Source organism: Prosopis cineraria, unplaced genomic scaffold, assembly GCF_029017545.1.
Source record: "Prosopis cineraria cultivar Desert tree isolate PC_DT_omini unplaced genomic scaffold, ASM2901754v1 PC12, whole genome shotgun sequence".
NCBI lineage: Eukaryota > Viridiplantae > Streptophyta > Magnoliopsida > Fabales > Fabaceae > Prosopis > Prosopis cineraria.
Window position 1 is genome coordinate 3,571,007 of NW_026555343.1, and position 134,447 is coordinate 3,705,453.

Sequence of the window (134,447 nt, forward strand, 5' to 3'; positions counted from 1 at the left end):
GTTTTGATTTGGCTCAAAAATTTCTTGTAAATATAAGAGGGGAAAAATGACTCCATTCAATTTTTTTTGGACCTATAGTAGGAACTTGTTATGGACAAACTGTTTGAAAAGGCCAATTGTTTTTTGGTTTGCTTTAACGGTCTTTACTTTTCTTTTTAACCAACAGTACACATCAATTTTTGCAGGGGAATTCCGTAGCTTCATGACTCAATACCCTGAGTTAAGAGAATTGTGGTACAGCCAAGAATTTAAGCCAGAAATGTTTGGTAATTTGAGAAAGCTAGTAGTGCATAAAAGTGAGTTTTTATCAGATGTGCTCCTACCGTTAAATTTGCTGCGTGGACTATCCAACTTAGAAGAGCTTGAAGTAAGTGAATGTGATTCACTAAAAGCTGTGTTTGATTTAAGCAATGTGAGTGGAAAGGAAGTGTCAGTGAAGGAAACCATTCAGCTGAAGAGAATGACTCTCCTTCGTCTACCTATGCTCAAAGACATGGAAACAGAACTTTCAAAAAATTGTCAGTTCTAGAGAAACAACAATAGAAGAAGGAGGAGGAGAAGAAGGTGCTATTCAGCATCAGCAACCAGCATATTCCATTAGACAGGTGTGGCATTGGCTTCTCAACTTGTTTAGATTATATATTTTGAATATTTTTTCATAAGTTTAATTTCATCATATTTATTCCCAATAAATAGTAGGAAAATATTGTTTGCATATTAATAATAAAACACAAACATACAATTTATAATTAATAATTATAATTAATTATAATTATAATTATTTGTTCTCTTAGCTTTTGTATCCTTGTTTCGTAGCGCGCTTTGAAGCCAATTACCAAGCCTTCTGCTTCTAGTTTTAAAGAATTTTTTTTATGTGTTGAAGTATTTAATCATACGTTATGCAAAATAATTACTAGTTAATGATTTAGATTGTAAATATTGGTTCAGACATTTTCACACATAAGAGTTTCATTTTCTACAAATTTTTTTAGATTAATGTATATTTTTGCCCCTTAGCTATTCATATAGGAAGCTTTTAATGTCTTAATTTTTTTGTGACACAACGTCCGATTTTAACATTCGAAAATAATACAATATTGCCCCAATTATTAACTTTTGATATTTACAAATTCTCTAAAAACTTACAACTTGACTAGTGTATCTATTATTTACAAGTGAGTGTGTTTGAATTGTGAAATAATATTTAAAATTTTGAGAATAGATATAATAATAAAATTTAATTATTACATATTAAAGTATTAATATTTGAATAATATATTATTGAAACAAATATATTATTTTTTAATCAACTAACATTGTTTTCAACCGTTTGTGACTTAACAATTATTTGCCAGTTAAATTGGTTGTCAAAATGATATTTTAGTATTTTACATAGATAAAAAATAACATTTGTTTCTTGAAATAATTATTCAGTTTTATATTTTATAGTAAATATTTTGTGTAACTTTGAGAAAACTTTATAGTTATTTTAGGAAGAATGACAAATAAATCCCATCCAAATAACTAAATGATAAAAGAGTACCATGAAATGGAATAATTACTTTGAAAATCCTAGGAACTAACGTTTTTACATGAATAAGAAATAACATTAATCTTTAAAAATTTATCTGTAATTTATGAGACTTAATGTAATTTTTTGAGTCCTTTTTTTGGTGTAATTTTTAAGATTATTTAATATAATTTTTTAAATTAACTAACAATTAAAATTAACAGTGGATACAATATTGCAACTTTTTCTAATGTTGAACGGGGATAATGCACTGCAAAAATTTAGAATACCTAATGTGTATATTTGAAGAATCAAACTTTCCAAAAATCATGCATAAAATTGAATACGGTTAAGCCATTTTTAGATCTCAACAAGACAATTTTTTTTTTTTTAGGCCAACTAACAAGACATTATTGAATCACTTACTTTTCACTATTCTTATAAATTTGACTTTATGTACAGATATGTAAACAAATTTTCAATCTTGTCGTATTTGAGTTCTAAAACCTGGGAGCTTAGTTGGAAATTATGAACAGTTTGTAAATTACAAAAACTCGGTTTGTTATGTGCACAGCCGAAGCAAATGTGGAGTAGAGATCCTCAAACAAGCCTTCGCCTTCATAATCTGCAAGTTGTACACGTTGAAGACTGTAATGTTTAGAATACATTTTCCATTTTCCATAGCCATGGATCTGCCTCAGGAAGAAATTACCATAAAGGATGCATGGAAATAAAGGAAATTGTTTCAGCCAAAGCACGGCCCTTAGATTGTCCTCCAAAATTTGAATTTAATCGTATGAGCTCATTAGTCCTTTGGAATTTAACAGAACTCCGAGGGTTTTTTGCTGGAAATCACAGTTTAGCATGTCCATCATTGAAGGAATTAGATGTCCGCGGTTGTTTCAAATGGGAGCTATTCATGAAACAGGGTGCTAGCAGCAAAGGAAGAGTCTTTGATCGTAGTCTGCAAGTCTCAATGCAAAAGTCTTCTTTCCCACTTGAAGAGGTATGAATTAGTATTATAATGCCCCAAACGTGAAACCATGGACATTAACGCATGGGTTTCTAATTTTTCTAGGGTGAATCAAGTCTGTTAGCTAGCTATGTGTGCTGTATCAGATCGTTTCCCATTGCTTTGGACAAAATTTCTAGTATAATAAAATTGTTTTACCTTAGATATTTTCATTTGTTTACATGCACTTATCTGGTATAGGTGATTTGCAACTTGGAGACGTTGGGCCTCAACTATGAAGATGCTAGGGTGATATTACAAGGTCAATTTTCTGGAGAGAACTTCAGCAAACTCAAATCTCTATATTTGGCCCACTTTACAGATGGGCAAGCTACATTTCCGTATTGGTTTGTACAAAACATAACCACTCTCCAAACACTGCTTGTTGAACATAGTTCTTTCAAGGAGGTTCCAACATGGCAGGCAAAATGGGATTCAAACCCGAATCAAAGAATTGACGCTCAATCAATTGCATGAACTCCAGCACATATGTAAAGAAGGATTCCCAATGGACCCAGTTCTTGAGATTCTTGAAGTCTTATATGTGGGTGGATGTTCCAAATTGAAGCACCTGCTACCTTCCTCTGCAACTTTTAATCACCTAACAGATTTAGAAGTCGAAGATTGCAGTGGATTGATTGACTTATTTACCTCATCAACAGCAAGAAGTCTTGTCAAATTAACAACAATGAAAATAAGGAACTGCTATTCACTAGAGCAAGTTGTGGCAGAAGAGAGAGATGAGCCCAAAGATGTAATTTCATTCAACAGCTTAGATGTTTTGGAACTTGAATGTTTGCCAAAATTCAAAATGTTTTGCTCAAGCAATTGTTCATTGGAGCTTCCACAGTTATGGAGAGTTTGTATCAGCAAATGCCCAAGAATGGAGATCTTCTCTTTGGGAAAAACACACATGCCAAAGCTTGGGAATGTTATAACACAGAAAGAAAACCACTTGCAAGGTGACCTTAATACTGCACTAATCAAGATCTTCCAAGATAATGTAAGTTTTTATTTAGCCAATTATTTTGAAAACAGCCACAATTAATATCATTTTTTCTTTATATATTGACCTTCTTAAATCTCTTTTGGTTAAGTGGTAGCTAGGTACAAAATAGTAGCCAATTGCTATTTTTTTTAAGAAAATTGTTTTGGCCTTTTATTATTATCGTTTTTTTTATTCCGGTATCCTAGGAAGTTGGGGGTATTACCACCTCCCACTCCCTTTTTTATTATCATTTATATGCCCTAAAGAGCACCTTCCACTCCCTTTTTTATTATCATTTACATCCTTTAGTTAACTAACCTGTTGAAATAAAAGAAAACTGGCTAATTAATTTGTTGACAAAAAGGATCATTCGTTTGCAAACTATATCGGTTTAAGTAACTTAATTTTTTATTGACAAAAAAACATTACGCAAACCTCAAATAAACAGATAAAATTATTGAATGTAAATATTTATTGCTGTCATATGTTGTTTACATGCCTACCTTACTTAGGCCATTGGGGAAAGAGATAAAGGAGATTACGAGGAATCTTCAAGAAAAGTATCAGAAATTAATGGAGCATCAAGCTTGGAGGATACAACCAAACAAGAAATTCACAAGCTTCCAAGTCCATCTGATGATAAAGAGCAAAAGGAAAATATCTTATCAACGGATCCTCAACATGCAGGTTTTCTTGATGCTGTCTTGTTTTTCTCCATTTTCCCACTACATCAACAAATGCAGCTTTAACTTTTTAGGAGAGGAAGTATTTTTTTTTTTAAACTTTTTTTTACAAGATTGTGTCATTTTTTTTTCTAATTATTTTAAAAACTTATTTTTTTTACTCCAGCAATAATGAATGAAACTGCCCAGAAAGCACAAACCCCTGCTACAATACAGGACATAGGTTCTGATCTGGTTTTTTACTTTGTAAATCTTTATTAATGATCTAGAATTGCTTTTTCCTTGTGCTATGACTCTGTTATAATACTTCTTGGCTTATTTGTGATTCTAATTAAAATCTATTGGAATAAACAAATTATTCAGAAATTCACCCTAGCAGCATTTATATTTATTTTACAAAAATCTTGTGTCAATATGTGTTTTATTTTAGGACAAATATAATTTAAGACCCCTACATTTTGCTCGAATTTTATTATTAATCTTTACAATTTTTTTTAGTGTTTTAGATTCCTACACTTTTGTTTTTTTGTTATTTTAGATCCCTCTACTTGAAGGGATTTAAAATAATGAGAAATAAAAATGTAGGGACCAAAAATATAAAAAAAAAATGTAGGAACCAATAATAAAACTTAAGTAAAGTGCAGAGATTAAAAATTATGTTTTCTCTTTATTTCATTTATTTGTTTAGATAATAGAACTGAGAGATGCACGAGACCTTTGATTCAATCAGGTTGTTCTCTCGTCTTGCAGTCTTCAATTTTCTAATAATGAACTTCTATTCTACTATGTTTGATGATTCATTGGCTTGATTAGTTTTTTTTTTTAAAAATTTTGTATCACATTTATTAACTGAAATTAACAAGAGGATTAATGATATGACGACCCGGAAATCCCTCAGTGATAACTTGTTCAAGTAGATCACAATGTCTATAAATGTCGAAAACACAAATTGGAAAAATGTATTCTAAACTCTTTTCAATGAAGAAATCATATTTATTTTTTCTTTTAAATCATTTTTTGGTCGAATTCTTTTAAAACATGCATTCATTTTATTTACTTACTTTTTAGAAAAACAAACTAATGGTCTAAATTATTGTGTCATTTTTTAATGACTTCCAATAATACTCAGGATAAATTACTAATTCTAAGTCTCTCTATTGGGTGGATTGATCATTAGGATTAACAAATTATATGACTCAAAAAATTCGAGCTGAAGAGATTTTATTGAATCCAATCAAAACTTTTAAAAAGAAACTGATAATAAGAGAAAAAATCATTTCTTTTTAAAAAAAATTTCCAAAATTTTATGTTACTCTATTTCATAAATTTTTTTTTAACATTTTTTTTTGTTTAGCTAAGGAAAGTCAAAGGATGCATGACACCAATGATAGGGTCTCAATTCAGGGTTGGGATCACATGCAGTGGTTCGTGTGCAGTGTTTGGGAAGTGCGCCCACAGTAGCCATTAGATCGATCTTGTGGATGAGAGAGGCATTGGTGTAAAAGTAATTTATTAGCAGTCACACACACAAACAAAATTTGGGGATATCAACTAGATACTTAGATTTCCCTTCCATGATACTCAAAGTCGATTTATAATCCCCACATCCATGGCCAACAAAATCAACAAAAACATAAATAAAATCATCTATGAAACATAAAATCAACCAAAACTTGAAATTCATATGGAAAAGACAAAAATCAACCAGATCTGTGGCAAAAGCAAAAAAAAAAATCTGTTGAGGACCATAACCACCATAATCAATATGATTTTTTTTTCTTTTGGTCCTCAACAGATTTTTTTTTTCTTTTGCCACAGATCTCGTTGATTTTTGTCTTTTCCATATGAAAAAAAATCTGTTGAGAACCAAAAGAAAAAAAGAATTCATATCGATTATGGTGGTTGTGGTCTTCAACAGATTTATTGTTCTTTTGCCACAAATCTCGTTGATTTTTGTCTTTTCCATATGGATTTGGGATTATAAATCGACTTTAAGCATCATGGAAGGGAAATCTGAGTATCTAGTTGATATCCCCATATTTTGTTTGTGTGTGTTGACAGCTAATAAATTACTTTTACACCAATGCCTCTCTCATCCACAAGAACAATCCAATGGCTATTGTGGACACACTTCCCAGACATTGTGCGCTAGCTACTGTATGTGATCTAAATCCCAATTTGGAAATTATATATTCATCTTATTTTGTTGTCTTAACTTTATCATAAATGACTTCTTTTGTGTCAAATGACATTGTTGTAGTATTCTTTTGGTTAATTAACTACTATAATCTTCTGTTATGCCAACTTAAATATGTAAGAGAAGAAACCCTCAAATGACTTCTTGTGCTTTAACTTTTGGAAGCATTTTTTTTTCTGTTTTCTTTACTATATATCATGTCATTCTATTTGCTGAGTATTTTCATGAATTTTTTTTTTTTTGGACTTTTTGACTCAAGATGTGAACGAGACTATTGAGAAACCCTTCATTCAAACTGCCCAGGAAGCACAAAGATCAGATGCAGTACAAGATGAAGGTTCTAACCTTATTTAATTTTGATGGATCTTTGATCTATTACTCTTGATTAATTAATTAATTAGTTAGTTAATAATTCTATCTTTCTATCATGTTAACTGAAATTCCTTAGAACAATCACATGAGCCAACAACATGTCCCAAGGAGAATATGCTCAACCAGCCCGCAACCTTTGTAACTAGTGACAAGAAAGACAATAATGGACTTACTTGCTCTTTAGAAGGAAGTTATTAATTTATTTTTATATTAAAAAAATCCTCTCTTATAATTTTTTTTCCATTACTTTCTAGCTATTGGAACTCAAGAGATTCATGACACCACTAAGAAACCCTTGATTCAAAGTGACCAAGATGTAGAGAAACTTGCCACAGCACAAACCATAGGTTCTTATTTGTTTTGTTTCCTTTTTCTTTCTCTTTTCTTGGGTAGTATTCTTTGGATAAACTAATAATTATTATACCATGGTGTTAATAAAAATCTACTAGAAGAATCACATGATTCATATGTCGAGACGCAAGAGATGTGTGATACCACCAAAAAGCCTTCAATTCTAGCTACTCATAATGAACCAAACTCTTACATAATTCCTGATGTAGGTAATGATTTTGTCTTGCAAGCTCCAGTAGAATTGCAAGAGGGTTTCCAGCCTTATAATGCTTTTTTCATTACTTTCTAGATATTGGAACGCAAGATATTCATGACACCACAGAGAAAACCTTGATTCAAAGTGATAAAGATACAGAGAAACTTACTATAGCACAAACCATAGGTTCTTATTTATTTTATTTACTTTTTCTTTCTCTTTTTTTTGGTAGTATTTTTTGGATAAGCTAACAATTATTTTACTATGGTGTTACTAAAAATTTGTAAGAAGAATCACATGATTCATATGTTGAGCCTAAAGAGATGTGCGACACCATCAAGAAACCTTTAATTCCAGCTGCTCAGAATGAACCAAACCCAACAATAATTCTTAATGCAGGTACTAATTTTGTCTTGCAAGCACCAGTGAAATTTTGCAAGAGAGTTTCCAAACTTATAATGCATTTTTCACTACTTTTCAGCTATTGAAACTCAAGAGCTTCATGACACTATGGAGAAACCCTTAATTCATAGTGACCAAGATGCAAAGAAACATGCCACAGCACAAGCCATAGGTTTTTATTTGATTTGTTTCCCTTCTCTTTTCCTTTTTTTAAGTAGTATTCTTTGGATGAAATAACAATTATTCTACCATGGTGTTAATAAAAATCTGCTAGAAGAATCATGTGATTCATATATTGAGACTCAAGAGATGTGTGACGCTATCAAAAAGCCTTCAATTCTAGCTGATCAGAATAAACCAAACTTGTCCACAGTTCCTGATGCAAGTAATGATTTTGTCTTACAAGCTCCAATGAAATTTTATAAGAGAGTTTCCTGTCTTATAATGCTTTTTCACTACTTTCTAGCTATTGAAACTCAAGAGATTCATGACACCTCAGAGAAACCCTTGATTCAATATGACCAGAATGTAGAGAAAGTTGCCACAGTACAAACTACAGGTTCTTATTTGTTTTGTTTCTTTTCTCTTTCTCTTTTTTTAGATAGTATTCTTTGGATGAAATAACAATTATTATACCACGGTCTTAATAAAAATCTATTAGAAGAATCACATGATTCATATGTTGAGGCTCAAGAGTTGTGCGACACCATCAAGAAGCCTTCAATTCTAGTTGATCAGAATGAACAAAACTCTTCCATAAATCTTGATGCAGGTAATGATTTTGTCTTGCAAGCTCCAGTCAAATTTTGTAAGAGAATTTCCAGTCTTATAATGCTTTTTTCACTACTTTCTAGCTATTGAAACTCAAGAGATTCGTGACACTACGGAGAAATCATTGACTCAAAGTGACCAAGATGCAGAGAAACTTGCCACAGCACAAACTAGAGGTTTTTATTTGTTTTGTTTTCCTTTTTTTAAGTTAGTATTCTTTGGATGAAATAACAATTATTCTGCCACGGTGTTAATAAAAATCTTCTAGAAGAATCACATGATTCATATATTGAGACTCAAGAGATGTGCGACACCATCAAGAAGCCTTTAATTCTAGCTGATCAGAATGAACAAAACTCTTCCACAATTCCTGATGCAGGTAATGATTTTGTCTTGCAAGCTCTAGTGAAATTTTGTAAGAGAATTTCCTGTCTTATAATGCTTTTTTCACTACTTTCTAGCTATTGAAACTGAAGAAATTCGTGACACCATGGAGACACCCATGACTCAAAGCGACCAAGATGTAGAGAAACTTGCCACAGCACAAACTATAGGTTCTTATTTGTTTTGTTTCCCTTCTCTTTCTCTTTTTTTAGGTATTGTTCTTTAAATAAAATAATAATTATTCTACCATGGTGTTAATAAAAATCTTCTAGAAGAATCACGTGATTCATATGTTGAGACTCAAGAGATGTGTGACACTATCAAGAAGCCTTCAATTCTAGCTGATCAGAATGAACAAAACTCTTCCACAAATCTTGATGCAGGTAATGATTTTGTCTTGCAAGCTCCAGTCAAATTTTGTAAGAGAATTTCCTATTTTATAATGCTTTTCTCACTACTTTCTAACTATTGAAACCAAGAGATTCGTGACACCACAGAGAAACTGTTGACTCAAAGCAACCAAGATGCAGAGAAACTTGCCACAGCACAAACCAGAGGTTCTTATTTGTTTTGTTTCCCTTCTCTTTCTCTTTTTTAATTTAGTATTCTTTGGATGAAATAACAATTATTCTACCACGGTGTTAATAAAAACTTCTAGAAGAATCACTTGATTCATATGTTGAGACTCAAGAGATGTGCGACACCATCAAGAAGCCTTCAATTCGAGTTGATCAGAATGAACAAAACTCTTCCACAAATCTTGATGCAGGTAATGATTTTCTCTTGCAAGCTTCAACAAATTTTGTAAGAGAATATCCTATCTTATAATGCTTTTTTCACTCCTTTCTAGCTATTGAAACTGAAGAGATTCCTAACACTACAAAGAAAGCCTTGACTCAAAGTGATCAAGATGCAGAGAAACTTGCCATAGCACAAACTAGAGGTTCTTATTTGTTTTGTTTCCCTTCTCTTTCTCATTTTTTAGGTATTTTTCTTTGAATAAAATAACAATTATTCTATCATGGTGTTAATAAAAATCTACCAAAAAAAATGAAATGATTCATATGTTAAGACTCAAGAGATGTGCGACACCATCAATAAGCCTTCAATTCCAACTGCTTAGAATGAACTAAAGTCTTCTACAATTCCTGATGGAAGTAATGATTTTGTCTTGCAAGCTCTAATGAAATTTTGGAGGAGAATTTCCTTTCTTATAATTCTTTTTTGACTATTTTCTAGCAATTGAAACTCAAGAGATTCATGACACCATGGAAAAAACCTTGATTCAAAGTGACCAGGATGCAGAGAAACTTACCGCAGCACAAACCAGATGTTCTTATTTGTTTTGTTTCCCTTTTCTTTCTCTTTTTTAAGGTAGTATTCTTTAGATGAAATAAAAATTATTCTACCACGGTGTTAATAAAAATATGCTTGAAGAACCACGTGATTCATATGTTAAGATAGATGATTCATAATAAAAATCTTTCTTTTTTTTCTCTATTTTTTAGCTATTGGAACTCAAGAGATTCATGACACCACAAAGAAACCGTTGACTCAAAGTGACCAAGATGCAGAGAAACTTGCCACAGCACAAACCAGAGGTTCTTACTTGTTTTATTTCCTTTTTCTTTCTCTTTTTTAAGGTAGTATTCTTTAGAAGAAATAACAATTATTCTGCTACGGTGTTAATAAAAATCTTCTAGAAGAATCACATGATTCATATGTTGAGACTCAAGAGATGTGGGACACCATCAAGAAGCCTTCAATTCCAGCTGATCAGAATGAACAAAACTCTTCCACAAATCTTGATGCAGGTAATGATTTTGTCTTGCAAGCTCCAGTCAAATTTTGTAAGAGAATTTCCTGTCTTATAATGCTTTTTTCACTACTGTCTAGCTATTGAAACTCAAGAGATTCGTGACACCACGGAGAAATCATTGACTCAAAGTGACCAAGATGCAGAGAAACTTGCCACAGCACAAACCAGAGGTTCTTATTTGTTTTGTTTCCCTTCTCTTTCTCGTTTTTAATTTAGTATTCTTTAGATGAAATAACAATTATTCTGCCACGGTGTTAATAAAAACTTCTAGAAGAATCACGTGATTCATATGTTGAGACTCAAGAGATGTGCGACACCATCAAGAAGCCTTCAATTCCAGTTGATCAGAATGAACAAAACTCTTCCACAAATCTTGATGGAGGTAATGATTTTGTCTTGCAAGCTCCAGTCAAATTTTGTAAGAGAATTTCCTATCTTATAATGCTTTTTTCACTACTGTCTAGCTATTGAAACTCAAGAGATTCGTGACACCACGGAGAAATCATTGACTCAAAGTGACCAAGATGCAGAGAAACTTGCCACAGCACAAACCAGAGGTTCTTATTTGTTTTGTTTCCCTTTTCTTTCTCCTTTTTAAGGTAGTATTCTTTAGATGAAATAACAATTATTCTGCCACGGTGTTAATAAAAACTTCTAGAAGAATCACGTGATTCATATGTTGAGACTCAAGAGATGTGCGACACCATCAAGAAGCCTTCAATTCTAGCTGATCAGAATGAACAAAACTCTTCCACAAATCTTGATGCAGGTAATGATTTTGTCTTACAAGCTCCAGTCAAATTTTGTAAGAGAATTTCCTATCTTATAATGCTTTTTTCACTACTTTTTAGCTATTAAAACCGAAGAGATTCGTGACACCACGGAGAAACCCTTGACTCAAAGCAACCAAGATGTAGAGAAACTTGCCACAGCACAAACTAGAGGTTCTTATTTGTTTTGTTTCTTTTCTCTTTCTCTTTTTTTAGATAGTATTCTTTGGATGAAATAACAATCATTCTACCATGGTCTTAATAAAAATCTACTAGAAGAATCACATGATTCACATGTTGAGGCTCAAGAGTTAACCGACATCATCAAGAAGCCTTCAATTCCAGGTGATAAAAATGAACCAAACTCTTCCACAATTCCTAATGCAGGTAATGATTTTGTGTTGCAAGCTCCAGTGAAATTTTGTAAGAGAGTTTCCTGTCTTATAATGCTTTTTTTTAACAACTTTCCAGCTATTGAAACCCAAGAGATTCGTGACACTATAGAGAAACCCTTGACTCAAAGTGACCAAGATGGAGAGAAACTTGCCACAGCACAAACCATAGGTTCTTACTTTTTGTTTCCTTTTCCTCTCTCTTTTTTTTTGGGCAGTATACTTTGGATGAACTAAAAATTATTCTACCATAATGTTAATAAAAATCTGTTAGAAGAATCACATGATTCATATGTTGAGACTCATGATTCATAATAAAAATCTCTTTCTTTTTTCACTACTTCCTAGCTATGAGAACTCAAGAGGTTCGTGACACCACGGAGAAGCCCCTGATTCAAATTGACCAAGATGCAGAGAAACTTGCCACAACACAAGCAATAGGTTCTTATTTGTTTTGTTTCCCTTCTCTTTCTCTTTTTTAAGGTAGTATCTTTAGATGAAATAACAATTATTCTGCCACGGTGTTAATAAAAACTTCTAGAAGAATCACGTGATTTATATGTTGAGACTCAAGAGATGTACGACACCATCAAGAAGCCTTCAATTCCAGCTAATCAGAATGAACAAAACTCTTCCACAAATCTTGATGCAGGTAATGATTTTGTCTTGCAAGCTCCAGTCAAATTTTGTAAGAGAATTTCCTATCTTATAATGCTTTTTTCACTACTGTCTAGCTATTGAAACTCAAGAGATTCGTGACACCACGGAGAAATCATTGATTCAAAGTGACCAAGATGCAGAGAAACTTGCCACAGCACAAACCAGAGGTTCTTATTTGTTTTGTTTCCCTTCTCTTTCTCGTTTTTAAGTTAGTATTCTTTAGATGAAATAACAATTATTCTGCTACGGTGTTAATAAAAACATCTAGAAGAATCACGTGATTCATATGTTGAGACTCAAGAGATGTGCGACACCATCAAGAAGCCTTCAATTCCAGCTGATCAGAATGAACAAAACTCTTCCACAAATCTTGATGGAGGTAATGATTTTATCTTGCAAGCTCCAGTCAAATTTTGTAAGAGAATTTCCTATCTTATAATGCTTTTTTCACTACTGTCTAGCTATTGAAACTCAAGAGATTCGTGACACCACGGAGAAATCATTGACTCAAAGTGACCAAGATGCAGAGAAACTTGCCACAGCACAAACCAGAGGTTCTTATTTGTTTTGTTTCTTTTCTCTTTCTCTTTTTCTAGATAGTATTCTTTGGATGAAATAACAATTATTCTACCATGGTCTTAATAAAAATCTACTAGAAGAATCACATGATTCACATGTTGAGGTTCAAGAGTTAACCGACACCATCAAGAAGCCTTCAATTCCAGCTGATCAGAATGAACAAAACTCTTCCACAAATCTTGATGCAGGTAATGATTTTGTCTTACAAGCTCCAGTCAAATTTTGTAAGAGAATTTCCTATCTTATAATGCTTTTTTCACTACTTTTTAGCTATTGAAACCGAAGAGATTCGTAACACCACGGAGAAACCCTTGACTCAAAGCAACCAAGATGCAGAGAAACTTGCCACAGCACAAACTAGAGGTTCTTATTTGTTTTGTTTCTTTTCTCTTTCTCTTTTTCTAGATAGTATTCTTTGGATGAAATAACAATTATTCTACCATGGTCTTAATAAAAATCTACTAGAAGAATCACATGATTCACATGTTGAGGTTCAAGAGTTAACCGACACCATCAAGAAGCCTTCAATTCCAGGTGATCAAAATGAACCAAGCTCTTCCACAATTCCTAATGCAGGTAATGATTTTGTGTTGCAAGCTCCAGTGAAATTTTGTAATAGAGTTTCCTGTCTTATAATGCTTTTTTTAACAACTTTCTAGCTATTGAAACCCAAGAGATTCGTGACACTATAGAGAAACCCTTGACTCAAAGTGACCCAGATGGAGAGAAACTTGCCACAGCACAAACCATAGGTTCTTATTTTTTATTTCCTTTTCCTCTCTCTTTTTTTTGGGCAGTATTCTTTGGATGAACTAATAATTATTCTACCATAATGTTAATAAAATCTATTAGAAGAATCACATGATTCATATGTTGAGACTCATGATTCATAATAAAAATCTCTTTCTTTTTTCACTACTTCCTAGCTATGAGAACTCAAGAGGTTCGTGACACCACGGAGAAGCCCTTGATTCAAATTGACCAAGATGCAGAGAAACTTGCCACAGCACAAGCAATAGGTTCTTAATTGTTTTGTTTCCCTTCTCTTTCTCTTTTTTAAGGTAGTATTCTTTAGATGAAATAATAATTATTCTACCATGGTGTTAATAAAAATCTTCCAGAACAATCACATGATTCGTATGTTGAGACTCAAGAGATGTGTGACACCACCAAGAAACCTTCAATTCCAACTGCTCAAAATGAACAAAACTCTTCCACAATTCCTAATGCAGGTAATGATTTTGTCTTACAAGTTTCAATGAAATTGTGCAAGAGAGTTTCCTATCTTATAATGTTTTTTTCTTTGCCTTCTAGCTATTGAAACTCAAGAGATTCATGACACCCTAGAGAAACCCTTGATTCAAAGTGACCAAGATGTAGAGAAACTTACCACAGCACAAACTACAGGTTCTTATTTGTTTTATTTCTTTTCTCTTTCTCTTTTTTTAGGTAGTATTCTTTGGATGAAATAATAATTATTCTACCACAGTCTTAATAAAAATCTACTAGAAGAATCACATGATTCATATGTTAAGGCTCAAGAGTTGTGCAACACTATTAAGAAGCCTTCAATTTTAGCTAATCAAAATGAACCAAACCCTTCCACAATTCTTAATGCATGTAATGATTTTGTCTTGCAAGCTCCAGTGAAATTTTGCATGATAGTTTCCTTTCTTATAATGCTTTTCTCACTACTTTCTAGTATTTTGAACTCAAGAGATTCATGACACCATGGAGAAACCCTTGATTCAAAGTGACCTAGATGCAGTAAAACTTGCTACAGTACAAAATACAAGTTCTTATCCTATTTTATATGTATTAATTTTTTCTTTTTTTTGATTAGTTTTATCGAATGGACTAATAATTATTCTATCATGGTGTTTACTAAAGAATCACATGATTTATATATCTTTTTAGCAAGATAATTTTCTCTTTTGTCATTATTGATTTAACCTATTTTTTGTTGTGTGTTTTTTAATTTGGCTATTGATTCATCACATTCACAACCTCCAGATCCTATGACTTCATCAATACAAGAATCCAACATTTATAATAACTATAAGGGAATGATTGACATTCCTGAAAAAGACATGCCATATTTGGAGGCTGGGGTAAAGCAACATCCTCAAGTGCTTGATTGGCTGAAAGTAAAACGAAGAAGGATGTTTGCTTCCTCCTTCTTTTCCTTATTTGCTGAGGTGACTCGCCTTTTGAGAACCACTCGGAGAGGTGAATTGACAGAGGATGATCGAAACTACATCAAAGAGTGTTGTGCCGCCTTACAAGGGGTTGGTTTTGATTATTCATGGATCAAGTATGTGCATAGCCGCATTGAGGAATGTGGTGATGGGGAAGACATCAAGAGAAAGCTTGAGGAGGCTGAAGATCAAGCTTTAAAACTGAATGCTCAGCTTGAGTCTATCAAGAAAGATTTAGCTCTTGTGCAATTATCGATAGTGTCTTTTTGTGACAAGGCTAGTAAGCTAGATGATTTCATTGAGTCCTAAAGTTTATGTGTACTCCTTATAAAGCTACCTGATTCGACATTTTCATTTTTAGCACTATACATTTACTTTTATATTTTGATTTGTGGTTTGTCTAATACACATTATTTGTAGTAATATGTCATTTGCACCCATGCAATTGTTCTGTATGTCAGGTATTAAAGGAATTGGCAATGCTATATCCTTCTCTTGATACTATTTTAATTATTGGCTTTGGATTGTGGTGTTGGAGATTAATTTTAAGTCATTCTAAAATAAGAAAATGAATCAAAGCATTTCTTATTTTTAATCTCATTATCTTCAAACAATAAGTGCCTTATTCAAATTTAACAAGATAGAATATGCCTTGTAAATTGAATTCTAAGATTTTGACTAAATAGTTATTTAATATTTTTTTATAGTTTAAAGAACCCGACTGGATGGTCAGATTAGTTGGACCGTTGATTGGACTTGCTAACTACTCGGCTTGAACCAAAAAACTATTTTTATGATTGAGCTAAGTTAAATTAGAGTTGAGTCACCATTAAGTCAGAACTCAAAATTGAGACAAGTATCGAACAAGTCTACAATTCATATAATAAAAAGTTTCGTATAATCATCTTTAATTTGATGATTCTTTAGCTTAATTAATTGTTATAATTTTCTATAATATTGATTGAATTAACTAGAAGAATCAATCATATGACTCAAAATCCTTCAATACGGATAATTGTTTAATCAAATCATAACGTTTATAACTATGGATAATAGGGAAATAAAGTTTTTTCCCCTAGCCATTTACAATGAAGTAATTTATTTTTATTCTTCAAAAACTAATTCATTTTGTTTTGTCAATTTCTTTTACCTTGAAACTAACAATCTAAATTGTAGTTATGTTTGACGAATCTTTCATATAGTATTCATAATATATGCTCCATCTGGTTCTTGATATAAGATAAAGTTTAAAAGTTTCTTTTAGTTCTTAATATAAGGTAAAGTTAGATTAATCAATTTTTTTTTCAATTCTACCCCTTATTTATTTATGGTAAAACATAACTATTAGTCCCTATAGTTTTATTGTGTTTTGTTATTGATTGTTGTACTTTTTTCAATATTCTAGATCCCTTTAGTTTTTCTTATTTATAACATTAGTCCATCTACATTTTAATTTACCCACAGGCATGATGTCGTGCACTAACAAAAGTGTTAAAATTATCTAATATGTAACTAACAACATTAATGAGGATGCTAACATCCTTAAAACACTTGACAATTTGACTTAGCACTAAGTGAAAAAAGGATAATTGGTTTTTGATGAAGACTGTTCTGGCAACTGCACTTGTTAATGTCAGATAGTGATTTTCATGTCATTATGGGTTAAGCCTTTTATCTTATGCATCAAATGTTCTAATATAACACTGTTAATGCTACATTATTGTCTCTTTGATCATATTTAAAAATAAAAAGACTAATGTTGTAGATAGGAAAGCTATAGGGACCTCAAATTTTTTTTAAAAAAAGTACATAAACCAATAACAAAACATAATAAAACTGTAAGGACCAATAGTTATATTTTTCTTTTATATATTATCACTTAATTTTCTAGACAATAATTTATTACGATTATTAATCATAAAAAATAGTAAAATTGAAAAGTTATATGTACATATCTATATTTACAATTTTAAAAATATATCTACTATAATTTGGTTAACCTCTTTTTTTTTTGGAATACTAGGCCTTAAAAAACCCTTGTAAGGAAATCAAAATCAAGTCATGTCTGAGACCTTGGAAAAATCATAAGGTGGTGAGTTGTTTAAAACCATAATATCGAAGTTGTCTCGAGATGTTTGATGGATAAACAAGTTGGTGCATCAATTTTCTTCTTTATAGATATGGCCTAAGGTGATCTCTCAATTCTTGAGTTGGTTAACTTTGAAGTACTGTTCAATCATACCACAACTGTCATAACTATTGAGAACCAATGTAAGGCTATTATAATTAATTGTAGATAAATTATGCACCAAAAACTATTAATACTTAAATTATCAATAAATTATGTGACATTATGTCATGGTCTAAATTGAACCTATGAAATTATATATATTCAAATAGCTCTTGATAGCAAATAAAGAAAGGGAAAAATACAACAGGGGGAGAGAATTATAGAATTCAAAAGGAAAGGGAAGAGAAGAAATACAGAGGGATCAGAAGGGAAGAATACATTTAAGGGAAAAGATTACTCAAAAAATCCACACCTTTCTCACTACACCATCTTCTCAAATATAGCCTTAGATTAAGAATTATGCACCTTATTAATTGCACTATATGTATTATTCTACAAAATTAGTTTCCCTGTGCCTAGCACATGGGAGCGTAAGTTTCTCCCTGTGCCTTCACGTGAGAGAGTTAGTTGAGTGTAACGGTTTCTTAGTAGGAATGGAGGTTTTGGGGTTGGAGGGTGCTCGGAGGATGGTGGTTGTGATTAAAGGACAGCGATAGTGATCGGAAAGTGATCAAAAAGTGACTGGTGTACGATTGGTAGAGGTGTATATTCAATTTTATGTTGCGATGACTGAATCAAAGGATATGATTGTTGAACCTCTAGTTTGGAATGAAGTTGAGGTAGAGAAAGTGCTTGTTGGAAAGGTATTATCGGTGAAGGAGATTAATCGTGCTACAATTGAGGCTGTTGGAAAGTGATCAAAAAGTGCTTGTTAGAAAGGTATTATCGGTGAAGAAAGCATGGAATCTTCCATCTAGTGTAAGTGTTGTTGATATTGTAAAGAATACTTTCTTCTTTAAATTTACTGATAGGAAAGAATATAATCGAATACTACAAGGTCGACCTTGGCCGATCAATGGTCAACTTCTGAATCTAATGGAATGGAGGAAGTTTATGGTAATTGAGGAGTGTGATTTTAGTAGATGCCCTCTGTAGGTTCAATTTCATGGAATTCCATTGGAGGCTATGAATCTTGAGAATGTTGTGCATATTGGTAATCGATTAGGTGAGGTGGTGATAGCTAAAAATCCACGTTATAATAATCAAATACTCTATAGCTTTTTACAGGTTAGAGTAATATTAGATTTGAGGAAGCCTTTGGCAGTGGGTTTTTGGTTACCTAAGCTAGATGGTGATCAAACTTGGTTCATGATAAGGTATGAGAAGATTCAAGATTATTGTTTTCATTGTGGTTGTGTTGGTCATGTTTTGTGATCATGTCCTCATGAAAGATTAATGTCTGTTTTGAATCCTAATAAGCCTTATTATGGTGCTTGGCTTGTTAAAAACTAAGTTAAGACTTATGAAGAGGCTATTGTATTGATTAAGAGTGATTAGCTTGAAACTAATTTGAAGTGGCAGCAATTAAAGAATATAGAGAGGGAGAGGGAGCATCATATTGCTAATAAATGTGAGGATATCTTTTCTGTGAATTCCATTGCTAATTCTGGAAGTAGGGGGAATAATAGAAAATTGGAAAAAAAGATTGAGAATAATTTTGTTGAAAGCAATTTGGAGTCAGGAGATAATAAGGATAAAAATAAGGTTGTTTCTTATTACAATGTTGATAAAAGCCATTCTCATGATCATGAGGATGGTCCCAGTGGATACAGTTTTACTGGTGATGAAGATGAGTTAAGATTTGATTATTTAAATAATCAGGGATTAGAAAAGTCTGGTGGTTTAAAGGTTGATGAGATATGTCAACAATTTGATTGTGCTGATAATTAGAAAGTTGAGAATACTTGTGCTTATAAAGTTGAAGAGCCAGATGATGAAGACAATTATTCAAAGGCTATTATGATATTTGAGAAAAAGGATTTGAATGTTGTAGTTGAAAATTTTAGTAGAATGTCATTGAAGAGAGGGGCAGAAGAGATATTAGAAGCTAAGAATGTAAAAAGATCTAAGGTTGAGCCTAACAACACTATACAAGGTTCTCTTATCTTAAATTTTGCTATGAACTTGAGAAAGACTAAAGCAAGACTGAGGCAAAATTCTCAAAGGAAAGGTAAAAAGCATATACTTGATGAGAATGGCAGTGAAGTAAAGGTTGATGATAGTAGGAGAAGGAGGGACGTATTGGCTGAAGGCATGGGTGGCTGGCCTTTAACAGCCCCCAAGGCATATTGAAACTTCTTTCTTAGAACTGTCAACATTTGAGGGTTGCCTTGACGGTTAAAAACTTAAAGGATTGTAACAGAAAATTTAAATCCTCAATTATGTTTCTTATGGAAACTAGACTTGTTAGGAGTTGTTTAAAGAGAATTAAGAGGTCTTGTGGGTTGGAGAAGGAGTTATATGTGGAACCAATTGGTAGGTCTGGAGGCTTAGCTTTATGGTGGCAAGAAGGGATTAATATGGTTGTTTTACATCAGTCAAAAAATCTTATTCATGTTAGAATGAGTTCTACTATTAAAGCTGTACCTGAATTTGTTACTTTTGTATATGGTGCTCCAACAGAAAGTGACAAAGTGGTGGTGTGGTAGAGATTAAGGGCTTTGGCTAGAGGAGTAGATAGTTCTTAGTTATGTGTAGGAGATTTTAATGAGGTAGGCTCTCAAACTGAGAAGGAGGGTGGAAGACCTGTTGGAGTGAGGAGAGTCTTAAATTATTAAAGATTAATTGATGATTGTGGTTTAATTGATCTTGAATTCAATAGATCTAGATTTACTTGGAGTAATAGGAGGATAAGGGGGTGCAAACATTAGGGAAAGAATTGATAAGAGTTATGGCAATGTTTCTTTTAAGGAGACCTTTGATAAAGCTCAAGTATTTCACTCTGAACCTATGGGTTCAAATCATCACTTACTTATTGTTGACTGCTATTATCTTGATGAGAAAATTCTTAAAATGTTTAAGTTCAATGCTGTGTGGGCTTCTCATCAGAACTTTAAGGGGACTGTTGCTGCTGGCTGGAGTGATGGTTATGTGATGTTTATGAATAATAAAGGTGAAGAGTTTGTGTGGAGATTGAATAAATGTAGAAGGAAACTCATTGAATGGAGTAAGCAAGAATTTCTTAATAGTAGGAAGTTAATTAAGGAAATCAGACTCTAGTTGGCTGACTGCTATGAGGGTGTATGGAATGAGTTAAAAGCACAACAAGTTAGTGAGATCCTGAAACTCCTTGAAGATGCATGGGATTGAGAAGAGGCTTTTTGGTGGCAAAAATCTAGATTAAATTGGATTTGTTATAGAGATAACACTAGATTTTTTCATAACATAGTGATTCAAAGAAGATTGAGAAATAAAGTTTTGAGGTTAAAAGCTGATGATGGGCATTTGGTTGATGAAGCTACAGAAATTAATGAAATGTTTGGAAAATTCTATAGTGATTTGTTTTTTGAGAAAGAATATGAGCATTTAGAGGAAGTATTGAGTAATGTTCAGAAGTGGTGACTGAAGAAGACAATTGGCTGCTGATTAAGCCAATATCTGATGAGGAGATTGAAGTGGCAATTTTTGATCTAGGGGCAACTAAGGCTCCTAGACCTAATGGTTTTACAATAATGTTTTACTAATCTGCTTGAAAAGAGGTCCAAAAAGAAGTATGTGGCATGGTAAAGGATTTCTTTGATGGTGGTAAGTGTTTAAGAAAGATGAATCTCACTCATAGTATGCTTGTTCCTAAGATTGATATCCCTAAATCTATCAATCAGTTTAGGCCGATTGGTTTGTGCAATGCTTCATATAAAATCATTGCTGAGATGATGACTTTAAGAATGAGAGGCTTGATGAGTAAATGTATAACACAGTAACAAAGGGCCTTTGTTGCAAGAAGATTGATATAAGATAACATCATTATTGCTCATGAGGCTTTCCAATATTTGAAGATAAGGAAAACTAGCTCCAGGTATGATTTGGCTTTGAAGATTGATTTGAGTAAGGCTTATGATCGTGTAAATTGAAAATTCTTAAAGGAAGTCATGCTCAGGATGGGATTTAGTAAACATGGGTAGATTGGATCATGGAGTGCATTTCTTCTGTTAAGTTCGAGCTACTTGTTTCTAGTAAGAAAGTGGCAAGAATTAAACGTATGAGGGGTGTAAGACAAAGAGATCCTCTTTCTCCTTATCTTTTTATTATTACATTTGATATCTTGTCTTTAATGGTTCAGTTTCATATAAACCATTGGGATTTGATGGGTATAAGGCTATTTAGAGGGGGACCTATGTTTACACATTGCTTTTTTTTGCTGATGATGCTTTATTCTTTATTAGAACTAAAAAAAGAAGATTTTAGAGGTGTAAAGTGCAGCTTTTGGTTAGAAAATAAACTTAGAGAAATGCACAGGCTCAGCCCACATAACATCAATCCATTTAACTAAAGCTTTTCTTTAATGGATCCTCATAAATAGTTCTCATTTCCAACAAAGATACATATAACCAAATAATTTAGAAAAGACATGTTCGCTTAATTAAGTGCAATTTCTTTTAAAAAATGGCAATGTGATTTTTTTTTTTTGGTAGAAACGGCAAAGTGATTTTAATATATCATAGTGCGACACAACTACTGCCAAAATGCCTGAAACAAATCAATTTTAGCAATTCTAATATTTTCATGTTTTGACTTTGGTGCAGCTATTTTTTGTCGTCATAACGTGAAGTCTCACCGATTTAGAATCTTTTTTTATAATATTTTTTTATTATTTATGGCTTTACTTACGGTTATATTCCTATGCCATTTATTTGTTTATATGCCAACTCAGAAGCTACTATCGAGCTCAAGAGTTTTCATTATTAATATCATTAAAAGGAAAATTATATTAATCAAAGTTCAAGGTTTCATGGGGGAGGAAAAGACTAAAAGTAATCATAAGGAAATTGATTTGCTGATAAAAATGTCTTCTCCAATAAATGATGATTGATGATTGTGTTTTGAGAAGACGTCAGGGCAGATGATCAGATTCTTGAGATGGCTTTGAAGGAACAAACTTGTGTTTTTGCTGGTGGGAGAATCCAATGTAGAAATAATCTAAAAGCCATAAAAGTGGGGTTGTGGATTCAGTTTTTGGAGTGAGATCAACTTGAAAACTTTAGAAGGATGACCATCGGAGGTAGCCACATATAAAGAGAAGCCAAGTTTGTTGATTTTTCTTTTCATTGTATTCCAATCAGAGAAGAGCAGGGAGGCTAAGACCAATAGGATTGGAGGATTTATGGTTGAGGAAGTAGGTGGGGCATAAATTGTCTTCGGAGTAAAACAGGAAGAGATGTAGTTATGGATGGAATGAATAGATTTAATGTAGCTGTAGAGCAGGATTTGGATTTGGAAGGAATGAGGTCATTTCTTTTCAGCCACATTGTGTGTACAGTGATGATGACGAGATTAATTGCTTCAGGATAGGTGGCGGCGGGAGGCATTTGAGAGACGATCTAATGAGTTCAGGGGTTTAGTTTGGACATGTATAGTTTGTGTTTGGAAAGTTTAAGAAAGCAAACAAGTTAACATGGCAAGAAAAGGATTAAATAAAAGCATGTTTATTTCTCATATAAAAAATACACAACAGAATAAAAATTTACTAGCCACGAAAATTGAGATCAATTTGTATATTCTTCCAAATTTAGGGGGGGAAAATTAGGTGAGTTAGCCTGAACGCAGCCCACCAAGAAGCAAGCCTTGTCAGCACGCAGCCGCCAACTTGTTACCCGTTATGGGCCAGCTAGCATCTCATGGGACAGTTTGTTTTCTCAGTTCTATAATATTAGTGATCTTATGTATATATCTTTTTTATATGATCACACATTTATCTTAATATCTTAACATATAATTTTGTTGGTCTTATAATGGTTGAATAAAATTTTCTTTTAAACTTAGTAGGAACTTTGTGATCATAAAGAACTCTTGATGCCTTTTTGGGTTTTAGCCACACTTCTTATATCTTATTCGTAACATCTTCATCAATTTTATCATCATTTTATAATATTGATTCCAAATACTCCTACTTTGTTACTTGTGTAATAGTTTATTTTTCAATACACAAGGTGGGGTTGATCAAAGTCTCAAAGATGTTGAGATCATTAAATATATCATGTGCCATCCTATCCAAGAAAAAGAGCACATCTATCAATTTGTCTATACAAGAAAAATTAATCAAAATATTAGGGCTTGTTTGTTTTCTATTTTTAAAAATTATTTTTTGTTTTTAAAAATAGAACAAATTTAAAATTTGTTTGATTAAATGTCTTCAATTTAATTGTTTCCAAAAATATTTTATTTTTTATTTTTAAAAATAAAAAATAAAAATAACTTTCAGTTGTTTTCGTTTTATTTTCCTTATTTTAAAAATACACTATATTTAATTATTGAAAATTATTGTTAACTTAATCAATTTCTATTATAAATTACCACCATTAATTACCTATAACAATTACTATCAATTTATTTTTTAATTTTAAAACTATTTTTAAATTAACATAACCAAATGAATTTTTGATTTATTATGTTTTAAAAAATAAATTTAAAAATTATATTACAAAACATTTTTTTTAAAAAAAAAACGAGATCAGAAATCAAGCAGGCCTTAATCTTTAATCCAAATCATTAAAAAATGAGCACATTCATCAGTTGATGGCTTCAGCATAATTTGTAAAAGCTAGCATGAATTTTCTTTAAACCTTTTGCCCAAATTATTAGTCCCTTCATAAAACCCAGTACTTCGGCAATGGATGGTGGGGGCTTCTAGTTTGACATTAAATCCAACAACCGACTTTGCAATATTTTGGCATGAATTTTCTTTATAATATACAAAAACAATTCTCAATCATGGTCCTTATGAATCGGATCATCCATATAATATACAAAAAGAAACTCCAGATATTTGATATCTTTCTTTTTGAATGAGATCTCAATTCTAGAGACGGTTTCATTAGATATCTTACAACTAGAATCCCTTTTTTTTTTTAGATCTAGTTCCTCCACCACGGCAACCCCAGTTAGATTCAAGCATGATATACTTTTTAGTTATTGGGATAATTGAGCAAGCAAAGCCACATATTCCAAGGGAAGAAGAGACATAAGCAGAACCACAAACACCAACATGGATGATACATGATACACAACTTCATTGAACCATTCAAAACCTTAATTGACAACTCGAATTCTAATTTGAGAGCAATTTCAGATTTACTATCAATCATAAACATACCACTTTTTATCGATCAAAGTTAAGTGAAATTGTCAATAACAATTAACTCTATTTTTATAGACTTAACTCTTATGATCTCAACCTTTAAGAACTCAAATCTATAAACCTTCTTGTTTTAAAATCGCTACTTTTTTAAAGTTCAATTCTTATAAATAGGACTTAGGCTCAAGCTCGAAAGCCTACATAATAATTTTTAAATTAAAATTTATAGTTATCCTTAATTAAATAGATAAAAGCTAATAATAAACTTTGAAGTTTAATTCAAATAATACATATTCCAAAATGTAATATAAATCATAAAAGTCCAAATTGTCTATTATAAAAAATTAAAAAAATTTTAGTTCTTATTATCATAGATCTTCATTCAAAAATAAAACATGAGACCATTTATAAATAAGTCTACTTGGAAGAGGTGGTGCTAGTTTAACAACCTCACCAACTTCATTTCGTTTAATAAATATTTAATAAATTGTGCTGTTATCATATATTAATTCAAAATTTTAAATAAAATATGTAAATAAAGTTAAAAAATTTATAAGGGCTTAAAGGTTAGCTTGAGTTTGTATAGGATTTAAAAGCCTTTTTATACTAACATTTTTTATTCTTTTCAAGTCTCGACTTTTAAAAATAAGGGCACCTGAATAAAGTCAAGCAATTTTATATGTATGCGTGCTTTGTATGTGTGTATGCGTGCTTTGTATGTGTGTGTCTCCGGGGAGACAAAACTAAGCATTAAATTTCTCGTCATTTTATTCAGGAAGTGAGAATGGAAATTCTCGGTTCAGTTGTTGGGAAAATAGTAGAGTTAACAATGATGCCTATAGCAAAGCAAGTGGGATATTTATTATTCTACAAAGACAATTTTGAGGAGCTAGAGAAACAAATTGAGGGGTTGAAGACAATCAAAGAGCGCATAGAGCAAGGTGTTAGTGCAGAAAGAAAAAAGGTAAAAGAGATTCACAGTGATGTGCTGAGCTGGCAGAAAAGAGTTGATGAGACCTTGGAAAAAGTAGAGAAACTTTACGAAGAACAACTTCATCATGCTAATCTGTGGTGTTGGAAATGGTCTTTTCCCAATTTGAAATCACGACATAAACTTGGTAGAAAAGCAAGGAAAATGGCATTCACCATTGCTGGACTGAAGGAAAAGGGAAGGTTTGATGGTGGAGTTGGGTATGATCCTCCTCTAGTTATACCAAACGTCATTTCTGCTACTAGAGGCGTTGAAACTCTTGACTCAAGAAACATGAAGAAAAAGGAGGTTATGTCGTCTCTAAGTGACCCTCAAGTAAGCAAGGTTGGAATTTATGGATGGGGTGGAGTAGGGAAGACCACTCTAGCAAAAGTAATAGCCAAACAAGTTAAGAATGACAAGTTGTTTGATGTAGTGGCTATGACAACCATATCCCAAACATTAGATCTTAAAAGAGTTCAGGATGAGATTGCATATCAGTTAGACTTCAACTTGGAGGAGATGACCTCAGTTGGAAGAGCTGATCGCCTGTGTGCAAGGATAAAGAAGGAGAAAAATATCCTCATCATATTAGATGACTTGTGGGAGAAAATTGATTTGGAAAAGCTAGGAATTCCTTCTGAGCGAGATCTTAAGGTTGGCAAATCCTCGTTGGCTTCTTTACATGTAGCTTTTTCCCAAAAAAATGAGATTTATCAAGGTTGCAAATTATTGTTAACTTCTAGACATTTAGATGTCTTACAGAAGAATGACACTCAAGAGAACTTTGCTCTCGAAGAATTAAATAATGCAGAATCATGGAATTTGTTTGAAGATATGGTTGGAGATGCTATCAAAGATGCTAATTTGCAAGGGATAGCGACCCAAGTGGTGGAAAGATGTGGAGGGTTGCCTGTTATGATTGTCGCAATTGCCAAATCATTAAAATATAACAAGAATATTCATTATTGGAAGGATGCTTTGAACAACTTAAAGAGAGTTGATGGAGACAAGGTTGGGACTGTTTTTTCATCTTTTGAATTCAGTTACAACCGATTGAAAGATGATGAAATGAAGAAAGTATTCTTGCTCTGTGGAGTACATGGACCATCCATGTTTTTTAGTGACTTGTTGAAATACGCAATTGGTTTGGGCGTTTTGAAACACACAGATACCATTGAAGATGCCAGAAATCGACTTTATAGAATAATTGATGACTTGAAGGCATCTTGTTTGCTGCTTGCGGATGATGTAATTGCAACTGATGAGATTAAAATGCATGACCTTGTTTGTGAAGTAGCTGTCTCAATTGCTTCTAGGCATGAATATGTCTTCACATCGAAAGAAAGGGTGCAAGATTGGCCAAGTAAGGATTTTCTTGAGAGGTGTACCTATATAATCTTAAGTCAGTGTTTTATTCAAAAGCTTCCTGATACGTTACATTGTCCCAATATGAAATTTTTCCACTTAGATAGCTCAAATAGGACTTTGGAAATTCCATATTCCTTTTTGGAGGGGATGAGAAATCTTGAGGCATTAGATTTAACAGGCTTGAACATATCTTCATTATCATCAATATCTCTTGTTTCATTGACCAAACTTAAGACATTATGTTTGGATCAATGCACTCTGAATGATATGACTGGAATAGGTGCCTTGATAAATTTAGAAATTCTTAGCTTCATCTATTCATCCATGAAGGAGATTCCAAGAGAAATGGGAAAATTGACTCATTTAAGAATGTTGGATTTGAGAAATTCTGGAATTGAGATCATCCCTCCCAATATTTTGCCCTCATTGAATAAATTAGAGGAGCTTTATATGGGCAATGCCTCAATTAAGTGGGAGGTGGAAAGTTTAACTAAGCAAAATAAAAATGCCAGTCTTGCTGAGCTTGGGCAGTTAACAAGATTAACTGCTTTACAAATTCAAATTCGTGAGGCTTGGAGTTTGCCAAGCGACATAATGTTTGTTAAGTTGGAAAGATATTATGTTGTTATAGGAGATAAATGGGATTGGTCTCCCAGCAGGGGGACCACAAGGTTGCTAAAGCTTAAGCTAGATAGCAACATTCATTTGGAATACGGGATTAAAGCATTGATTAAAAGAGTAGAAGATTTGAACTTAGATGAAGTAAAAGGCATTTCAAATGTGCTTTTCAATTTGAACAGCGAAGGATTTCCTCTACTAAAGCATCTCCACGTCCAAAATAATGGTGAAGTTCAACATATCATCAACACAATGGCGAGGTACGAAACTCATGTTTTGTTCACTAAATTGGAGACATTATTACTTTATAATCTCAATAACTTAGTGGAGATATGTCATGGCCCGATTCCTGTCAATTCCCTGGGCAAACTCACAGTCATCAAAATCAAAAATTGCCAACAATTGGTATATCTGTTCTCTATTTCAATGGTGAAAGCTCTTTCCCAACTTGTTGAGATTAAAGTTTCCAAATGTAGTTCAATGAAGATGATCGTGTTTGTTGAAAATGTAGATAGTGACATAGCTATTGATGATAAGATTGAGTTTTATTCAATGCGCTCCTTGAGTTTATGTCATTTGCCAGTCATTGAAGGTTTCTGCTCAAATGAATTGACGGCTTCTATGACAGCTAAGCAGAATTCATTGAGAACTAATGTTCCTATATCGTTTTTCAATGGCAAGCTGGTATGTTCTTTTTCATTTTATATATCATTTTTTATTTGCAATTCCAAACAAATTACTTCATCATAATCATATCATGTGACTATGACATTGATCATGTATGATATGTTTTAAATGAAAATGAATCTATCCTGAAGCAGAATATATTAGACTATTGATAGTTAAAAAAGACTACTATTGATTATTTTTTATCTGATTTATTATATTTTATTTTATTTTAGATAGAAGCACTCTGACGTATGATATATATAATTTTTTAATTAAATGCATATTCATTCTTTGATGAAAATTATCAACATTTTCATCATGCTAAAACAATTCAATTGGCATTTTCCATCAGGTTGAAACCATCATTTGTTTCTTTTTCACAGGTTAATTTTTCTTGTTTGGAGACCTTGAAGTTGAGTTCAATCAATTTAGAAAATATTTGGGATGATGATTACCTTTTCGAAACCAATTTTATTCATAATTTGGCTAACTTGATTGTGGAGGATTGTAAAGGCCTCAAATGCTTATTCTCAGCTAATGTGATTGGAAGTCTTCTAAAACTTAAACATCTTGAAGTAAATAACTGTGACGTGATGGAGGAGATAATTTCTACAAAGGGGAGAAATAACATGGCACTAGAAAAGGTAACAAGATTAAAATTTCAATTAAAAATGTTATGTCATTAACATCAAACATTTATTTGATCTTAGTTATATTTCGGACTAGTAAACTATACATTGTACCACAGGTCTGCTTCTCAAAATTGGAGACCATGGTGATAAAAAACATGAAAAGGTTGAAAAAGGTATGGCACTTACAATTCAATGGGTTGAAGACTTTGGAGGTTAGCAAATGTGAGAGGCTTGAGAATATAATTCCAATAGATATGGGGAAATCACTTGAAAGTTTGGAGACATTAATGGTCAGCGATTGTAACTCAGTACAAGTGATTTTTGGATTCAACTCCGAAAAAGGCATTGCAGGGAAGACAACACGACTACGGAAATTATCTCTATCTCAGCTATCAAAGCTGAAACAAATTTGGAGTAGAGATTTTCCAGAAAACCTTCACTTTCATAATCTGCAACTTATATGTGTTGAAAACTGTGAGAACTTGGAATACCTTTTTCCCTTCTTCATTGCGATGCATGCAACTCAACTTGGAGATATTACCATAAAGAATGCAGGGAGGATGAAAGAGATTGTCCCTTACAAAGAAGGCTCTGTTGATAGTCCAATCAAATTTGAATATAATCACTTCACCTCTTTAGTGCTTTGGAACTTATTTGAACTTGAGGGATTTTTTCCCCAAAATCATAGATTACTATGTCCATTATTAAGGGAATTAGATGTCCGCAATTGTGGGAAATTGAAGCTTTTCCAGGCACAAGGTGCAAGCGGCCTAGATAGAGTTTTTGATAGTGAACTTCAAGTCTCAATGCAGCAGCCTTTTTTCACACTTGAAGAGGTATAGACATTTTCTTATAAGAAATAACTTATTTTAGTTCAAAACCATAAATATCTCGATACATGCAATGTTTTTTAATGTGATAACTTTCTATATTAGAAAAACATAATCAAGTTTGATTAAGAATCCTATTCATCAATTGCTTCCCGCCTTGCTAGTGTATAGTAGATTATTAACCATTCAAGTCTACTGGTTCCTGTGCCGCCACCCATTAGCTGTGGCTCTGCGGTGACATTTTATTTTTTATTTTATTTTTAAGAACAAATCTTTAAATTAAATTGTTACAAAGTAGAATTAGATGTATTTTGAGACCCAAAAAATATACGCTGCATGATTGCCTGACTTCAGGAATTTACTTTTTTATCTAGCTTTGCTTGAAAAAATAGCATCTGTAGCATGGAGAAGGAGATGATCCTTTGTCTTACGTTTTTTTTCATTTAACAAGCATTTTTTTCATCTATGTTGTGTACAGGTGATTGGCAATTTGGAGACCTTGGCCCTGAATAGTGAGGCTGCAAGCATAATATTACACCATCAATTTTCAGGGAAACGCTTCAGCAAACTAACATGTCTTGTTTTTGCAAATTTTGAAGATGGCCAAGCTACTTTTCCCCATTGGTTTATCCATAGCATAACTAGTCTCAAAGTGCTAAATGTTGAATGGAGTTCTTTCAAGGAGATATTCCAAGGAAAAACTATAGATGAGAAGAGAAAGTTTGATATCAGAACGCAGATCAAAGAACTTATACTCAATCAATTACCTAAACTCCGACATATATGTCAAGAAGGATTTCAAATACATCCAATTCTTGAGTTTCTTGAATGCTTACAGTTGTCGAGTTGTTTTGATTTGAAAAACTTAGTGCCTTCCTCTGTAACTTTCAGTCACTTGACGTACTTGGAGGTACAACATTGCAGTGGATTGATTCACTTAATTACCTCATCAACAGCAAGGAGTCTGGTAAAATTGACAACAATGAAAATAAGCAACTGCTATTCACTAGAGCAAGTTGTGGCGGAAGAGAAGGATGAGTCTGCATACGAAATTTCATTCAGTAGCTTAGAAAATTTGGAGCTTGAATGTCTGCCAAATATGAGGAGGTTTTGTTCTACCAATTGTGTGTTGAACCTTCCATTGTTGGAGAGAGTTGTTGTTAAGCAATGCCCAAGAATGACCATCTTCTCTGTGAGAGACACAAGTACCCCAATGCTTCAAAATATACTATCAAAGGAAGAAGATGAAAAAATGTATTGGGAAGGAGACCTGAACAGAACAATTAAAAAGATGTTTATGGATATGGTATGTTTTAATTTGGTTCAAAAGTTTCTTGTAAATATAAGAGGGAAAAAAATAACACCATTAAATTTTTTTTTTTTTGGGACCTAGAGCAGGAACTTGTTATGGATAAACTATTTGAAAAGGCCAACTGTTTTTGTTTGGTTTGCTTTAACGGTCTTTACTTTTCTTTTTAACTAACATACACATCAATGTTTACAGGTGGGATTCCGTGGCCTCGTGTCTCTGGAGATATCTCAATGCCCTGAGTTAAGAGAATTGTGGTACAGCCATGAAGTTAAGCTAGAAGTGTTTGGTAATTTGAAAAGGCTAGTAGTGCATAAATGTGAGTTTTTATCAGATGTGCTGCTGCCTTTAAATTTGGTGCATACACTATCCAACTTAGAAGAGCTTGAAGCAAGTGAATGTGATTCACTAAAAGCTGTGTTCGATTTAAGCAACGTGAATGGAGAGGAAGTGATAGTGAAGGAGACCATTCAGCTGAAAAGAATAACTCTCCTTCATCTACCTATGCTTAAAGACATATGGAAACTCAACTATAAAGAAATTGTCAGTTCTAGAGAAACAACAGAAGAAGAAGAAGAAGAAGAAGAAGATGAAGAAGGTGCTATCCGGCATCAGCAACCAGCATATTCCATTAAACAGGTATGACACTGGCTTCTTAACTTGTTCAGATTGTATATTTTGAATATTTTTCTTATGTTTAATTTCATCATATTTACTCTCAATACATAGTAGGAAAATAGTGTTTGGCCTACCACGGAATTTGTGTGTATATTAATAATTAAACACAAACATACAATTAATAATTATAATTATAATTATAGTTATAATTATATGTTCTCTTAGCTTTTATATCCTTGTTTCGTAGCACGCTTTGATGCCTACTACCAGTCCTTCTGCTTCTAGTTTTTTTAGAATTTTATCTTTTTTATGGTGTTGAAGTATTTAATCATACATTAGTATTCAAAATAATTACCAATTAATGATTTAGATTGTAAATATTGGTTTAGACATTTTCACATATCAGAGTTTCATTTTCTACAAATTACTTTTGAATTAATGTACATTTTTGCCCCTCAACTATTCATGTGGAAGCATTTAATATCTTAAATTTTTTATGGTGTAATGTCTGATCTCAACATTTGAAAACAATACAATATTGCCTCAACTACTAATTTTTTACATTTACAAATTCTCCAAAAATTTATAACTTAATTAGTGTATCTATGATTTACAAGTGCATGTGTTTTGAATTATTAAATAATATTTAAATTTTGGGAATGGATATAATAATAAAATTTAAATTATTACATATTAAAGTATTAATATTTTAATAATATATTATTGAAAAAAATATATCATTTTTTTAATTACTTAACATTGTTGTCAATAATTGTGATTCAACAATTACCTAGTATCCAGTTAGATTGGTTGTCAAAATGATATTTTAATGTTATAAATGTTTGTTTCTTGAAATGGTTATAAATATTTTGTGTAACTTTGACAAAAAATTTATAGTTATTTTAGGGAGAATAACAAATAAGTCCCACAAAAATAACTAAATGACAAAAGAATATTATGAAATGGAATAATTACTTTGAAAACTCTAGGAACTTATTCTGTATAAATTTTTTTGCAAAATTTTGCCTGTGACCTTCTAAAAAATAATAGAAAAAGGTTAGTTGTCATTTGCTACTCAATTTCAATCATTTCTGCATTTGATATGGTTATTTACCCATCTATAGTCACTAACCTACATACTCTTGCACTTTACTAATAAAAAAATTGCAAAATTTAGTTGTCATTTGTTAGTTAATTTCAGTCATTCCCTCATTTGGAGTATTTATTTTTTCATCTAAAGTTGTCATCGACCTAAAGATCCTTGTACTTGATTGATAAAAAAAGTTACAAAAAGTTCGTTATCATTTGTTACTCAATTTTAATCAATAATCTGGTCAAAGTAGTCATTTTCCATCTAAAGTAATCACTTACATACAAATCTTACACTTGATTGACTAAAAACTTTGTTGAAAGTTAGTTTTTACTTACCAGTCAGTTTTAGTCAATGACTTTATCAAAATAGTCATTTTCTTCATCTAAAGTTGTCACTAGGTTAGATAAAAATTTCATAGTAATTATTGGAAAATAGTTAAGAGTGGTATTTTTTGTCAAATAAGTTCCTATGAACTTTAGAATAATTATCTTATTTCATGATAATTTTTGTCAATTGTCCATTTGGGATGGGATTTATTTGTAACTTTTATTTTTATATTGCAAACAAATAACGCATTAAATTTTGGAAAATAGTTGAGAGCGATGAAGGGGACATTGTACTAAGGGAAAAGTTTGTAAATTTAAATAGGGAAACTAACGATAAACAATCACTGAAAAAAATTTATATCAATTAAAAATAGTTGTTATCAAAATTTGAATGAAAAAAAGTTTGAATGAACTATTGTTAACTTAAAATAAATTATTATTAAAACTTAAATAAATATTTGTTGATAAAAATAACCTAAATCGACAAGTATTCAATCGAGTTTTAACAATAAGTAATTCTTAATAGATGTAAATTTCTTCCAACAATCCTTGATTGATATTTTTTCATTTAAAAATAGTTAGTCACATGACAATCCATTTTCTTTTCACAAATATATGTGTTCCTTAAAATTAATACTATTTGAATTAGATGAGTCAAATATATATGGAGATGATGCACCACAAACTTTGAATTCTTTAAAATAGGGTTATACAACATTTTTGTGCCTTAACTATTCCTATAAGAGTGTCTAGTATTTTAAATTTTTTGTGGTACAATGTTCCCTTTTAATAATGGAAAACGGTGTAATGTTGCCTTATATATAATTATTAAAGGATAATTTTAACCATTAGTTGATTGAAGAAATTATATAAAAGAATCCAAAAATTACAAAAATAAACCCAAAAAAGTGAAATATTATTTTGAGAGACGTGTTATTTCTTACTCTTGTAGAAAGCAAAAGATATTATTAAAACATATATAATATTTTTTCGTTACTTAGTGTTGTTGCTAGCAACCGTGATTCAACAATCACTTGATAATTGAACAAAGTGGCAAGTTAAAATGTTACTTTTGATTTTTACATGAATAAAATATAACAATAATTTCTTAAATTTTATTTGTAATTTATGAGGCTTAATCAATATTAATTTTTTATAGAGTATTTATTTAAAACTTTTAGTGCCTTTTTTTTTAATTTTCAAGATTCTTTATTGATATAATTTTTGGATCAACTTATAATCAAAATTAATTAATAGTAGATACAACATTATACTATTTTTTTAATGTTGAATGGAAAAATCACACCACAAGAAAAATTTAGAATACCAAACATGTATAGCTGAAGAATCAAAGTTTGTGGTGCATCATTCCCATATGTAATTGACACTTCTAATTCAAATAGTATTAGTTACTATGAAACACTTACATTTGTAAAAAGATAGTGGACTCTCCCATGACTAACCACCTTACAAATCATAGTAGCAAATTATTGAATACGCTTATGCCGTTTTTAGAACTCAACAAGACATTATTGAAACGCTTACATTTTACTACTCTTCTAAATTTGACTTTATGTATAGATACGTAAACAAAATTTCAAGAATCTTATCCTATATGAGTTCTAAAACCTGGAAGCTTAGTTGGAAATTATGAACAGTTTGTAAATTACAAAACTCGGTTTGTTATGTGCACAGCAGAAGCAAATGTGGAGTAGAGATTCTCAAACAAGCCTTAGCCTTCATAATCTGCAAGTTGTACTCGTTGAAGACTGTAATGCTTTAGAATACATTTTTCCATTTTCCATCGCCATGGATTGCCTCAACTTGAAGAAATTACCATAAAGTATGCGGGGAACATGAAGGAAATTGTTTCAGCCAAAGCAAGGCCCTTAGATTGTCCTCCCAAATTTGAATTTAATCATATGAGCTCATTAGTCCTTTGGAATTTGACAGAACTCCAGGGGTTTTTTACTGGAAATCACAGTTTAGCATGTCCGTCATTGAAGCAATTAGATGTCCGAGGTTGTTTCAAATGGGAGCTATTCATGAAACAGGGTACTGGCCACGAAGGAAGAGTCCTTCATAGTAATCTGCAAGTCTCAATGCAAAAGTCTCCTTTCCCACTCGAAGAGGTATGAATTTGTATTGTAATGCCCTGAACATGAAACCATAGACATAAATAATACATGGGTTTCTAATTTTTCTAGAGTAAATCAAGCTTGGTAGCTAGATAGCTATGTGTGCTATATCAGATCATTTGATTAATAATGTACTCGTTTCCCATTGCTCAGGACAATATCTCTAATATAATACAGTTGTTTTACCTGAGATATTTCATTTGTTTACATGCACTTACATGGTATAGGTGATTCGAAACTTGGAGATGTTGGCGCTCAACTATGAAGATGCTAGCATGATATTACAAGGTCAATTTTCTTGGGAGAACTTCAGCAAACTCATATCTCTTAATTTGACCCACTTTGAAGATGAGAAGGCTACATTTCCATATTGGTTCGTAGAAAACATAACCACTCTCCAAACACTGCTTGTTGAACATAGTTCTTTCAAGGAGATGTTCCAACATGACAGGCAAAATGAGATTCAAACCCGAATTAAAGAATTGACGCTCAATCAATTGCATGAACTCCAGCACATATGTAAAGAAGGATTCCCAATGGATCCAATTCTTGAGATTCTCGACTTCCTATGTGTGGATGGATGTTCCAAATTGAAGCACTTGGTGCCTTCCTCTGTAACTTTTAGTCACCTGACATATTTAGTGGTGCAAAATTGTGGTGGATTGGTTCACTTTTTTACCTCATCAACAGCAAGAAGTCTTGCCAGATTAACAACAATGAAAATAAGGAACTGTTATTCGTTAGAGAAAGTTGTGGCAGAAGAGAGGGAGGAGTTGGAAGATGAAATTAATTTTAGCAGCTTAGAAATTTTGGAGCTCCAATTCTTGCCAATGTTGAAGATGTTTTGCTCCAGCATTTGTGTGTTGAATCTTCCATTATTGAAGGAAGTTGTTGTTAAGCAATGCCGAAGAATGAACATCTTCTCTGTGACCACCACAATCACTCCAAAGCTTCGACAGATACTTTCAAAGGAAGAAGATGAAAACATATATTGGGAAGGTGACCTAAACAGAACGGTTAAAAAGATGTTTTTGGACATGGTATGTTTTGATTTAACTCAATTTTCTTGTAGCTCCACATAATAACCCCTTCCAAAAAAATTTTGACATGAAACACGAAAATGCGATGGGCAAACAATTAGAAAATGACAATTGTGTATTATGTTTAGTTTGCTTTAACGGCTTTAATTTATTTTTTTCCTGACCGCACGCATCGACTTTTACAGGTGGCATTCCGTAGTTTCACGTATCTATGGCTATCTGAATATCCTGAGCTAAGAGAATTGTGGTACAGCCATGTTAAGCAAGAAGTGTTTGGTAATTTGCAGACAATGCATGCAGAAGTTAGGGTCCTTCTTTACTTCTGAAATGTGCTTCTTTTTGTTGGCTTTCATGTTATCAAACCTAAAAGTAACTATCTCAGAAAGATTATATCACCTCAGAATGTAGCATAAAATTTATTGCATCAACCAACTTAGGAAGAAAAACTCATCAACTGGGATGGGTTCTGGTCCAACTCCTTTGGCATGTACTCGCTACCCCCAAAATGGTTGATCACCATAGAATGGGACTATAGTTGTCGGCCACTGCCAAGAAACATAGAAACCATAAAAATAACAACAACAACAACAACAACAACAATAATGACAACAACAATGTCAACAATAATTTTATTTTATTTTTAATAAAATACCAGAATCAGAATACATGAAACTTGTCTATGTTAAAATGGGTCACAACTTAAAAATCTTAAACTTGTTGATAAGAAATATGGAAAATGCTACTTTAGGAGAAGATGATTATAGCTGTGTTGTTGCCAGTTTCCTTTTTAGGCAATTGGGAATATTTTACAACTTCGTTTTTAGCAAGTTGGTAGAGGTTTCCTCATGGGAAAAGAAACCTCATGCCTATAAAAAAGATGCTGAAATGCATTTGAGGGCAGAATTGATGAATGAATATCTGAAGCATTATGAGTTCTGAAAGCTCTCTCTCTCCCTTCAATTCCGCGTCCCTCTTCCCTTAACTCTCTTTCTCTGTTTTCTGTCACATCTCTCTCTTTTCTCCTTCTCTGTTCTCGTTTCCCTCTCCCATCTAAGTCTCTGTTTTTGTTTCTTTTCCCTTATCCTATTCTGTTCAAGTCAGTGTGAGTGTGAGTGTGTTTGTGTTACATCACTTGTATTGTGTTGGATTCTGATAATTTTATTAGGCCATTGTTTTCAGTTAGGAATAGACTTCATTTTTAGTCGGTCCTAGCAGATATAGATGTGATGTGTATTTATTTTAGAATCTATAAATTACTTACTGCAGCTTTAGCCCAGCAGCTGTAGTTCCTGCACCTCCATGATGTATCTGGAAGCAATGGGTAAAAGAATAATAATTGGAAAAATACAACCAAAAATAAACAAAGAGGTCTGTAAGTTTGCCATTAAGAATGGGGAAAAAAATTGCCTTGGAAATTTTGCAGATAGGTCTTAGACTTATAATTTAGCTAACAAAACAAAATAATCCTATTCCACTCGACAGTTTTCTAACTAAACCTGTCCAATGACTGAATAATTTTTATTTTTTTTATGTGAGTTCAATGGTCCTTTCTTGTTATGCTAGGATGCAACAAAGACGTTAAAAAAAATTTATCAGCAGTGAAGTAATTGAAGTCAAATCTCTTCATTAAACCGCTTGGATCAATTTCCTTTGATGAGAAATTTGGAAAGATTTACTCTAGGAATAGGATACTTTAGTTAGATTTATTTATATAGTATATTCTTCACCCTAGTTATTGAATGTGTAATGTTCCAAAAAGAATAGATAAACAGCTCCTCGGATCAGCATCAACACACCACAGACAAGGCAGACTTAGAAGCACTTATCATGATTGTTTATTAGGCCTATGTCATGACCACATGAAGTGAATCGTCAATATAGCCAGATTTAGCAGGGTTGCTGTGTCCCACATTCATGAGATGAACTGCAATTCTGCCCAAAATTTGGACTCAAGCACAGGCTAGCTTACGTATGGTTGGGCTTTGATCCAGGATCCAATCATCGTTTAGAGTCTCTCTTCACTTCATTGACCCATGGCTTCAGTCTTCAAATCTCAGGCGACTAAGGATGTGTTTGCGTTATAGTTTATGAAACGTGTTTAATTCAAATGCAAAATGGGCAAAGCAACATCATGGTTTGGTTCTTGCAAACAGGATACCGAATATAGCCTACAATAGATTTTAAAATTTCATCTCTTATTTATTTATTATTATTTGAATTCTTAGGTAACCTTATTATAATTATTAATGATAAAGAGAAATAATTTATTATAATTATTAATGATAGAGAGAAATAAAATAAAGTATTAATGATAAGGAGCAGTACTTTAAAAAAAAAACAATTTCAGAAATATACTATTATTTTTTAATAAGCACGAACTTAATTAATTTCGTCGTCCTTTATAGTCACGTTAACTACATGAGGGGGTACATGCTTTGTCGATTTACAAAACCGAGGCCGAACAGCTTGCAGACCAAACTTTGCGTACCTGGAGAACTAATGCCGCCATTATCAACTGAACGTCCAGTGGCAATATCTCTTTACATCATGATCCATTTCCTTCCTAGTTCTCGGCGGAATATCTTCGTCACCCTGGACACTGACGGAGAGATCGCTAGAACTCGTGGAACTGAAAGAAGAGCTCCGGCGGACTGTCGGCAAGTCCGCCATTGCCGCCGCCAGCCCCGGGAAGAGACATCGATGGTGTTGATCTAGTTCTAGATCCGCTGTACTGTCCAGGAACAGAGATATAAGGAGACAGAGAGAGAAAAGAATATTTATAGAATCGAGGAAGCGAGAATTCAGAGGAATTATCCTTCACCGAGATTCATGACATGGCCATACAGACTTACAGAGTATAAGAGAGAGAATACGTGGGGGTGGAATTTGGAGACGAAGCTGTATTGCGTTAGTCAGTGACGGATATAGAAAAATTTAATAACGAGAGCAATATTTATATCAAATATTAATATTAATATTTTTTAAAAAAATAATTTTAAGTAATAATTAAAGTAATATATAAATAAATTATGTGAAAAGTTTAAAATTATATATTAATTTCATTTACATCATAAATTTATTTTTATTATAAATAAAAAGGTAAATAATATTGTTAAATATGTATGCTGGATAATTTTTTAAAAAAATGTGGGACAATTAATTTTTTATGAAGGCAATTACAATCCTAAAGAGGGCCTGAGGGAGTGAGTGTAATTTTTTAAAATTTCAGGCAATTGTTCCCTCTTTCCCCAGCGTGGATACGTCCCAAGTGTTAGATCGACATCGTTTTTGCGCGCTGCGCCGGTTCATGTTACACAGCTTCGCGGACAACATTAAAAAAACTAGATTTATTCTGAATGCCAAGGACGAGAATATTTTAATATTTAAAAGGTAAAAGTATATAAATTTAAAAAAAATTATCTGAATGTACACAAGTCTTAGATTTTATTATTTTATTATTAAAATTTAAAAAATAACTTATTTTATTGCTAAAATCATCTTTCCATATATATTAAAGATATAGATAATTACTTATTTTATTTTATTTTAGAAGGTGTTACTCAGGGCAAATTTAGGGGGCCGTTTATGCTTTTTTTTTATTAATATGGGGAAAAACTTTGAAATTAAGCTAAATATGAACTTACTGCTAAGTTCTACCTCTCCATAATTAATTGAAAAAGAAAATTTGTTCTTCAAAAAATATTTCTAGATTTATCATTAGTTGTCCCATATAAATTAAAATATAAACAACAATAACCCCTTACATATTAAAAAATGTAAATTATTTTTTTTCAATTTCTCACGTCATACAGATTGAAATATAATATAATCATCTTATTCTCTTTTAAAATGTATTGGCCCATGCATCGCTTTAAGAAAAATAAAATTAAACATGTACTGTGATAAATAATATGTTACGATTTGTTATAATATTATTTATAAATTAAAATTATAAATTAAATTTAAAAATAAATAAAAATTATGTATATTTCATATATTAAATTAAAAATTACAAAATTGATATTATAGCTCTATTTATTAATCATATATACACACACGACAAAAAGACAACAATTTAGATAAGTTTAAGAAGTGTGCCATAGAAGATAATTTATATTTGAAAAGCTGTTATTTTAACATTGGTAACGGCTTGTTGAATTCTTCTTTTAATTTATATTTGAAAAGCTGTTATTTAAACATTATGTTAGTTAAAGTTAAATATATTTGTTGCACCCGGCAAAAAAACTTCTAAGACAAATTTATCATTTAATTCTAAATAATATTATGTTATAAAAGAGAGAGAGATTCATTATAGTACATGTTTCATTTTTACGAAAGTGATACCTGGGTCAACAAATTCTATAATAAGCTAATAATATTTTAATTTGAAGGAGGTGAGAGAAAATAAAAGTTACTCCTTCCGTTTAAAAATATAAATTTTTTTTGAGAAGTTAGATGTTCAAAAATGTAAGACACTTTTAGTCTTTCGAGGTTTAATTTTTACTTTTTTTAAAAGTGTCCCTATTAATAATAATTTTATATTTATTGTAGGGTGTTTAATAAGGGTAAATATAAAAAGATAGAGTTAATTTAAAAGTAGGTAACTATTTTATTAAGGATAAGATTCAATTAAAAATGCCTTATATTTTTGAACGAAGAAAGTAACTTTTTTTTTTAATATGCATGAGTACATAGTAAAGTAACATTAGGGGCAACAAATTCTTAAAAAAAAAAAGTTACTATTCATATATTTTAATTGAATTAAAAAAAATTTATTTATATTTTAATTTATAGAAAATAAAAATCGAGTTGACATTAAAATAAATTATTTTTAAAATTTTTATTTTAGTGTTAACTTTCAAGTATTAAAATAGAAGTAAATCTAGTTAAATGTTTTGTTACCAGAAACTAGTATGATGACCATACCAATGAAGCCCTTTTAATTATATTATGCAAAATAAAATATATATTACATATTTAGTTTCCAAAGCTTTTTACATGGAAGTTTTTAATTTTGAAAATGTTACAGGGTGTGTTTGGATTTTAATTGAAAAAAATTGATTATTAGAATGTGATGATGTTTGGATAAAATTTCAAGAATTAATTATGATAAGGATTTTTCAAAATGGAATAAATTTTAACTTATTCCAAATGGAGTTTTGAAAACCAAATGGAGTTTGGAAAAATTAAGATATTTGAATAAAATTTTTTAAAACTATAATTTTAAATCTAAAATTGATTCTAAAAAGATATCCAAACATGCTCATATTACGCTCTGTGTACGGTCTGTAAGCTTCGTGATTATAAGAAGTGTTGTTGGCTGATGTGATTTTGGTTTCTGCTGTATTGTTGTCCGTTGGTTTGGCTTGGTTTCTTTGCTTTTCTACTTTGCTGTACCTTTTTTGTTTTGTTTTTGTGAGTTTTGTGCCGTAGGCTGTATTTATAAGTTTTTTTTAGTGTTTTTTTGGTTTTAGCTATTAGTGTTTGTCTAATTTTATTTATGGAAAAATAAAATTTACTTTATTTGGCAAAAAAATTTGTTAATTCAGAAAGTATCGTTGTTAAATCTCCATGTTAGTTAAAAATAAACAATTACTTGTCAATATTATATTGTTTATTCAAAGACTTTTCAACTAATAATTTGTCAAAATTCCAACTTTACCATATCAATATCAAATCACAACTTGTAAACATTTTAGCTTCTTTTTAGTCTAGTTGCGGGAGACAAAGCTCCAGCAGTGGTTTTCTTTTTTTTTTAATATATAAAAATCAGGGCATTTAAATAATAGATTCCTAAAGCTTAATTACAATTAACTGAATTAGGAACCTTGGGCGTTTCATGAGCTTTGAAAAAGTTTTGGGCCCGTTATGCTGTAATGTCTCCTATGAGGGTCTTATGTGATAAGCTCCCAAAAATATTTACGGCTGAGATTATCAGTTTAGTCATGTATAGCTGTATGCATTTTCATGCTAGCATCACAAGGTATAATTAAGGAAAAAGAACATTCAAAGACTATCGTATGAAATTTACATCAGAGAAGGACTAAATAATTTGCTTTTATCTCTATAATTCTCTAGTCCTTCTGACATTTGAATTTCACATGCGAAATGATCGAAATGCCTCTCAATTTAAAAAAATAAAAAAAAAATCCTTCGATGTCGGAGCCAGCTATTGAATCACCGCTGGCGGCGATGTCGTCGAAACCCCTACTACCAGTAGGGTCACTAGAGTTCTGACTCCAACAACATTTAATTTTAAAATTGAGGTTTTTAGGTGGCCAATGGTAAGTTTAATCCCATGACCCTCGGCCACCAAACCCTTCAATATATATGTGGCAAAAAAAAAATTATAAGTAGTAAATCAAGCATAAAATTACTTTTATGTAATAACCCAATGTATATTGTTAATTTTTGAACGAAACTTTTTACTTGTTAATTTGATATGAATAATTATAAATTAGGGGCTTCAAAATTTCACTCATTTTACTTGTTAAACGTCCCACTATATTGCTGTCAATCACCAATAAGTTGTTGTCAAAATCAAATGAATACTTGTCAGCAAATGACTAAACTCTTCCTATCATTTTTTTCTAACTTGTTAAAATCAAAACAGATTCTTATTAATTTCAAATGAATTATTGTTATCTTACAAATGTCACTTGTTAATCTGACGTAGACAATTATAAATTAGAGATTTTAAAACTTCACTCATTTTATTTTTTAAATGTATTAATGTTTTATTGTCAATCACGAATAGGTTATTGTCAAAATTAAATAGATACTTGTACGTGTTAATCATTTACTAACAAGTATCCGTTATATTTACTCATATTTAATAAGATATTTTTTAAAAATATATATAAAATAATTTATTTATTATCAATACTTTTGAAAAAAAAATTAATTACACATTAAAATATTAAAAATACCTTATATTTTAAAACATTCAACTCCTTACATTTTTTAACGGAACAAATATATGAAAATAAGATTATGTGAGACAAGATCTAATTACCTCTAAAAATTATATGGATATATTAACAAGTACTTATTTGAGTTTTAACAAATAATCATATGTAATTAACAGCAACTTATTTGGAAATGAATAAGTTACACAAACTAATAGCATGTTTAATTGTATAAGTATTGATTTACATAAATAAACATCCATTTAGATTTTGACAATTAACCTTGCATAATTAACAAACAACCAATTAAAAATTAATAAGTGATTATAACTGATAATATATGTTTAATTGTACAAGTATTAGGCTTGTATAAAGAAGTATTCATTTGAATTTTAATAAGTAAGCACACATAATTAATAATAACTTATTAAATTATTAAAATTTATGAAAATTTATTTTTTATAAAATTTTGTTTTTATATACTCCTCCTTTAAAAAAATTAAGTTACTTTTAATTAAATTTTATCCCCCAATAAAATAATTTTCTACTTTTAAACTAACTTCATCTTTTCATATTTACACCTATTAAACACCTATAATAAATATAAAGTTACTATCAATAAAAATATTTTTTAAAAAAAGCAATAATAATATTTTAAAAGATTAATAATACTTTATATTTTTTTTATATTTAATTTTTTTAAAAATATTTTATATTTTTAAATGATGAAAGTAGGTATTAAGACAGGAATGTGAAATTTTACATTTTGAGATTTCTTTATATAAAAAACTCTCCATACAGAAATCTTTACATGACACTTTCCCGAAGAATGGCCGACACATATTTGACTCCTTTTTTTTTTTTTTAATAATAAGAGGGATTAGGAAGACGAAGCCGCCGACGCCTCAGACACGGATCGTATCGCATCACAACTAAAGAAGGTTCAACTGGGTAGACAAATATTTGACTCTGGGTTGTTGTGAGCCTTTTTTAACGCGTCTTGTCTTTTCACTCATAATAAAGCTCATCTATAAGCTGTAGCCACTTCATAGAGCTGACAACGTGGCATGTTTCACCTTGTTACGGGCTCTACAAAAATTGCTTCCTTCTATGTCCATGGGCGGGGGTTATTATCCCACTGCAACGTTACCGGACTCGAATGAAATTCTCAAGTAGATGCAGTGCATTACATTATTTAAGATCTATTTAATTAAAACATTTTAAATTGTTTAAATAAAACTTTGTATAATATTATTTTAATTGATATTCTATAATAAAATGTGTATTTAATTTTTTATTTTTATTTATTATCATTAATGTTAAAATTAATTTATATTTAACATAATTTAAATATTATGTTTTTATTGAATATATCACAAATAACGTGGCGCGCTCGGTTATAATAAAGTGAATTATTACTTTCGGTTAAAAAAATTTTTAATCTCAAATATTGTAGTTAATCATGTATCTTTTGTTGATTATTGAGGGATAGCATTACTTTTTGAATAACGGGGGCAATCTTCATGTGGATGTAATTATATATTATATTAAAATTATAAATTTAGCGCTTCACTTATTTTATAGTTAGATTCCAGTCTTATTTTATTATTGTGAAATATATTAATGTGGAGCTAAGCTCCTTTTTAGTTTGGTTGACAAGTTTTATTATTGAAATAATTTTAAGAGATCCTAATTATAAAAAAAATTTTGTTAACATTTCTACAGAATGTTTAAAGTTTCACCAACTTTATAAATATACATATATATATATATATATATATAAGACTTTTTGACTAGTAAAGATTATTTATCGATATTTTATTTTTATATTTAGTTAATTAATGCCTATAAAATGTGAGTATATCTTATATTTTGTACCAGTCATATCTTTAATATTGAGATGTGACATGATCCCTTGGTTCCCTAGAAAAACATAAAAGATTATTAAACCAACTAAACCATTAAAATATATGATGCAAAATAATATGTATATTATAAGTTTTGATTTGAGGCACGTTCATGAGTTGTTAATTTTGAATGTGTTATGTTGTAAATACCCAAATAATAACTCTATGCAAATATGATTTGTCAATATTCAAAAAACAAGTAGTCAATTTCTAAAGATCAACTTATTTGATTTTTTATAACTTATTCCTCGAATATTAACATATTATTAATATTATATTAAATAAAATAACATATATGTGCATGTGTTATATAAATTTAATTTGTAAGCATTTTCATGAGCTGTTGTTAATATTCAAATAATAACTTGTTAATACGTGTTTGTGTGTGTAATAAATTTAGTTTTTATGCATTTGCATTAGTTGTTATTAATTTTAAATGAATTGTTATTAATATCTAAACAATAATTGTTACTATTTGAATATAGTTTGCTAGTACTTCCTCCAGTCTTTATTATAGGGTACATTTTAGAAATGTTATTTAGTCTTTAATACAAGGCATTTGATATAGTATTAATTATTTTTTGTTAATATTATCTTTATTTAAATTCATTTACTATAAGAGAGAATGTAATGTAAATTTAAAATTTTTTTCATTTAGATAGGGATAGAATTAAAAATTTATTTTATTTTTAGATAAGGTTAATGACTTAACTATCTCTTAATTATTTCAGCAAGGTAATTAAAAATGTCTTATACTTTGCCTGGACTATGATATAAATCATAATTAACTAATTCATAGTTTTACAAATAATGTTAGTTGAAATTTTATACTTTTAAAAATTTTTACATCTTTTCATTTACTTTTCATTAAATATTCTATATACGAACCTTAAAAATAATAATTAAAATTTTAATATATAATTTTTAAAAAAATAATAAATAAAGTAGGAATATAGTTGAAAAAATAAATATAAAAATTATTTAATTTCTTATATTTTAAATCAAGTAAAATTTTTAATTTTTATATTGTGATCTGAAAGAAATAATAAAAATTGAAAAGAATATTCATAAAATTAGTTGTCAATTTTTAAAGCACAACAACTCAAATTTATGGAGTTAAATATGTAACTACTTATTTTCATTGGTTTTTGCGGTTGTTGGGCATTTAATGGAATTAAATATGTAACTAACATTTTATTTTACCATCCTATCTCAAATGATTATACTAATTTTTAATATTAATATATATTAAATTATTTATATAATTTTTCATTTAATAAATTAAAATTTATATTTTTTATTATTTAATATATTAAATTTTATGTTATTTAAAATTTTTGTTGCATATATATTTTAAACATTTTTAACATATTATATTTATATAATAAAAATTATGAATGATAAAACATTTCCTTTTTAATTTTAATACATTCAAAAAGTATCTTTTATTATATCATACAGAGAATCATTTAAGAAGTTCAATTATTAAAATTTTAAAAAGAGATATAATTTTAAATTTTTATATTTTACTTATATTTTATTATTTATTTTTATATTTTTATTTTTTACTATTTTAAATTTTTTATAAATAAAGTATAAAAATTTTAAAAGGATTTAAAATAATAAAAATAAAAATAAAAAATAAAAATATTTAAAAAATATAAAAATTAATAATAAAATGTGAGAAAAGTATATAAAGTTAAAGTTATATTAAAATTATATTTTTTTAAAATTTTAAAAAAGAAATGCTCTTTCTCCACTTTTATTCTTATTAATAAAAATGGATCAGTAGCCCCACACACATGCTCAGCTGATCAGTGCGTGTAAGAATGTCATTACCTAAACAAAAACAACGAATAATGATCTAGCAGAGGCAAGATACATTGATACTCTAACCCGTGAGTGTGATTGTAGGTTCATGATTCACTCTCTGTCAAATATTTGATCAAACCCAGAGCGCCTTAATTAAACCATCCATCTTCCAGATATTGGTCCTTTCTATTCTCTCGCATTCTTTTCTGCTGTGCTCGCACTTTCCTCTAGCATCTCATTTTCAATTTTTCCTCTTTCTATCCTTCTAATTTCTTGCAGACCATGAGCTAACTTTTTCCTCATCTCATCCTCCTAGAGAAAGAGTTGCAAGATTCTTTTCTTGCAATTCTTTCCTGTCACTCTCCTTCTATTTGCAGTGGGTGGCGTCTGTGCAGATCAGATCTTCCAGTGTGCTCTGTTTGTGAGGCAGGGCACCTAGAAGATGGAGAAGCATCCGCATGCGGCGTTTGTGTTGGTGGGTTTGCTTGTGCTCACTATCTTCCGTACTGCGACGGCGGAAAATCATGTCTCTGCGGTCGGAGATCCGGGAATGCGGCGAGATGGACTCAGGGTTGCCTTTGAAGCTTGGAACTTCTGCAACGAAGTTGGCCAAGAAGCTCCTCGCATGGGTAGCCCAAGAGCTGCTGATTGTTTTGATCTTTCCAGTAAGCCAAATCACATAAACCACACTGATTAACACTCACATTGTTCAGTGAATTCGCTCTATAATACTGTATTAATTGTTCCAATTTGAAACCATGTCTTGTGAATCTTATTGTTGTTTCCCCTTTCAAACCCTCTCCCCTGTATCCCAAAATTTCCAATCTACTCACATTTTAGTGATCACCTCTTGTGTTTCCTAGAAAATCTATAGATCTTATTCTGTTGTTAAAAGCTGAATCTGATTCTAATGAACAGACACTCTGAAACACAAGGTTACAGAAGATGATAACAGACTAGGGGTAGGGAAATCTTTTCCAGGTCTGAGTCCAGGAGATATGAACGACACAGACATGTATGCGGTTGACAAGGAATTATATTTGGGTTCGTTGTGTGAAGTGAAAGACACCCCAAGACCTTGGCAATTTTGGATGATTATGTTGAAAAATGGAAACTACGACACACGTTCCGGTTTATGTCCTGAGAATGGGAAAAAGGCTCCTCCTTTTAGACCAGGAAGGTTTCCCTGCTTTGGACCTGGGTGTATGAACCAGCCTATCTTATGCCATCAATGGACCCAGCTTAAAGATGGTACATTGCAAGGAAGTTTCAGTGGCACTTATGATTTGGATTCCAATTGTGGGGATAGAGAACGTGATGGCCTCTCTTACTATGAGGTAGTCTGGGAAAAGAAGGTCAATGTTGGAAGTTGGATGTTCAAACATAAGCTGAAGACTTCAAAGAAATATCCATGGCTGATGCTCTACCTCAGAGCTGATGCGACCAAAGGATTTTCTGGAGGTTATCATTATGACACAAGGGGAATGCTCAAAATTGTAAGTAAAAGCTTGTTTAATGTAGAAATGCTATCAGATTCGATGTTCTATACTTGCACTTTTTTCTGATTAGCCAATCGTGTTCATGACTCAGCTTCCAGAGTCACCCAATTTCAAGGTAAAATTGAGTTTAAATATCAAAAGAGGTGGAGGACCCAAGAGCCAGTTCTATCTCCTAGACATTGGAAGCTGCTGGAAGAACGATGGTTCTGCATGCGATGGAGATGTTGTTACAGATGTCACCAGATACAGTGAGATGATCATCAACCCAGAAACTCCAGCTTGGTGCAGCCCAAAGGGTTTGGTAAATTGCCCACCATATCACATCACCCCAGACGACAGAAAAATATACAGAAACGATACCGCGAATTTCCCATACTCGGCTTATCACTATTACTGTGCCCCAGGGAATGCCCGGTACCTGGAGCAGCCGGTGAGCACTTGTGATCCCTATAGCAATCCTCAGGCACAAGAGATAGTTCAGCTACTTCCTCATCCTATTTGGGGTGAATATGGATATCCCACTAAAAAAGGGGATGGTTGGGTTGGGGATGCAAGGACTTGGGAACTTGATGTTGGTGGGCTAGCTAGTAGACTCTACTTCTATCAGGTCAGATTACTAGCTAGCTAACTCCTTTTTTTTTTTTTTTTGCTGCTATTGAAATGTTTCAAATTCAATGCAAGTTTGTGTTGTGTGTTTGACAAATATGAAATTTGTTTGGTGCAGGATCCAGGGACTCGTCCTGCTAAGAGAATATGGACCTCCATTGACACAGGTACGGAGATATTTGTTAGTGATCAAGATGAAGTAGCAGAGTGGAGTGTAAGTGACTTTGATGTTATTCTAAGACAACCGAACCAATCTATCTGATTCACTTGCTTTGGATATTTCCTTAGCCATTCATTCTAGGTAGCCAACCCTTGTCACTTAAGTCAGGAAGGCATGATCATTTCATTCTTGACTTTCCTTGAAAGATTGATTGTCAAGCATAGGAGGAGGGCCCACAGTGTGGAATTTGGAACCTAACTTGGTTGGCTTTTAAATGCATGTAGGGAAGGGAAAACTCCCCCCCCCCCATGACTCTTTTGTTGGCCTTCTGTATTGTCTTTACCTCAATTTTAGACTATTCAAAATTCTCTCTTTTAAACCTGTTACTTTACATCCACATAATATTCCTCAGTGGCTTTAGGTATCCAAATGATATTTTTCAGTGGAGGAATAATCATGATCAATCAAGTAAAGGATAGACAATTGATCATGTGATGTTAGGTGGTTTTGTGATCTTACCAAATGAGTTTCAGAGCTTTTTTTTTTAGTTTATTTATTAAAAAAATTACTTATTTTTTTGAAAAAAAGAGTTTTATAATGTTTGTTTAAACTTTTTAAAAAAATTAGAATAAAAAAAAGCAGGTTTTTGATTATTTTAAGAAGTTACTTTGAGTAGCTTTTGAAAATAATCTAGTGCGCGCGCGTGTTGTAAAATTTAAAAATAATTAACTAATAATTATTTTTTATTATTGTAACAAAACATAAAATTATGTCTGCATTTATAAAATATTTATAAAATAAATTTGTTTTTATAAAATATTTAAACTATTTAAAAATTATTTATTTTTTAAATTTTAAACAAACAGACTCTTAAAAGGCGAAAAATGGGATATAAAATGTAAAACCTTGTAAATATTGGAAGGAGAGTATGGCAATTTGATTTGGCTTGAAATAGAGGTAATACCATGTGGCTTTCGCTTTTTGAGACGTAAAAAGTGAAAAATTGATGTTAAAAGTGAAACCTTGCATTGTAAAAATTGAAAGCTTGGCAATAAATGGTTTGAACAGCGAAAAATATAATAACATTAATGGGATCCTTATTGGGTGTTCATCACGCCAATGAGCCCTGGGAGCTCATTATGGGACAGTTCATTCCAGCCTTTCAATTTGACATGAAATTATCCCAGCCATTTATTCAGAATTGATATTTATATATTTTTAGTAGTGTGTATCAAAATAAAAATGTATAAAAATTATAAAAAAGTTTAATGTTAAATTTGAAATATCTCCTATACTTATTAGGGGAATGAAACACTAATGATGCTCGTCAACTTATAATATTTGGATCATTCAGATTTAATTTTTTTTTATTTTTATTTAATAAAATAAGAATTTATATGTGGAAAAAGAATGAGAATTTATAAATTTTTTAATTAATCTATCTATTACTAATCAAGATAGTGCGTTTGGACAATTCAATTTAATATTAATTTTTTTTATAATTTTTCAAAGAGTAAATAGGCTGAATGGTCATTAAAAATATATTAACTAAAAATTGTGGAACAAGTTTATGAAAATTCTGGAATGTGACTCATTTATAATCAGTTGAGGTTTGATTTTTCCTTTTTATCCCCGAAACAAATAAAAAAAAAACTTGTGTAACAGAGTAGCAAAACTCTCATAACTGAATGATCATAATTATGGCCAATTTACAACAAATATTTGAAAATTTTTTAATACTTCACAATCAACTAAGTGGGTATAATATATTTCAGATTTAAAAATAAAAATGAGATTTCAAATTTGAGAAGGGCATTTTTGTCATTTTAATTTATTCTAACTATTAATTTGATCATATTGCAAAATATTTAAAATGTTGAGCTGTTATATTTGTTTGATCCTATATAATAGGTTATAAATGCAAAAGTCTCTTTTTCAAAATTAATTATCCATATGTAGTGTTGACAGTACATGTTTAATTTGGAAGGTCAAATTTATTTTTTTTAATTTTTACTCTGAACAATTTAGATATACTTTAGGCAATTCATATTTAATATTAATATATTTTTATAATTTTTATTTTAATGTACATAATATTAAAAATATTTAAAAATCAATTTAAGATCAAGGGTAGGGATTATTCCATGTTAAAATGAAAGGCTGTTATGAGCTTTTCCAATAACGAGCTCTCAGTGCTCAAGCACCGAATGAAGATCCAACATTAATGCTCTTGTATTTTGTGTGGTAAAAAAGTTGAAATTGGGGGATGCCGGAAACTTATGTTGTAAGAATTGGCAATTTTTTACATAGATCTAGTGTATCACATTATCTAAACTAAAGAGATAGTGTATTGAGCATATACAAGAATTTTTCTTTTGATTGAATTAAAATTAGGAAAGAATAAAGGGTAAGAAAAAGCTTTCATACAAACTAGATATGACTTTAAAGCAGCATCAACTATAAACTCAAACTTCCAGAGCCAAAAGGGAGGGCTTTACAATGATAAATTATCAGCTCTAATATTAGGAAATGACTGAGATTCACAATGATAAATTATCAATATAATAGCATATAAAGAAGAGAGAATTATATTAAAATTTTACCTAAAAAATTAATTACTGTATGATTTAAAATGATCAATATAGTTTAATTTAATTGTTAATAGGTATTATAGTAATTAATTTCTTTATATATGATTTGGTTGTAATTCTCCTTGTAAAGAAGGTCAAAGTTGAGGAAAAATAATGTATTTTCATTGAATAAGTAAACAATATATATGCGCACACAAACACTATTTTATTGTATTTTGACTAGATGAAAAATAAAGTATTAACAAAAGAAAGTAAAAAATAATAATAATACATAAATTAAATTCGTGACAGAACGTGATTTCTTGATAATGAACCCATGTCCTGTATCATCCCAAGTATGTTTTTGTCCTATTTAGCAAAGTTCTGTCTCTTATTTTAAAGTTGAGATTGACATAATTTGATCCGATCAGAATTGGCATAAGCATGAACACCCTACATGTAGTAAACAATGTGTTAAGGGAAACTTCCTCCTTGTTTTGAATAGAGCAGCTTGTGCAGCTTCTCCTCCAAAATCTGTTAATTCAACATTACATTACTCCCACGGCTAGTGGTGGAGTTAAGACTTAAAATTAAGAAATGCTAGACAACTCAATTAAAAATTAATAATTAAAAAATATTATAATAATTTTAAAGAATAATTACATTAGAGAAAAATTATAATACCATAAGTAAAATTATGCATATTTTTATTTGGAAAAAATATACTAAGGATTTATTTGGACAAAAAAGTATGTTGAGAAAATTAATAGAGTTTAATTTAAAGAAAGAGAAAAGACAATCATTACTTGCAAGGATGAATTTAATTCGTTGTTCTTGAATTTTATTATAAAATAAAAAATTTTTAATCCATTTTTTTAATAATATGTTTAATGAGTATTAAATTTTTTGGTTTAAATTTATGAGATATGAGTTAAAATATCATTTATTTGAGAAGTTTTTAAATTCAAATATTTTTTTAGTAAGCCTAGAGGATTTAAAATTCTAAAACTAATAGTACAAGATTGTAATTTTTATATATTATGCATACAATTTTCTCTATGTGAGGGGGTGTATTTGCCTCCTCAAATACACATAGGTCTGCCATTGCTTATGGCTCAACCTACCTTTTTTCTTAGTTCTCTCTCAATTTTTTTTAAAAATATTATATACATTAATTTAAAAAATCCCAAAAGAACGTTGGTTAAATGGGTTTGTATACTTCAAAGAGAACTGTCTACCTATCACAAAAAGAAAAAAACTATCTATCTCAAATGGGGGGTTTTTTTTTGGGGCCAAAATACCTTAAATGGGCAAATTAAATAATAAAATCCAAGAACAACTAACTTTTAAAACTCTTACCTCCTTTTCACAATTTTTCCCCAGTTGAATCCCCCCTCAATTACACATATGTGCCACCATCCTCAACACTAACTCAAAATAGGTATGTGTGGTGAAGACTCTTGTTACTCATATAAATGATTAAAAATTTAAATTCAAATTCTTATATATATATATATATATAGCAATTTAGTTAAAAAGAGTGTACCTTTTACTTTTCATCTCTTGCTGTTATGCTCCTTGTCATCTTCACCTTCATGTATTTAAGTAGAAAAGTTTAGTTAAAGTGAGCAAAAAAAAAAAAAAAAACAAAGAAAGAAAAAGAAAAAGAAAAATTTATTCGATTATGTAGTCACCCCATCTCATGTTAACTCTTTGGGATGCCTTGGGGTTTGTTTATAATATTTTGACAGTAGTTTACTCTTTAAGGAAGGGTTCCAAGATGATTGTTATAGGCAGACACTATCACCAGAATGTCGCAGTTTATGTATGAGGTTTTAATGTGTAAGATCATGTCATCAAGATATCTTAGATCAATCTATTACTCGGTCCTCTTTTGGTTCACCTTTCATTTCCTGTTTGTGCGGACTTACCTTTTCCTTTCCAAAATTTCCCACAATACTTTACTTTTGACTTTTGATTCGAATATCCTTTTCTAAATATTAAGTATTAACAAGTTTAACCAGCATTATTTATTACTTTATTTTCCTTTTCCCTTTTTCTTTTTATTTCCACCAAGGCAACAATAATCACGGTCAGATCTCGAAGTCAGGCCCGGCCATTACCGAAATTTATTACTTTATTAACAATATATATTTTTTTTTCTCTTTCCTTCATATCTGGTACAATTTGTGTGTATGGCCAGACTTTGGGATCATGTTTTTGGGGTGGCTGTTTTCTGTTTTTGTTTGTTTGTACGTGAGAGAATGACAAATAAGAACGCTTTGAAAACATTAATATTAAATTAAGATTTTTTAATACCAGCATTCTTAAATTAAGCATTTCTTCTTTCATATTTTAGTTTTAAAATTTTTAATCTAATATTAATATTTTTATAAAGTCTTTTTCTTTTCATTCTTCCTTTATACTTTGTAGGTGTTAGCTTTTCTTTTAGCCGTGTATTCTTTTTTTTTTTTGGCCAAAAAGCTGTGAGCTCTGTTTACTTTGCTCCATTGTTGAATGAAGGCTCGGTTTACATTTAAAAAAAAAAAGAGTTTGCTTTTTGACTGTATGGAGGTTGTCGCTCTACATTTTTAGCCGCGTCATGCCCTTTCTGTCAAATCCTAGGTCCCTCCACCACCACCGTCATCATTTTCTTTGTAAATTTCTCACATGGCATGTCTTCTTGTATTATTAAGTCTTACAAACCGACCAATTTAATAATCAAAATTATAATTGTAGCTTATTTGGTTATAAAGAAAATTTTTTATCGAACAGAACATGATATTAGTTTAAAAATTTATAGATTTAATTAGCTAAATTGACTAGAATTTCAATGCGACTGTTATTAGAGGGAATGATTAAAAAGAGTTTTCTCTTCAGAAATTTTTATAGATATAATTGGCTACTTTACATGTATTAATAAAATAATTTTAACATGTTTATATCTTAGTTTTTTATGTTTTTAAACATACTCTTAATTAATCCTTATTTTTTATTTTTTAAAAGTTGTTAATTAATCTTAAAAATTTATAAATTTTTTCATGTAGAGAAATGCTACATTGAATATTCTGTAAAATTTTATCTTGTGTTAAGTAACTAAAGGAGTAATTTATAAGCATGTTATTTCTAATTGAATTCTCATAATCTGCATATACAATACTAGGAAGTAATATTGAGAATAATAGTTGCACATACAGCAATGAAAATATTTTTTTTTAATTTAAAGATAAAAATATATTATTAATTTAAAAATAAATAATTACTCTATTAAAAAATATAATTTAATTAAAAATACTTTATATTTTTTAAACAGAGGGAGTTATGATAACATTTTGACCAAAAAAATAAAATAAAATAAGGATAACATTAATAAGAAGGGAAAGATAATATTAAAAAATTAATAAAATTTTATTTTTATTACATTATCTTGCAGTTTGTATCACATAATTACTTTTGAAATTATCTTTTAATATAGAGAGAAAGTAATATTGTCTTTGTAGTCTGTATCACATAATTACCTATAAAATTATCCTATAACATAGAGAGGAAGTGGTATTGTAATATTTATAAGAGTGAATAATAAAGGAAATTTTTTTATTTTTTATTGATGTAATATAAAATGTTTAATTTTAAAAGAAAGAAAGAATATATTTAATTTTTTTTATCAGCAGAAAATATTTATTTTTATTAACTAATTCTATTAAATTCTATCAAACGTCTAATAAAGCTCTTTGGCCCCAAAAAACATCCAAATAAAAGTGAAAGTACCAATCGCATTGTTATGCATGATTCTTTGCTGCATCACCGTTATCTTTTGCTTGCATCTCATTTCCTCTGCTTCCTCTTCCTCAGCTACTCTGTTCTTTCAATTTCTTGCTCTGTTTCCTTCTAAAGTCCTAGTTGCATTTAAAAAAAATAAAATAAAATCGTGGGGGGTTTTTTTCCCCCTACTATCATTCTCCATTCCTTCTTCCCCGTTTTCTATTCAACTTGTTTTCATTTTCCAGTATCAACAATTTTTTTTAAAAAAAGTATCTTTGTTCAAGGGTCTCTGTTCTTGTTACCTCTTATTCTGTTTGTTGTTTTAAAAATCTGTCCGAAAAAGCTGGAAAAAAATAGTTGACATTTCGTTTAGAGATTTTTTTCTTGCAACTCTTCTTCTGTTTGTTGCTTCAAAAATCTTTGAACCAAACAGAAGTATTTTTTTTGCTCATCCTTTAACTGTTTTGTTTTGCCTCGATCTTTAGTTCAGAGATTTCTGTTCTGGTTACTCTTCTATTTGTTGCCCTGTAGATCTTTACAAAAGCAGAAAAAGCTTTCCCATCCTTAATATTTTTTTTTTTGTAAGTTGACGTATTTGTTAGAGATTTCTTTTCTCTTGCAACTCTACTCTTTGTTACTCTTCTTCTGTTTGTTGGTTTTCAAAAATCTTCTCAAAAAAAAAAGCAGAAAATATTTCTCATTTCTCATCCTTCAAGTTTGTGCTTGAGTTGGTACTGTCTCAGTTTGTAGTCCATCAGAGTCAAGAGTTAAGAAGTTTCGTTTGTGAATCGGGTAAAGTCCTCCTCCTGATGGTTAGAACTTTTGGATTTGATGATTCATGACATGATTTGCTTTTTTTTTTCCCCCTTGAATATGTGTTGATTCTGAACGACAGAAATTTACTTGTCAAGCAAAGGAAAGACAATTTCAACAAACACCTCTTGTTCACAGAAATTGGGGTAAGGTCCCTTTTAGTTCTGTATTATCTTCACGTCCTCTCTTCTTTTTCCTTATTTAAAGACAACCCTTTTTATCTATTATGTACATACATGTATTGTCTTTTATTCAGATTCAAATCTTCAGTTGTTATTGGTAAAAAAAAAAAAAAATTCAGCTCTTATACTTCATTCGTCTCTCTCTCTCTCTCTCACATACAGACTCGCGCACACTATCGGGTGCATAAAGTCAAAAGCTATTTCTTCAAACTCGATCACAATATATTATTTGTCATATGGTTGAAAAATGTAGGTTATTAAAATTTGCCTCTGGGTTTAAAAAACCAACAAATATAGCATTGCTTTACTTGTTTCCACTTTCTTGTCTGTACTTTTTTTCTGTTTGCTCGGAGGCTGAGGTAGGCTGTTTGGTTTTTGATTTGGTTGGATCTATCGTTTTTTATTCTTGAAGTTCACTGCAGAAATATTGAAGAAGCCATCAACAAATCAGCAAAGAAAGTAACTTTCTCGCTGGATATCTACAGCTAAGGTGTGTTTACTTGCCGCTTTTGCATCAAAAAATGGCTTCTTAAGGCACCTATTTCTCTGTGTAACATGCCTTGATATTTGTATTTGTATTATTGAACATCAAATCAGGAAACAAGAATGGAGATTCTCAGTAACATTGCTGCAACAATAGCAGGGTATACTGTGGGACCCAATGTCCGGCAAGTGAGATATTTGTACTCCTACGAAGACAATTTCAAGGAGCTAAATGATCAAGTTCTGGAGCTGAGGATAGAAAAAGAGCTTGTCGAGCGTGATGCTGAAACAGAAAGAAGGGCTGGAAAAGAGATCGAAGATGATGTGAAGAAGTGGCTGAACGAAGGTGATGAGGCCTTGAAAAGAGCTCAAGGATTGTGTGAAGATCCTCGGCGTGTGAATGCAGGATGCTCCAGATGGCGCATTCCTAATGTAAAGTCCCGATATCGGCTTAGCCGAAATGTAGAGAAAATGGCAGAAAACATTGTTAAGCTGCTTGGAGAATGGAAGTTTGATCAAATTGGGTACCTCCCTCCTTTCCCAACCAGAGAATTAATTTCTGCTACAAGTGATAGTGTCAAGCTTGAGTCAAGGAGCTCAATGAAGGAGGACATTTTGTGGTCTCTAAAAGACCCTAAAGTAAGCAGAATGGGGGTCTATGGATTAATTGGGGTGGGGAAAACCACTCTAGCTAGAGAAATTGTTGCACAAGTTAAGGATGACAAGTTATTTGATGAAGTGGTTATGGTGACTGTATCACAAATTGTAGATATTGACAGAATTCAAGATCAGATGGCAGATCAGTTGGGCCTTCGCTTTGAAGAGAAGTCCACAATTGGAAAAGCAGGCCGCTTATATGGGAGAAACAGACAGGAGAAAGCTATCCTCATCATATTGGACGACATTTATAAAGAACTTGATTTGGCTAAATTGGGAATTCCGTTGCAAGATAATCACAAGTTGGAAAATTCTACGGAGGATAATTATCGGGGCTGCAAATTGTTGCTCACTTCCAAGAAACCAAAATATTCTACAAAAAAATGTTACACAAAAAGATCAGACTCGAAGTTTTAAGTGATGAAGAATCTAGTAGATTATTTCAAATGATGAATGATGATGCTGTCAAAGATGTCGAGTGGCAAGATATTGCAACCCAAGTGGCCCAAAGTTGTGCTGGCTTGCCTGCTGTGATAGTCACAATGGCCAAGTCATTAAAAAACAAGCCCATTTATCATTGGAAAGATGCTTTGAAAAACCTGAAAAGAGCTGCTCGTGCAGAAATACCTGAGATTGTTTCTGCAGCTTTGGAATTTAGTTATAATCAATTGGAAGATGATAAAGCCAAGCAAGTATTCTTGCTTTATGCTGTTCTAGGAACGTCCACATGTGTTAGTGACTTGTTGAAATATACATGGGTATTAGGTATATTCAAACATGTAGATGCCATTGAGGATGCAAGAGACAAACTTTACAAACGATTGATGACTTGAAGTCAGCTTGTTTGTTGCTTGACAATGATGCAAGTACAATAGTGATCAAAACGCATGATATCATATGTGAAATAGCCACATCAATTGCTTACAGGGATCTATTTGTTTTCACAATGAAAAGTTCAATTGGGTTGCAAGATTGGCCAAGCGAGGATTTTCTTAAATTGTGTACCCAGATAATCTTGGATCCATGTTGTATCCAAAAACTTCTTGAGAAGTTACATTGCCCTTGTTTGAAAACGTATAATCCTTGTTTGGAAATTCCAAACTCCTTTTTCAAGGGAATGAGAAACCTTGAAGTGTTGGATTTGACTGGAATGATCATACCAACGTTACCTACATCTCTTGCCACATTGACTGAACTTAAAACATTGTGTTTGGATTAGTGTTATTTGAAAGATATGGCTGGAATTGGAGCCTTGAAAAATTTAGAAATTCTTTGCTTCCTCCATTCATCTTCAGAAGAGTTTCCTAGTGAAATTGGACAACTGGCTCATCTAAGAATGTTGGATTTGAGTGGTTCTGGAATTGAGGTCATCCCGCCTGATGTTGTATCCAAGTTGACCAAACTTGAGGAATTGTACAAGGGCACTGTCTCAATAATTAAATGGGAGGCAGAAAGTTCAATAAAGCAAAACAAAAAAGCTAGTGCCGTTGAGCTTTTGCATTTGCAAAGCTTGAGTACTCTAGAAATTCAAGCTGAGACTTGGAATTTACTGAGGGACATTAAGTTAGAGAAGTTAGAGAGATATAATGTTGTTATTGGAGACAAGTGAGAATGGCCATATGACAATAAGATCTCAAGGTTTTTAAAGCTAAAGCTTGATACTAGCATTCATTTAGAACATGGGATTGAGACATTGATAAAAAGCATGGAAGATTTATACTTAGAGGAAGTACATGCAATTACGAATGTCCTTGTCCAATTGAATGGTGAAGGATTTCCACAGCTAAAGCATCTATACATAAAAAATAATGGAGAGATTCAGTGCATTATCAACTCAATGGGGAGGAATCAAACTCATTTTTTGTTTCCAAAATTGGAGACACTAATACTTCAAAATCTCCCGAAGTTGGAGGAGATATGTCATGGTCCTCTGACCGTTCATCAGTTTGGAAAATTTAGAGTCATCAAACTCATAAGTTGTGGGCCGCTAAAATTGAAGTCTCCGAATGGCATTATGTGAAGAATATTGTGTCTGTGGAAAGTATGAATAGTAGCATGGTCATCAATAAAGTTGAATTTATTCCATTGCGATGCTTGGCTTTGCAATATTTACCCGCAATAGCCGGTTTTTGCTGCTCTGATAGCCCAACATTATTCTTTGATGCAAAGATATACTCATTTTGTTGCATTTTAATATTTCTCATGCATTTGTTATATGGAAATTAGAGTAGTGGTTTTAAAACAAAGATCATATAATGGAAAATTTATCTGTTCAAAATTTTAAAATTTAGCTGTGTAGTTATTATCAAGATGAGCTTAATTGTTTGTATATATGTATATAAAACACACACGCACATCATATGTTTGTGTGTGTCTAGTTTTACAAAAAATATTATCTGGTTATGATATATTACAAATTTCAATAGTTGATTAATTTATAAAATTGAGTGAACAGAGATTTTGATGACCACCCCATTTTCATCTAAAAGTAGAGACTGTTTCCTTTTATGGGGTCTCCCAATTTGGGAACTTAATTTGTACTCATTCATATAATGTGTCAACAAGGTGATTGTTTTGTGCATATATTGGATTAAGATTTAGAAGCAATATATATATATATATACTCCCTCCGGTCCCATTTATAAGTTCAATTTTAGAAGGATGTATTTGGTCCCATTTATAAGTCAGGTGCGTCTTTTTAGGTAATATTTGAGAGGTATTTCCAAAATTACCCTTCATGAGAGAGAAAAAGTAACAGGACATTACTTTTTAGATTTGTTATATAGGGGCATGTTTGGAATTTTACTTACTTTTATTCCTTGTACTTTTATTGTATTGGTATTGATGAGGTTGGTAGAAATGACTTATAAATAGGACCGGAGGGAGTATATATTTTGGTAGGTTTCATTGCCAAATTTGGAGGCTTTGAAATTGAGCTCGATTAATTTGGACAAAATTTGGGATGATTATCAACATTCAGTGGCCACTTCTTTTCGGAATCTTGCTAATTTGATCGCGGACGGCTGTGGCAGCCTGCGGTATTTGTTCTCAACATTTGTGTTTGAAAATTTGAAAAATCTCAAGCGGCTGGAAATAAGTAAATGTCATGCGATGGAGGAGATAATAGCCACTGAAGGAAGTAACAATGGGATTATGCTGGCTCAAGATCAGGTACTATGATTTTGTTCTTAAGTTATTTGGAAGTTGCTGACATTTGTATTTCATCTCATAATAGTTTTAATGAACAAAAAAAGTCTTAAACACGACACTATCTTATAAAAGTAGAGACTCTGTTTTAAGCACATTCATAATAGTTTTAATAAATAAAAATGTCTTAAGCACATTCATGTAAATATGTAACATATATATTATTAAGGTTTAATTTCTTTTTAATTCGTTGAGGATCAGTATTATGTTTATCATACAATATTCATGATTTGTTGGGCATCAAATAGGCTGGATTTCCCAATCTGGAGGAGATCATGATAAATGACGTGAAAAACTTGAAGACAGCATATCACTACCAATTTGGCAGATTGAAGACATTGGAAGTCAACAAATGTGAGAAATTGGAGACTATTTTTCCATCAGGTTACATGCATGAAGCATTAAGTCTTCAGTCTTGAGATATTGAGTGTTCGAGATTGTGCTTTAGTGGAAGAGATATTCCAATTCACTGCTGCTAATCGAATGCATACACAAGAGGTGACAGCAGAGCTGCAAAATCTAGAAATAGATGGACTGCCAGAGATGAAACAGATATGGAGCAATGATCACCAAGGACTTGTTCGCTTTTCCAATCTACAATTTATGCGCATTGAGGACTGTAACAAGCTGGAATATATCTTCCCCTTCTTCAAGGATCTTCCACAACTTGAATATCTCAAGTTAGTTTTGTGTGGGATAAAGGAAATTGTTTCAATGAAGGATGGACCAGTGGATGAAACTTCCATATTTGAGCTTAATCATCTCACCTCCCTTATCCTATACAAATTGCATGAACTCAAGGGATTCTATGCAGGGGTTCATACATTAGAATGTCAATCCTTGAAAATATTGTCTGTGGTATTGTAGGAAACTAAAGGTATTCAATAAACATGCAAATAGATGCCAGCAATTCTGTTGATGATCGATTTCATTTCTCAATGCGACAACCTCTGCTGACAGTTGAAGAGGTATGGGAGATATAAAAGCTTTTATCCTTACTCATAATATCCACCTCATAGTTTGTCTCTTAAATTTGTGGGCACAACATTGCGATATGTTCTGTTCATTTATTTTGCATCCCGTTTTATGAAAATCTTCATAGTACTTTCTTGTTACATTTCGCAACTGTAAATAACAAATTTATATCCTGTTATCTGTGAACTCTAATTATTCTCTTTTTATCAAGTCACAATGCAAAACAATGACTTTGTAACTTCTAATGATGGAACTTTGCATTATTCAATTATGCACCTTTGTAGGTGATTGGCAAATTGGATGAGTTGACCCTGCAATCTTGGGATGCTAAAGTCATATTGCATCACCAAGTTCCACTGCACCTAGCCGCTTTTCAAGATGATGAAGCAAGTTCTCTGCACTAGTTTCTCAAGAATGCACCCAGTCTCGAGAGTCTAACTGTTTCGTTCAGTTCCACGAAGGAGATATTTTATGATGAATTGCTAACCGACGAGGAAGGATGGAAAACTATTAGCACTCGACTTGAAGCATTGTGGCTAAATTGTTTACCCAAACTTCAGAATTTATGTAGAGATGGAAGACAAATTCACCATGTTCTGGAGGTTCTTGAAGTCTTAGGCGTGCGAGAATGTTCAAGTTTAGGAAATTTATTTCCCTCCTCTGCAACTTTCTGCCACTTGACATACCTGGAGGTGATACAGTGCAACAGTTTGAAAAGCCTAATGACCTCATTAACAGCTGGAAGTCTTTTCAAATTGCAAAGGATGAAAATAGAACAGCGTGATTCCCTCGAAGAAATTGTGACAGAAGAGGTGAATGAGACAGAAAATGACATTGCGTTTAACAGTTTGTTTAGTTTAGAGCTGATTTATTTGCCAAGGCTCCATAGCTTTTCATCAAGCAAGTGCCCCTTCAAGTTCCCATGGTTGGATAGAGTTGTTGTTAGCCAATGCCCCAGGATGCAGATTTTCTCCCATAAAGCAATAAGTGCATCAAAGCTTAAAAAAGTACTAACAGAGGAAAAAGACGAGGGAAAATTCTATTGGGAAAGAGAATTCAATGGAACAATTAGCAAGATGTTTCTGAACAAGGTGTGTATAATTTAGCCATACTAATTTTGAAAGTTGCAGAATGAATTAAAATAAATTGTTTGATGTGCCCCAATGTCCTGATATTATGTGACTGACACTATAAATTCTTTTGTACAGGTTGCATTTCAAAGCTTTGAGCGTTTAGAGCTTTCGAAATATCCAATGTTTAAAGTAGTGTGGTATGGCCAGGTTGGGCATCAATTATTTTGCAATTTGAAATCTTTGGTGGTGTGAAATTGCCGTTGGCTTTCGAATATTCTTCTTTCTGGAAGTATACTAGAAGCTCTTTCAACTTGGACGAGCTTGAAGTGTGAGTGCGATACACTTGAAGCCGTGTTTGATTTGGGTGATATAGATGAAAGAAGAATGAATGCGAGAGGAACTTTTCAGTTGAAGAAAATGAGACTGAGTAATCTGCCAAAACTCAAGCACATATGGAAACACGATTCCCATGAACTTGCGAGCTTGGGTAATTCAGGGGATATTCATGCCAGTGAATGCCAAGCATCGAATGGATAAGATAAGGTATGATCCATTATCTTAATTTGGGTGATAATTTGGACCAAACTTAATAGACTAGCTAGAATAAGACCAAAAAGTTTAGAATTGGTCTGAAAACAATAATAATGTTTTAATATTCAACTCAAGCCAGATTGAGTTGGGGCTTGGCCCAAATATTTTTTTTTCAAAAAAGTAACATATATTAAATATTAATTAATGTTTTAAGTCATAGTTTATTTTATACTAACATACTCTCTCTGTCAAAAAAAAAGTATTTTTAATTGAATGTCACCTCTAATAACTTAGTTAACTATTTTCAAACTAATATTATCTTTTCATATTTATTTTTATTTAATAGGATATTTCATTTAAAAATAAATATAAAGTGATTCATTGATTAAGGACTTTGTTTGAAAAAAAAAACACATTAACTAGGCCAAATTTTAAAAGTTTAAATACATATTAATAATATGAAAATTTCAATAAATACATAAATTAGGCCAAATTATATTTCAAACACATATGGAAAAAATTAAAAAATGAAAATTTAATTTAATAATGAATAAATTTTAATATAATTTCCATGCTTATTTTGATGTAAATTTTATTAACATTAATTATTTTTATTAATTTTAATATTTTGTGAGAAAGTATTTTAAATATAACCATACTTAGTTTTATGAAATTTCTTAATTTGGGACAAAAGAGTAGAGAATTAGATTACAAAGGAAAATTAATAATTTTAATATAATTTCAATTAATATAATTAATTATTTTTTAGAACTTTTAATATAATATTTTTAACGGTTTTTGAAATTGGATTAAAATATAGATTTAGAAATGGAGAGAATGTATTTAAAATTTTAACAAAACTCAATGAAAGTCATTGTATTTTACTTTTAAATTATTCTCCCCCTAGGAAAATTTGTGGAGGTTCTAGAGTCGAACTGTGTGCAAGAAAATAGATATTAACATCTTAAAAAGGCTCCAAAATCATCTCATTTGGAATATGAAAGGTTGAAAGCCATGGATTCAGAGCTTATGAATCAACATTCTCCAAATACGCCTGGTTATATTTTAATTGTCATGATAAGACTTTTTGTAAAGTTGATAGGTACCTAAGTGGGATGAAAATCCTATCCCAAAAATTAGCTGTTGAAGTGGGAGAATCAACCCATTTATATATCTCATTAAGCATCCTATACTACTTAATGTGGGATTTGGTATCCTATTTTACTAAGTCTCCATCAGAAGCACTTCTAGCTTAAAGTCTTACCTTTAATTTGGATGGCATAAAAATAGAAAGGAAAACAAGGAGGGAAAACTTCTAAAATAGTAAAATATAGGTTTTAAAATGAAAATTTCTCCTCATATTTTTCTCTCCCCCTTATTTTCTTCCCAGTTTTGGAGTTGCTAATTATTTTAGGCCGATCCACCATCGGCCTTAAATATTGAAAGGCATATCAAATTATTACGAATTTATTGTTTTTAATTAAAATAGAAATAGTTTCTTGTAAAATAGGCTTCTAACGAAGACTTGTACCAAACTGAATACATTCTAGAAAAAGTAGCACAAAGAGAACATACAAAATGTAACTCATGCTCTGCATTTTTTTAAACAGGTCTATTTTAGAAGTTCGGATCATTTGAAGCTCATTTCATCGAGTTTGTTGACATTGCTACGTTCATTAGAGGAGCTACAAGTAAGTGATTGTGATTCGTTAGAAACAGTGTTTGATGTGAAGGTCATGGACGACAGAGAAATGCATGTAAAGGAAGAAAGTCAGTTGAAAAAGCTAACTCTATTGGGACTACCGAATCTGAAATATATATGGACTAAAAACCTTCCAAAAATACTCGGTTTCAAAAATTTGCAGATCTTAACAATCGATGAATGCCAAAACATGAAACATGTTTTCGGTAACGTTACGCCAAGATCTGCAGCAGCTCCAAGTGCTTGACATACGTTCCTGTGGCATTGAGGAAATTGTTGCAATTGAAGGAGAAGGACTAGAGGATCTTGAGTTTGATTTTCCAAATTTGACTATCTTCAAGCTATATTAGATGTCACAATTGAAGAATTTTTATCCAAGAAGGCATAATTTAGCATGTCCTTCATTGGAGATGTCTATGATTGTGAAAAATTGGAAATATCTGACTTTAGCCATTTGGATTCCCAGCATACATCAAGGGTGGATGAAATTGACATGCCAACTCAACAAACGTTCTTTTCTTTTGAAAAGGTACATGTATGCTTTTTTTTTTCTTGGTTGATTCTTACAAATGGATTTTTGAGTTAAATCAAGGTAAACATAAATATTATCACTGTCACAAATTTATTAAATTATTTCATGAATTGAAGATTAAATACTGTTATTTATATATTTTTGTTTATTAGGTGTCACCGACTTTAAAAGAGTTGGCATTAAATGAAAAAGATTCTATGAAGATATTGAATAGTCATTGTGAAGCAAGTCTCTTTCATCGTGTGGAGGTGCTTATTCTACAACGCTTTGAAGAAACTCCAATAATGTGGCTAAATAGGTTCCTTGAGAAATTCCCTAATATTACAACACTTGAACGGCGTTATAGTACTTTCAAAGTACTTTTTCCTTCCAAGAAAATTGGTTATTGCTGTTTAAAAACGTTGTGGCTTTATAAGCTGGAGCAACTTGAGCAAATATGGAATGATGACGACTCTCTGTAGTTGTCCTTGAGGAACTCAACGTGTGGGATTGTCCAAGTCTAACAAGCTTGGAACCACCTTCAATATCTTTCACAAGTTTAACTTCCCTAGAAGTGAAGGATTGCAAAAGGTTGACCTTTTTAATGACAACTTCCACTGCTAAAAGTCTTGTGCACCTCAAAGAGTTACGCATAAGAAATTGTGGGATGATGGAGGAAGTTGTGATGATCGATGTAGCAACACCAGAAGAGATCACATTTGAAAGCTTAGAATATATGGAAATGATTTCTTTACCTTCTCTCAAAAGCTTCTGCTCTGGCGAACTCACTTTTGCATTCCCATCATTTGAATTATTAAAAGTGAGAGGATGCCCCAGAATGCAGAATTTCTCATCAGCAGCCATTATAGGCCCAAGGATACTATTGAATATAAATTTAACAAGGCATTGGACAGAAGACCTTAATGCTACTATCAAACAGCTGGTCACGGAACAGGTACAGTGAACCTAAATTATTGTTGTATCCTATAATTTAAAGCCAATGTAAAATTTAGGCTGGTGCTCTTTTTAATATTCATATTCCACATGTTTATTTCTTTTCATGTAGAGAAGCAATAAAACCACTACAGCACAACATTCTTCTGCATGGTTAGTTCAAACCAAGAAAAAGATAAGAAATATAAAAGTGGATTGTATAAGAGTATTTATATAACAATAAATATTTCTCCTATTGAAGTAAGTAGACAGGACATAGAGGGACATGTAGTCCGATTGAGATGAAATAGAGTGCTGTTTGGCTCTCGTATTTTTAATGGTCACATGGCTTCTCATATTTGATAGTTTTCTTTTGTCAGAACCAGAGTCAACATAGCTTCAGCATTGATATCTATTTTCTCCGAAACATCTCTATTTTTAATTTGATACTTTAGAAATAACGGTGAACTTGAGAAAACATAATTTGACCAGAGGCAAATGTTGGATTTGCCATATCTATTCATTTAATTAGTGTTATTTGCATTTTTGTTGCAGTTTGGACTTTAATTTCGTTAGTCACTCATCCGGTTATAAAATGAGAAAGCGAATTGATGTTACCATAATCGCTCTCTTGTTAGCAGGAAGTTTCAGATTCTGATGAAAGCAAATAGTCAAAGCGATGCAGTGTATGGAATATATGAAGATGATCCATTTTATTCTCGTTTCTTTTCCTTTTGTATTGGTCATTATGTTTGAAATTTTCTTTCATTGAAAAATGAAAAAGGAAAAAAATTGGTGGTCTATTGTATTTGACAGCTTGCTGCTTGAACAATACTGGATTGATGAAATTTTCAGTTTACATTATTAAGAAGATTAAACTGTTGTTTCAGAACACATGTTTAGCTTGAAGGCATGTATGCAGAATGGAGTTGATGATCTTCATCTATATTGGATCTGTTGGTAGTTGGTACAAGATGGGAACGAGAACGAAAAAAACTTGGAACACAACGTCTCTCTTACATCAGCACTTTTTCTAGTGCATTCTCTTAAACAAACTGTGTTGAAGGGATGGAATCACACAAGGTTATGTGACTAGATCGGATTCAAGCATTATTAGATCCAATTAAGAGTAACTTTTTTAAAGATATTTTCTACGTTCAAATGAACTCTATCTAATATGAGATTTCTTAGTAGGTGGCCCTCTATGTTTTTTTTCTTTTAATAAGTAAATTGCTAAATTTGGATTTGAATGTCTGGGTTGGATAAGAACAGAATCATGAAAATCATGCTAGGCTCAAGGCTTAGCTATGGGAAGAAAGAGACACAGAGAATTCATATAAAACTATAATATAGGTGAATGTTACCTGCCAAACACAAGCATATTGATGGACGTAAATAGATATAGCGATGGATTTTACTAATCATGAGAATCTATACCTAGTATGTGTTGGATATTATAGAATATCTTTAATATTTCAAAAGGAGTTACTATGAAATAAATTATTAATTACCATAACCCCATACTTAAATATATTTATTTAACCTTTTTATTTTTTTGTAACCATTTTTTAATTGTTATTAAGGTGGTTTTATTGCCCAGCATTATAAGATCTGCCTATAAAAGACAGTGCTTGCCACAGGTTTAAAGAGAGCTTTAGTACTCTCAAACTTTTTCTCTTCTTCTATCATTCATTGTTGAGTTGCCTGAGTATATTTTGTGAATTTTTGTTGTTTTGTGTCCTTATTTTTAATAGGAAGAGTCTGTTTAATTCTGAAGAACTGCCGCGCGATCAACCCGGTGTGGTAAAATAGCTCTTAAGGACAGTGTCTTTACGCACGACTCAAACTATATTTTACCTATTGGTGCCAACAATCTTAAGAGCTATTTTTCCAGCATGTTATGGCTGTACTAAACTTGGTGGTTTTGGACATGGTGGAGGCATGTGGTGAGGCAGTGGGTTTCGATGATGTTTATGAACAAAATTGACTATTGGGGTGCATATGAGTAAGTATATATTGAGATGGGAAATGGTGAATATGAACACCAACAATACTGAAAGTCCCAAAATTTGAACTCACTTAAGACCTCAATAGTGGTACATTTGAGTAAAACACTCAAGTATGAATACCACATGTTAATGATACTGGTTATTCAAGAAAAATGATATGTTGTAGTGCAAGGAGAGCATTCATGTTCCTCAGATTTTAGTCAAGGAATGGAGTATGGAACTTAGGGAGGAGCAAATACTTGAAGCAAGCTATGATGGTGTCTGACTACTGCTATTCTGTTGATCAACTTCCTTCAAGTTCTTGTTTATTCCTTCATTTGCTTGCTTCTCTAGTTAGTCAGATTATACTTTAATTAGGTGCTTAGAAGATTATTGCTTCTAGATCTGCTTGCATGCTAGAAACTAGTTTGATTGGCATAACAACAAAGCCTCATAACTTGTGGTAGAATGAATGGAGGAGAATGAAAACAAATAGTCATATAGCTAGTATTAACAAATTGATAGTGCAGATATAAAATATATCGAGTGATATTTAATATGACTAAAAGCATAATTTTTGATTTCAATTGTTAGGAGGTTATGTCCATTCTTGATTATCAAAAGAAGATAATAATGTTTAAAGATGATGGCGTGTTCCTTTCAATTAATTTTGCACAATGGTTGTAACGTTCCTTCGTATTATAATGACAATTATGCCAACAAAAAATATTTTTTAAAGAAAAAAGTGCTTGAACTAGTTATGTGTGGAATTCCTAAAAAGAAATTTCATCAGATATATGTGAATGAATTTCTTCAATTCATATTTATGAGATCTTTTTTTGTAAAGAACCATTTATTATATAAGACTTTGGTTGCAATATTCTTTTTAATATGCAATAAGTCATGTGATTATAAGACTAACCGTTAGCAGCTTATGTTCAGTTGTAATGTAGGCTTCAAATTTTCTTAAATTAATAAATAAATGTTGTTGCAGATATATAGATTTATTACAAGGGAAAAAGTTGTCATATAAAAACTCATAATCCGTGAGATAAGATTGAATATGAATGGTTCATTCGTTGCATTTATTATATTAATGTTGGTATTGCTAGTTATCATTGGTACAAGTAATGATAGTTATTTTAGCTTGAGAAATATCAATGATTTAATACTTTCGTATGGTAAAATTTGATTTGTTTATGGCAATGATAGGCACATCTGAGTGAGAAGAAAATCACCTAAGTGTCATAATTGAGATTAGTTCCCTTGTTCAAGAAATTAATGTATGCACTAACATATATAATATTTTGAAATGGTAGAATTTGAGTTAAAGGAAAATAAATGTGAGGCTGTGCAGTGTGCATACATTTTATGTGGATTTAAAATTATGAGAAATTCTAATTCGATTAGAATTATTATTATTAAGGCATGAAAATATTTTTTGAAATATTTGAAATTGTGGGATACCTAATGCATGGAGCATATGGAAAAAAATTGATTTACTTAAAAAATGTGTTGTGCCAAAATATTAGCCGCATTTTATAAATGCAAAGATATTGTTTTGTGTTGTGATTTAGAGAAGAAAATTAATTAAGAGGAGGCTATTATTTGCATGACGACAAAATTTGTTAATTATGAAATTTTTTGGCTTAGCTTGAAACAAGCATTGTGTTGATGGTACAAAATTTAATTATTTATCTAGTATAGATAAATTTATTTTAAATAGGTACATGATCTATTTATTTTGGCATAAATATTCATTATTGTGGACAATAATTTATTTATATGTGTTATGATCCATATGAGAAAAATAAAATATTTTTTAAATTATCGGATTGTGAATAGTGAATCCTTGTTGTAAAAAATATATTGATGTTAATTGAATTATATATTTATGTGAGAAGATCCACTAGTGATTATCCAACTTTAGTGGTGATGGAAATAAATATAATAACAAGCTCATAAAGTTTATTACTTTAAATTTAGAGGTTAAGTTGTGAAAAAATTCCATAGCAATCATTTTGATGTAAATTCGACACTCAGTGTCAATGAGCATCCATGATATAGTTATGTTACGTAGAGATTGAGTATATTAAATAGTCTCATGAGAGGATGAAACAAATGAGTGTCTAAGAGATACCATAAATGTTGGTATCACATAAAATGAATTTCGATTGTATTAAAATAATATAATAATGTAGATTCACTTTTACATTCATGAGGAAAAATTCATTTATAGCCAAATAAAATATTATGTGAGCCAGAGTATATTACCCTAAAGTTGGCTAGAAATGAGGCTGAGTAGTTGAGAAACTTTTTAATGAATAATATTGCATTGAGAGTAAAACTGATACATATTATGTCGATGATTTGTGTAGTTGCCAAATGGTGATAGTCATTGCAAATAGAACAATAGCCAAATGGTGATAGTCATTGCAAAAAAAACAATGGCATAGGTAGATATCGTTTGAGATATAATTAAGCATGCTAAAAGAGAAAGTTATCTCAATTGATTATGTAAGATCAAATGTAAATTTGACGGATCTATTAATTAGCCTCTGGGGAAGAATTTTAATTATTTAAATGTCGAAGGGAATGGGACTTAAACCTATTTGAAGCTAACGGTGATGGGAACCCAACCTTTGTGATTGGAGATCCCATGAAGAAAGTTTAATGGGTAAGAACAAGTCACTTATTAGTTTTATTAGCACTAAATTTTTGTTCCTTTCTATAGCTTGAGAAAGTGCTAGAATGCATTGATCGAAGGCTAAGCAAAAGCTCCTAGTATTTTTCACAGTCCTTATGGATGGTATATTCATTGCAAATACACTTGATGAAAACACCCATACAAATGTGGAGTGGGGTTGCTCCTATGAGATCATGGTGCACGCATGGCCGATAATGTGCAAAACCGCCTTAACAATAGAAATTATGGGGGTATAGTCTGACTAATAAGACCTTTATTATATGACCAAGATCTGTTGGTTCAATAACAAAGTTATACCGACTTTTCTGTGTGCTAAGTTTTATTGGTTTTAGTTTGGTTCAAGTCAAAAGACACCAAATTCAAAATGATTATCTTCCGTGTGAATAACTCAGATGACAGTGGTCTATTTGACACATATAAGGGATTGTTGCAATTGTGTCAAAAAGGAAAGTCTCATATTACTCAAATGAATGGAGGCCTTAATACATGTATATTAAGGTATGAGCTTGGGCAAGTAAATGGGCTTAGAGGAGAAGTGAGCTCATGCAAATGCAATTACTCACGTGTGAATTAAATGTGGTATCAAATAGACTGGGCATTTTTTTTCTAAAGTTTTGAAAAGTATTATGTGGAGTTACAAATTATTTATATAAAATAGTTTTCAAGAAAATTTTCCTTCCTTTTAAAATATGTGGGGTTGTTGGATATATAGAATATCTTTAATATTTCAAAAGGAGTTACTATGAAATAAATTATTAATTACCATAACCCCTTACTTAAATATATTTATTTAATCTTTTTATTTTTTGTAACCGTTTTTTAATTGTTATTAAGGTAGTTTTATTGCCTAGCATTATGAGATCTGCCTATAAAAGGCAGTGTTTACCATAGGTTCAAAGAGAGCTTTGATACTCTCAAACTTTCTCTCTTCTTCTATCATTCATTATTGAGTTGCTTGAGTATATTTTGTGAATTTCTGTTGTTTTGTGTCCCTGCTTTTATTAGGAAGAGCCTGTTTAATCTTGGGGAACTGCCGTGTGATCAACTCGGTGTGATGGAATAGTTTTTAAGAATAATGCCCTTACGCACGACTCAGACTATATTTTACCTACTGGTGCCAACAGTATGTTCAACACAAACTTCATTGCTCATAACTCGGAAGACTGGCAGGTGATAGAAGGTAGAACAAGCAGTATAAATTAACTTCTCTGTTTTGTTTAATCTCAAGTAAAACTAGTCACGTTTCTCCCACTTTTTGCCACTTAAACCTTTGTTCGCAAACAAATTTAAGCATAAATTAGGAGTGTGTGTATCGAACATTAGAGTCTTCCCTAAGCAATAGTTAAGAAATGTGGAGACTCACAAACATGAACATATAGTGACACTACAAACTTTGAAGTGTCCGTGTAACACGTACAAGTAAGAAAAACATTTGTGAAAAGAAACAGTGAGCAAATTATTTCTGAACTTTAAATTAATATTATAATTTTTAAATTTATTTATTATATAAATTATTTTCTCAACTTTTGAAAATAATGAAATGCGGTTTCCATTAATAAAAATTAATTTTGATCATTAATTGACAAAAAAATGATAAAAATGAACTTACAAATTATAGAAAATGACAAAAAAGTACAATAAAGAATCAAAAATTATAGACAAGAATAAAAAAATAATTACAGAAAAGGATTTAAAAAAATTGTGGTCTTTTATTGTATTTTTTTTGAGGTCATTTTTTATTATTTTCTGGTTAACTAATTATCAAAATTAATTTTTATTAATAGTGTGAACCACATCGCACCATTTTTAAAGTTGAGGAAATAATTTACACAATAAATAAATTTAAAATTTAGGTGCTACTAGACTAGTTTAGAGAGTAATTTACTCATTTACCCAAACAATAATTTAATGATAATTTTTTAGTTAAGTATTTTACATCTTGGGCTAATATTAGCCGATAAAAATGTCTTACACTTTCTCCATTTTTTATTATAGGAGAATCTGTTTTATGCTTCATTATTTTTTTAGAAAAATTATAAAATTTAAGAAGCATTTATTATATTTTCTTTAAATTGTTATTTATAAAATCAAAGTTTATTTTCACGTGATGAACTTGATTCTTTCATGTGTTAAAAATTAATTATAGGGATATTATATTTAACCAAATTTTTAAAATTATATGAGTTAATTACTCTCTTTTTCTAAATTTATAAGACACTTTTAAATAAAATTATATATATCATTTTTTAATTTTACTAATACTATAAATTTAATTTTATGACTCATCACATGCTATGTATCTGTCTTTCTATTTTTAATAAGGTTAAAGTTGAAATTTTTTTATTTTAAAACATAATTAATTAGTAAACTGTTATTTTTTAATTCTAGTGAAGTAATTACAAGTTCCTCATAATAAAAACCGGAAGGAATATTCAATAAGAATTGGTATTATCATGGGGAAAAAAACCCAACAACGATCCATGTTGAAGAAAAACCTATTAATAAACAAGTAATTCGTCGTGTATGTGCAGGATAGCCAAGAATACGAGATAATTTAATTTAAAAATAAATATTTTTAATAAAATAATAATTATACTAGAATTTAAAATAGCATAGGAAGATATATTATCGTTTTTTCCTTTTAAAAAATTATATTGAATAGGTTAATATGATTTTTTTATATAAATATGCTATTCAGATCCGATAATTAAAACATTCCACACTTAATAAATTTGAGAACAAAATTTTTTTATTTAGTCCAAAAAAATGAAGAATATAAAAAATTAAGGTGCAAAGTTGTACAATTTAGAGCATGTTTGTTTTCTATTTTTAGAAACTGTTTTTTGCTTTTGATGACAGAAAAACTTAAAAACTTGTTTGATTAAGTGTTTTCTATTTACTTATTTGCAAAAATATTTTTATTTTATTTTTTTAAAAATAAAAAAAATAAAAACAACTTTAAATTTTTTTCATTTTATTTTTCTTATTTTTAAAATGTACTATATTTAATTATTAAAAATTATAATTATGCTGACCAATGATTTATTATAAATCACTATCATTAACAACTTATAATCATTATTATCAGTCTATTTTTAAATTTTAAAATTATTTTTAAATTAATATAACTAAACAAATTTTTATTTTATTTTGTTTTGAAAAATAATTCTGAAAACTGTATTATAAAACAGTTTTTAAAAATAAAAAAATAAGAACTGTCCTTACTTTCCCTGTTTATAATTTTTCTCGGGAGTGAATTCATTATAATGTTTCATAAGATGAAAAGGCTAAAATATATCTTTAATTCTTTAATTTTATATAAAATTTTATTTTGATCCTTACTTTTATAAAATATTTTTTTAAAATTATTTAATCTTAATATCATTAATTTTATTATAAAAAACTTATACATTAAATTTTTAAATATTAATAAAATATTTTTAAATGTTAACATATTAAATTTAATTTTTTAAATAATAATAATTGATATAAAAAAAATCATTTAAATTTAACGGTATTAAGATTAGAGAATTAAAAAAAATACTTTTTAAAATTAAAGAATTAAGTTAAAATTTCATATAAAATTAAAAATTTAAAGAATATTTTAATTAATTAAAAAGAGTGCGCAAGCCTGGTGTGAGGTGAGGAGTGTCGCAAAGAAAGAGTCAAGATAACAATTCTAAATCTAAAACTACTCATTAAATAATTGGAGAGTGAGAGTTCGCGTTTTTACTGTACACCACATAGCCAGCCTTTCAACTTTTCTTTGCGTCATGTCCTGTCAGAGACAACGACCGCCCACCACCATTATTTTCTTAATACATCTCCTGTAGGGAAAATGATATTAAAGCCTTTAAAAATAAAGTTTATTATATTAAGGGTCTAAATTATTCTGAAATTATTTTGTAGGCCTTAAGACTTTAATTGTAACATTCTTTTCGAGTAAAAATATTATTTTATTTTTTTTTGATTTGAATTTAGAACCTGTGTGAACCCTCGAAACAACGGAATAAATCATGCACAACATAACATCCACTATATACAAGACGAGGTCCACGCATGCTCAATAGAAAGTCCATGTATTTTGAGTATTTTACTAGCCTAGGCTCTAACAAAATGACCTGACAGACCATGCATAACACAACATTCACTATGCACTAAACTATGTTCACTCATGCTCAACAGAAAATCCATGCATTTTGAATATTTCATTAGCCTAGGCTCAATAAAATTAGTTAGGCAGAACATGCACAACACAACATCCACTATGCACAAGACGATGTCCACACATGCTTAATAGAAAGTCTATGCATTTTGAGTATTTCACTAGCCTAGGCTCTAACAAAAATGACTAGGCAGACCATGCACAACACAACATCCACTATGCACTAGACTATGTTCACGCATGCTCAACAAAAAATTCATGCATTTCGAATATTTCATTAGCCTAGGCTCAACAAAATGACTAGTTAGACAGATCATGCACAACACAACATCCACTATGCACAAGACGATGTCCACACATGCTCAATAGAAAGTCTATGCATTTTGAGTATTTCACTAGCCTAGGCTCTAACAAAAATGATTAGGCAGATCATGCACAACATAACATTCACTATGCACTAGACTATATTCACACATGCTCAATAAAAAATTCATGCATTTCGAATATTTCATTAGCCTAAGCTTAACAAAATGACTTGTTAGGTAGACCATGTACAACACAACATCCACTATGCATAAGACGATGTTCACACATGCTCAACAGAAAGTCTATGCATTTTCAGTATTTCACAAGCCAAGGTTTAATAAAAATGATAAATTAGGCAGACCATGCACGACACAATGTCCATTATGTACAAGATGATATCCACATATGCTTAACAAAAAATTCATGCATTTCCAATATTAAGAAGGATAATTACATCAGATATGTAGAATTTCATGTTGGTATTGACCTAGGTACTAAAACAAGTACCCACATTAAATTTTGACATGATATTTCAAGTCTGATATGTACAAAAAGCTAGCCACTATATTCAAAACATCTAACAGTTGCTTCTCTATATACAAATAAAAAATATTTGTGATTCTCAATTATCCAAAAAATATTACTTGAAAATGCTTCCATATACATAATTATAGTTGCCTATATACATCAAAAAGGAAAATGTGACTACTTCTCATGTTGGGTTAGGATTCTTGCATGTCTTGTCATTGTGTCCAGCCTCCCCACATCTTGAACAATGATAAATTTTCTTTTATTTTAATCTGCAATGAACAAATTAATCTAGGTAAATGTCCACATATAGAAGCCCAACTTTTATTTTATACAACTCAAAGTTAAATATAAGCAACTCAAAGTTCATTTTTGCACAGGAGATATTCCAACATCTTTGACAGCATATTTTTTTCACATTGGGAGTTATATTTTTATTCAATTCACATATCAAAGTCTAATATGAACAAGTCAACCATCACTATTATACAACAATTAATCCATTCTAAAACTTTCACAGTTAACTTAATGGTTTAGTAACCTTTAGCTTATATCAGTAAGTTATGCTTAACAAAATGCACAAGTAGGCAAACAATGTATGACAATACCCACTATGCACAACATAAGGTTCATATATTTTCAACTAAAAATCCATACGATTCTATTTTATTAGTAGGCTAAATTTAACAAAATGCTCAAGTTAGGAAAATAGTGCACAACACAACATCTACTATGCACAACGTAAGGTTCATATATTCTCACTTGAATGTTATGTGAGTTCAATTTATCATTAGGCTATGCTTAATAAAATGCACAACAGCTCAAAGTTCATTTTTACACAACAAATATTCCAACATTTTTGATAGGAAATTTTCTTCATATTAGATCATATTTTATTCAGTTCACATGTAAAAGTCCAATATGAACAAGTCAACTATCATTATTGCACAACAACTAATCCACTCTAAAACTTTCATGACCAAAATAATTCAGTAACTTTTTGCTCAGATCAGCAGTAGAATCACAAAATAAACAAGTAAACTCGTAGGCTTAAAAATCTATGCTTCACGCGAGAGACCTATTACAACTTCAACAACTAAAAGACACACATGCACCGAATCAATGGGGGAGAAACAAAATTGAAGATCCTTACCTCTAAACAATAATAATAGAAGCTTCAAAAAATAAATGATGTCGCTCGAATAAGGAAGACGAAGAAGATCAGCAATGGCTGGCGATGTGCAAGGAAAGAGAGGAAAAATCATGAACTGTGCTTCATCTATCAACACCCACGACTTCTACACTCATTTACGCCGGCAACGATCAACGACGATAGAGCAATGACTGGTGAAATGAAAAAGAGAGAGAGAGAGAGAAGGAAGAGGAAGGAAGAACAGAGAAAGAAGAAGAAATTTTTGTTCAGCTGGTTATGGGAGGGACAAATTGGTCATTTCACCAAAAAACATAATTACAAATGAGGCCTTTAGGCCTTCAGAATAATTTTAGAATCTATTAGGCCTTATCTGCAAAATTCTTGCTTTTTAAGGTCCTTAGTGCCATTTTTCCTTTCCTTTATGTCTTACGTCTTCCTCTTATTAAGCCAACGGTCTAAAAGTTTGTTTATTCAACTATTTTTTTTATAAGATAAGATCATATAATTTACATGTATTAATAGAATAATTTTAACTAACTTATGTTTTATTTCTACTCTCTATTTTTTTGTTTTAATTAACTGATTAGATACATTTTACCAAAAATTCATTAATTAATCATAAACATGTGTAAATTATTTCATATTAATTAAATAGAGGTAATATTAAAAAACATAATTAACACCCTTCAAATGTTTTATATTGAGGAAATTTTACTTTTCTAGACGTTGTCCTGTAATCAGGATAGGATGGAATAAGTAATTGAAAATTTGAATTCCAATTCTTATATGTGTGATAATTTAATTGAAAAAAATTGATTATTTACTCTAGTACTCTGTAATTATATTCTTTGTTGTTGCTCGTGGATAGAGTCTACTCATTGTACTTATAAAAAATATTAATTTTTTATTTTTTTTATTAATGTTATGCATGTGTTTTTTTTTTGATAAAAAGTTATACATGTGTTTAATGTAATAAGAAAGAAAAATATAATTTTTCTTTTTTTTTTCAGTATTTTATTAACTAATACTATTAAATTTTAAGAAAAATATAATTTTCAATTTTTATATTTTATTTAAATTTTATTATAAGTTTATAAACAGCTTTATAAAGATTTAAAATATTAAAAAATAAAATTAAAAAATTTAAAATTTAAAAATTATAAAAATTTATAACAAAACTCAATCAAAATATAAAAGAAGTTCAATGTTTTGTTTTTGCAAGAATCAATATATTACTAAACCTGTTTCACTAAAATGCCTCTTATAAACAGTAACGGCTTAATTTTGGGCTTCGTGACTCACATTTCAACTTGCTATTCGTTTTATGACCCAGCTTGAAAGGACTAAAGGGGCTTTCTCTTTAAATAAAGCCCGTTTAAAAAAATTATGACAGCGACATATGCTTCATCCTTCTTCTCTTCCCAAAAACACCCTAAGCACTCCTCTAGCAGAGTCTTGCAGTAGTTCAGCTCCAATCTTTCTTCCTTCCTTCTTTCATGGTGTGCTTTCATTCGACTCCCTCCTTCCCCATTCATCTTCATCTTATCTAGCCGTCAAAACCTTTTTGCTTCGTTCAAAATCAAAACGGTCAAAGCCATCACCAACTTCCACACTCACAGTTACTCTATCTGTGAAAGCCATCACTGGCTTCTCTATCTCAAACTTTCCATCATTCTCTCCACCTCGAAGCTTCGTAGATCTCTTCTCTTTGAAGCTTCGTCCTTCAATTTGTGTCCAGGGTGCATGGATCTATGCATAAAATGCCTCCTCAAGTCCAACCCCATCGGGGATGTCGCTTCCCTTGCCTCCATGCTTGCTGACATCATCTCAGTTGACTGTAGACCCAGCGGTTAACCTTTCTTGAATATTGCCAATGGTCTTTGGTACGTTCAAACTCCTAACACTTGAGCCCTTTTTTTATTTTCTTAGTGTCTCTTCCTCAATTTATGTGATTGTAAAGGGTTACAATCAATGGATTGGAGGGATTTAAGATTGTGATATTGAAGATAATTTTTTGAACTGTCACAGGAAATGTTGTTGACGTGATTGTCATATAGAAACTTCCGAGGTATGTCTCTCTTGTAGCTGTGTTATCTACCTCCTTACTTATTCTTGCTATTTCATATCATGACATCCATTATCCAGTTTTCCCATTTGACTCAGAGCTATCATCGTGTATTAGTGTGAGTGTTCACTGTTTGGATTCTGGATTCTGCTTTGTTGTTCAAGCTCTGTTTTGGCATATAAGACTTCATATATGTATTCTCCTTATGAAAGTACTTTTTTTTGCATTTTATTGAATCTGAGCTTTTGTCTTTCTTCATTCAAGGTTGAATAGGGCTGAGAATAGCTTTACCACAAATTATTCTATTAAGGTTTGTAAACTATCAGTTTAATTTTTTGTTTTCTGAATCTGGAAATTTAATGGATTTACTTTTTAGTTTAGTGTTGCTGACCCCTAAAGCTTGATGTACATTTCAATTTTGGTGGAGGAATTGGCGGGCTGTATATAATTACAAATGGATAATCAACAAACGACTCTTTTGCCGAGTGAGAAATTCACATAGAGAAATGAAAACTTCTCTACGTTGAACTCTAGCAAGTTTTACTTCAAGATTTTCATTATGGGCAATTATCCATGGTATTTCCTTTGGTTGGAATTTACTAAATACTTAATTTCATCTTTGAAATAATTTGCATTTGTGATTTGAATATGATTTTCTTTGGGCCAGCTATCAAGAGAATTCTTAAATATTCTAAAGGGAACAATGTGGACTACTTGTCTTTATATTTGGATGTTGTGGATTCCACAGCACAATGTGGACTACTCGTCTTTGTAAGAGTTGGATGGTTGGCTATGTACTGTAAATAGCTAGCTGTAAGGAGAATTATTAATAACACTTGACATTTTAGCCTGCTTTTATATATAATGTTTAAAGTTTTGCTGCTGATTTTGTACAATCCTTTTCTTAAATGAGTTTTATTACTCCATGCAGGTTCAATGACAATTAAAGGAATGCTCTAAAATCAACTCCTAGTTTTCTTACAACTACATTGAAAAGATGTTGGGTATGAGAAAGTTGATAGAGTAATGATGATACAAGGTAACTCTTTTTTCACTGTTATTAGTGATAAAGTAATAATGGACAATGCATGTTTTTGAAACTGTTCAGGAGAGATAGGGAAAATGTAGAGAATCCAGTTTGGATTAGTCTGAATAAAATGATTTGACAGTAATAATGAACACCTCTTTTTTGACAGTAAACTTGCTAAATATAGAATCATCTCTTTTCTTAGGTAAAACACTAACTATGACGTTTGTGGTATCTCTGTCAATATTAGGTGTATATGCAGTTTCACTTTACGTTTAAATTCTTGCAAATGTGGCCCTGACCATAATGGTACGTTTACAATATCAATGAGCATTTTTAAACCCTATTCACTTCCAAAAGAAAAACATTTCAATCCTCCATGAAGCTCAGTTGTTACTAGCAAATATAAAAAAGATCACATTTTTTTGAGCACAAATAAAAAACTTCACATTAAAATCACTTTTCATTGTGGCATAAAATTGTGTAATTGGCTGGTAGTTCCTACTTTCTAATAAATTCTTTCTTACTGTTCTTAACGTAGGGCAAAGATGTGGTAGTTAAATTTTTTTTTTTTACTAATGTTACTTGTCCTTAATTGTAAAATTGGAAAATCACAATTTTTTTTTTTACAAATTTAAAGTATCAATAGTCACTTATTAAAACACTTGAAATTAGTCAATGTTGTTTCATGAGTATGATAAAAATAAAAAGTTCTTAAATTATAAAGTAAAGGCATTATATTTAAATTTAAAATATATATCCAATAGAGATGAAGGTATTATTTCTTAAATAAAAAATTGCAAACTATAATATCATAAAAAGATGCCTAACAATTTTAATTTCTTTTCATGAAAGATGACAAAACAAGCAAATCCTACAATCAATAAATTATTACAAAAATTAATCATTATATTTGATCAACATTTATGTATAATGTTCCCATCCATTTCATGAGGAAGTAAAAGTATGATATGTGACATTATCAAGGATGAAAAGCATAAATGGACTATAAATTTTGTTACATGATCATGAAAATATTGTTAGAATAATATAAAATGTGGTGTTTAATTCAATATAATTTTTACTTCCCGTGTATCGCACGGGGTAGTAAAAGTTAGTTCTATCAAACATCTAATACAAGTCAGATAGTACAAGTCACATGGTCTAGCATTCTTTTGCAGGCTTCCCTCAAAACAAAAGCTCTCTCTTCTGCTTGCATCTCATTTTCTCTGTTTCCTCTTCCTGAGCCACTCTCTCTGGTCTTTCAATTTCTTGTTCTTGACTAAAGCATTTCCGAAAAAAAAAAAATCGTGGTTTTTTCCCCCATACTATCTGTCTCCATTTCTTCTTCCCAAGTTTTCTATTCAACTTGTTTTCATTTTCCAGTATCATCTAATTTTTCAAGGCTGACATGCGTGGCTAGCCCTTGCCATTTTCGGAGACGACACTGTTCATAAAGCCACTGTGAAAGTAACCATGTGAGAGGAGCGGGCCCCACCTCATTAGCTTGGACTGCTTGGTGGAGTCACTATCTGGGATATATTGAATATCTGAAGATGATGATTGATGATGTTTTTCCAGCCTGGATTTTGTGGCGAGGGGGAGTTTACCTATTGACTTGAAAAAGCAAGTCTTTTGCGGGTCTTTTATAGGAAGCGGCATTGCAATTGCATCTTATTTTCATTGCCTCCGAGCTTCGTCTGCTTTTCCTGCACTCTGTTCTTCCAATTTCTTCTGCTATTTCCTTCTACTTTCACCTACAAACCATTCCAAGGAAATTTGTTTCCTCTACCTCTCTTCATTCCTCTTCTAAGTTTTCGGTTCAACTTGGTTTCTTTCATTTTCCTGTTCCAACTGCCTCAAAAAAAAAAAAAAAAGTGCCTTTGTTTAAGGATTTGTTTTCTTGTTATCTCTTCTTTTCGCTGTCGGTTTTAAAAATCTTTTGCCAAAAAAACTAAAATTCTTTTTCTCATCATTGGAGGGGTTTTTGTTGTCTCGTTCCGTAGTTCATATACAAACTAAATTTATTAAAAGCCAAAAAAAAAAAAAAAAGTTGACGTCGTTGTTGTTTAGAGATTTCTTGCAAGTCTGCTCTCTGTTACTTCTGTTTGTTGCTTTAAAAAAATCTTCAAAAAAAAAAAAAGTTTCTCATCTACCTGTCTCTCTTAGAAGTCCTGGTAGTGTCTCTCTTCGTTCCTTCTTCTAGGTTTTCTGTTCAACTTGTTTTCTTTCTTTCTTTATTGTTTTTTGGGCAAAGGTTGCTTTCATTTTCTTGTATCAGGTTGTGCAAAAAAAAAAAAAAGAAAAAGAAAACAAAGGGTGTCTTTGTTTAAGGGTCTATTTTCTGGATACCTCTTCTTGTATTTGTTTCCTTTGAAAAATCTAAAAGAAAAAGGGAAAAAATTTCTCATGCTCAATCCTTTGTTCCTTGGAAGTCTTTGGTACTGCTGCCTTAGTTTGTAGTTCTTCAGAGTGAGAGATAAGTTTAATTTGGTGTGAAGCAGAGAGTGATTCCGGTAAAGTTCGTCTCTTGTTGTTTAGAATCTTTCTATTCTATAATTATTAATGTTGATTAATAATATGAATTGTGTTTTTCCTCTATTTTTGTGGTTATGATTCTGGACAACAGAATATTACTTGGCAAGGGAAGGGCAGCTGCGGCAGACACCTCTCTCTCATCTTTCACAGGCTCTGTCTGGTAAAGTCCTTTCAATTTTTGATTTAAGTTTTGGTGTCCATTATTAAACACCAAATCTGGACCATTCATTTTAATTTTAGAATTTGGTGCGTTTGTATGTATTTTTGAGTAAAATATAACTTTAAAGTATGAGTAAAATACAACCACCTTCTCTACAACTAAATGGATCTAACAAGTATTCAAGTACAATTCTTAATACCGTTAAAAATATTCTTTTAAAAATTTTAGAATTATTAATTTGTTTTTATAATTTAATTGTCTATCCTCTCCGAATTTTAAAAAGTCAAAATGATTTTTAATCTAATATATATAATTTAATGATAAAGTTGTGTGGATGAAAATAAAATTTCAAAAATATTCTTAAATTATTAACAACTTCTATAGAAAAAGTATAAATATCCCTTTTTTTTATTGTATGTTTATATTAAAACTAAATGATGGAAATTTGTATTTTTTATTAATGTTATTTAAAAAATTGTAAAATATTGGAATGGGGTTAAAAATGATGCATTGTTTTTTTTTTTTCATTTTTATGATTTTTTAAAGAATAGCATAAAGTTATAATTTTGATTTATTTTTTAAAAAAATTGTGAAAAATAATTATACCTTTTATATTTATAAGATATTAAGGGTCTGTTTAGTTTTTACTTTTTATTTTTTTTAAGTAAAAACTTGGATAATTGTTCTGGATTTAATTGTTTTCAAAATAAAAAAAAGAAAAACATTTTAAAATTGGTTTCATTTCATTTTTTTTGTTTTCAAAATACATTATGCTTGGCCAATTTCTATCCTAAACAACCACCATTAAATGCCTGCAAACATGATTATCAGTGTATTTTGTAATTCTATAACTATTTTTTAATTAACGTAAGCATATTTTCATTTTATTTTATTTTAAAAAATAATTCTTAAAACTATATTATAAATAACGTAAAAATAAAAAGTGAAAATAGAAACTAAACAGGCTTTAAAATGTCTTTAATTTCATATTTTGTCTCTGAATTCTCAGTGGAAATAATATTGAAGAAGCTATCTAAAAAATCAACCAAAAAAAAAGTAAGGGCCTATTTATTTTCTATTTTAACAAACTATTTTTTATTTTTAAAAATAAAAGAATACAAAAACTTGTTTAGATAAGTATTCTTCATTTAATTGTTTGAAAAATGTTTTTATTTTTTATTTTTTTAAAAATAAAAACAATTTCAAGTTGTTTTTGTTTTATTTTTCTTGTTTTTAAGATATACTGTATTTGATTATTGAAAGTTATAAACACCTTAACCATTTTTTATTATCAATTATCATCATTAACTGTCTATAATTATTACTATCAATTCATTTTTTAATTGATATAATTAAATAGATTTTTATTTTTTTATTTTAAAAAATAATTTTAAAAATTATATTACAAAATAATTTAAAAAAAAGAGAGAACAAAAACCAAATTTCTCGTTTGTTACTTGCAGCATAGGAATGCAAATAGGCATGTTTATGACACCCATTTCTCCATCTGATATGATTTTACTTTTTGATGTTTGTGTTGTGTTAATCGTACATCAATTTAGGAATCAACAATGGAGATTCTCAGTGCCATTGCTGGCGAAATAGCAAAGTATACACTGAAACCCATTGTACGACAAGTGGGATATTTGTTTTTTTACAAAGACAATTTTAAGGAGCTAAAGGATCAAGTCGAGGCGCTGGGGATAGCAAAAGAGCGAATTGTGCATGAGGTTGAAGCGGAGAGAAGAAATGGAAGAGAGATTGAAGCTGATGTGGGGGAGTGGCTGAAGAAAGCTGACACGACTTTAAAGGAAGCTGATGGAGTGTGTAAAGATCCACGCTGTGTGAAAGCAGACTGTTCTGGATGGTGTTTTCCTAATTTGATTTCACGCCATCAACTAAGTCGAAATGCAAAGAAAACGGTAGAAAATGTTGCTAAAGTGCTGACAAATGGGAAGTTCGATCGAATTGCGCACCTCCCTCCTTTACCCACCATCATAACAATTAGTGTAAAGCTTGAGTCAAGGAACAAGATGAAGGAGGAGATTTTGCTGGCTCTTAAAGACCCTAAACTAAGCAGAATAGGAGTCTATGGATTAAGTGGGGTGGGGAAGACCACTCTAGCTGGAGAAATTGTTGAGCAAGTGAAGCATGAAAGGTTATTTGATGAAGTGGTTATGGTAACTATATCACAAACTGCAGATATTGACAGAATTCAAGATGAGATGGCAGATAAGCTAGGCCTCCGCTTTGGAGAGAGGTCTATGGCTGGAAAAGCAGGCCGCTTGTATGACAGAATCACACGGGAGAAAGCTATCCTCATCATATTGGATGACATCTATAATCAACTTAATTTGGATAACTTGGGAATTCCATCCAAAGATAAATATAAGTTGGGAATTTCTATTGAGGATAACTATAAGGGCTGCAAGTTGCTGCTAACTTCTAGAGACAAAAAAATTTTAGAAAACTATGATACTGAAAAGAATTTTAGACTTGAAGTTTTAAATGATGAAGAATCTCGTAGATTATTTCAAAATATGAATGATGATGCCGTCGGAGATGTTGAGTTGCAAGATATTGCAGCCCAAGTGACCCGAAGTTGTGCAGGCTTGCCTGTTGTGATAGTCACAATGGCAAAGGCGTTGAGAAATAAGGGAATTGATTTTTGGGAAAATGCCTTGAAGAAATTGGAAAGCGTCGATAATGGGGAGAGAGTTTTCGAAGCTTTGCAATTTAGTTACAATCAATTGAAAGATGAGGAAGTGAAGCAGGTTTTCTTGCTTTGTGGAGTACAAGGAACTTCCACTTATGTTAGTGACTTGTTGAAATATGTATTTGGTTTGGGTATATTCAAGCAAGTAGATACCGTTGAAGATGCAAGAATCAAACTTCGCGAAACGATGGCTGATTTGAAGTCATGTTGTTTGTTACTTGACCATGATGCAACGATCAAAATGCATGATACTGTTTGCAAAGTAGCTATAAAAATTGCATTTAGGGATTTTTATGTTTTCACACTGGAAAGGACAATTGGCTTGCAAGGTTTGCCAGATGGGGATTTTCTCAAAAGGTGTTCCCAAATAAATTTAATTCGTTGTTGTATCCGACAACTTCCTGAAAAGTTAGATTGTCCTGATTTGAAATTCCTTCACTTGAATAGTAAAGATAATCCTTCATTGGAAATTCCAAATTCCTTTTTTGAGGGTATGAGAAAACTTGAAGTGTTGGATGTCACAGGAATGATCGTACCATCATTACCTACGTCGCTTGTTTCCTTGACCAAACTTAAAACATTATGTTTGGATCATTGTTATTTGAAAGATATGGCTGGAATTGGAGTTTTGAAAAATTTAAAAATTCTTAGCTTCATCCATTCATCTATGGAAGAGTTTCCCAGTGAAATAGGACAATTGACTCATCTAAAAATGTTGGATTTGAGGAATTCTGGAATTGAAGTCATCCCACCCAACATTGTGTCCCAGTTGACCAAACTGGAGGAATTGTATATAGGCAATGCCTTGATAAAGTGGGGCGTAGACAATTCTGCTAAGCAAAACAAAAATGCTAGTCTTAGTGAGCTAAGGCATTTGACAAGCTTAAGTACTCTAGAAATTCAAACGGAGACTTGGATTTTGACGAGGGGCATAAGGTTTGAGAACTTAAAGAGATATAAGATTGTTGTAGGAGATAAATGGGAATGGCCATATTATAATGAGACCTCAAGATTGTTAAAGCTGAAGCTTGATACTCACATTCCTTCTGAACATGGGATTAAAATGTTGATTAAAAGAGCGGAAGATTTGTACTTAGATGAAGTAAATGGCATTTCAAATGTGGTTTTCCAATTGAATGGCGAAGGATTTCCATTGCTAAAGCATCTCCACATCCAATATAATGGTGAAATTCAGTACATTATCAACTCAATCGGGAGGAATCAAACTAACGTAATTCTGTTTCCCAAATTGGAGACTCTCATACTTCAGAATCTCTCTATGTTGGAGGAGATATGTCATGGCCCTTTGTGGGTTGGTTCTTTTCGAGAACTTAGAGTCATCAAGCTCAAAAGTTGTGGCAAACTAGAATATGTCTTGTTGAATTCAATGATTAAAGAATTTTCTCAGCTTGTTGAAATGGATGTTTCTGAATGCCCTTCTGTGAAGAATATTGTGTTTATGGAAAGCATGAATAGTGGCATGGTCATCAATAAAGTTGAGTTTCTTCCACTGCGACGCTTGGCTTTACAATATTTACATGCAATGGTCGGTTTTCGCTCTGATAACCCAGCATTGTTTTTTGACGCAAAGGTATGCTCGTTCTTTTGCATTCTTATGTTTCTCATGCAATTGTTACCTGGAAATTTGAGATACTTGCTTTAAGTATGTATGTGTGTACGTGTAATACACATCTTTAATACCTTGCAAGTAAAAAGTTGGTGGTTTTGTGTATATATTATATTAAAATTAAGGAGTAACATTTTTTGCAGGTTTCATTGCCAAACTTGGACAGCTTGAAATTGAGCTCGATCAATTTAAACAAAATTTGGGATGATCATCAACTTTCAGTACCCAATTCTTTTCAGAATCTAGCTCATTTGATCGTGGAGGAGTGTGGCAACCTACAGTATTTGTTCTTACCTTCCATGGTTGAAAATCTGAAAAATCTCAAACAGCTTAAAGTAAGTAAATGCGACAAGATGGAGGAGATAATAGCCACTGAAGGAAGAAACAATGAGATTACATTGAATCAAGAGGTACTATTATTTTGTTCTTCATTATATGGTAGTTCCCAACATTTGTATTTCTCTTGATAATACAACAACAGCAACAACAACAACAACAACAGTTCTAATTAATTAATGAGCATAAAATCTTAATCACAGTGTATTATAAATTGGTGTACATACGCCTTGAATCATGACGTCCAAAATTGATCAAATAATCACATTCAAGTAAATCTATCTATATATATATGTATATATCAAGGATTATCTTTTTATTAAATGGAGTTAATCCTTGCTTATTATACGATATTTATTATTACTTGTGCATCATGTAGGCTGGATTTTCCAAATTGGAGGAGATCATAATAAATGACATGAAAAACTTGAAGACAGCATGGCACTATCAATTTGGCAGATTGAAGACATTGGAAATCAAGAAGTGTGAGAGACTGGAGACTATTTTTCCAGCAGGCTACATGCGTGAAGCATTAAGAAGTCTTGAGACATTGAAGGTCTGTGATTGTGCTTTAGTGAAAGAGATATTCCACTTAACGGCCAATGGAATGGGTACTGAAGAGGCGACAACCCAGCTTAAAAGTCTAGTACTACATGGACTGCCAAAGATGAAACAAATATGGAGTAGGGATCCCCAGGGACTTTTTCGCTTTTTTAATCTACAGCTTGTGCAAATTGAAGACTGTGAAAATTTAGAGTATGTCTTCCCATTCTCCATTGCTAAGGATCTTCCACAACTTGATGACCTCCAGTTAGTTTCATGCGGGATAAAGGAAGTTGTTTCAAAAAAGGATGGACCTATGGATGAAACTACCATATTTGAGCTTAATCATCTCACCTGTGTGAAACTAGTACGTTTACATAAGCTCAAGGAATTCTATGTCGGGGCTCATACCTTAGAATGTCAATCCTTGAGAAAATTGTTTGTGCTTAATTGTAAGCTACTGAAGCTTTTCAATTCACGGTCAAGCAGATGTCAAGAAAGTCCTTCATATCACCAACCTCATTTCTCAAAGCCACAGCCTCTGTTCCAAGTTGAAGAGGTAGGGATGGCATTATTTCCTTATCTCCATATAGTTTTATTGATGAAGGTTCTTCTAGCTCTAGCTGATGAGCCATGCACGATATCTTTTGTTTCTTTTGCTTTAGATATTTTATGAATAAAGAATTCAATTTATCAGATTAGAGATAGTTAAGTTATGGTCTAGCTTATTTTTCTGCATTAGTCAAGGAAACAAACTCCCTTAAATTCTAGAGGTTGGATATTGACCATCTTCTAGGAGAACGTAATGAAAATCAGAAACCTCTTGTGGTTAGTATCTCTTCTCTGTTTTTCTTTTCTTTCTTTCTTCCTTTCTTTCTTTTTTGTGCCTCTATTATGCTCTTTTATACACTATAAATCTTCTACAATTCCAGAAGTCATTTTGCTGATATGGTCATGATAGTTAGCCACTTGTATTTGTGTACAGTTTAGTTTCAATATTTTATATTTATTCATTAGTCAAATCCATTTGCAATTTCCAAATTATTGACTTTTCATCAGTCATGATGCAAACTAATGATACTTTCTAATGATGAAATTTTGCTTTATGTAATTGTGTTGTAGGTGATTGGCAACTTACACATTTTGGCACTACGTTGTGTGGATGCTAACATGATATTGCAACACCAAGTTCCAGGGGAACTCTTCTGTGAAATCAAAGATCTTGTGATAACTGAATTTGAAGATGATAAAGCAACTTTTCCGCATTGGTTTCTAAAAAATTTACCCAAGCTTGAGGTACTAACTGTTATGACCAGTTCCTTTAAGGAAATATTTTGTGATGAAACATTAATTGATGAGGAGGGACAAGACAAAATTAGCACACGAGTTAAAAGATTGTCGCTCTCAACTTTACCTGAACTTCAGGATTTATGTAGAGGAGGAAGTCAAATTCACCCAGTTCTTGAGCTTCTTGAAATCTTAACTGTGATAGAATGTTCCAATCTGAGAAATTTAGTTCCTTCCTCTGCAACTTTTTGCCACTTGACATGCATGGTGATAACGAACTGCCATAGTTTGAAAAGCCTGATGACGGCATCAACCGCACGAAGTCTTGTCAAGCTGCAAACGATGAAATTAGAAGAGTGCAAGTCACTTCAAAAAGTTGTGACAGAAGAGGTGAATGAGACAGAACATGAAATTGCATTTAACAGTCTGTTAATTTTAGAGCTGAATTATTTGCCAGTGCTCCATAGTTTTTCATCAAGTAAGTACTCCTTCAAGTTTCCATGGTTGGAGAGAGTTGTTGTTAGTCAATGCCCTAGGATGCAGATTTTCTCTGCCAAAGCAACAAGTACACCCAAGCTTAAAAAAGTGCTAATAGAGGAAAAAGCCTGCGGAGAATATTATTGGCAAGGCGACTTAAATGGAACAATAAACAATATGTATCTGAACAAGGTATGTTCTAATATTAAGCCAACTAATTTTTAAAGACGCTGACTGAATTTTTTTTATTTTCTGCAGTAAATTGTTTAATTTTTTTCAATACCTTGTTTTTAAAATTGAAATGATAAATTCCTTCGTACAGGTTGCATTTTGTAGCTTCGTGCATTTAAAGGTTTCGGATTATCCTGAGTTGGGAGAATTGTGGTATGGCCAAGTTAAGAACAAATTATTTTGTAATTTGAAATCTTTGGTGGTGCAAAATTGCCATTGGTTGTCAAATTTTCTTCTTTCTGGAAATATACTTGAAGCTCTTTCCAACTTGAAAGAGCTTGAAGTAAGAGAGTGCGTCACACTTGAAGCTGTGTTTGAGTTGGGCGACATAAATGAAAGGGGATTAATAGTGAGAGAAATAAAAAAAAATAACTCTGTCTAATTTACCTAAACTCAAGCGCATATGGAATCTTGATTCCCAAGAAATTGTTAGCCTTGGTGATGCAGGAGATCTTGCTGGTGAATGCCAAGGATCCAATATGTCAGAAGCTATAGGCATTGAAAATAAAGAGAAGGTACGATCCATACTTTTAACATGTTTGACTATTCACTTGCATTTGGCCTAAGAATGTTTCAATGGTAATGTTGAGATATAGGAAATTACGATCATCTCTCATGTCATTTAACATGAGAGAATTGCTTATTTTTCTCATGGCAAGGACAATGCTTGTCGCTTCCAGGTTCATACTTTATGCGAGAAAATAGATTTTATCGTCTTAAAAAGCCTCCAAAATTATCTCATTCGGATTATGAAAGCCATGGTGTCAGATCCTGTGTCAAAATTCTCCAAATATGCTTAGTTTTATGTCATAATGAGGCTTTTCTTTTTATAAGGTACTTCTGGCTTCAAGTTTAAATTTCTCTGAAATTAGCATTTTTTTTTTGCCGAGAAATTAGCATGGTGAAGGTGCTATGAATTTGATCAATGAGTTTTGGCCTTTTGGGAGTGCCTAAAGAGGAAACAGAGGAACCTCTGGTAGTAGTCTTGCATAGGATCTTGATAGTAGTAAGGCTGCTTTTGAGGAATGAAGTATAGGCAACAGCTAATATGTCTTTGTTTTGTACGGTTCCTTTGAGTCTGGTTTTAGGTTGTATGTAGGTCCGATCTGTTTCTCTTTTGTATATTGTAATACTAGGAATTTGTGTTTTCGGTTTTTGAGTTTATTTGTAAGTATAACTTTTTCTTTTTTTCAGAAGTAATAAAATTTACTTCTTTTGCTAAAAAATTTAAAAACATTTTCTAGCCAAATGCGCTCCTCTTGAAGTCCTGTACTAGTCTGATACAATATTGATGAAAACGAATGTGCAAATAAAATTGTCCAAATAAAACACATATAACTGGACTCAACCTCTGCATTGTTTAAACAGGTGGATTTTCATAGTTCGAATCATCTGAAGCTCTTTTCATCAAATTTGTTAAGATTGGTGCAGTCACTGGAGGAGCTAGAAGTAAGTGACTGTGGTTCCCTAGAAGTAGTGTTTGATGTAAAAATAATGGATGACAGAGAAATGCAAGGAAGGAAAACAAGTCAGTTGAAAAGGCTTGCTCTGTCGAGACTGCCAAATCTGAAACACATATGGAACAGAGACCTTCCAGAAATACTCAGTTTCAAAAATTTACAGGTCACGAAAATCACTCAGTGCCAAAGCTTGAAACATTTGTTTTCAGTATCGTTATGCCAAGATCTGCAGCAGCTTCAAGACCTTGTGATAATGTCCTGTGGCATTGAGGAAATTGTTGCCGTTGAAGGAGAAGGATTAGAGGAACTTAAGTTCTATTTTCCTCGTTTGACTATCTTCAGGCTACATTTTCTGATGAGGTTTAAGAGATTTTACCCAGGAAGACATTATTTGGAGTGCCCTTCACTGAAGACATTAGATGTATTTGGCTGTGAAGGATTGGAAATATTTAGCTTTACTCATTTGGACTCCCGGCAGACATTAATGGTTGGTGAAGATGACATGCCAATTCAACAAGCCCTCTTTTCTCTTGAAAAGGTACTTGCATGCCCTTTTGCTATTTATTCTTTTAGCTTGTTGATTCTTACAATCAGATTCTTGAGCTTAACTAAGAAAAATAGAAGTATTATTATTCTCATGTAATTTATGAGGTTATTCCTTGATTTAAAGATCAATTAAATAGTTACATTTATTCTTTATGTATCAGGTGTCCTCGAATTTGAAGGATTTGGCATTAAATGAAAAGGATTCCATCGAGATATTGAACGGACACTATGAAGCAAATTTGTTCCATAGTTTAGAGGTGCTTGGTTTACAGTGCTTCCAAGAAACTCCGGTGATGTTGCTAAATAGGTTCCTTGAAAAATTCCCCAATATCAAAACACTTGGAGTGCGATATAGTTCTTTCAAGGTTTTTTTTCCTTCAAATGAAGCTGGTTATTGTGGTTTTAGAAGTCCCAACCAAATAAAAAAGTTGGGGCTTCAAAAGATGGAGCAGCTTGAGCAGATATGGAATGATGACTCTCTGACAGATGTCCTTGAAGAACTCATTGTGTTGGATTGTCCAAGTTTAACAAGCTTGGGACCACCTTCAATAGCTTTCACAAGTTTAACTTCCTTACAAGTGATGTACTGCAAAAGGTTGACCTTTTTAATGACAGGCTCCACTGCTAAAACTCTTGTGCACCTCAAACAGTTGTGGATAAGAAATTGTGGGATGATGGAAGTGGTTGTAATGATTAATGAAGGAACACCAGAAGAGATTAAATTTGAAAGCTTAGAATATTTGGAAATGACCTTTTTACCCTCTCTCAAAAGCTTCTGCTCTGGAAAACATACTTTTGTATTCCCATCATTGGAAATGTTAAAAGTGAGAGGATGCCCCAGAATGCAGAATTTCTCATCAGGAGTCATTATAGCCCCAACAATAACCATGGAAGTAGAAAATGAAACAAGACATTGCGCTGAAGACTTTAATACCACTATCAAGCAGCTGGCCATGGAACAGGTGCAGTGAACCTAAATTGTTGTGGTATCCTTTAGTTTAAAAGCAATTTGAAAAATAAGCCGATGCTCTTTTTAATATTCAAGTTCCTCATGTTTATTTGTGTCTATTCAAGTTCCTCATGTTTGTTTGTGTTCTTCTAGAGAAGCCATAAAACAAATATCATTATTTTGAAGGTGCTTTATGTAACAGGATTTATCTAACAATAAATATCTCTCTTATGGAATTAACTATACGAGATAAAGAAAGAAAAAATTGTCCGATTGAGATGAAATAGAATGTCGTTTGGTTGCAACATATTTTTTTTTTTTTGGGTCTGGCGGCTGCGTTATTATACATATAAAGCATGACTTCTCATATTTGATGATTGTTAATTTCTTTCCACAGAACCAAGAGTCACTATAACCCCAATGCTGACAGCTGTGGTTGAAGAAAATGGAACAGTGCGTCTGAAACATGACCTCGAATTTTTCAAGTCAATGCTATTAAGCAGTTGTTGATGGACAAGTTATGTTAAATTTGATTTGTTTTACGAATTTAAATGTGTGTTTGTGCTATCTCGAGAAACAATAAAAGAATTATTGGACTCTCTGTTTTCTTAGAACGAAAAATATTATTATGTATTGGTATATCAAATACTGGATTTGCCTGATTGATTCATATAGCTTTTGTTATGTGTATTTTTGTTGCCTTTTGGATTTTAATTTGGTTACCCACTTGTTCAGTGCCAAAATAAGCGAGTTTACGTTTCTGTAATCTCTTGTTAGCAGGAAGTTTCAAGTTCTGATGAATAAGAACTACCGGTTAAAGAGTTGAAGTAGCTGAAATACGTGATCGTGATCTGTTTTATTCTCGTTTCTACTGCTGGCGTGTTTCTCATTGTATTTCAGATTTCTTCGTAAAAGGGAAAAAATATGTTGGTCTGTCGTGCTTGACACTGCGGTCCTTGAACAATACTAGAATATAAGCAGTCAAGTAGCTGTGGTAGTTAGAATTGGTTGTTTCTGTTAGGAGAACCAGACTGTCATGTATTGTATCGTTACAACAAGGAAGCGATACAATTTTCCCGAGCAGTTCTGATCTGAAAAATTAACATGTTATCAGTGCATGCTTATACTTTGTTTATTCACTCCTATCAATGCAACTGGATTTCAATAAATTTTGAAGGGAAAAAAAAAAAAAAGAAGATAACACCAAATGATCTTTCGAAATGAGTTTTAAAAGGCGAAAGATGGGTGATAAAATGTATAACCTTGTAAAAATTGGAAGGAGTAAGGCAATTGAAGACACAACACCAAGTGGCTTTCGCATTTTGAGCCGTAGAAAGTGAAAGTTGGAGGTTAAAAATGAAACCTTGTATTGTGAAAGTCATTTGCAACATTTATGACATTAGACTACAATAAAAACACTTTCCGTCACAGTTTCTTTTTTCTCGTACTCGTTTTTAATGTACCGAAACGCTACTAGTTCGGGAAAAATAAACACCATTCTGTGCCCAACACCATTGTTTTTGGCATCGAACTTCCCTTTTTTAAATTAAAATTTCCTTTTTAAAATGTCAAAAAGTTTAATTTAGCATTTAGTAATCAATAGCCACTGTATTTTTCTTTCTGTTTTTCTTTTAACCGACGGGACGATTAACATGATAAGATTACAAAGTAAGGCTTTTATGCCGATAAATACATCAGATCCTCAATGGAAAATTTTGAAAGGCTCAGACCTGATCTAAATAATTTACATAATAAATAAGTTTAAAATTTATAAAACTATTGAACCTAAAATTTAAGAATTATTTACCCAATTATCCATTATTTTTTATTCTCTCCATCTCAAATTATAAGAAACTTTTATAAAAAAATTTAGTGTTCTAAAATATAAGACACTTTAATAAAAAAAAGGTTTCATTAATGATACTTTTTCAATATTATCCTTCCCATATATTTTTTCTTTTCAATATTTTTTTAATAAAATATTAAATAAAAAGTACTTTGAAAAGTTTATATTTTTATTTTAAAAATAAAATTATAAAATATATTTAATAAATTTTATTAATATATGAAATTTTATTTAAAAATATTTTATATTTTAAGACAAGAAAGATATTATTTTTTTAATTTTACTCCTCGTTGAAAAATCAGTTGAGAGACAGTGAATGGACACTGCAGTGGGTGGACCTAAGTAATTGAGCATGGAATGTGGGCGCGTTTTCCACAGCGGACCAATTTCGTCTATGGTACCGTGTTAATCTTTGTGGGGCCAAACTTTTGTAGCATGTTCAAAATAACAGTAGAGCGAGGGTTTTCCATTTAATTGTATACAGCTAAACCATCCACCTTTTTTACTCCAAATTTTTAAGGGAGAATCACAACCAAAGACTGCTAGAGAAACATATTCATAGTTAAGGATCAATTAATTTTGAATTTACATTTCAGTCTCAAAAATCTTAATTGTAATTAATTTTTATTGAAAAAAGACAAAAACACCCCTAATGTTAAAAATCAAAACAAAGATCGTTGGTTTTAGTTCCAACTTCCTCGACCTTCACGTCACCCTACTCCCACAATTGTTGGTTCAGAAGTGGTTTGGCTATACTGAAGGTGGTTTCCCTATATTTGAGTTCGGGAGAAGTTACTCATGTAGTCACTTGAGGTTTGGTGTGCTGTAGAAGTTTGGGCATAGCCATCGAACATCGTCTTGGTGAGCATTGTTGGAGTTTGCGAGGAGTAAAAGCTGCATTGAACTGTAAGTTGGGTTTCTTCAAGTTTTTTGTTTGTAAACCATTGAATTTTTCCCTTTGAAGAATTTTAAAAAAATTACAAGAGCCAAAACCATAAGAATAAGTACCCTTTAAGAAATTAACAATTGATTGGTTGATATTGACTAGTTGACAAAGTGAGTGCATGTTGCCCTAAAAAAATAAGTAGTATGTCATGATTCGTATACTCATTCATTAGTAGGCAAACTAAGTCCATGCTCTTGAAAATATTGAAGTGTCTTGTGATGTTTGACAAGTTTTTGAATTAGCAAGTCCCGTTAGTATGTTGACAAATAGTCAATTTGAAATTAACAAGCACCCTTAGTAGATTGAGTGTTGTGCCTAATTAATGAATGCTAATAAAGGAGATGACAAATGTTGTTGGTTGTTTTTTGTTTTATTGTAACTGACAAGTATATAATGTTGATGATTTGTCAAAGTTTTTAATATGTAAATGGATGCAAAAGAAAAATCCTATTATTAGTTTGACAAGTATATAATTTACAACTGAGAAATACTGTTGTTATATTTTTTGACAAGTATATAATTTGTAAATGACGAGCCTCGTTATTATTTTGATAAGTATATAATGTGCACAATTTGTTTGAAGTTTTGGACAAGTATATAATCTTCTAAAGACAAGCCCTGTTATTAGTTTGACAAGTATATACTTTACAAATGACAAGTATTGTTGTTATGTTTTTTTGACAAGTATATAATCTATAAATAACAAGTTCTATTATTATTTTGACAAGTATATAATGTACATTATTTGGCTGAAGTTTTGGACAAATAAATAATCTTCTAAAGACAAGTCCCGCTATTTGTTTGACAAGTATATAATCTATAAATAACAAGTCTCGTTATTATTTTGACAAGTATATAATGTGCATTATTTGTCTAAAGTCTTGGACAAGTATATAATCTTCTAAAAACAAGTCCCATTATTAGTTTGACGAGTATATAATCTAGAAATGACAAGTACTGTTGTTATGCTTTTTTGACAAGTATATAATTTGTAAATGATAAGACCTGTTATTATTTTAACAAGTACATAACGTGCATTATTTGTTTGAAGTTTTGGACAAGTATATAATTTTTTAAAGACAAGTCCCATTATTAGTTTGACAAGTATATAATCTACCACTGTTGTCATGTACTTTTGACAAGTATATAATCTGAAAATGACAAGTCCCATAATTATTTTGACAAGTATGTAATGTGCATGATTTGTTTGAAGTTTTGGACAAGAATATAATCTGAGAAAGATAAGTCCCATTTTTATTTTGACAAGTATATAATATGCAAATGACAAGTCCTGTTATATACTACTAACAGGTATATAATGTGCATGATTTGAAGTTATGGACAAGTATATAATCTTGCAAAGACAAGTCCAGTTAGTATTTTGACAAGTATTGAATATGAAAATGGCAAGTCTTTTTATTATTTTGACAAGTATATAATCTGCAAGATTTGGACAAGTTTATATTTTGCAAAAGACAAGTCCCGTTACTATTTTGATTCGTATACAATGTGGAGATAACAAGTCCTGTTATTATTATTTTTCACAATAATGTGGTATACATGATTTCTCCAAGCCACAAAATTGTTAATATGTATAGTGGTAGAAAAATGGCTGACAAAGAAAACAAGAAATACGTGACAAGATTTAACTTATTTAAGAAGGATTTCTATGCAAGTAGGAACGAAAAGTTTAAGAGCTTCCAAGATGGATAGTGTTAAAGAAGCATGGAAGAGAGTAAGTGAGGAAGAGAAGAAGAAATATAAAGAAATGGCATTGGAAGGAAGAATAGAAATCCCTAAAAAATACACTTTACCATTCCTAACCAAATGCTCACTTAGTAAATTCATAAAAGTTGTTGAATATGTGAAGGGGAATGAAAATTTAAGGGAAAGGGTGGAGAAAATTGAGTTTGGGAGGTTGTTAGATATTGGTTGCAGGAAAATTCCTCGAGAACTTATTGCAGAGGTGATTAAATTTGTATGATCTACTTATTAAAGGATTACCATAAGAAAGAAGATTGTTAGTATCAAGTTGGTAGATGTTGAGCTTTTACTGGGGTTACCCAGTGAAGATAGAAAAATGAAAATAGTTGCTAGCAAGAAGGTTGTATGAAAAATGCAAAGAGTTTATTTCCTTTTTTTTGATAATGAAATGAAAAAGAAGATAATTTCTGGAGAACATGATGATTCCTTTAAGTTTTTATTTGTATTGTACACATTGGGTACTCTATTATGTCCAAGTACATGTTTTGGTGTAAGTGATTGTATATTGAAAGTCATGGCGTGCACCAAAAAAGCATGGGCACAATATGATTGGGCCATACTTGTTTTCAATAAACTAACAGTTAAAATTAAAAAGTACAAGAAGGCTACTAAGGAGGGAAAGCTTCACGGATCTAAAACTGTTGGAGGCTGTGTATTCTTCTTGTTGGTACATATGTATTTATCACTTTTATTAACTAAGTTAGCCTTTTTGAGTTGTGTGTGATTGTGTTTTGTTACCAAATATTGTTCCTCTAATATTTTCCATTGGTTATAGGTGGCTTGTAACATCTTTAATTTTTAAATTAGATTAAATAAGCCCCATTAGATTAATTAAGTGTGCATTAGTGATGTGTGTGGCTAGAAAGGCCTAACAGGCATGTTTAATTTTAATTTTAGCCTTAAATATGGCTCTGAAGGAGTGTCACCTGGGGGATGAAAGAGGAAGAAATTCTGAGAAGGAAGATTCTGTGTTACAAGCTGCGGCTTGTGGATGAGCTGCCGCGGCGCATGTGTGACAACATGCCAAGGAAGCTCTCTATACTAGATGTCAGGGTGCATTATGCATCCCCTGCGGTGTATGGTCACATTTTTGTTGTCATAAGTCGCAAAAATGATGCAGTAAAGAAGAGAAAAACAAAGAATACAAGGGAAAGGCGAAAGAACTGTGCTAGAGCTTGAAGAAAATGACTAGTAGAAGTATTTTGGAGCTCCTAAACGTCAATGCTAAGCTTCTTACACTTAAATCTTTCTCTCTTCTTCCATTTTCTTGATGGTAAAAGTTAAGGTTTGGTTGATAATGGTGATTTTCGATCCATAGAAGCTATGAGTCCGAACCCTTTGACTTAAATAGAGTTAATAGGAGTAGATTGAGCTAAAAAACTTGATATTAATGATTATATGAGATTAGTGGTTGAGGAGCATTTAGTGCCCAAAAATCTTCATAAATATAATAGTTGGGAATAGTGTGGTCCTACTAATGACCATTAAAGAGCTCAATAATATTAATGACAGTTAAAGAAGTTAAGAAACCCTATGGATATTTTTACATAAGTCAAGAATAAATTTTGAGGATTAAGAAATGTTGATGTATTAGTGAAAATTAGCTCAAATATGGATATTGATGATTTACAATATAAATGCTTAAAGAGTGACTACCATTGGCACCATTCAAGCTTCTTGAAAGCTTTAGAAGTGAGTATTCGATGGGTGAAACCTTTGACTTCTCAAAAGTTTGAGGTAATCGAGAAAATTCTAACTTGAACTTTTGTGTGTTTATTAGTTATTGATTGATAAATGGTGATTGAATTATGTAAAATTGATTGAGATGCAAATGTAGCTTGTTTTGCATGAAAAAGCCTACTATGAAGTGGGGATTTAATGTAGTTCAATGATTTTGAGAATTTTAAAGTTCAATGATTATCAAAGTGTAGGGTACCATGATTATAAAAATAGGAGTTTAATAATTTGAGTGATAGAAGTTCAATGATTTTGAAATGTTTGGAGTTCAATGATTGTAAACGTGTGAGGTATAATGGTTTTGAAAATTGAAGTTCAATGATTTGTTTGAATTGGAGTTCAATGACTTGCTTGAATTGGAGTTCAATAACTTGTGTAAATTAGAGTTCATTGAAAATGTGTTTAAGAAGTTTAATGATTTGTCAAATAGTGAAGTTCAATGAAATTGGTTATATGAAGTTCTATGAATTAAATTTAAATGTGAATGTTACATGAATATGCATTGCATGATCTTGAGAGGTGGTAGTTAGCCTAAAAAGAGGAGTAAAAAATCAAATCTATGTGATAAGGCTCCCATTTGAGTGATGGCTTGCCCCAGATTGTTTATATTCATATTATCTCACTTGTTCAATGAGAGACTATCCATTAGTTTAACGAGGGACTCGAACCTAGCTAATTATCTACTGATTCAACGAGGAAGCTAGTTTAGGGTGTATGACACCCCATAGTGTGAGAAATGAGAAAATCGTGTTTCATAATAGAAGTTCAATGATTTTGAAATGTTTGGAGTTCAATGATTGTAAACGTGTGAGGTATAATGGTTTTGAAAATTGAAGTTCAATGATTTGTTTGAATTGGAGTTCAATGACTTGCTTGAATTGGAGTTCAATAACTTGTGTAAATTAAAGTTTATTGAAAATGTGTTTAAGAAGTTTAATGATTTATCAAATAGTGAAGTTCAATGAAATTGGTTATATGAAGTTCTATGAATTAAATTTAAATGTGAATGTTACATGAATATGCATTGCATGATCTTGAGAGGTGGCAGTTAGCCTAAAAAGAGGAGTAAAAAATCAAATCCATGTGATAAGGCTCCCATTCGAGTGATGGCTTGCCCCAGATTGTTTATATTCATATTATCTCACTTGTTCAATGAGAGACTGTCCATTAGTTTAATGAGGGACTCGAACCTAGCTAACTATCTACTGATTCAACGAGAAAGCTAGTTTAAGGTGTATGACACCCCATAGTGTGAGAAATGAGGAAATCGTGTTTCATAATAGAAGTTCAATGATTTTGAAATGTTTGGAGTTCAATGATTGTAAACGTGTGAGGTATAATGGTTTTGAAAATTGAAGTTCAATGATTTGTTTGAATTGGAGTTCAATGACTTGCTTGAATTGGAGTTCAATAACTTGTGTAAATTAGAGTTCATTGAAAATGTGTTTAAGAAGTTTAATGATTTGTCAAATAGTAAAGTTCAATGAAATTGGCTATATGAAGTTCTATGAATTAAATTTAAATGTGAATGTTACATGAATATGCATTGCATGATCTTAAGAGGTGGCAGTTAGCCTAAAAAGAGGAGTAAAAAATCAAATCCATGTGATAAGGCTCCCATTCGAGTGATGGCTTGCCCCAGATTGTTTATATTCATATTATCTCACTTGTTCAATGAGAGACTGTCCATTAGTTTAACGAGGGACTCGAACCTAGCTAGCTATCTACTGATTCAATGAGGAAGCTAGTTTAGGGTGTATGACACCCCATAGTGTGAGAAATGAGGAAATCGTGTTTCATAAATGAGTTGGGTGTGCCTTAGTTCGATAATCCCCTCATGAGTATTTAGGCTAGGGAAATTATGGATTATAGATTATCCCACTGTGTTATAGCTCACAGTTTCATGTCAGAGGAATAAGGAGGATATAAGGGAGGTTTGATCATGCATATAGTGAGTAATGGCACATGGTTGTCTGCATTGTGACCCTAATAAGAATATTCATGAATTGAGTCTTAATTACTCCTAAGTATTCGTGATTGTATAATATGATAAACTTTATGGGATATGAAAATTGTTGAAAAGCTTTATTTCCCAAGTATATACTATTATGCTTGGAAGTGTGAATATATACATTCTCAAATGTTTCACATGGTTTGAAGAATTTATTTTTATTGCCACTTGCATTTAAATTAATTGACATGTATTAGTATGAGTTAGTTGAACCTTAGTTACTAAGTGGTTATACTCACTCCATTATCTTCAATATTATAAGGAATAGTTCAAGAGATTTAGAAAGAGGAAAGCACCTAGAGGCTTAGGATTGCAATCCTAATTTGTATGCCTCTTTATTTTAGAGTCATTATATGTATTTGACAATTTCAATTGCCAACTAGGGATAGCTTATTTTGATCCTTACTTGCATTATGTGATTTATGAATTGTAAGTGTATTTTGGATCATAGGGAGTGATTTTATGATATGTGTTATACGTGATAAGGTCAAAATACTAATGCAAGTAAGAGTTGAGCATATTATGTGTTGATTATGGATTGCTTGATGAAAATGTGCTTAAACTCCTTCGTGTATATTTTTGAGATTAAAAGGTTGAATAGTGAAATTGTGATCTATAAATGTTTAATGTGATATGATGCATTATATGAGTTAGTTTTGATGTTTCACATATGGTCAAATGGGTGTCAATGGCTAATAGCTTTTGGTAAATGAATTAGACACTTGGTTTTATGAAAATTGCTAAAAAAGTGTAAGTTTTGAAAAGAATATTTAAATTTTAATTGAGAAATAATTTTCTTATGAAAACTAATGCCATTAGTTAGAGCTCAAAAAGAGCTTTTTGTAAACACCTAGTTCGCGTCAATCAGACGTCAGATGAAGAATTGGGGTGTATCAGAAGTTGCACTAAAAGTTGTCAAATTGACAGCAAAATTTATTGTCAAAATTCGTACAATTACGCTGTAATGCATGATGTCATGAGTCTCGACGCATGTCACAGAGGCGAACACACAGCAGCACATGCCTTAAAATTTTTCAAAATTTCCTGTTTTCAAATTTTTAAGCAAATGCACTTATATGTGTAGTGATCTCATGGTTTCGTATAATTGTGAACTCTGATTTGTCTATTTTAAGAACTTTGAAAATAGTTTTAGTTTTGTAAACTTAGAATTTCAACTTTTCTAACCATTTGAAACTTGGTATTATGTTAAATACCTTAATCTCATTTCCTTGTTACTTGAGAATTGGAGTTAATTATGGGTTAGAAGGAGGAGGATATTACATGGCCTATCCTCAAGTGATGTATTGAAGCACTGGAATGAGGAAAGAGTGAACAAAAGAGTAGACACAGAGAGAAATAGATGCCACGAAATTATATATGTTTTGAGCACTAATAAGGATACTTTTTCAACAAAGATGCCACTAATAATATCATTTTATGACCAAGTTAGTATTAAAGTTGAAATTCATAATATATGCTTTGATTGGAAATTGTCTTATACAGTGTGTATCTTGTGCACAAGTTAAAGGAGGCTTATTTGAGAATTAATAGCTTTTTCATGAGGAAATGATGAAGGTACAAAGATTTGTTGCTGAAGAGCTACTGAAGCTACAAGTAAAGAGGGGTGCCTTAGAAAAAGAGGAGGATGGAGATGAGAAGGAAGGAGAGAGTGAGCAAGAGGAAGAAGAGGATGAAGAAGAACATAAATCTAGAGATGGTAAAGAGGAAATAGACAATAAAGAAGAGGAGGAAGGAGAACATAAATCTGAACATAATAAAAAATAAGTGGACAATGAAGAAGAGGAGGAGGGAGACCATAAATCTAGACAAATAGAAGAGGAAGATGATACAGAAGATGAAAACAAGTCAAACAAAGTACGTAGCAATGAGGAGAAGGAAGGATCAAACAAATCAGAACACAAAGTTGGAGGTATACTAAGGAGGTCAAAAAGGGTGAAATAGCCTAGCATAAGATCTCTATGGTTAGCTTGTGTTGCTCGAAAGAGGAAAATAAGTGAAAAAGAATGTTTATTTGATTTGTGCTTTCAATCATGTAAAGAAGATGAATGATAAAAGTAAGTTATAAATTCATCATACGTGCTTTTCTAGTTTAAAGTTAATAGTTACAAGTATTGATATATTATTTTTTGCATCCAGGGTAATTGTCCAAATGTTTGGATATCAACTTACAAGGGTAGAATTGAGAGATCTTGTCCTGAAAGTGGATTAGTAATATGATAATTGTAACATCCCAAATTCTAATCCTTAGATTATTAAAAAATTAATCAATTTTGATTATAGTAATTGAACGATTTGATATGGTGTGTAGCCAGGGAGGTCTAATAAATGTATTCAGCTTTGTTTTCAGTCCTAATTATGGGTTCAAAGTGAAGTTGTGCCACCCGGGCATCGAAAGAAGGAGAAAACACGAAGGAAGTGTCTTTGTACCATATGCTACGGCATGCAGCATGTTTGTCGTGGCTTACAGATGGTAATGAAGAGGGCATGATCTCTTTGTACTATACGCTGCGGCACATGCTGCGTGCGCTGCAACGCAGGACTAAAATTTCTAATAAGCACCCTCACGAGCTGAGACAGAAATCAAAAGAGGGAGAAGAGGAAAACAAAAGTGCTTGATATATCTCTGCTATGCTCCATTAGTAATTTTGAAGCATTTTAAAGCCAGTAATTACTTAAGGTAAGTTCTCCAAGCCCTAATCTCCTTTTCTCTTCCATTTTCTTGAAGATTTTAGTTAGGATTTAAGTTAGAATGATGATTTTCAATCCATATTGATTATGGATCCGAATCCATTAACTCAAATGGAGTTAACGGAAGTTGTTTAGAGTATTTAAACCTAGAGATTATGGGTTTTGACACTTTTAGATGGTGAGTGTCATTAATGTTCGAAAATGGACATTTAATTTGAATTTATGAAGGTGGTTGAGGCACTAATGGCAATGTGGATACTTAATGAAGTTATATAATGCTAAAGATAGTTAATAAACCCAATGGACCAGCCTAAGGGTGAGAAGTAAGGGTGTTGGATGTTGTAGAAGAGAAAATGTGCGAGTTGAAATTTTGTTCTTGACAATGTTGATGAATTTAGAATTGATTGATTGTAGATTAAGCATTTGGACACAATATTTGGCTTGGAAATCAAGCTTAGAAGCTAATTATTAAGGGGTAAACCTTTGATCTCTCAAATTTTTGAGGTAATCAAGGGAACCCTATCCTGGGTAGTTGTTTATTAATTACATTATAATGTGAAATGTGTATATTGGCATGTACAATTGTGATTTGTGAATATGTACACATCTTATGAAACATGAGATAGTATATTTGCTTGATGTGAACTAAAGATGTGCAAGTGAATTTAAAATGAATTTCAAATTGTAATATGGTATTAAAATGAGTAATTGATGATTAGTATGATAGATTTGAATTGTGGTTAAGGTGTAATGGGTTAAAGATAATTGTGTAATTGAAATGGTAGATATACATGGTATATGTGATAATGAGATTAGTACTCACTTGAGTAGCGTATTATCATAAGCCCAATGTGTTAATAATGAATAAATGAAATTGTGAAATGAGTGAGTATCGTACATTGCATGATTAGTTGGCGGGATTTCACCTAAGAGGGAAGTAGTTAAAATTCATATGGTATTTCTACTACCTTTCAATGCATGAGGATATAGCCTTGTCTCATAGTTTGTTGAGGGATTAGAACCTAGCTATCTTTACAAATTTATCGAGGAGGTTTGCTTAGGGTATATGACACCCTAAAGATTTGAGAGTGGGGGAAGCTGTGGTCTGAGAGTGAGTCCTATAATCTTTAGCTGGGTTATACGTCACAATTTATGGGCTTGGGTAGTACAATCACACGAACGGAGCCCTATTTGATGTTATAATCAACGATTTTAGTCGGAGAAAATAAGATATTTAATTTTATGAAAAATGTTATTTGGTTATATTATATTACAAGTGACAATAGTTGACTTAATTTGTAAAATGGAGTAAAGAACAATAATTTTGATGGCCATATTCCTTTCGTCTGAAAGTAGTAGAGATTGTGTCCTTTTATTAGGTCTCCCAATTTGAGAACTTAATTCGTACCATGATTCATTAAGATATAATGCATCTTAAAAATGGTGGTTTTGTGCATATATCGGATCAGTGACGGATCCAGAAAAAATTACTAGAGGGGGAAATATTTATATTTATATAAATTCTTATATTTTTGAAGAAGATATAATTTTAAATTATAATTAATATAATATTTAAATAAATAATATGAGGAGTTTAAAAAATATAATAGTTCATTTTTATTATAAATTTATTTTTATATTAAATAGAAGAGTAGAAAATAATTTTAAATATGTGTGATGAATAATTTTAAAGTAAGTGTGGGAGCATGTGTAGTTTTAAAGAGGGGACAAATGTAATTTTAGTTAAAAAGTAAGTGTAAATTTTTCTTATTTTATGGGGGCAATTGCCCCCTCTATGTTCAATATAGATATGTCCCTGTATTGGATTAAGATTTAGAGTAATATTTTTTTTATTTTTATAGGTTTCATTGTCAAATTTGGGGACCCCAAAATTAAGCTTGATTAATTTGGAGAAAATTTGGGATGATCATCAACATTCAGCAGCTACTTCTTTTATTTAATTGTGGATGACTGTGGCAGCCTACAATATTTATTCTCACCTTTTATGGTTGAAAATCTAGAAAATCTGAAACGGCTTGAAATAAGTAAATGCCACGCGATGGGGGAGATAATAGGCATAGAAGGAAGTAACAATGAGATTACATTGGCTCAAGATCATATGGTATGATTTTGTTCTTAAGTTATTTTGAAGTTGCCAACATTTGCATTTTTTTTTTCATTGTAGTTTTAATGAACATAAAAGTTTTAAACACCTCCCAGTCTTATAACTTGGAATATTTCTTAAATTACAATATCCAAAATCTATCACACAAGCACATTCAAGTAACAATGTAATATTAATATTAGGGTTTTTTTTTAATTAGTTGAGAGATTGGTATTGGTTTATTATACAATGTTCATGATTTGTTGTGCATCAAATAGGTTGGATTTCCCAAATTGGAGGAGATCATAATAAATGACATGAAGAACTTGAAGGGAGCATGGCATTACCAATTTGGTAGAATAAAGATATTGGAAGTGAACAAATGTGATGAACTGGAGACTATGTTTCCATCAGGCTACATGCTTGAAGCATTAAGAAGTCTTGGGATGTTGAGGGTTCGAGATTGTGTTTCAGTGGAAGAGATATTCAACTCACCTCTGCTGGCGGAATGCATACTCAAGAAGTGACAGCTCAGCTGAAAAATCTAGAAATAAGTGGACTGCCGGAGTTGAAATGAATATGGAGCAGGGATCCCCAAGGACTTGTTTGCTTTTCCAATCTAGAACTCGTGTGTGTTGAGCACTGTAGCATGCTGGACTATGTCTTCCCGTTCTCCATTGCTAAGGATCTTCCACAATTTGAATATCTCAAACTAGCTATGTGTGGGATCAAGGAAGTTGTTTTGAAGAAGGATGGATCAGTGGATGAAACTACCATATTTGAGCTTAATGATCTCACCTCCCTGATCCTTATAAAATTGCTTAAGCTCAAGGGATTCTGTGTAGGGGTTCATACATTAGAATGTCGATCCTTGAAAATGCTGCATGTGTTGCATTGTCCATATTTGAAGGTATTCAATCTGCCTGCAAATAGATGTCGGCTAAGTTTTGCTAATGACAGATTTCATTTGTCAATGCAACAATATCAATTTACAATTAATGAAGAGGTATGGGTGATATAAGCTTTTATCCTTATCCATAAAATCATGACACCAGTCATATTTAGCGTATATTTGCCTAATATATTTTGTTTATTTATCTTGCATCTGGTCTGATAAAAATCTTCATTGTACTTTGTCGTTACATTTCGCAATGAAAATAACAAATTTATGCCCTATGTTTTATGTGAACTTCAATTATTTTCATTTTACTATGTCATGATGCAAAACAATGACTCTGTAACTTCCAACGATGTAATTTTGCATTGTGCAATTATGCAATTATGTAGGTGATTCGCAACTTGGATAATTTGGTCCTAGAATCTTTGGATGCTAACGTCATATTGTATCACCAAGTTCCCTCATGCCTATTCCGCAAACTCAAAACATCTTTGGATATCTGCTTTTCAAGATGATGAAGCAAGTGCTCTGCTTTGGTTTCTCAAAAATGTACCTAGTCTCGAAAATCTATATGTTTCATTCAGCTCCACAAAGGAGATATTTTATGATGAATTGCTAACCCACGAGGAAGAATGGAACAAAATTAGCACCCGATATATAAAGCATTACTGCTGCGGCGTTCACCGAAGCTTCAGAATTTATGTAAAGAAGGAAGTCAAATTCACCTTGTTCTTGAGGTTCTTGAAGTCTTAATGGTGGAAGAATGTTCCAGTTTAAGAAATTTAGTCCCTTCCTCTGCAACATTCTACCACTTGACATATCTAGAGGCAATACAGTGCAACAGTTTGAAAAGCCTAATGACCTCATCAACGGCGGGAAGTCTTTTCAAATTGCAAAGGATGAAAGTGTGATTCGCTGGAAGAAATTGTGACAGAAGAGGTGGATGGGACAAAAAATGAAATTGCGTTTAACAGTTTGTTAAGTTTAGAGCTGAATTATTTGCCAAGGCTCCGTAGTTTTTCATCAAGCAAGTGCCCCTTCAAGTTCCCATAATTGGAGAGATTTATTGTTAGCCAATGCCCTCGGATGCAAATTTTCTCAGACAAAGCAATAAGTGCACCAAAGCTTAGAACAACACTAACGGAGGGAGAATCTTACTGGGAAGGAGACTTAAATGAAACAATCAGGAAGATGTTTCGAACAAGGTCTGTATGATTTATCCAGACAAATTTTGAAAGATTTTGAGTGAATTAAAATAAATTGTTTAAAGTGTTTAAGTGTGATCTTATTATAATTGACGCTATGAATTGTTTTTTTTTTTTTTTACAAGTGGCATTTTGTAGCTTCAAGCATTTAGAGCTTTCGAAATATCCAGAGTTAAGAGAATTGTGGTATGGCCAAGTTGGGCATGAAATGTTTTCTAATTTGAAATCTTTGGTGGTGCGAAATTGCCAGTGGCTTTCGAATATTCTTCTTTCAGGAAGCATGCTAGAAGCTTTGTTCAACTTGGAAGAGCTTGAAGTGAGTGTGATATACTTGAAGCTGTGTTTGATTTGGGCGATATGAATGAAAGAGGAAGGATGGTGAGAGAAACTAATCAGTTGAAAAAAAAAATGAGACTTAATAGTCTGCCAAAATTGAAGCACATGTGGAAACACGATTCCTGTGAAATTGTTAGTTTTGGTAATTCAAGCGATGTTTGTGCCAGTGAACGCCAATCATCAAATGGAGAAGAAAAAGTATGATCCATAATCTTAATTAGGGCGATAACCTAGGCTAAATTCAACGGGATAAAATAATGATAATTTTTCAACATTAAACCAAGCCTGATTAGGTTTAGGTTTGGCCTAAATACTTTTTTATTTTTTTAAAAAATATATAATATATATTAAACATTAATTAATATTTTAAATTGTAGTTTATTATTTGAGTAAATTATAAATATATATTTTTAAAAATTTTTAAAATTTTATATTATTATATTTTCATCATTTTTAATCTCTCAAATATTTTAAAATGATCTTAGAAATATTTTTAAAACTTTAAGACTTAAAAAAAAATTTCAGTCCTCTGTATTGTTTAACTGTCCCGAAAGGTATAATGCATATTTCTTACAATAGTAGTAGTAATAATTAATTTTAAGATTAAAATTTAAATTTGCTTAAAAATTGTTGACTATTCGAGCATTCAAGATGGTTGGAATAAACTCCAAAGCTGAATTGTTAGGGCCAAACATGATTATATAAGATAGGAACTTTCTTTACTAATGACCCTAAATTTTAAATTAAATTAAATTAAATTTTTTCTATTAATTAATATTTTATTTAAATTAATTTTATAGTAAGTGTTAAGTGGAGGATGGTGGTTGATAGAAACTTATGCTAACAATTTTTTTGAACATTCAAAGTTTAAATTTTACTAAGATTAAAAAAAAAAGAGAGAGAAGATAAGAGAGTTCAGTTTTATTTTTATTAAATTTTGTGCCTTTTTTATAATATTTTCCTGACCTTTTTGGTAATTTTTCCATGTGCTTTTTGAACAGTGTTCTTTTTTTTTTTTTTAATAATTCTCTTCCCTTCTGATTAAACGCCAGAAGCGCGCCGATGCAGCTTAAGGATTTAATCGATTTTTCTCTTTATAATCGATTATCAATTTAATTGGTGTTTGGGTATGTTTTTGAAAAATCGAATTTTTCACTGAAAAAATCGATTATCGAGTAAATCCAAACGCGCACTATATCCACTTTTGACCGAATTGCCTGGTAACTTGTAATGATAATATTTGCTAAATGTTGTATTTTGTTATTGTTAAAATTATTTTTATATAAAAAAATTAATTATTTGACCTTTATAATTTTAATTTAGTTGTAACTCAATTTTAAACTTTAACTCACTGTAATTCAAGTTCCTGAAATTTTGATTCTATTATAAATTAAGTTTTTAAATTTTATCTTTTATAATATTGTTTCTGAAGTTTCAACCTTTAAATATTAATTTTATATTTTAAAAATAAAATTATAAAAATTAAAAATATTTTAAAATTTTAATATTTATAAATATTAAAAGAGTTTAATAATTTAAGATATTAGTAATAAATTTTAAAATATTTTTAATTTTTATAATTTTATTTTTAAAATATAAAAATTAATTTTTAAGAAATTAAAATTTTAAGAACTAAATTATAAGAGGTAAAATTTAAAAATTAATTAATAAATAAATTAAAATTTTAAAAATTGTGTTATAACGAGTTAAAATTTAAAATTAAATTATAATTAAATTAAAATTATAAAAATTAAATGATTAATTTTTTTTACAGTTATATCTTATATGTAACATTGATTTTGGATATAGATAAATTATAAATGTTTTGATAATTAATATTTTTTATTTAAATTATATTATTTTAATTATGATTGAATTAGACTTCTAACTTGTGAACCTATATTTTAACTGGATCAAGGATCCATCAGTTTTCAGCACTTTACTCCTATCTCTTCCCCTTCCTTCTTCCCCGTTTTCCATTCAACTTTGTTTTCATTTTTCAATACCACTGATTTTCCAAGGCTGACACGCGTGGCTAACCCTTGCCATTTTCGGAGCCGACGCTGTTCATAGAGCCACTGTGAAGGTAAGCATGTGAGAGGAGCTGGCCCCACCTCAGCGGCTTGGTGGAATTACGATCAGGATGCATTGAATAGTGATGTTGATTTTTCCACCCTGGACTTTGTGGCTTTACGTATTGACTTGAAAAAACTAGTCTTTTGAGATTGGGTTTGCATCATATTTACATTGCCTCCGATCTTTCCTCTGCTTTTCCTGCGCGCTGTTCTTACAATTTCTTCTGCTATTTCCTTCTACTTTTACCTTCAAGCCAGTCCAAGGAAAACAAATCGTCGGCGTTTTTGTTTCTTTTACCTCTATTCGTTCCTCTTCTAAGATTTCTGTTTAACTTGGTTTCTTTCATTTTTCTGTTTCAACTGCTTCCCAAAAAAAAAAAAAGACAAAAAAGAAAAGTGCCTTTGTTCAAGGATCTATTCTCTTGTTATCTCCTGTTTCGTTGTTGCTTTTAAAAGTCTTTTGCCAAAAAACAATTTTTTTTTCTCATGATTGGAAGGGTTTGTATTGTCTCGTTCCGTAGTTTATGTACAAACTAAATTTATTAAAAGCCCAAAAAAAAAAGTTGACGTCGTTGTTGCCTGGAGATTTCTTTTCTTGCAACTCTGCTCTCTGTTAATACTTCTCTGAAATTTATTGCTTTAAAAAATCTTCCCAAATAAAAAAAAATAAAAGCCAAAAAAAAAAAATGTTGTTATCAATTTGTCCCTTAGAAGTCCTGGTACTGTCTCTCGTCGTTCCTTCTTTTAGGTTTTCCGTTCAAGTTGTTTTCTTTCTTTCTTTCTTTGTTTTTTTTTTTTTTTTAAAATCAAAGGTTTCTTTCATTTTCTTGTATCAACTTGCGCAGGAAAAAAAGTTGTCTTTTTTTAAGGGTCTATTTTCTGGTTACCTCTTCTTGTATTTGTTGCATTTAAAAAAAAGGGGAAAAAAGTTCTCATCCTCAATCCTTTGTTCCTTGGTAGTCTTGGTACTACCGCCTCAGTTTGTAGTTCTTCAGAGTGAGAGACAAGTTTAATTTCGTGTGAAGCAAAGAGCGATTCTGGTAAATTTTGTCTCTTGATATTTATAATCTTTCTATTCTCATAATTATTAATATTAATTAATAATATGAATTGTGTTTTTTCTCTATTTTTATTTCTTATCCCCCCCGCCCCCGCCGGACTTGTGATTCTGAATGTCAGAGATTTACTTGTCAAGGGAAGGACAACGGTGGCAAACACCTCTTTTGTCTTTCTCAAGCTGTGTCTGGTAAGGTCCTTCAATTTTGGTGCCTATCATTAGATCATTAGATACCAAATCTCGACCGTTCATTTTAATTTTAGATTTGATGAGTTTGTATATATTGAATGAATGTTGTCCAAGCTTATCCGCCCCCCCAAAAAAAAAGTTTGTTGTCCAAAAACAAAAAAGTATTATTAAAATATAACTTAAAAGTATGAGTAAAATATAACCAACTGCTCTACAATTACATAATCCTAACAAATATTTTAGTCTATTTTTAGCACTATTAAAAATATTCTTTTAAAAATATTTAATTTTTTTTTTGTAATTTAATTGTCTGTCCTCTCTGAATTTAAAAAACTCTAAATAATTTTTAATCTAATCTGTATAATTTAATGGTCAACTAATTAAGATTGCTTGGATGAGAATAAAATCTTAAAAATACTCTAAATTATTTACAACTTTTATAAAATTTATAAATATCGGTTATTTTTATTTTATGATTTTATTTTTCATTTATATTAAAATTAAGTGATGGACAATTGCATTTTTTATTCATTTTTTATTAATGTTATTTGAAAAATTGTAAAATAGTGGAATGGGGTTAAAATGATGCTTTTTTTTTTGAATTTTTATGTTTTTTAAAAGAATAGTATAAAGTTACAGTTTTGATTTATTTTTTAAAAAAATTGTGAAAAATAATTATACCTTTTTATATTTATAAGATATTAAGAACCTCTTTGATTTTTACTTTTAATTTTTTTTTAGTAAAAACTTGTTTAGATAAGTATTTTGGATTTAATTATTTTCACCAAAAAATAAAAATGTTTTAAAATTGGTTTCGTTTTATTTTTCTCATTTTCAAAATACACTATATTTGATTATGAAAAAATATAGTTACCTTGGCTAATTTCTATCTTAAACTGCCACTGTTAAATGCCTGCAACCATGACAATCACTATATTTTGTAATTCTAAAACTGTTTTTCTATTAACAGAACCAAACATATTTTCATTTTATTTGGTTTTGAAAAATAATTCTAAAAATTATATTACAAAACAGTGTAAAAAATAAAAAACGAGAACAGAAATTAAAAAAAAAGGCCCTAAAATGTTTTTAATTTCATATTTTGTTCTGAATTCTCAGCGGAAATAATATTGCAGAAGCTATCAAAAAAATCAACAAAAAAGTAAGTTTCTCGTTTGTTACTTGCAACAAAGGCATGTAACAAGGCATGTTTATGACACCCATTTCTCCATGTGATATGATTTTATTTTTTGATGTTTGTGTTGTTGTTAATCGTACATTAATTCAGGAATCAAGAATGGAGATTCTCGGTGCCATTGCTGGCGAAATAGCAAAGTATACACTGAAACCCATTGAACGACAAGTGGGATATTTGTGTTATTACAAAGACAATTTCAACATGCTAAAGGATCAAGTCGAGGAGTTGGGGACGGCAAAAGAGCGAATCGTGCATGAGGTTGAAGCAGAGAAGAGAAATGGAAAAGAGATTGAAGCTGATGTGGAGAAGTGGCTGAATAAAGCTAATGACACCTTAGAGGAAGCCAAGCGATTGTGTGAAGATCCACGCTGTGTGAAGGCAGAGTGTTCTGGATGGTGTCTTCCTAATTGGATTTCACGCCATCAACTAAGCCGAAATGCAAAGAAAACGGTAGAAAATGTTGCTGAAGTGCTGACAAATGGGAAGTTCAGTCGAATTGGGCACCTCCCTCGTCTACCCACCATCACAACAAGAGATAATGTAAAGCTTGAGTCGAGGAACTTAATGAAGGAGCGCATTTTATCGGTTCTAAAAGACCCTAAAGTAAGTAGAATAGGGGTCTATTGATTAAGTGGGGTGGGGAAGACCACACTAGCAAGTGAAATTGTTGCACAAGTTAAGGATGACCAGTTATTTGATGAAGTGGTTATGGTGACTGTATCACAAGCTTTAGATATTGAGGGAATTCATGATCAGATTGCAGATCAGTTGGGCCTCCTCCGCTTTGAAGAGAAGTCCTCTATGGGAAAGGCAAGCCGCTTACGTGGGAGAATCAAACAGGACAATGCTATCCTCATCATATTGGACGACATCTATGAAGAACTTGATTTGGCTAAATTGGGAATTCCATCACAAGATACTTATAAGCAGGGAATTTCTACAGAGGACAATTATAAGGGCTGCAAGTTGTTGCTCACTTCTAGAGACCAAAATATTTTACAAAAGAATGCAACTCAAGAATTTCAGACTCGAAGTATTATGTGATGAAGAATCTCATAGATTATTTCAAATGACAAATGATGATGCTGCCAAGGATGTCGAGTTGCGAGATATTGCAACCCAAGTGGTTGAAAGTTGCGCGGGCTTGCCTATGTTGATAGTCGCAATGGCAAAGTTACTAAAAAATAGAGAAATTTATTGTTGGAAAGATGCCTTGAATGTACTGAAAAAAGTTGACAGTGGAATAATGGGTGACAAAATTTTTCCACCTTTGAAATACATGTACGATTGTTTACCAGATCATGAAGTGAAGCAAGTATTCTTGCTTTGTGGAGTACTTGGAACGTCCATTTCTGTTAATGACTTGTTGAAATACGTCATTGGTTTGGGTGTATTCAAACACATAAAAACCATTGAAGGTGTAAGAAACAGGCTTCAAAAAGTGATTGATGACTTGAAGGCATCCTGCTTTTTGCTTCACAGTGATGCAATGGCGCGAGTGATCAAAATGCATGACCTTCTTCGAGAAGTAGCTATATCAATTGCATCTGGGGATCAACATGTCTTCACAAGGAATGTTCCATTCCAAGACTGGCCAAGCGGGGATTTTTTTAAATGGTGTACCCAGATAAAGTTGGTTCGTTGTTGCATCCAAACACTTCCTGAAAAGTTAGATTGCCCCATTTTGAAATTTCTCTACTTAAATAGCAAAGATAATCCTTCATTAGAAATTCCAAACTCCTTTTTTGAGGGAATGAGAAACCTTGGAGTGTTGGATTTAACAGGAATGATCATATTATCATTACCTACATCTTTTGCCGCCTTGACTGAACTTAAAACATTGTGTTTGGATCAGTGTTCTTTGGAAGACATTTCTGGAATTGGAGCCTTGAAAAATTTAGAAATTCTTAGCTTCTTTCGTTCATCCATGGAAGAGTTTCCTAGTGAAATAGCGCAGTTGAGTCATCTAAGGATGTTAGATTTGACACGTTCTGGAATTGAGGTCATCCTACCCGATGTTGTGTCCAAGTTGACTAAACTTGAGGAATTGTACGTGGGCAATGCCTCAATAAAATGGGAGGCAAAAAGTTCAACGAAACGAAACAAAAATGCTAGTCTTGTTGAGCTCAAGCATTTGACAAGCTTGATTACTCTACATATTCAAGTTGAGACTTGGATTTTAGTGAGGGACATTGTATTTGATAAGTTAGAGAGATATAAGATTGTTATTGGAGATAAATGGGAATGGCAAAATGATAATAATACCTCAAGGTTGTTAAAGCTAAAGCTTGATACTCCCTCTCAATTAGAACATGGCATTAAAACGTTGATGGAAAGTGTGGAAGATTTATACTTAGATGAACTAAATGGCATTTCAAATGTGCTTTTCCAATTGAATGGCAAAGGATTTCCACGACTAAAGCATCTGCACATCCAAAATAATGGAGATATTCAGTGTATTATCAGCTCAACGGGAAGGAATCAAACTGATGTAATGTTGTTTCCAAAATTGGAGACATTAATGCTTCATAATCTCTCCATGTTGAAGGAGATATGTGATGGGCCACGGAGAGTTGATTCTTTTGGAAAGCTAAGAGTCATGAAGCTCAAAAGTTGCGGGCGGCTAAAATATGTCTTCTTGAATTCAATAGTTAAAAACTTCTCTCAACTTGTTGAGATTGAAGTCTCTGAATGCCATTCTGTGGAGAATATTGTGTCTTTGGAAAGTATGAATAGTGGCATGATCATCAATAAAGTTGAGTTTATTCCATTGCGACGCTTGGCTTTGCAATATTTACCTGCAATAGTCAATTTTTGCTGCTCTAATATCCCAACGTCATTCTTCGATGCAAAGGTTTGCTCATTTTGTGGCATTTTAATATTTCTTATGCATTTGTTATATGAAAATTTGAGTAGCAATTATAAAATATAGATCATATGATAGAAATTGTTACATGTTCAGTACTTGTTTATTATTTGTTTATATATATGCATATATATAACATATATATCAAACCATATATCGTGTGTGTGTTTGTGTGTGGTGTCTAGTAATTCACTACTAAAATATATAGGAATAAGATACTTAATTTTATGAAAAATGTTATCTGGTTATATTATATTACAAGTGACAATAGTTGACTTAATTTATAAAATGGAGTAAAGAGCAATAATTTTGATGGCCACATTACTTTCGTCTGAGAGTAGTAGAGATTGTGTCCTTTTATTGGGTCTCTCACATTGAGAACTTAATTTGTACCATGATTCATTAAGATATAATGCATCTTAAAAATGGTGGTTTGTGCATATATCGGATCAGTGACGGATCTAGAAAAAATTACTAGAGGGGGCAATATTTATATTTATATAGACACTAATATTTTTGAAGAAGATATAATTTTAAATAATAATTAAAATAATATTTAAATAAATAATATAAGGAGTTTAAAAAATATAATAGTTCATTTTTATTATAAATTTATTTTTGTATTAAATAGAAGAGTAGACAATAATTTTAAATATGTATGATGAATAATTTTAAAGAAAGTGTGGGACAATTCATGTTTATGGGCGGCATGTGTAGTTTTAAAGAGAGGGCAAATGTAATTTTAGTTAAAAAGTAAGTGTAAATTTTTCTTATTTTATGGGGGCAATTGCCCCCTCTATGTTCAATGTAGACATGTCCCTGTATCAGATTAAGATTTAGAGTAACAATTTTTTTTATTTTCGTAGGTTTCATTGTCAAATTTGGAGACCCTGAAATTAAGCTCGATTAATTTGGAAAAAATTTGGGATGATCATCAACATTCAACAGTCACTTCTTTCCGGAATCTAGTTAATTTAATCGTGGATGACTGCGGCAGCCTGCAATATTTATTCTCACCTTTTATGGTTGAAAATATGGAAAATCTCAAACTGCTTGAAATAAGTAAATGCCATGCGATGGAGGAGATAATAGCCATAAAAGGAAGTAACAATGAGATTACATTGGCTCAAGATCATGTGGTATGATTTTGTTCTTGAGTTATTTTGAAGTTGCCAACATTTGTATTTTTTTTTCATTGTAGTTTTAATGAACATGAAAGTTTTAAACACCTCCCAATCTTATAGCTTGGAATATTTCTTGAATTACAATATCCAAAATCTTTCACACAAGCACATTCGAGTAACTATGTAACATGAACATTAGGGGTTCTTTTTTTAATTAGTTGAGGGATTAGTATTGGTTTATTATACAACGTTCATGATTTCTTGTGCATCAAATAGGTTGGATTTCCCAAATTGGAGGAGATGATAGTAAATGACATGAAGAACTTGAAGAGAGCATGGCATTACCAATTTGGTAGATTGAAGATATTGGAAGTGAACAAATGTGATAAACTGGAGACTATGTTTCCATCAGGCTACATGCTTGAAGCATTAAGAAATCTTGAGATCTTGAGGGTTCGAGATTGTGTTTCAGTGGAAGAGATATTCCAACTCACCGCTGCTGACGGAATGCATACTCAAGAAGTGACAGCTCAGCTGAAAAATCTAGAAATAAGTGGATTGCCAAAGATGAAACGAATATGGAACAGGGATCCCCAAGGACTTGTTCGCTTTTCCAATCTACAACTCATGAGTATTAAGCACTGTAGCAAGCTGGAATATATCTTCCCGTTCTCCATCGCTAAGGATCTTCCACAACTTGAATATCTCGAACTAGTTATGTGTGGAATCAAGGAAGTTGTTTTGAAGAAGGATGGATCAATTGATGAAACTACCATATTTGAGCTTAATGATCTCATCTCTCTAATCCTTACAACTTTGGTTAAACTCAAGGGATTCTACGCAGGGGTTCGTACATTAGAATGTCAATCTTTGTAAACGTTGCAAGTGTTGTATTGTCCACATTTGAAGGTATTCAATCCGCGTGCAAATAGATGCGGGCAAAGTTTTGCTGATGACCGATTTCATTTCTCAATGCAACAATATCTATTTACAATTAATGAAGAGGTATGGGTGATATAAGCTTTTATCTTTACCCATAAAATCATTACACTAGTCTTATTTAGTGTATATTTGCCTAGTATTTTTGTTTATTTATCTTGCATCCCGTCTGATAAAAATCTTCGGGGTACATTATTGTTACATTTTGCGACTATAAATGACAAATTTATATCCGATGTTATACCTGAACTCTAATTATTCTCATTTTACTAAGTCATGGTGCAAAACAATGACTCTAAATTTTGACGACCGAAATTTTGCATTGTGCAATCATGTCGTAGGTGACTGGCAACTTGGATTCGTTAACCCTGCAATCTTGGGATGCCAACGTCATATTGCATCACCAAGCTCCCCCGCACCTATTCCGCAAACTCAAACATCTTCAGACATCCACTTTTCAAGATGATGAAGCAAGTTCTCTGCATTGGTTTCTTAAAAATGTACCCAGTCTTGAGAGTCTAATTGTTTCCTTCAGTTCTGTGAAGGAGATATTTTATGATGAATTGCTGACCGACGAGGAAGGACGGAACGCTATTAGCACCCGACTTAAAGCATTGTGGCTAAATTGCTTGCCCAAACTTCAGAATTTATGTAGAGATGGAAGACAAATTCACCCTGTTCTGGAGTTTCTTGAAGCCTTACGTGTGCAAGAATGTTCCAGTTTAAGAAATTTAGTTCCCTCCTCTACAACTTTCTGCCACTTGATATATCTAGAGGTGGTACAATGACCTCATCAACGGCGGGAAGTCTTTTCAAATTGCAAATGATGAAAATGGAAAAGTGTGATTCGCTGGAAGAAATTGTGACAGAAGAGGTGGATGGGACAAAAAATGAAATTGCGTTTAACAGTTTGTTTAGAGCTGAATTATTTGCCAAGGCTCCGTAGTTTTTCATCAAGCAAGCGCCCCTTCAAGTTCCCATGGTTGGAGAGAGTTGTTGTTAGCCAATGTCCTCGGATGCAGATTTTCTCCGACAAAGCAATAATTGCACCGAAGCTCAAAACAATACTAACGGAGGGAGGATGTTACTGGGGAGGAGACTTAAATGAAACTATCAGCAAGATGCTTCAGGATAAGGTCTGTATAGTCTATCGAGACAAATTTGGAAAGATTCTGAGTGAATTAAAATAAATTATTTGCGGCGTTTAAGCGTCCTCTTATTATAACTGACACTATAAACTGTTTTCTTCACAGGTAGCATTTCGTAGCTTCAAGCATTTAGAGCTTTCGAAATATCCAAAGTTAAGAGAATTATGGTATGGCCAGGTTGGGCATGAAATATTTTCTAATTTGAAATCTTTGGTGGTGCGAAATTGTCACTGGCTTTCGAGTATTCTTCTTTCTGGAAGTATGCTAGAAGCTCTCTTCAACTTGGGAGAACTTGAAGTGAGTGAGTGCGATACACTTGAAGTTGTGTTTGATTTGGGCGACATGAATGAAAGAAGGATGGCAAGAGAAACCATTCGGTTGAAAAAAATGAAGCTAAATAGGCTGCGAAAACTAAAGCACATATGCAATCATGATTCCAATGAAATAGCTAGCTTTGGTAATTCAGGGGATGTTCGTGCTGGTGAATGCCAATGACCGAATGGAAAAGAAAAGGTATGATCCATAATTTTAATTAAGGTAATAATTTGAGCTAAATTCAACGGCTAAAAAAAAAATTTTAAATATTGAACCAAGCCAAATCAGGTTTAAGCTGGGCATGAATTTTTTTTTATTTTTTTAAAAAATACACAAAGATATGTTAAATATTAATTAATATTTTAAATCATAGTTTGTTATTTGACTAAATTTTATATGTATATATATAAATTGGAAATTTTCATATTATTATATTTTCATCATTTTTAATCTCTAAAATATTTTAAAATAATATTAGAAATATTTTTAAAACTTTAAGACTTAGAAGAAAATTTCAATCTTCTGTATTTTTTAACTGTCCCAAAAAATACAATGCATATTTCTTATAATAATAGTAGTAATAATAGTAATTAATTTTAAGATAAAAAATTAAAATTTATTTAAATTTTTTTGACAATTTTGATATTTGAGTTAGTTTGAATAAACTCAAAAGTCAGAGGTGTTAGGGTAAGGTTTGATTATATAGGATATTTTAATTTATAAGTTCAAACTTATTTAAGCTAGCCCAACTTGAACCTGACCTACTCAAGTGATTGACAATGATCTTAACATATTTGAGTGTTCACATTCATCAGGCTTAAAAATGTTTTAATGGTAATATATTGTTATTATCTTAAGTTCAGTTGTTAATTGACTTGGAAGTAATTAATTGTGTTGAGTGGGATTTAAAAGTAATTCTCAGTAAATTTTAAAAGATTAAATACATAAATGAGGCCAAATTATTTTTCAAACACATGGATAAATCAATAAAAATGTAAATTTAATGTGATAATGAATAAATTTTAATATAATTCATGCTTCTTTTGCTGTAAATTTTGTTAACATTAATTCTTTTTATTTATTTTAATATTTTTAAAGAAAGTATTTTAAATATAACCATACTTAATTTTATGAAATTCTTTAATTTGGGGAAAAACAGTAGACAATAGACAATTATATTTCGAAGGAAAATTAATAATTTTAAACACAATTTCAATAAATATAATTAAGTATTTTTTTAGAACTTTTAATGGAATATTTTTAACCGTTTTTGAAATTGGACTAAAATATAAGTTTTAAAATGGTGAGAATGTATCTAAAATTTTAACAAAACTAAAAGAAAGTCATCGTATTTTACTCTTAAATTATTTTCCCTCTAAAAGGAAAATTTGTGGAGTTTCCAAAGTCCAACTGTATACAAGAAAATAGAGATTATCAATTTAAAAAGGCTCCAAAATCATCTCATTTGGAATATGAAAGGTTGAAAGTCATGGATTCAAAGCTTACAAATTGACATTCTTCAAATACGCTTAATTATATTTTAATTGTCATGATAAGGCTTTTTGTGAAGTACTCCTTGCTTAAAGTGTAACCCTTAATTTGGATGGGCATAAAAATAGAGAGGAGGAAAACAAGAGCAAAAGCTTCTAAAAATAGTAAAAATATAGGTTTTAAAATGAAAATTTCTCCCCATATTTTTCTCTCCTTCCCATTTTCTTCCCTATTTTGAAGTTCATAATTATTTTAGGCGGATCTACCATCGGCCTTAAATATCGAAGGGTATATCAAATTAGTAGGAATTTATTGTTTTTAATTAAAATAGAAATAGTTTCTCGTAAAATAAGCTTCTAACGAAGACTTGTACCAAACTGACGCATTCTAGATAAAGTAGCACAAAGAGAACACATAAAACATAACTCATACTCTGCATTTGTTTAAACAGGTCGATTTCAAAAGTTTGGATCATTTGAAGCTCATGCCATCGAATTTGTTGACACTGCTACGTTCATTGGAGGAACTGGAAGTGACTGGTTGTTATTCCTTAGAATCAGTGTTTGATGTGAAGGTCATGGATGACACAGAAATGCATGTAAAGGAAGAAAGTCAGCTGAAAAAGCTAACTCTATCGCGACTACCGAATCTGAAACATATATGGAATCGAAACCTTCCAAAAATACTCAGTTTCAAAAATTTGCAGATATTGACAATTGCAGGATGCCTGAACTTGAAACGTGTTTTCGGTAACATTATGCCAAGATCTGCAGCAACTTCAAGAGCTTTGCATACATTTTTGTGGCATTGAGGAAATTGTTGCAATTGAAGGAGGAGTAGAGGATCTTGAGTTTAATTTTCCAAAGTTGACTATCTTCAGGCTGGCTTGTTTGCGACAGTTGAAGAATTTTTATCCAAGAAGACATAATTTGGCATGTCCTTCATTGAAGACATTAAGTGTCTATGATTGTGAAAAATTGGAAATATTTGACTTTAGCCATTTGGATTCCCAGCATACATCAAGGCTGGATGAAATTGACGTGCCAATTCAACAAGCACTCTTTTCTTTTGAAAAGGTACATGCATGCCTTTTTTTTTCTATTTATTTTTTTCTTGGTTGATTCTTACAAACAAATTTTTGATCTAAATCAACGTAAATATAAATATCATCACTGTCACAAATTTATTAAATTATTTCATGATTTGAGAGTCAAATAAACTGTTATATTTGTTTTTATTTATTAGGTGTCACCAACTTTAAAAGATTTGGCATTAAATGAAAAAGATTCTATGAAGATACTGAATAGTCATGATGAGGTAAGTCTCTTTCATAGTGTTGAGGTGCTTCGTCTACAACGCTTTGAAGAAAGTCCAATAATGTGGCTAAATAGGTTCCTTGAAAAATTCCCTAATATTACAACACTAGAAGGGCGTTCTAGTACTTTCAAAGTACTTTTTCCTTCCAAGAAAATTGGTTATGGCAGTTTAAAAGTGTTGTGTCTTCATACGCTGGAGCAACTTGAGCAAATATGGAATGATGACGGCTCTCTTTCAGATGTCCTTGAGCAACTCTATGTGTGGGATTGTCCAAGTCTAACAAGCTTGGGACCACCTTCAATATCTTTCTTTCACAAGTTTAACAACAGCTTACACTGCTAAAAGTCTTGTGCACCTCGAAGGGTTATGCATAAGAAATTGTGGGATGATGGAGGAAGTTGTGATGATCGATGTAGCAACACCAGAAGAGATCACATTTGAAAGCTTAATACGTTTGGAAATGACTTCTTTATCCTCTCTCAAAAGCTTCTGCTCTGGCAAACTCACTTTTGTATTCCCATCATTTAGTTTATTTCAAGTGAGAGGATGCCCCAAAATGCAGAATTTCTCATCAGGAGTCATTATGGCCCAAAGGATACCAATAAGCAGAGACAATGAAACGATGCATTGGACAAAGGCCTTAATGCTACTATCAAGGAGCTGGTCACAGAATAGGTATGATAAACATAAATTATTGTTGTGTCCTATAATTTAAAGAATGTATAAAAATTTGGCTGACACTCTTTTTTAATATTCATGTTCATCAGGTTTATTTCTGTTCATATAGAGAAGCAATAAAACAAATACAGCACAACAATATTCTTTTACCTAGTTCTAACCAGAAAAAGATAATAAATATAAAAGTGGATTATGTAAGAGCATTTATGTAACGATAGATATTTCTGCTATTGAATTAAGTAGACGAGACATAGAAGGAGATGTAGTCTGCTTGGGATGAAATAGAGTGCTGCTTGTCTTTTTCTTTTTTTAGTGGCCACTTGGATTCTCATGTTAGATATTTTGATAGTGGTTAGTTTCTTTTGACAGAACCTGGGGTCAACGTAGCTTCAACAATGATAGCTGTTTTCTCTGAAATAACTATTTTTAATTTGAAGCTATAGAAATAAGGGTGAACTTGAAAAATCTTAAATTGATCAAAGTCGAATGATGGATTTGCCATATTTACTCATATAATTATTGTTATTTGCCATATCGAATGATGGACTTCAATTTTGTTAGTCACTTGTCCAGTTATAAAGTGAGTGAGTGAATTGATGTTACTATAATCTCTCTCTCGTCTGCAGGAAGGTTCAGATTCTGATGCCAGCGAACAGTCAAAGCGACACAGTACCTGCAACTTACGAAGATGATCCATTTTATTCTCCTAGTGTATTTGTGATTCATGTTTGAGATTTTCTTTCAATGAAAAAAGAAAAAGGGAAAAAAAATTGGTGGTCTATTTTAAATGACATCTTGCTCCTTGAACAATACTGGATTGATGAATATTTCAATTTATATTATGAAGAGTGAACCCTTGTATCAGGACATATGTTTAGTTTGAAGGCATGCATGCAGAACTGAGTTGATCATCTTCATTAATATTGGATCTGTTGCAATATATAGCTGTTCTATCCATCTAAACTGTGATTCACTTTAGGTCCATTTGCTACAAAATAGTAATAGAAAAAAGGAATGAGAATGCCGAAACTTGGAACACAACTCTGTTACGCAGGAGCACATTTTTCTTGTTTTGTTTTCTCTCTTTTTTCTGTGACTATATGATTGAGTTAAATTCGACTATTGTCGGTCTAATTGGGGTAGCTAACTCTGGTTGATTTTTGTTTTACATTTTAGTAAGTAAAATTGCAGAATCTGGATTTGGATGGTTGAGTATGAACAGATCATGAAAATTGGCCTATGGGAAGAAAGATAAAACATGTTGGTGGACAAAAATAAATATACCGATTGATTTTACTAATTATTACTTATAAACAACTCATTAACGTGTTTTTCGCCGCTAATCCCTCATAGCCTCATGTACTCTATATATATACATGGTAGAATCCAATCACCAACATTAATATCATTAATATTGAATATAAATTTTATATTAAGCTACGTTATGGACTGGTTCGTCAGTTTAACTATTTGCATAACTTACAAATAATATAACTTTTAGTAGATTGTATATCATATACCAAGAACCATATATATTTCATAATTTTATAAATAATATTATTTTGTTAAATAAAATATGTTTATTGGAACCGTCCTAGTTTGTACTGGCATTAATTATTAATTAATTATATAAAAGGCAAAAGAGAACAAAGCGGAAATTCCGAAATTGTTTGATGAGGAAGGGTCAACTGGCGAAGCCTTCCGTGATCCTTCTCAAAGCATTTCCCTTCGAATGTCCACACTTTCCACCACTATTTTACTAAATTATTCTTGGTTGTTATCTAAGACCTATCATTATCAAAATGAAAAAAAAAAAAAACTAAATTAGTACTCCCTCTATACTACAATATAGGATATTTTCTTGAAGTCTTACTTGGTCCTAAATATAGACATTGAATAAATTTTATATTTATTTTTTTTCAAGTATACCCTTATTTTATTTATTACTCTTTTTGAAAAAAAATCATGCATTAAAATTTTAATTACTATTATCAAGGCTCTTATTTAAAGTATTTAATGACGGTATAAATGAAAAAATATGGACATTTTTAGAAATTTATGGTTTCAACAAATATTATTCATCAATTATAAATTAATTAATTATAACTTTTATTGTGATCTAGAGGGAGTAACTAATTAAACTTCTCGCTGACCCCTGTGTGACCACCGTGGACTTCAAATTAAAATTTTCAAATAATTATATATATATTTTTATGACTCATTGTCCAAATCTATGTCTACAAAATAAATTTATATGTTTCAGAGATGTTTGACAAATATATTAAATTACGTGCTTTATTCTCTTGTGGCGTGGTATTTGAATTTTTAAATTTAATTGATTTTGTTAGTAATAGAATTTTTTTTTGTCAACCACAGTCTTCATGTCTGTTTGGGTAAGAAAGTTTTTCACATTTGTAAAGTACTTTTGAGAAATTTTAAAAGTAAAAATTGTTTGGTTCATAAAAAAGTTTTTAAAGTTCTTTTAAAAAGTTCATTGAAAAAGTCATTAAAAGTTAATTTCCCAAAGCTATTTTTACTTAAATTTACATTTTTAGGCATTAATGAAAAAGTGACTAATTATTATTTTACTATTATCCTTATAATTATTTGCCAAACGTTATATTTTTTATAGATTGTTAAGCTTGTAATTTTTCATAAACCACAAATTGCAGGGAGAGTGGGTAAATCATACAGGAAGCGATCATCATCATTAAATAAAAATTTCTTTTCTGGTTACTGTTCTATTTGTTGCCTTGTAGATCTTTACAAAAACAGAAAAAACTTTCCCATCCTTAATTTTTTTTTTAATAAGTTGACGTATCTGTTTAGAGATTTCTTTTCTTTTCTTGCAACTCTACTCTTTGTTATATTTCTTCTGTTTGTTGGTTTTCAAAAATCTTTTTGAAAAAAGCAGAAAATATTTCTCATTTCTCACTTCTCATCCTTCAAGTTTGTACTCAAGTTCTGGTACTGTCTCAGTTTGTAGTCCATCAAAATAGAGTTGAGAAGTTTCGTCTGTGATTCGGGTAAAGTCCTCCTCCTAATGGTTAGAACTTTTGGATTTGATAATTCATAACTTGTTTTGCTGTTTTTTTTCCCCTTGAATATGTTTTTTATTTTCTTTGTTGAATCTGAACAACATAAATTTACTTGTCAAGCAAGGGAAAGACAATTTCAACAAACACCTCTTGTTCACAGAAATTGGGGTAAGGTCCCTTTCAGTTCTGTATTTTCCTCACGTCCTCTCTTCCTTTTCCTTATTAAAGACAACCCTTTTCATCTATTATGTACATACATATATTGTCTTTTATTCAGACTCAAATCTTCAGCTGTTATACTTCATTCATCCTTCTCTCTCTCTCTCTCTCTCACAATAAAATCAAAAGCTATTTCTTCAAACTCAATTCACTATATATTCTTTGTCGTATGGTTGAAAAATGTAGGTTATTTGCCTCTGGGTTTAAAAAACCAACAAATATAACATCACTTTACTTGTTTCCACTTTCTTGTCTGCACTTTTTTTCTGTTTGTTTGGAGGGTGAGGCAGGCTGTTTGGCTTTTGATTTGGTTGAATCTGTCGTTTTTTATTCTTGAAGTTCTCTGCAGAAATATTGAAGAAGCCATCAACAAATCAATAACTTGCGTTCGCATTGGGCACCGAATGCCCATAAGGGTCAGTGGCAATACTGGCCTTCCATTTCAGTCCAAATTGATTCATGTTATTCATTTAAATTAATTTTTATATATTTTTAATACTATATTTATTAAAATAAAAAATATAAAAATTTTAATATTAAATCTGTACTATCTAAAGTATATTTAAAGGGTTAATGTATAAAATTTATAAATTTTTTAATATTAAATTAGATTATCTAAATTATATTTTGAGTTTAGAGTCTATCTAGAAAGTTAAATTGTAAAATTATAAATTTTTTTAATATTAAATTAGATCATCTAAATTATATTTTGAGTTTAGAGTCTATCTGGATAGTTAAATTGTAAAATTATAAAATTTTTTAATATTAAATTAAACTTTTAAATTATATCTGTACTTGCTAGATTGATATTAAACATATTTATTAAAATTTTAAAATTTTTTATATTTTTATATTAATACATATAATATTAAACATATTTAAAAATTAATTTAAATAAATCATAGAAGTTAATTTAAATTGAAATGGAAGGTCAAGATTGTCCCTTAGCTCTAATCGCGAAAGCAAATCGAACTTTCTCGCTGGATATCCACAACCAAGGTATGCGTCTTTGCCACTTTTGCATCAAAAATGGCTTCTTAGGGACCCTGTTTCTCCGTGTAACACGACTTGATATTTGTATTTGCATTATTGAACATCAAATCAGGAAATAAGAATGGAGATTATCAGTTTAATATTGCTGCAACAATAGCGGGGTATGCTGTGGGACCCATTGTCCGGCAAGTGAGATATTTGTATCCTACCAAGACAATTTCAAGGAGCTAAATGATTAAGTTCAGGAGCCGAGGATAGAAAAAGAGCGCGTTGAGGACAAACCGCTTTCCCCGCATTTTTGACTCGGGAGTATATATACATATATGTTCCCGCCCTTTTCCACCGATTCTTCCTTTCTCACCGAAAGGTTTTTTGTCTTATATGACTGGAGGGCTAGTTTGATCTACAATTAAATATATAAACATATAATTAATTTCACATAACTTTAAATATAAATTTATTTATTAATTTAAATCTCAAAATATTATAAATTTTTATTTTTAAATCCTTAATAAAACACAAATTTTACAATTTATTTATCATTTGAATATTAGGATGTTATAATTTGCCCTTAATTAGCTTAATTAATTTTAGGTTAAATTTTGAGATTTTACATGGGTGCAAGGGGTCTGCCCAATGGACAAGAGTTCTAGCCTAAGTACAAGAGTTCTAGCCTAAGTGCAAGAATTTTAGCTTGGTTGCAATACTTCTAGTTTAAAGTGTAAGGGTTCTGGATAGAGTGCAAGGGGTTTGGTTAGAGATGCAAGGGTTTTGGCTTAGGTGCAAGGGTTCTGGCTTGGGTGCAAGGGTTATGTCCTATGTTATAGCAAAATATTGATTTAGATATAATCAATAGTGGTTTAAATGTAAATCCAAGGCACTAATAAGGGTGTCTTCTTTGTGTGATTAATTTACATGTAATTCATTAGAGATTATATGTAAATTATTCCTTAATCATGTTCACGAGTTTCTTCCCCTATAGATTTACATATAAGCCGTAGCCTTTTTCATGTAATTCTGGGCATTTAGAGGGGCGTGCTTTCTGTATGTATAATTTATATGTAATTTGCTAGAGATTACATGTAGCAGATTACATGTAAATTATTCTTTAAATATGCCCGTGAATTTCCCCCACATTGATTTGCATGAAATCAATGGTGTTTTACATGTAAATCCAAGGCACTAATAATGATGTCCTCTCTATATGATATATTTACATGTAATTCGTTAGAGATTACATGTAAATTATTCCTTAGCATGCTCGCAATTTTTTTTCTTACATTAATTTACATGTAATTAATTATCATTTTCATGTAATTACATGGGCATTGGCAATAGGAGCTTTCTCTATATTTGATTTACATGTAATCAGTAAGATATTCACATAATTGTCACACTGACAGGTGAGAATTCAATAATTTTACATGAAAGACAATTGAATTTTCAATAAAAAACAAGTAAATATCTAGGAGGACTATGAACAACAAAAATATGAAAGAAATAACAATAATTCCATTAGTTTAAATTTGGCATTGTGTCAAGTATAAAACAAATGATAAACAAAGACCATAAGACACCCTAAATCAAAAAATATGTTATGGGAGTAAGAACAATATCATGCCTATCTTAAACTATATGATACCCTATACAAAAAAACGGGGGGATAGCCATAAATGCATTTCAAGTAACTATGAAGAGGGAGAATGAACAATAAAAATTTCAATGAAACAATAGTAATTTCATTAGGTTTGGTCTATTTTTTTGTTCACAATCAAAATGATAAATAAAGATCATAGGGCACCCCATATCAAAAAAATATATCATGAGAGGTAAGAACAACATCATGCCCATATTTAAGCTACATCATACCCTGTAAAATAAATAAATAAGGGAGATGGTCATAAATACATTTTAAAATATAATCATATTTTCATTCAATTTTCTAGAGGAAACCCTTGATCAGCATTTTCTTGTAGCTAACTTGAGTTATAAGACGCATCCAAGAGCTTCTTGACTTGAACTTTTTTTTTCTCTTCAGACAAAACCTTATGCTTTGGTGTGTTTAAAACATTATGTCAGAAATAAAAATTAGTAGCCATCACAAATGACTCATTTAAACATTAATACACAACACTAACAAAATTACAACTAGCTTCTTAGGCGATACAAGTTCAACACAAATTTTTTTTATGACCCTTGAAAGAGTTAGTCAAAAGTTAATTCTTCAATAAAAGAATGAATGTCATATAAGAATTTTTTGGCTCATATTAACATAGATTTATAACTAAGTAAAGTATGAACTTTAATCATATTAGAGAATCAACCATGAATTTGCAACATAATATAGGCCATGATAGCAGGGACACAGAGCAATATTTCTCCAAGCATCATCCTAAAAAGCCTTCTACAAATCAATAGTGAACGATGCCTGCTCACTCCATTCTTTGATGGCCAAATCAGCCACTTTGAGCTTAATTAGCAAAGAGATTGTCTAATTAATTAAAAAAAATGATTCAAGATATTAGTGGGAGGCGAGCTGAAACTTCTCATACTAAGAATAAGCATTCAAGATACGGCTAACTATAAAACAATGTTTACAGTAAGACTTCAATGTTCCTACGGCCAACAATCTTAATAATAAAACCAAGATCTAGAGCCAAGGCAAGGCAGAGACAATTGACAAAAGAACAAACTACCCTCCCAAGTATTTGTCTAAATATATTAGGAGACCTTAAAAGGATTATTAAAGACAAAAATTCACCTAAGCAGCATGCTTTTTCCCATCTAGATGTTTGCTATATACATATTGACTATTGCAAACAACGATATATATAGTGCAAACCTGAATCAACTACTGCACCACCAGTCACAAGTTTCTATTTCTTAAACTCTAACTCTTTGCTCACAACACCAAATAAATCTTGTTCTTGAAAACTGCTCATTTGATTTTGTAAACTTGCATGAGAGGTTCCTGGTATTATTGTATTAGTGGGTTTATTCAACAACTACAAATTCTTCTCGTGCTTTTTCGTTGATATATGCTTCTCAAAACCATATTTGCAAACCTCACATTGCATTGGTTCTTTAGCTTTGGTTTTGTTTAGCATAGGCAACATAACTAGGGTAACATTAGGCAAAAGTTGATATGCCCAATTGTCATTCCACGTAGAAGGAAAACTTTTGCAAACACAGGTAAAGTCCCAAGAAAAGCTTTGGCGGACTATATATCACAAGAATTATAATCTAAGATAACAGTTTTAAATCTAAAACTACTCATTAAATTGATAAAAAAAGGAATAAGAAAAGGTGAAGTCCATATGCTACTTGAGTTAAGGGGAACTTCAACACTTATAATATTTTTTTTACTTTCTTGACATTAAAGGTTGTATCGATAAAAAAAAAAAGAAAGTAATGCATCAAAAGCATATGTAAAATAAGAAGAAAAAATAGATTAGTTAGTGCAATGTAGATTTTGAAATTAATTGGTATTTATTTTTTAAAAAAAATATTGACTCGAAAGAAATTTTCAATCTCTTTGTAAAGTCATAAACAATGATTAAAAAACCATACGATGAGATCAGTCCAACCGTCGAGTGATCTAAATTTCAACTCAATCAGGATATAAAAACTATTTTTGAGGTTGAGTCAGGTTGGGCCGTTTTGGATTGGCTGTTGGATCAAGAATCGGATTCGGTTTTCAAAAATCGAACTGTTTTAAAAAATCTTTTTATGTATTTTTTATCAAATTGTTTTAAAAAAATGACCAATTTTTTAATCATTTGGTGTTATATTATATCATGTTGCTTGTTAAGTCATAATAAATTTAAAATATTTAGTTTTATTTTTAAGTTAAGTAGTAATTTTGTATTTATTTCTTATATTTAGACTATTATATACATATATAATTTTTTTTAATTTAATTATTATGTCATCGATTTAACCATTAATTCAATTCGGTTGAACCATATAAATTATTAATTGCTAATCTTTTCAATTTAATATCCGATTCAATTCTAAAAACATTGGCTATAAGTGAAACCCTCTAAAAATATTTTTTGATGGAACCTAAAAGGAGGCATGAAAGCACTTCTTCCTGTGGAAATTTATGACAAAAAACTTTATATTCCATTCCTGCCATAAAAAGCTCGACGGAAATGGTAGGTCTGACCTTCATATCCAATATAGACTATAGTACCATGTTCATCTTTGTAATAAGGGGAAATCGCACTGTAGGTCTCAAAAAAGAAAAAATTATACTGTAAGTCTAATAGATTCTGTTATTACATTACAGACCTAAAGGCTCTTGTTACAATTTTTTTAAGAGCAAAAGTTTAATTTTGCCCTTATATGATTTAAAAACTCAGATCATACACGACACAATATTTATCGATATACAACACAATGTTAATGGTTGTCTAATTGATTAGTAAGTTTAATAAAATAGCCAAGTGATGCAGATAATATACAACAAAATGTTTATGGATGCACAACACGATGTTCGTGCATTCTCAACTAAATGTCCATGTGTGAACATACATGGATATTGTGTTGAGAATTTATGAACATCGTATTGTGCATCCATGGACATTGTGTTGTAATACTTAACGTGACTTTATTTTAATTAACTTATAAATTAACTGGACTTGCATGGACATTGTGTTGAGAATTTATAAATATTATATTGTGCATCAATGGATATTGTATTGTATATGCTCTATGTGATGTATATTTTAACTTACAAATTAACTGACACTTATGACATCATGTTATATATTTATGGACATTGTGTTGTATATGATTTGAGTTTTCAAATCACGTAAGGGCAAAAATGTATTTTTTTTGTTAAGAAAAATTGCAAGAAAAGCCGTTGAGCCTATAGTGTAATATCAGGATATATTGGGTCGAAAGTGACATTTTATGCTGTTTTAAGGCCTGTATTGCGATTCTCCCTTGTAATAATGGTGGGGCCAGACTTTGGGAGCATGTTCAAAATAATAGAAGAGTGAGAGTTTGCTTTTTGACTGTATGAAGCCAGTCTCTCTACTTTTTTAACTGCACCATGCTCTTTTTGTCGAAGCCTAAGTCCCTTCACCATCGCTGCCATCATCATTTCCTTTGTAAATTTCTCACATAACATGTCTTGTATTTATCTACCTGGTTTTGGGATTACCAGGCATGCTAAAGGATTTAGATCCTCAGTTTGAATGGTATATCAAATAATTATGGGTTGAGACTATATTAGAAAGTAGTATTGCGAATAATTGATGAGTAGAGTTGGTAATTCGAACAAGCTGAGCTTATTTGAATTGAGCTGAATTTAAACTAGATTTATTCAGGTTGGACTTAAAGTATCATACCTTTTTTAAAAAATTCATATAGCCAAGTTCAGCCTTAATACTTTGGAGCTTCGGGCTTATTTGGATTGGCTCGAATACCTAGAACTTTTGAAAAATATTTTTCTTTCATTTTTTGAACCAATTTTAATTTTTAAATAATTCTGTTAAGTATAAAATATTATATTAACTTTAAAATAATAAAATAAAAAATAATAACTTATCAACATTATAATTAAGTAGCTATGTTATTGTTCTATTGCATTATGTGTAATTTATTCATAAATATTTTCTTTGCTTGTAAATTAATATATTAGTTATTTAAATATTACTCTTATCATGGTCACATATAAATATTTTATATATTTTAATTAAATTATATTATTTTAATTATGATCAAGTTGATCTTAATTCAATCACTGTTAAATCACTAATTTTAAATTATTTTCTTGATTAGTTCAAAGTTTTTAATGAATTTTGAGTAAACTATATTTTTTATTTTTTAAGCATATGAAAAAAATAGCCATCATTATATTAGATAAAATAAAATCATTTACTTATGAGTAACCCCTACATACAAGGAGTATTTACTTTAATTTATTCTTAATTTTTAACTAAGTCTAGTGTGGACACTAACCAAATATTTATTCAAGAATATTTTTTTATTTATTATGTTTATCTTATAGTAGAACCAGGAATTCATACATACTTGAATTTTATTTTTAAAATTATATTTACTTTAGAATTAATTATTTTATTATACAAAAAAATATATTTTTTTTGAATGCACAAATGATGTATAGTATAGGACTCAACTTTTTTTATTTAGAAAATGGGTCTTATAATATAAAAATAAATATTAAAATATATTTTAAATATTATTTTGAGATATTTATTGCTTAAAAATAATAAAAATATGAAAATATAAATGTTTTTATTTTTTTAAAAAATAATTATAGTAATGCACTAAAATATATGGTATTCTACTATAAAATAACATAAAACTTAAATAATTAATTAACATTTATTATATTTTAAAAAAAATTATTTTTTATTCAGGTATTCGAGTCAAGTTTGAACCCAATACAGCTCAGCCTAAATTTTCTAGGGCCTATTCGGTTTGGCCCAAATAGGCCCAAACATTAAAAATTATTTTTTTTGGGCTTAGCCCTAAATTTTTAGGCAGGTTTGGACTGGCATATTGTGCTTGGCCTAAATTACCGACTATATGAGCATGCAACATGTAATTTTTTTTTAACATAAATCTTTTATGGTGTATATGCAAATATTTTCTCTATCATACTTTATAAGATAATTTTAAATAAAATTATGTCTATTAAACAATTTACTAAATATAGTTTATAATTTTATTTTTTAAAAAAATATAAATTTTTAAAAATATTTTTAATTTAATATAACAGAGGATATAATAAAGAGGAAAGGATAATATCAAAAAATATATTTAATAAATTTTTTTTATTACATTGTCTT

At 31.3% G+C, this 134,447-nt stretch overlaps 10 protein-coding genes across 20 annotated transcripts; all 10 read left to right on the plus strand.

Annotated features, from left to right (window-relative positions):
• Positions 1-2,976: 2,976 nt before the first annotated feature.
• Positions 2,977-15,593, plus strand: LOC129288290 (uncharacterized). The gene is made up of 39 exons (XM_054924804.1): positions 2,977-3,276; positions 3,373-3,525; positions 4,023-4,197; positions 6,650-6,727; positions 7,403-7,495; positions 7,598-7,708; positions 7,791-7,883; positions 7,986-8,096; positions 8,178-8,270; positions 8,373-8,483; positions 8,566-8,658; positions 8,751-8,861; positions 8,944-9,036; positions 9,139-9,249; positions 9,346-9,423; positions 9,525-9,635; positions 9,717-9,809; positions 10,375-10,467; positions 10,570-10,680; positions 10,763-10,855; positions 10,957-11,067; positions 11,150-11,242; positions 11,344-11,490; positions 11,537-11,629; positions 11,732-11,842; positions 11,927-12,019; positions 12,196-12,288; positions 12,389-12,499; positions 12,582-12,674; positions 12,776-12,886; positions 12,969-13,061; positions 13,164-13,274; positions 13,357-13,449; positions 13,552-13,662; positions 13,746-13,838; positions 14,013-14,105; positions 14,208-14,318; positions 14,401-14,493; positions 15,100-15,593. The coding sequence occupies exons 1-39, from the start codon at positions 3,031-3,033 to the stop codon at positions 15,591-15,593; spliced, it is 4,599 nt and encodes a 1,532-aa protein (XP_054780779.1). The 5' UTR covers positions 2,977-3,030.
• Positions 15,594-25,490: 9,897 nt separating this feature from the next.
• On the plus strand, positions 25,491-28,582 carry LOC129288291 (probable disease resistance protein At4g27220). Its single transcript, XM_054924805.1, has 2 exons — positions 25,491-28,349; positions 28,568-28,582. Exons 1-2 carry the CDS (start codon positions 25,491-25,493, stop codon positions 28,580-28,582), a joined length of 2,874 nt encoding a protein of 957 aa, XP_054780780.1.
• Positions 28,583-28,784: 202 nt separating this feature from the next.
• On the plus strand, positions 28,785-31,750 carry LOC129288292 (uncharacterized). The gene is made up of 4 exons (XM_054924806.1): positions 28,785-28,978; positions 29,083-29,802; positions 30,275-31,102; positions 31,301-31,750. The coding sequence occupies exons 1-4, from the start codon at positions 28,928-28,930 to the stop codon at positions 31,748-31,750; spliced, it is 2,049 nt and encodes a 682-aa protein (XP_054780781.1). The 5' UTR covers positions 28,785-28,927.
• A 3,090-nt stretch (positions 31,751-34,840) lies between these two features.
• On the plus strand, positions 34,841-36,786 carry LOC129287661 (uncharacterized). The gene is made up of 3 exons (XM_054923883.1): positions 34,841-35,274; positions 35,508-36,320; positions 36,506-36,786. The coding sequence occupies exons 1-3, from the start codon at positions 34,999-35,001 to the stop codon at positions 36,644-36,646; spliced, it is 1,230 nt and encodes a 409-aa protein (XP_054779858.1). The 5' UTR covers positions 34,841-34,998; the 3' UTR covers positions 36,647-36,786.
• Positions 36,787-47,007: 10,221 nt separating this feature from the next.
• On the plus strand, positions 47,008-49,598 carry LOC129288494 (uncharacterized). The gene is made up of 4 exons (XM_054925105.1): positions 47,008-47,612; positions 47,866-48,443; positions 48,538-49,053; positions 49,171-49,598. The coding sequence occupies exons 1-4, from the start codon at positions 47,390-47,392 to the stop codon at positions 49,312-49,314; spliced, it is 1,461 nt and encodes a 486-aa protein (XP_054781080.1). The 5' UTR covers positions 47,008-47,389; the 3' UTR covers positions 49,315-49,598.
• A 5,981-nt stretch (positions 49,599-55,579) lies between these two features.
• LOC129288370 (disease resistance protein At4g27190-like) lies at positions 55,580-67,792 on the plus strand. Of its 3 annotated transcripts, XR_008587987.1 has the most exons (9): positions 55,580-56,336; positions 56,440-56,503; positions 56,962-57,029; positions 57,137-61,854; positions 62,146-62,952; positions 63,070-63,477; positions 65,076-65,696; positions 65,852-66,633; positions 67,502-67,792. XR_008587987.1 is itself a non-coding variant. In XM_054924906.1 (4 exons), exon 4 carries the CDS (start codon positions 57,146-57,148, stop codon positions 58,094-58,096), a length of 951 nt encoding a protein of 316 aa, XP_054780881.1. In that variant the 5' UTR covers positions 55,580-56,336; positions 56,440-56,503; positions 56,952-57,029; positions 57,137-57,145; the 3' UTR covers positions 58,097-61,644. The 3 variants fall into 3 exon arrangements, 1 of the variants encoding a protein (XP_054780881.1); XR_008587986.1 differs by lacking the exons at positions 62,146-62,952; positions 63,070-63,477; positions 65,076-65,696; positions 65,852-66,633; positions 67,502-67,792 and having other exon boundaries at positions 57,137-60,850; positions 61,135-61,644; XM_054924906.1 differs by lacking the exons at positions 62,146-62,952; positions 63,070-63,477; positions 65,076-65,696; positions 65,852-66,633; positions 67,502-67,792 and having other exon boundaries at positions 56,952-57,029; positions 57,137-61,644.
• On the plus strand, positions 61,777-63,471 carry LOC129288293 (uncharacterized). Its single transcript, XM_054924807.1, has 5 exons — positions 61,777-61,854; positions 62,146-62,264; positions 62,313-62,952; positions 63,070-63,131; positions 63,225-63,471. The coding sequence occupies exons 1-5, from the start codon at positions 61,777-61,779 to the stop codon at positions 63,469-63,471; spliced, it is 1,146 nt and encodes a 381-aa protein (XP_054780782.1).
• Positions 67,793-78,888: 11,096 nt separating the features above from the next.
• Positions 78,889-90,847, plus strand: LOC129288116 (disease resistance protein At4g27190-like). Of its 8 annotated transcripts, XM_054924495.1 has the most exons (12): positions 78,889-79,341; positions 79,487-79,526; positions 79,788-79,833; positions 79,951-80,099; positions 80,455-80,562; positions 81,937-83,066; positions 83,180-83,248; positions 84,811-87,555; positions 87,735-88,001; positions 88,307-89,029; positions 89,593-90,426; positions 90,557-90,847. In XM_054924495.1, exons 8-12 carry the CDS (start codon positions 84,820-84,822, stop codon positions 90,845-90,847), a joined length of 4,851 nt encoding a protein of 1,616 aa, XP_054780470.1. In that variant the 5' UTR covers positions 78,889-79,341; positions 79,487-79,526; positions 79,788-79,833; positions 79,951-80,099; positions 80,455-80,562; positions 81,937-83,066; positions 83,180-83,248; positions 84,811-84,819. The 8 variants fall into 8 exon arrangements, with proteins under 8 accessions (XP_054780470.1, XP_054780471.1, XP_054780474.1 ...); XM_054924496.1 differs by having other exon boundaries at positions 79,788-80,099; positions 81,956-83,066; XM_054924499.1 differs by having other exon boundaries at positions 79,788-80,099; positions 81,974-83,066.
• Positions 90,791-94,090, plus strand: LOC129288118 (uncharacterized). Its single transcript, XM_054924503.1, has 4 exons — positions 90,791-90,980; positions 91,834-92,463; positions 92,633-93,433; positions 93,818-94,090. Exons 1-4 carry the CDS (start codon positions 90,945-90,947, stop codon positions 93,833-93,835), a joined length of 1,485 nt encoding a protein of 494 aa, XP_054780478.1. The 5' UTR covers positions 90,791-90,944; the 3' UTR covers positions 93,836-94,090.
• A 17,182-nt stretch (positions 94,091-111,272) lies between these two features.
• Positions 111,273-124,252, plus strand: LOC129288207 (probable disease resistance protein At4g27220). 2 transcript variants are annotated; one of them, XM_054924698.1, is made up of 10 exons: positions 111,273-112,091; positions 112,231-112,297; positions 113,586-116,349; positions 117,228-117,500; positions 117,762-118,490; positions 118,766-119,560; positions 119,678-120,085; positions 121,830-122,454; positions 122,624-123,370; positions 124,000-124,252. In XM_054924698.1, exons 3-5 carry the CDS (start codon positions 114,244-114,246, stop codon positions 118,359-118,361), a joined length of 2,979 nt encoding a protein of 992 aa, XP_054780673.1. In that variant the 5' UTR covers positions 111,273-112,091; positions 112,231-112,297; positions 113,586-114,243; the 3' UTR covers positions 118,362-118,490; positions 118,766-119,560; positions 119,678-120,085; positions 121,830-122,454; positions 122,624-123,370; positions 124,000-124,252. The 2 variants fall into 2 exon arrangements, with proteins under 2 accessions (XP_054780673.1, XP_054780674.1); XM_054924699.1 differs by lacking the exon at positions 117,228-117,500.
• The last annotated feature ends 10,195 nt before the right edge of the window (positions 124,253-134,447 follow it).

Excerpts from the sequence above, each read along its gene's own strand:
- LOC129288290 (XM_054924804.1), top strand. The coding sequence starts at position 3,031 with ATGGACCCAGTTCTTGAGATTCTTGAAGTCTTATATGTGGGTGGATGT. Across the intron at positions 9,636-9,716 it reads TTCCACAAATCTTGATGCAG|CTATTGAAACTGAAGAGATT; the intron begins GTAATGATTTTC and ends ACTCCTTTCTAG. Across the intron at positions 13,275-13,356 it reads TTCCACAAATCTTGATGCAG|CTATTGAAACCGAAGAGATT; the intron begins GTAATGATTTTG and ends ACTACTTTTTAG.
- LOC129288291 (XM_054924805.1), top strand. The coding sequence starts at position 25,491 with ATGGAAATTCTCGGTTCAGTTGTTGGGAAAATAGTAGAGTTAACAATG.
- LOC129288292 (XM_054924806.1), top strand. The coding sequence starts at position 28,928 with ATGGAGGAGATAATTTCTACAAAGGGGAGAAATAACATGGCACTAGAA. Across the intron at positions 28,979-29,082 it reads ATAACATGGCACTAGAAAAG|GTCTGCTTCTCAAAATTGGA; the intron begins GTAACAAGATTA and ends ATTGTACCACAG. Across the intron at positions 31,103-31,300 it reads AAAAGATGTTTATGGATATG|GTGGGATTCCGTGGCCTCGT; the intron begins GTATGTTTTAAT and ends CAATGTTTACAG.
- LOC129287661 (XM_054923883.1), top strand. The coding sequence starts at position 34,999 with ATGAAGGAAATTGTTTCAGCCAAAGCAAGGCCCTTAGATTGTCCTCCC. Across the intron at positions 35,275-35,507 it reads CTCCTTTCCCACTCGAAGAG|GTGATTCGAAACTTGGAGAT; the intron begins GTATGAATTTGT and ends TACATGGTATAG. Across the intron at positions 36,321-36,505 it reads AAAAGATGTTTTTGGACATG|GTGGCATTCCGTAGTTTCAC; the intron begins GTATGTTTTGAT and ends CGACTTTTACAG.
- LOC129288494 (XM_054925105.1), top strand. The coding sequence starts at position 47,390 with ATGGAGAAGCATCCGCATGCGGCGTTTGTGTTGGTGGGTTTGCTTGTG. Across the intron at positions 47,613-47,865 it reads TGATTGTTTTGATCTTTCCA|ACACTCTGAAACACAAGGTT; the intron begins GTAAGCCAAATC and ends TCTAATGAACAG. Across the intron at positions 48,444-48,537 it reads CAAGGGGAATGCTCAAAATT|CTTCCAGAGTCACCCAATTT; the intron begins GTAAGTAAAAGC and ends TTCATGACTCAG.
- LOC129288370 (XM_054924906.1), top strand. The coding sequence starts at position 57,146 with ATGGAGATTCTCAGTAACATTGCTGCAACAATAGCAGGGTATACTGTG.
- LOC129288293 (XM_054924807.1), top strand. The coding sequence starts at position 61,777 with ATGCAAATAGATGCCAGCAATTCTGTTGATGATCGATTTCATTTCTCA. Across the intron at positions 62,265-62,312 it reads GAAGCAAGTTCTCTGCACTA|TTCCACGAAGGAGATATTTT; the intron begins GTTTCTCAAGAA and ends TGTTTCGTTCAG. Across the intron at positions 63,132-63,224 it reads CCAATGTTTAAAGTAGTGTG|TATACTAGAAGCTCTTTCAA; the intron begins GTATGGCCAGGT and ends TCTTTCTGGAAG.
- LOC129288116 (XM_054924496.1), top strand. The coding sequence starts at position 84,820 with ATGGAGATTCTCAGTGCCATTGCTGGCGAAATAGCAAAGTATACACTG. Across the intron at positions 87,556-87,734 it reads CATTGTTTTTTGACGCAAAG|GTTTCATTGCCAAACTTGGA; the intron begins GTATGCTCGTTC and ends CATTTTTTGCAG. Across the intron at positions 89,030-89,592 it reads CTCTGTTCCAAGTTGAAGAG|GTGATTGGCAACTTACACAT; the intron begins GTAGGGATGGCA and ends ATTGTGTTGTAG.
- LOC129288118 (XM_054924503.1), top strand. The coding sequence starts at position 90,945 with ATGTCAGAAGCTATAGGCATTGAAAATAAAGAGAAG. Across the intron at positions 90,981-91,833 it reads GCATTGAAAATAAAGAGAAG|GTGGATTTTCATAGTTCGAA; the intron begins GTACGATCCATA and ends TTGTTTAAACAG. Across the intron at positions 92,464-92,632 it reads CCCTCTTTTCTCTTGAAAAG|GTGTCCTCGAATTTGAAGGA; the intron begins GTACTTGCATGC and ends TTTATGTATCAG.
- LOC129288207 (XM_054924698.1), top strand. The coding sequence starts at position 114,244 with ATGATCAGATTGCAGATCAGTTGGGCCTCCTCCGCTTTGAAGAGAAGT. Across the intron at positions 116,350-117,227 it reads CGTCATTCTTCGATGCAAAG|GTTTCATTGTCAAATTTGGA; the intron begins GTTTGCTCATTT and ends TTATTTTCGTAG. Across the intron at positions 117,501-117,761 it reads CATTGGCTCAAGATCATGTG|GTTGGATTTCCCAAATTGGA; the intron begins GTATGATTTTGT and ends TGCATCAAATAG.